The 121,896-nt window shown below is 30.7% G+C and overlaps 17 protein-coding genes, 1 long non-coding RNA gene and 1 other non-coding gene across 32 annotated transcripts; 9 read left to right on the forward strand and 10 right to left on the reverse strand.

Moving 5' to 3' along the window:
• Positions 1 to 23,464: 23,464 nt before the first annotated feature.
• On the reverse strand, positions 23,465 to 24,093 carry LOC130893163 (proteasome assembly chaperone 4-like). Its single transcript, XM_057799044.1, has 2 exons — positions 23,946 to 24,093; positions 23,465 to 23,818 (listed from the first exon to the last, which is right to left on the reverse strand). The coding sequence occupies exons 1-2, from the start codon at positions 24,034 to 24,036 to the stop codon at positions 23,508 to 23,510; spliced, it is 402 nt and encodes a 133-aa protein (XP_057655027.1). The 5' UTR covers positions 24,037 to 24,093; the 3' UTR covers positions 23,465 to 23,507.
• A 212-nt stretch (positions 24,094 to 24,305) lies between these two features.
• Positions 24,306 to 27,414, forward strand: LOC130893158 (ras-related protein Rab-2A). 2 transcript variants are annotated; one of them, XM_057799038.1, is made up of 4 exons: positions 24,306 to 24,464; positions 24,824 to 25,139; positions 25,198 to 25,378; positions 25,436 to 27,414. In XM_057799038.1, the coding sequence occupies exons 1-4, from the start codon at positions 24,419 to 24,421 to the stop codon at positions 25,532 to 25,534; spliced, it is 642 nt and encodes a 213-aa protein (XP_057655021.1). In that variant the 5' UTR covers positions 24,306 to 24,418; the 3' UTR covers positions 25,535 to 27,414. The 2 variants fall into 2 exon arrangements, with proteins under 2 accessions (XP_057655021.1, XP_057655020.1); XM_057799037.1 differs by having other exon boundaries at positions 24,321 to 24,464; positions 25,198 to 27,414.
• A 68-nt stretch (positions 27,415 to 27,482) lies between these two features.
• LOC130893153 (RNA 3'-terminal phosphate cyclase) lies at positions 27,483 to 31,337 on the reverse strand. 2 transcript variants are annotated; one of them, XM_057799032.1, is made up of 5 exons: positions 31,161 to 31,337; positions 30,635 to 30,752; positions 30,020 to 30,587; positions 29,678 to 29,936; positions 27,483 to 27,664 (listed from the first exon to the last, which is right to left on the reverse strand). In XM_057799032.1, exons 1-5 carry the CDS (start codon positions 31,248 to 31,250, stop codon positions 27,602 to 27,604), a joined length of 1,098 nt encoding a protein of 365 aa, XP_057655015.1. In that variant the 5' UTR covers positions 31,251 to 31,337; the 3' UTR covers positions 27,483 to 27,601. The 2 variants fall into 2 exon arrangements, with proteins under 2 accessions (XP_057655015.1, XP_057655014.1); XM_057799031.1 differs by having other exon boundaries at positions 30,635 to 30,878; positions 31,161 to 31,333.
• Positions 31,338 to 32,269: 932 nt separating this feature from the next.
• LOC130893161 (uncharacterized) lies at positions 32,270 to 32,876 on the reverse strand. Its single transcript, XM_057799041.1, has one exon. The coding sequence runs from the start codon at positions 32,850 to 32,852 to the stop codon at positions 32,331 to 32,333; it is 522 nt and encodes a 173-aa protein (XP_057655024.1). The 5' UTR covers positions 32,853 to 32,876; the 3' UTR covers positions 32,270 to 32,330.
• Positions 32,877 to 34,478: 1,602 nt separating this feature from the next.
• Positions 34,479 to 39,297, reverse strand: LOC130893143 (elongation factor-like GTPase 1). Of its 2 annotated transcripts, XM_057799001.1 has the most exons (3): positions 39,105 to 39,277; positions 36,415 to 39,046; positions 34,479 to 34,690 (listed from the first exon to the last, which is right to left on the reverse strand). In XM_057799001.1, the coding sequence occupies exons 2-3, from the start codon at positions 39,018 to 39,020 to the stop codon at positions 34,486 to 34,488; spliced, it is 2,811 nt and encodes a 936-aa protein (XP_057654984.1). In that variant the 5' UTR covers positions 39,021 to 39,046; positions 39,105 to 39,277; the 3' UTR covers positions 34,479 to 34,485. The 2 variants fall into 2 exon arrangements, with proteins under 2 accessions (XP_057654984.1, XP_057654983.1); XM_057799000.1 differs by having other exon boundaries at positions 36,415 to 39,297.
• Positions 39,298 to 39,854: 557 nt separating this feature from the next.
• Positions 39,855 to 51,392, forward strand: LOC130893141 (focal adhesion kinase 1). 2 transcript variants are annotated; one of them, XM_057798996.1, is made up of 14 exons: positions 39,855 to 39,981; positions 40,233 to 40,356; positions 40,452 to 40,607; positions 40,660 to 40,827; positions 40,888 to 41,515; positions 41,567 to 41,689; positions 42,298 to 42,480; positions 42,532 to 42,942; positions 43,005 to 43,343; positions 43,400 to 44,118; positions 45,981 to 46,136; positions 46,229 to 46,432; positions 49,094 to 49,425; positions 50,482 to 51,392. In XM_057798996.1, the coding sequence occupies exons 2-14, from the start codon at positions 40,294 to 40,296 to the stop codon at positions 50,753 to 50,755; spliced, it is 3,756 nt and encodes a 1,251-aa protein (XP_057654979.1). In that variant the 5' UTR covers positions 39,855 to 39,981; positions 40,233 to 40,293; the 3' UTR covers positions 50,756 to 51,392. The 2 variants fall into 2 exon arrangements, with proteins under 2 accessions (XP_057654979.1, XP_057654980.1); XM_057798997.1 differs by having other exon boundaries at positions 43,400 to 43,551.
• Positions 51,393 to 51,478: 86 nt separating this feature from the next.
• Positions 51,479 to 53,767, forward strand: LOC130893155 (coiled-coil domain-containing protein 42 homolog). Its single transcript, XM_057799033.1, has 6 exons — positions 51,479 to 51,674; positions 52,139 to 52,343; positions 52,572 to 52,745; positions 53,112 to 53,264; positions 53,317 to 53,454; positions 53,508 to 53,767. The coding sequence occupies exons 1-6, from the start codon at positions 51,556 to 51,558 to the stop codon at positions 53,721 to 53,723; spliced, it is 1,005 nt and encodes a 334-aa protein (XP_057655016.1). The 5' UTR covers positions 51,479 to 51,555; the 3' UTR covers positions 53,724 to 53,767.
• Positions 53,768 to 55,662: 1,895 nt separating this feature from the next.
• On the forward strand, positions 55,663 to 66,322 carry LOC130893162 (vesicle-associated membrane protein 2). Of its 2 annotated transcripts, none has more exons than XR_009059155.1 (5): positions 55,663 to 55,775; positions 57,311 to 57,528; positions 57,642 to 57,721; positions 58,124 to 60,854; positions 61,185 to 63,914. XR_009059155.1 is itself a non-coding variant. In XM_057799042.1 (5 exons), coding segments are annotated over exons 1-5 (483 nt in total). In that variant the 5' UTR covers positions 55,663 to 55,773; the 3' UTR covers positions 64,993 to 66,322. The 2 variants fall into 2 exon arrangements, 1 of the variants encoding a protein (XP_057655025.1); XM_057799042.1 differs by lacking the exon at positions 61,185 to 63,914 and adding an exon at positions 64,862 to 66,322 and having other exon boundaries at positions 58,124 to 58,175.
• Positions 66,323 to 66,706: 384 nt separating this feature from the next.
• Positions 66,707 to 67,565, reverse strand: LOC130893159 (26S proteasome non-ATPase regulatory subunit 10-like). Its single transcript, XM_057799039.1, has one exon. The coding sequence runs from the start codon at positions 67,430 to 67,432 to the stop codon at positions 66,755 to 66,757; it is 678 nt and encodes a 225-aa protein (XP_057655022.1). The 5' UTR covers positions 67,433 to 67,565; the 3' UTR covers positions 66,707 to 66,754.
• A 287-nt stretch (positions 67,566 to 67,852) lies between these two features.
• On the forward strand, positions 67,853 to 69,602 carry LOC130893152 (uncharacterized). Its single transcript, XM_057799030.1, has 6 exons — positions 67,853 to 67,970; positions 68,049 to 68,286; positions 68,355 to 68,525; positions 68,575 to 68,787; positions 68,849 to 68,986; positions 69,130 to 69,602. The coding sequence occupies exons 1-6, from the start codon at positions 67,953 to 67,955 to the stop codon at positions 69,495 to 69,497; spliced, it is 1,146 nt and encodes a 381-aa protein (XP_057655013.1). The 5' UTR covers positions 67,853 to 67,952; the 3' UTR covers positions 69,498 to 69,602.
• Positions 69,603 to 69,779: 177 nt separating this feature from the next.
• LOC130893165 (60S acidic ribosomal protein P2) lies at positions 69,780 to 71,585 on the reverse strand. Its single transcript, XM_057799046.1, has 4 exons — positions 71,355 to 71,585; positions 70,995 to 71,166; positions 70,713 to 70,808; positions 69,780 to 69,892 (listed from the first exon to the last, which is right to left on the reverse strand). Exons 2-4 carry the CDS (start codon positions 71,164 to 71,166, stop codon positions 69,819 to 69,821), a joined length of 342 nt encoding a protein of 113 aa, XP_057655029.1. The 5' UTR covers positions 71,355 to 71,585; the 3' UTR covers positions 69,780 to 69,818.
• Positions 69,954 to 70,031, reverse strand: LOC130893558 (small nucleolar RNA Me28S-Am982). The gene has a single exon (XR_009059223.1). It is a non-coding gene; the product is annotated as a small nucleolar RNA Me28S-Am982 (small nucleolar RNA).
• Positions 71,575 to 77,787, forward strand: LOC130893146 (cullin-2). Of its 3 annotated transcripts, none has more exons than XM_057799012.1 (12): positions 71,575 to 71,812; positions 71,917 to 72,117; positions 72,299 to 72,579; positions 72,637 to 72,812; positions 72,872 to 73,084; positions 73,257 to 73,448; positions 74,614 to 74,874; positions 74,931 to 75,089; positions 75,245 to 75,466; positions 75,521 to 75,787; positions 75,839 to 76,054; positions 77,447 to 77,787. In XM_057799012.1, the coding sequence occupies exons 2-12, from the start codon at positions 71,999 to 72,001 to the stop codon at positions 77,576 to 77,578; spliced, it is 2,238 nt and encodes a 745-aa protein (XP_057654995.1). In that variant the 5' UTR covers positions 71,575 to 71,812; positions 71,917 to 71,998; the 3' UTR covers positions 77,579 to 77,787. The 3 variants fall into 3 exon arrangements, with proteins under 3 accessions (XP_057654995.1, XP_057654993.1, XP_057654994.1); XM_057799010.1 differs by having other exon boundaries at positions 71,604 to 71,804; XM_057799011.1 differs by having other exon boundaries at positions 71,623 to 71,808.
• Positions 77,788 to 78,534: 747 nt separating this feature from the next.
• On the reverse strand, positions 78,535 to 90,555 carry LOC130893139 (clathrin heavy chain). Its single transcript, XM_057798985.1, has 23 exons — positions 90,327 to 90,555; positions 87,742 to 87,949; positions 87,490 to 87,688; positions 87,167 to 87,431; positions 86,852 to 87,104; positions 86,580 to 86,798; positions 86,407 to 86,524; positions 86,179 to 86,353; positions 85,837 to 86,123; positions 85,396 to 85,775; positions 85,017 to 85,327; positions 84,429 to 84,685; positions 84,165 to 84,368; positions 83,909 to 84,102; positions 83,229 to 83,432; positions 82,859 to 83,171; positions 82,533 to 82,801; positions 82,291 to 82,472; positions 81,815 to 82,053; positions 81,599 to 81,731; positions 81,191 to 81,472; positions 80,898 to 81,123; positions 78,535 to 80,771 (listed from the first exon to the last, which is right to left on the reverse strand). Exons 1-23 carry the CDS (start codon positions 90,369 to 90,371, stop codon positions 80,680 to 80,682), a joined length of 5,055 nt encoding a protein of 1,684 aa, XP_057654968.1. The 5' UTR covers positions 90,372 to 90,555; the 3' UTR covers positions 78,535 to 80,679.
• On the forward strand, positions 90,534 to 95,487 carry LOC130893142 (ATP-dependent RNA helicase DHX8). Its single transcript, XM_057798999.1, has 12 exons — positions 90,534 to 90,993; positions 91,050 to 91,774; positions 91,834 to 91,995; positions 92,141 to 92,321; positions 92,380 to 92,586; positions 92,639 to 92,908; positions 92,971 to 93,330; positions 93,461 to 93,871; positions 93,927 to 94,168; positions 94,230 to 94,523; positions 94,595 to 95,100; positions 95,154 to 95,487. Exons 1-12 carry the CDS (start codon positions 90,900 to 90,902, stop codon positions 95,374 to 95,376), a joined length of 3,675 nt encoding a protein of 1,224 aa, XP_057654982.1. The 5' UTR covers positions 90,534 to 90,899; the 3' UTR covers positions 95,377 to 95,487.
• Positions 95,488 to 96,142: 655 nt separating this feature from the next.
• On the reverse strand, positions 96,143 to 112,338 carry LOC130893147 (acylamino-acid-releasing enzyme-like). Of its 4 annotated transcripts, none has more exons than XM_057799013.1 (12): positions 112,329 to 112,338; positions 99,821 to 100,046; positions 99,611 to 99,762; positions 99,405 to 99,556; positions 99,072 to 99,339; positions 98,075 to 98,220; positions 97,602 to 97,776; positions 97,300 to 97,545; positions 97,041 to 97,178; positions 96,686 to 96,986; positions 96,420 to 96,629; positions 96,143 to 96,322 (listed from the first exon to the last, which is right to left on the reverse strand). In XM_057799013.1, the coding sequence occupies exons 2-12, from the start codon at positions 100,033 to 100,035 to the stop codon at positions 96,214 to 96,216; spliced, it is 2,112 nt and encodes a 703-aa protein (XP_057654996.1). In that variant the 5' UTR covers positions 100,036 to 100,046; positions 112,329 to 112,338; the 3' UTR covers positions 96,143 to 96,213. The 4 variants fall into 4 exon arrangements, with proteins under 4 accessions (XP_057654996.1, XP_057654998.1, XP_057654999.1 ...); XM_057799015.1 differs by lacking the exon at positions 112,329 to 112,338 and adding an exon at positions 103,302 to 104,124; XM_057799016.1 differs by lacking the exon at positions 112,329 to 112,338 and adding an exon at positions 102,847 to 102,865.
• LOC130893148 (leucine-rich repeat flightless-interacting protein 2) lies at positions 100,123 to 116,286 on the forward strand. 4 transcript variants are annotated; one of them, XM_057799019.1, is made up of 8 exons: positions 100,123 to 100,478; positions 103,380 to 103,492; positions 108,200 to 108,439; positions 109,216 to 109,325; positions 110,184 to 110,467; positions 110,522 to 110,683; positions 110,742 to 110,926; positions 114,361 to 116,286. In XM_057799019.1, the coding sequence occupies exons 2-8, from the start codon at positions 103,394 to 103,396 to the stop codon at positions 114,469 to 114,471; spliced, it is 1,191 nt and encodes a 396-aa protein (XP_057655002.1). In that variant the 5' UTR covers positions 100,123 to 100,478; positions 103,380 to 103,393; the 3' UTR covers positions 114,472 to 116,286. The 4 variants fall into 4 exon arrangements, with proteins under 4 accessions (XP_057655002.1, XP_057655003.1, XP_057655000.1 ...); XM_057799018.1 differs by lacking the exons at positions 100,123 to 100,478; positions 103,380 to 103,492 and adding exons at positions 107,334 to 107,707; positions 111,075 to 111,134; XM_057799020.1 differs by lacking the exons at positions 100,123 to 100,478; positions 103,380 to 103,492 and adding an exon at positions 106,764 to 106,946.
• On the reverse strand, positions 115,439 to 116,468 carry LOC130893167 (uncharacterized). Its single transcript, XR_009059156.1, has 2 exons — positions 116,310 to 116,468; positions 115,439 to 115,636 (listed from the first exon to the last, which is right to left on the reverse strand). It is a non-coding gene; the product is annotated as an uncharacterized LOC130893167 (long non-coding RNA).
• A 1,078-nt stretch (positions 116,469 to 117,546) lies between these two features.
• Positions 117,547 to 121,599, forward strand: LOC130893160 (transmembrane protein 134). The gene is made up of 2 exons (XM_057799040.1): positions 117,547 to 118,053; positions 118,135 to 121,599. Exons 1-2 carry the CDS (start codon positions 117,869 to 117,871, stop codon positions 118,481 to 118,483), a joined length of 534 nt encoding a protein of 177 aa, XP_057655023.1. The 5' UTR covers positions 117,547 to 117,868; the 3' UTR covers positions 118,484 to 121,599.
• The last annotated feature ends 297 nt before the right edge of the window (positions 121,600 to 121,896 follow it).

Raw genomic sequence — 121,896 nt, forward strand, 5'->3', positions numbered from 1 at the left:
CTTGTTAGGAAAATTTTTGGAAATTATTGGAATTTCGAAAAAAAATTGTTAATTTTTTTAAATAACTGAAATTATTAATTTGAAAAGTTTTGGAAAATGTAGGAAAAGCTCAAATTTCTTTGAAAATCGCCCGAAATTTTTTCAATTATTCGTACTTTCCAAAATGTGACTAAATTTCAAATGAAAACTTTCAAATTTTTCTAAAAAAAGTTGCAAAAATTTCTCGTGTTTGTCATTCCTTGAATTTTTAAAAAAGAAAATTTTTTGGGAAATCATTGGGGTTTTGGAAAAAAATGGCCAATTGTTTAAGTCTCTAAATTATTTATTTGAGAAGTCTTCGAAAATATAGGGAAAATTCAAATTTGATAAAAAATTTCCCACGTTTCCTCAACTTTCCATACTTTCCAAAATGTAACAAATTTTCAAAATAATATCATTGGGAAATCGATAAACGATATTCTTCTAAAAACGTTAAACTTTTTGAAAAAAATTGTCAAGTTTTCAAAATGTTTAAATTATTTTTTTCAAAAAATTGAAAAAGCTAAAATTTCTTTGAAAATCACCCGAGACTTTATCATTTTTTCGTATATATAGGGAAAATTCAAATTTGTTTGAAAATTTTCCATACTTTCCAAAATGTAAAGAATTTTCAAAATCTTCAATAAATTTTGAAAGAAATTGTCAAATTTTTAATTTTTTTTTTTAAACTGGAAAAGCTGAAATTCCTCGAAATTTTATCAATTTTTTGTACGTTCTAGAATGTGAGAAATTTTCAAAAGAAAATTATTGGAAAACATTCAAATTATTTCGAAAAAATTGCAAAAAATTCTCTTGTTTCTCATTCTTTGAATTTTTGAGAATATTATAAAGAAAAATTTCGGGAAATAATTGAAATTTTGGAAAAATGATCGACTTTTTGAAATCTCTCAATTATTAATTCGAAAAATTTTGAAAAATACAGGAAAAGCTCAAATTTCTTCAAAAATTGCCCGATTTTTTTCACAATTTTCCGTACTTTCCAAAATGTAAAGAATTTTCAAAATCCAAAAAATTTTGAAAGAAATTGTCAAATTTTTTTTTTGAAAAAACTGGAAAAGCTCAAATTACTCGAAATTTTATCAAATTCTCGTACTTTCTAGAATGTGATGAATTTTCAAAAGAAAATTATTGGAAAACATTCAAATTATTTCGAAAAAATTGCAAAAAATTCTCTTGTTTCTCATTCTTTGAATTTTTGAGAATATTATAAAGAAAAATTTCGGGAAATAATTGAAATTTTGGAAAAATGATCGACTTTTTGAAATCTCTCAATTATTAATTCGAAAAGTTTTGGAAAATATAGGAAAAGTTCAAATTTCTTCAAAAATCACCGGAATTTTTTTACAATTTTCCGTACTATCCAAAATGTAAAGAATTTTCAAAATCTTCAAAAAATTTTGAAAGAAATTTTCAAAATTTTTAATTTTTTTTTGAAAAAATTGGAAAAGCTCAAATTACTCGAAATTTTATCAAATTCTCGTACTTTCTAGAATGTGATGAATTTTCAAAAGAAAATTATTGGAAAACATTCAAATTATTTCGAAAAAATTGCAAAAAATTCTCTTGTTTCTCATTCTTTGAATTTTTGAGAATATTATAAAGAAAAATTTCGGGAAATCATTAGAATTTTGGAAACATGATCGACTTTTTGAGATCTCTCAATTATTAATTCGAAAAGTTTTGGAAAATATAGGAAAAGCTCAAATTTCTTCAAAAATTGCCCGATTTTTTTCACAATTTTTTGTATTTTCCAAAATGTGACAATTTTAAAAAATTTCGAAAATTTCAGTACACCGAAAATCATACGAAATCTCGAAAAAATTGGAAAATAAAATTCTAAAGTTTTCTTATTCCCTAAAACGCCGAAATTTTCGAAAAAAATCCGAAAAAGTTCATTTTCCCATTTCTTGAATTGAAAATTCAATTTTCTGGAAAAACTTTTTTGTAAACTGCCCGTTTTTCAATCACCCATATTTCGCAACATAAAAAAAAACAAAAATTCTCAAAAAAATTAAATTTTTACACATTGATAATAATTCAATCGCACCAGTAACAATTCGGGATTACCAACTACCTACTTAGGGCTTGTTACAGGTAAAAATTATTTATTGAAGTCAAGACGGGACGGGATTTATTGAAAAGATACTTTTTCATATTTCAAATAATAAATTTCTCGGAAATTTATAACAGGTAATTAAGATAAAATTATTATTTATAGAGGCCAGAGCTTCGGCCTTTTTGGTCTTCTCTGAAGCGATTTCGATGACCGAAACTGTCAAAAAGTTAAACACTAGCTCGGTCGCGGTGTTTAATATACAGGGTTACGCGAAATTTGCTTTTATCTCGGCCAGACAACTCGACGAAACCTTAGCTAGAATTTGGTTGAAATATTCCTTCGACAAGGAAATTTTCGAAAAATTTAAATTTTCTAGAGGGATTTTGAATGAAAATTAACTTCAATAGAGATATACCGAACACCAAAAGGACCTTGACGTACTAAGGAATTGAATTTTACGTGGATTCAAAGTTAACCTTGAAAATTTGATAAATATCTGCCTGAAAGGGATTTCCAATAGAGGGCTGTTGCTCTAGAAGAAAGTTTTTCATATTTCACATAGTTTTACGAATTTACAAAAATTTCCCGAGAAATTTTATAGAAGATTTTCCAGATTTTAAGTATCTTGCATTTTTTGATATTGTCTAAAATCTGTTGGATGAAAATAATTCTAATTTTTTAAATAATGTCCTGGAAATGCCTGAATTTCTCAAGGATCTCTTATCTTTCCATAATATTGGAAATCTGGAAGGAAAAATCCTTGAAAAGCATTCATACTTTTCAATTAATGTCATGGAAAATCATGACTTTCTCAAGGGTTTAATAACTTTATTTAATTTTCAAAAATCTGACAAAGAACATTCTCGAAAATATTCCAACATTTGCAAATTATGTCCTGGAAAAGACTGAATTTCTCCAGTTCCCAATAATTATCCTTATTTTTGAAAATCCGACTAAAAATATCCTTAAAAACTTCCAATTTTCTTTAAAATATATCCTGGGAAATCCTGATTCTCTCAAGGATCTAATAACTTTTCGTATTCTTTAAAATGTCCTGGAAATAAATAAATTTCTCAAGGATCGAATAACTTTTCCTATTTTTGAAAATCTAACGCAGAGAATCCTCGAAAATTTTTCAAATTTTGCAAATTATGTCCTGGAAAAGACCGAATTTCTCCAGTTTCCAATAATTATCCTTATTTTCGAAAATCCAACTAAAAATATCCTTAAAACCTTCCAATTTTCTTCAAATTATATCCTGAGAAATCCTGACTCTCTCAAGGATCTAATAACTTTTCGTATTCTTTAAAATGTCCTGGAAATAAATAAATTTCTCAAGGATCGAATAACTTTTCCTGTTTTTGAAAATCTAACGCAGAGAATCCTCGAAAATATTCCAAAATTTGCAAATTATGTCCTGGAAAAGTCTGAATTTCTCCAGTTTCCAATAATTATCCTTATTTTCGAAAATCCAACTAAAAATATCCTTAAAACCTTCCAATTTTCTTCAAATTATATCCTGAGAAATCCTGACTCTCTCAAGGATCTAATAACTTTTCGTATTCTTTAAAATGTCCTGGAAATAAATAAATTTCTCAAGGATCGAATAACTTTTCCTGTTTTTGAAAATCTAACGCAGAGAATCCTCGAAAATATTCCAAAATTTGCAAATTATGTCCTGGAAAAGTCTGAATTTCTCCAGTTTCCAATAATTATCCTTATTTTTGAAAATCCAACTAAATATATCCTTAAAAACTTCCAATTTTCTTCAAATTATATCCTGGGAAATCCTGATCCTCTCAAGGATCTAATAACTTTTCGAATTCTTCAAAATGTCCTGGAAAAAATTAAATTTCTCAAGGATCGAATAACTTTTCCTGTTTTTGAAAATCTAACGCAGAGAATCCTCGAAAATATTCCAAAATTTGCAAATTATGTCCTGGAAAAGTCTGAATTTCTCCAGTTCCCAATAATTATCCTTATTTTCGAAAATCCAACTAAAAATATCCTTAAAACCTTCCAATTTTCTTCAAATTATATCCTGAGAAATCCTGACTCTCTCAAGGATCTAATAACTTTTCGTATTCTTTAAAATGTCCTGGAAATAAATAAATTTCTCAAGGATCGAATAACTTTTCCTGTTTTTGAAAATCTAACGCAGAGAATCCTCGAAAATATTCCAAAATTTGCAAATTATGTCCTGGAAAAGACCGAATTTCTACAGTTCCTGATAATTATCCTTATTTTCGAAAATCCAACTAAAAATATCCTTAAAAACTTCCAATTTTCTTTAAATTATATCCTGGGAAATCCTGACTCTCTTAAGGATATAATAACTTTTCGTATTTTTTAAAATATCCTGGAAAAAACTAAATTTCTCAAGGATCGAATAACTTTTCCTGTTTTTGAAAATCTAACGCAGAGAATCCTCGAAAATATTCCAAAATTTGCAAATTATGTCCTGGAAAAGTCTGAATTTCTCCAGTTTCCAATAATTATCCTTATTTTTGAAAATCCAACTAAAAATATCCTTAAAAACTTCCAATTTTCTTCAAATTATATCCTGGGAAAGATTAAACTTCTCGAGGATCTGTCGGTTGACATCACACATAAAAATCGTGCTAATTTCTTTTTTTTTACGTACCAAAGTACGTGCCCAATCTCTAGATATCCACCGGACGGAACCTCCTTAGGACCCAATAAAAATCTACGAAATATTTTCATAGAACTTTATTGGCATTGGTAAAACGAACCGTTTATTCCCCAATACACCCCATAAATATTTATTATTATAGCATCTCCTTTCTCATAGTTAGTATATTTTTCGAAAAATGTTGCCATGACTAAATCAGCATTCACAAAACGACTTTATTATACCCCAATAAAGAGCCGGAACGGCACAAATCAAATAAATCGACTTTCGAAAACCGGAGGGTACCCATCTAATAACAAAACTTTTAAGTCACAACAAACCGCATTTTAAACCACTCCAACCATAATATTTGAAACCTACGGAACAAATTTTTTCGTTACGGAATGTCTAAAATCAATATTCTAATGTCTTCATATAGTTAATGTTTTTCGAGTCGACATGTAACTTAGTCACACTAAACGTATTCTTTTGGTAAATACTAACAGGTAGCACCGTTACTAATTGCATTATAGCTACTTGTTTGTTGTTATACAGGGTGGTGATCACCTAAATCGAAAATTCGATAACATAACCTAACTTAATCTAAACAAATAACAAACATATTTTTTTTTTAATTAAATCAAATCTTTCCCGCAAATAATGCTGCCAAGTTAAATATTTTACTCATAAAACCCTTAGTTTCTGAGTTATAAGCATTTAAAGTTTGACAGAATCGATAATTTTATACTGTAATATGCAGAACAGGGGCGGTTCAAGCTCAATGGTTAACAATACGTAACTTTCATAAAGACAACCTGTACAATTTAAATATAGCGAAAATGGATTTTTCCAACGATTTTTTAACAAAAAATTACTATTTGTTTGACTCGATAACCTAACCTAACTTAATCTAACCAAATAACAAACTTATTTTTTTTTTTAATTAAATCAAATCTTTCCCGCAATTTAGTCAGGAATCTTCAAAATCGCCTGCAATTTCGTACATACACTAAAATAAATGTATCTAAAAGGATCTTCGAACCCACAAATAAATAAATACAGGGTGTTCCGGAAGTATGTATATGACGTGAAAATAATGCTGCGAAGTTAAAAATTTTACACAGACAACATTTAGTTTCTGAGTTATAAGCATTTAAAGTTTGACAGAATCGATAATTTTATACTGTAATATGCAGAACAGGGGCGGTTCAAGCTCAATGGTTAACAATACGTAACTTTCATAAAGACAACCTGTACAATTTAAATATAGCGAAAATGGATTTTTCCAACGATTTTTTAACAAAAAATTACTATTTGTTTGACTCGATAACCTAACCTAACTTAATCTAACCAAATAACAAACTTATTTTTTTTTTAATTAAATCAAATCTTTCCCGCAATTTAGTCAGGAATCTTCAAAATCGCCTGCAATTTCGTACATACACTAAAATAAATGTATCTAAAAGGATCTTCGAACCCACAAATAAATAAATACAGGGTGTTCCGGAAGTATGTATATGACGTGAAAATAATGCTGCGAAGTTAAAAATTTTACACAGACAACATTTAGTTTCTGAGTTATAAGCATTTAAAGTTTGACAGAATCGATAATTTTATACTGTAATATGAAGGACAGGGGCGGTTCAAGCACAATACGTAACTTTTAACTTTAACTTTAACAAGTACAATCTAAATATAGCGAAAATGGATTTTTCCAACGATTTTTTGACAAAAAATTACTGTTTGTTTAATTCGATAACCTAACCTGACATAATATAACATAACCTAACTTTACATAACCTAACCTAACCTAGGGGATATTTAGATTGTACACGCTAAGGAAATCGTCCGCCATAAAGAGACATTCTGATAAAAATGATCATGAATTAAAGTTATTTATTGAAAATACTTTCCTGGTGGAAAAACTAACTATACGAACACCAGTTTTAGAGCGAAATGCGCTAGATGGAGTTGATGCTGAACCCGCAACAAGCGTATGTAAAATGTCACTACAATTTGACGTATCGGGAGCAGCTTCATCACATCCAAGTGCATTCAAATTTTTCAATTTTGACATTTGACATTTGACATAAAAATATTACTGTCACCGTTGAAAGTATCTGGAGCTGAGAAATTTTCATCCTTGAATATATTCGAGATTATAGGATATATCTCGGTTCATCGAAATGCACCAGGAAGTCACACGATTTTCGGAGCTAGCTTTCCAATGTATATGTATCAGTATTTAGATTATTTTTATTATTATTTTCATCATAAAATCCAACTTAAACAAATTATATACGATATTCGAAGAGATATAATCATTTTATATCAAAATCGCAAAATTTATAACCTCAAATTTGTGTAAACAACACTTAATCAAACATTCTAATGACATTTAACAAAATGGCGTCTATTAGCAAACAGAATTAATATTTGGGACATTAAAAAACACCCCGTATTGCATCACGTGATTTGTAGAGCATTATAAAACATAGAAAACGTTACCAACTTAATAATTTTATGTCATGTTATGTTCAATAAATAATCGTCCTTTTTTAAGTGATTTTTTGCGTTAACATTGAGTGAATTGAGAAATTGAGGTTATGTATTGAAAAAAATGAATTTTCGACTAATTTTAAGGTTGTCTTTAAGACACGGGTTCATTTTTAAAGTAAAATTTTACTAATCCTTTGCCCAAAATCGAATTTCTCATAAACACGTGATATTATTAAAAAAAAATGAGGTTATATATTTTAAAAAATGCATGTAGTCAATTTTGAGTTTATAGACATAATTTTTTGTATTCTCTTTTTGCGTAAAATTGAAATTATGTATTTAACAATATATTTTTTGACAACTATTGACATTTGACAAATCATTTGACATTATGTATTAGAAAATAAAGTTTTTGGATAATTTCGAGTGCTTGGACGTCTTTTTTAAAGTCAATTTAAAACCAAAACCGAGTATTACTTCATCACATGATATTGAAATAATTGAGGTTAAATATTAAAAAAATATAGTGTTTGTTATATTTTGAGGTTATATATAAAAGATTGACATCGTTTTTTTAGTAAATTCTGGCGATTTATAATTAAAAAAATAAAGTTACTGACAAATTTTGAGGTTATCTATTAAAGGCACAGTGTTATTAAGAAAAATTGTTTGACACAGTGGAATATACGTTTTTTTACACGCCTCATACTGTATATACACTAATATTTAAATTCTTTCTATTATTTTCTTATTATAAAATCCAAAATAACCAAATTATATACGATATTCGAAAAGATATATCATTTTATATCAAAATCGCAAAATTTATAACCTCAAATTTGTGTAAACAACATTTAATCAAATATTCCAATGACATTTGACAAAATGGCGTCTATTAGCATACAGAATTAATATTTGGGACATTAAAAAACACTCCGTATTGAATCACGTGATTTGTAGAGCATTATAAAACATAGAAAACGTTACCAACTTAATTTAATGTCAAAATAACCTACACTACACTTTATAATGACGTCATACTCAACAATAACGAAAAAATAAACGAAATGGCTACTGTTACTTCATCGGGTGTGTAATATTTTATATGTTTTTTTATATTAAATGAAAATAGACCTTAATAAAAAGTTAAAATGAGGTTATAATAAAAGAAAAATCGTTTTTTTACAAATATAAAATTATAAGGATACGTGAAATGTGTTTCTAATGCATAGAAAGGTTTCCGGTTTTAAAAAAAATATGTGACATTACTAAAAATACGGTTTTATTTGATGAAATGTCTAAAAAAGAATTAAAACCAAAATCCTAATACTCAAAGTCCATCGAGAGTTTTAGAAAAGAAGAAGATTATTTTTTTTATAAGCTCGATGTAAATCATCAATTTTTTTTTAAATATATTTCACCCCTCTAGTCCTAGTTATGATATTAAGCTCGACGTTGTTGCCATAACCTAATAATTTCACTCAGTCTCTGTAAATCTATGTTTTTCTATTCTAGTAATACGAGGGGGATATATAAATAACTGATAAAGGAATCGGGTGGCTATTATAAATATTTAGTTCGGTCGCGAATAAGAATCAAGGCGGCGTGATATGCTGGGGCACCCGGAGGCCCGTCATGGCTGTTCCTGATTTCCCAGAGGCGGGATAAACTTCGATTTAACGACAGATCGTGTCAAACAGACAAAAAAAAACCCTTCCTATGGCGAATAAAGCCGTTGGCGAAGTATTTTTAGAAATGTCACATATTTTTCGTAAAACCGGAAACGTGAAAAACCTTTCTATGCATTAGAAACACATTTTACGGATCCCTATAATTTTATATTTATAAAAAAACGATTTTTCTTTTATTATAACCTCATTTTAACTTTTTATTACGAGCTATTTTCATTTAATATACAAAAAACATATGAAAAAAGTCAAATATTACACACCCGATGAAGTAACAGTAGCCATTTCGTTTATTTTCTCGTTATTGTTGAGTATGACGTCATTATAAAGTGTAGTGTGGGGTATTTTGACATAAAATTATTAAGTTGGTAACGTTTTCTATGTTTTATAATGCTCTACAAATCACGTGATGCAATACGGAGTGTTTTTTAATGTCCCAAATATTAATTCTGTTTGCTAATAGACGCCATTTTGTCAAATGTCATTGGAATGTTTGATTAAGTGTTGTTTACACAAATTTGAGGTTATAAATTTTGCGATTTTGATATAAAATGATTATATCTTTTCGAATATCGTATATAATTTGGTTATTTTGGATTTTATAATAAATATAATAATAGAAATAATTTAAATATTAGTGTATATACAGTATGAGGTGTGTAAAAAAACGTATATTCCACTGTGTCAAACAATTTTTCTTAATAACACTGTGCCTTTTATAGATAACCTCAAAATTTGTCAGTAACTTTATTTTTTTAATTATAAATCGCCAGAATTTACTAAAAAAACGATGTCAATCTTTTATATATAACCACAAAATATAACAAACACTATATTTTTTCAATATTTAACCTCAATTATTTCAATATCATGTAATACTCGGTTTTGGTTTTAAATTGACTTCGAAAAAGACGTCCAAGCACTCGAAATTATCCAAAAACTTTATTTTCTAATACATAATGTCGAATGATTTGTCAAATGTCAATAGTTGTCAAAAAATATATTGTTAAATACATAATTTCAATTTTACGCAAAAAGAGGATTCAAAAAATTACGTCTATGAACTCAAAATTGATCAGATGCATTTTTTTTAAATATATAACCTCATTTTTTTTAATAATATCACGTGTTTATGAGAAATTCGATTTTGGGCAAAGGATTAGTAAAATTTTACTTTAAAAATGAATCCGTGTCTTAAAGACAACCTCAAAATTAGTCGAAAATTCATTTTTTTCAATACATAACCTCAATTTCTCAATTCACTCAACGTTAACGCAAAAAATCACTTAAAAAACGACGACCATCTTTTGTACATGACCTCAAAATTGACCGAAAACTCAATTTTTTTCAATACATAACCTCAATTATTCAAATTATATCACGTGATCAAGTTACCATCGGTTTTTTGCTCAAAAATTTACTTCAAAAACGACGTCTATATGTTGTACATAACCTCAAACTTGATAAAAATTCAATTTTTTGAATGCATAACCTCAATTATTCAAATTATATCACGTGATCAAGTGACACTCGGTTTTTTAGGTAAAAATCGCCTGAAAAACGATGTCCATCTTCAAAATTCATATTTTTATCAATAAATTAAGTCAATAATTCAAGTTATATCATGTGATCGAGTAATATTTGGATGGTATTTAGATATAACCTCTAAATTTGCCGAAAAATTCAATTTTTTGAATGCACAACCTCAATTATCCAAATTATATCACGTGATCAAGTGACACTCGGTGTTTTACGCGAAAATTTCCTTCAAAAACGACGTCCATACGTTATACATAACCTCAAATTCACCCAAAAACTATATTTCCTAATAAATAACCTTAATTTTTTCAATAATATAATCCTAACCTCAAAGTTAGGTCAATTTTTAGATAGATATTCCAAATAACATCACGTCAAATAGGAATTTTCAAACGCTTATCGGATCCCGCTCAAAAAAACGTTTTAACAATGACATCAAGGGTATCTGCGATCGGCGTTCCTTATGTCACCGTTTGACATATACGAATGAATCTTTCGTTTATTCAATCGTATCGTCAGTGTTACAAACAAAAGCCGTTAACCGATAAATTTAATTTAATCGTCGTATTCCAATCAATACACGACGAACTACAATTATTTTCACCGAAGTAAACTGGATTTTCGCCCAACAATTAGCGTTAATGTCAGTTGACAGATGCGGTCCAATAATAACCCTCAGCCACCCACGATCGAATAGATCAAATTGGACCATTATATGTCGACGCGACAATGGATTTGAGGTAATGCTACTTACAGCCTATTAATTTCATTCTACGCACATTCGCGCGATTTATTCGATCGTTTGATTGGATTCGAATGGATTTCAGGGGATTTCGCGTCTACTACCAACTTAAACCAACTTAAACGCGATCGATTTGACGTTTAGTTATTCCGAAAACCGAAATAAATTTATGAGTTTATTATAATTACACGTAGTTATAAAATGTAACAATGGGAGGAACCATTAGTTATGTTTCTGTACCTACTTCGGGTATCCGGTTAAAAGTTACCCTTTAGTAGCTGTAAAATCCAAGTTGTTTATTATTTTTTGGAAAATATTTTCGGAATTGTCATGTACCGAAGATGTAACTTTTATTATTTAAGTGGATGACATTCTGGGACAAACACTAATATTCTTTCAATGTGTCTGGTAAAAGTCTTCAGTAGCAAAAATACGGTACAGGCAAATACTACGGGGGGTGTCACTTTGTTAATGCCGACGGTTTGGATTATAAAACTTTAGGTAGACAATTTTTATTGCTGTACCGAAAGCAGCGGCGTGCATTTGTTAATTTTAACGTAATTTAAAAATGAAAAATTGATTATTCGACGTTTAGGGTGAGGTTGGATCGACTACAACAAAATGGCTGCTGAAATAATTGAAAAAAAATTACTACCGTTTGGTTTTGTGTTGAAGGCGTGAAAATAATCGATTTTTATCTCTAGTTTCTCAATTTTAAGTTTGTTTACGCAAAAAGAGATTTCAAAAATTACGTTTATGAATTCAAAATTGATCTGATCTATTTTTTTCAAATATATAACCTCATTTTTTTTAATAATATCACGTGTTTATATGAATTTCGATTTTATGCAATGGATTAGTAAAATTTTACTTTAAAAATGGACCCGTGTCTTAAAGCTAACCTCAAAATTAGTCGAAAATTCATTTTTTTCAATACATAACCTCAATTTTTCCAACAATTCTACATAATCAAGTGATGCTCAACGTTAACCTAAAAAATCACTTAAAAAACGACGACTATCTTTAGTACATAACCTCAAAATTGGCAGTGAACTCAATTTTTCCAATACATAACCTCAATTATTTAAATTATATCACGTGATCAAGTAATACTCGGTTTTTACATGAAAAATTTACTTCAAAAACGACGTCCATACGTTATACATAACCTCAAACTTGGTAAAAATTCAATTTTTTCAATGCATAACCTCAATTATTTAAATTATATCACGTGATCAAGTGACAGTCGGTTTTCTACGCCAAAAATCACGTGTTAAACGTAGTCCATCTTTTATAATTAACCTCCAAATTTGATAAAACTTAAATTTTTATCAATAAATTACATCAATTATTCAAATTATATCATGTGATCGAAAGATACGAAAAAACGACGTCCATCTTCCATACATAACCTCAAAATTAGACGAAAATTCATTTTTTTCTAATACTTAACCTCAATTATTTAAATTATAGCACGTGATCAAGTGAAACTCGGTTTTTGCGAACATTTACTTCAAAAACGACGTTCACACGTTATACATAACCTCCAACTTGCTAAAAATTAATTTTTTTTTAATGCATAACCTAAATTATTGTAATTATATCACGTGATCAAGTGATAGTCGGCCTGAAGTATAAATTGAATTCAAAAACGACGTTCACACGTTATACATAACCTCCAACTTGCTAAAAATTAATTTTTTTTTAATGCATAACCTCAATTATTGTAATTATATCACGTGATCAAGTGATAGTCGGCCTGAAGTATAAATTGAATTCAAAAACGACGTTCACACGTTATACATAACCTCCAACTTGCTAAAAATTAATTTTTTTTAATGCATAACCTCAATTATTGTAATTATATCACGTGATCAAGTGATAGTCGGCCTGAAGTATAAATTGACTTCAAAAACGACGTTCACACGTTATACATAACCTCCAACTTGCTAAAAATTATTTTTTTTTAATGCATAACCTCAATTATTGTAATTATATCACGTGATCAAGTGATAGTCGGCTTGAAGTATAAATTGACTTCAAAAACGACGTCCATACGTTATACATAACCTCAAATTTGCTAAAAACTCAATTTTTTTAACAGCATAACCCCAATTATTGAAATTATATCACGTGATCAAGTGATAGTCGGCCTGAAGTATAAATTGACTTCAAAAACGACGTTCACACGTTATACATAACCCCCAACTTGCTAAAAATTATTTTTTTTTAATGCATAACCTCAATTATTGTAATTATATCACGTGATCAAGTGATAGTCGGTCTGAAGTATAAATTGACTTCAAAAACGACGTCCATACGTTATACATAACCTCCAACTTGCTAAAAATTAATTTTTTTTAATGCATAACCTCAATTATTGTAATTATATCACGTGATCAAGTGATAGTCGGCCTGAAGTATAAATTGACTTCAAAAACGACGTTCACACGTTATACATAACCTCCAACTTGCTAAAAATTAATTTTTTTTAATGCATAACCTCAATTATTGTAATTATATCACGTGATCAAGTGATAGTCGGCCTGAAGTATAAATTGACTTCAAAAACGACGTTCACACGTTATACATAACCTCCAACTTGCTAAAAATTATTTTTTTTTAATGCATAACCTCAATTATTGTAATTATATCACGTGATCAAGTGATAGTCGGCCTGAAGTATAAATTGACTTCAAAAACGACGTTCACACGTTATACATAACCTCCAACTTGCTAAAAATTAATTTTTTTTAATGCATAACCTCAATTATTGTAATTATATCACGTGATCAAGTGATAGTCGGCCTGAAGTATAAATTGACTTCAAAAACGACGTTCACACGTTATACATAACCTCCAACTTGCTAAAAATTATTTTTTTTTAATGCATAACCTCAATTATTGTAATTATATCACGTGATCAAGTGATAGTCGGCCTGAAGTATAAATTGACTTCAAAAACGACGTTCACACGTTATACATAACCTCCAACTTGCTAAAAATTAATTTTTTTTAATGCATAACCTCAATTATTGTAATTATATCACGTGATCAAGTGATAGTCGGCCTGAAGTATAAATTGACTTCAAAAACGACGTTCACACGTTATACATAACCTCCAACTTGCTAAAAATTATTTTTTTTTAATGCATAACCTCAATTATTGTAATTATATCACGTGATCAAGTGATAGTCGGCCTGAAGTATAAATTGACTTCAAAAACGACGTCCATACGTTATACATAACCTCAAATTTGCTAAAAACTCAATTTTTTTAACAGCATAACCCCAATTATTGAAATTATATCACGTGATCAAGTGATAGTCGGCCTGAAGTATAAATTTACTTCAAAAACGACGTCCATACGTTATACATAACCTCAAACTTGGTAAAAATTATTTTTTTTTAATGCATAACCTCAATTATTGTAATTATATCACGTGATCAAGTGATAGTCGGCCTGAAGTATAAATTGACTTCAAAAACGACGTCCATACGTTATACATAACCTCAAATTTGCTAAAAACTCAATTTTTTTAACAGCATAACCCCAATTATTGAAATTATATCACGTGATCAAGTGATAGTCGGCCTGAATTATAAATTTACTTCAAAAACGACGTCCATACGTTATACATAACCTCAAACTTGGTAAAAATTCAATTTTTTCAATGCATAACCTCAATTATTTAAATTATATCACGTGATCAAGTGACAGTCGGTTTTCTACGCCAAAAATCACGTGTTAAACGTAGTCCATCTTTTATAATTAACCTCCAAATTTGATAAAACTTAAATTTTTATCAATAAATTACATCAATTATTCAAATTATATCATGTGATCGAAAGATACGAAAAAACGACGTCCATCTTTCATACATAACCTCAAAATTAGACGAAAATTCATTTTTTTCTAATACTTAACCTCAATACATAACCTTATTTCTTTCACGGAAATTTAACAGTTGAGTGATATTTGGAAAGTCTTCGTATAGAAATGCTTCCGGACCCAATTACGACATTTCCAAATCCAAATAATAGGAAAAACTTGAATCCCAATATTCGGATCCAACAAAGTTTATCATTACATTGAGTTTTCTTAACCAAAAAAATAGATTGGAAGACGTGGTTCAAATAGAGTGACCACCTAGTTTACTAGATACTAATTCCTTTGATTTTTATCTTTTATGACATTTAAAAAGTTGACTCTACGTCAAATTAGATCTACCACAGTCTTGATCTATGTCAGATAGTCAAAAGGACACAGTTTGAAAAATTTCTGCCATTTTCTACACGTGGCGGTGCTTATTTCAATATAAAATCGATTTTTTTAAAGAAGATTCCACCTTGATTAAGTACCTGATGTACTTAATTCTCATGTGAAACAAAACCCAAACTAACCTAACGTAACCTCAACATAACCTAACTTAATCTAATCTAAACTAATTAAATTATGAGTTAAGGAACGAAGTAAAAATGGAATTCTAAATTATAATATTATAAATAGGACCCTTTAAAAAAAATAGTAAAAAAATTTGACACGGCACTGCTTGAACGTCACGGTAGCCGACCAGTATTAGGGCCAGTTATTGTTATATTACGCCCAATAAATAAATAAAGTTTACAACATTGTATTATCTTGTTCGTTGAACTAGTTTTATGGATTTATTGGGTTCTAATATATTTTCAAAGAAATAAAATTTTTGCAAATTAGTACTGGGGCTGCACCAAACTGACCGGACCTTAGAAATTTTACTTTCCCAGAAGAAGGTAATCCAACTCCACATTTATATTTATAACACGTTTTCCAAACAGATGCAAAACAAATTGTACATTCCAGAGAATTTATTTCCATGCGATTCATTACGATTTAAAGACTTTTGAGAAATTTGTTTTTATATATCGTCTTCCATCGGAACATTTCCAGTTATGCAAACTACTAAATACGAAATTTCAGTTCTTCTTCTTTTTTCTTATTTTATCCCTTATTGTTTTCATCATTTAAATTTTGATCAACGACGACTTTGGGATTAATTTCACATCGAGACATTTAATTAAAATATCAAAAGAAAAAATTGTTCAAAATAATCGTTTTTACATGGTATTATCTTTAAATATCGTTATTATAATATTAAAAAACAATATAAGAATACGTTGAACGCGACGCAGCAAGATATTCAGAATGAAGTAGATGCTCAGATGTGAAGTTCGCCGTATTTCAGAATTTATTAGACCTATTTATTTCAGGGACTAGATTACATGCATATAAACGTTGCTGGCTTCTCTCCTCGCCGCCTCCCACATCTCCAATCTCCCGTTATCGTTTCTATTCCATCCCGGACGAAAATTCAGTCTTTGTTGTACCGTATTTTCCGTAATAATATTCAGAGATAACGAAATTTATAGTAGATAAAGTTTTACGACGAATCATCTGAATTATCAGACACTTATTAAAAGAATATACCAAAAAAATATCAATAATTATAGTCGATAGAAACTTTCTTATTATTATTTGGTATAACAAATAGTTACAGGCCAAAAAACTAAGTATAGAAGAAGAAATTATGGCGAGGCTACCAAATGTTCCATCGTAATTAAATGTATTCTATGGTTTTATCGATGACATATATAATAGATCAATATTAAAATAGTGTTACGTCATTGGTAATATTTAGTATGTTCGCTAGAAACTAACTTTGTTATTGACAGATCTATTAATTATTAACTTAAGGTTTTATAATTTATATTGTTATTTATATAGGTATATAATAATAAAAACAATTTTTTGTGAATGTTGAAACAGTATTTATATATATTTAATTGATTGTAATTTATTGTCGAACGAGCGAACTCAATTAATCGTATGGCAACATTTAAAAAAAAACGTAATTAGTACAGAGCCGTATTAAGTTGTTTAATGTCATCAACATCAAAATATTTTAAACGTTCAAACTTTTTATTATAAAATATTAAATTATACAGTGAAGGTTCGTAAAATAAAATAAAGACTTCGAGAATTAAAATTACGATCTGAAGATGTCAAAAACATTAAATATGTCATGCTGATTGATCTAATGATCGATATAGATAAAATCCTTGTAAAAATATTGCTTAATAACTTCATAAAAATGAAAAATATGGCAGCATTGCAAGTACCGAACATGCTTAACCTCAATTTCGAGATAATTGATATTTTTGAACGTTTTTTCGAGTTTAGGCGACGTGCTATACATTAAAAAGTGTATTTTGAGAATTTTTCTTGTTCATCCGTTAATATTTATAAAGGATGTATCCCCAGCAAAGCACCTAGAATGTAGTTAGTTCGCGGGGGGTTAGAGCACCGCCACCGGCCGACTTTTTCCCCGGCAGCTTCGAGGGACCAATTGGGCGTCACGGCGCCGGTTTCCGCATCCAATAAGCTCCGCGCACCGACCCATAAAAATCCTCCGGCAACATTATCAGCCATGATAGCGAGACCGGTCCGCTCAAACTGATTCCTTTCATAAATCCGAGGGAATTTAAGAAAATTACAGTGATTTTTCACCCTCTCTCCGCTTTATTCCACGTTCTGCTACTCGCTAATGGGTAATATCGAGGACAGTAAATATTTACGTCGTTTCGGGGCGTCAAAATCATTTTAAATACCTTCGTCGTTAGATAAAGTCACTATTACGAATCAATTTGTATTTAGTCAAAAATTTCTAAGCGGTACAACCTTGACCGGATTTTTTCGTAAATAATGTCTTGTAGCAAGGACTAAGGACCCATTATTAACCAATTATTTAACTGCCCTGTCAAAATATTTAACAATAAATGGGTAGTGAGTAGAAGCGTGCCGTAGATAATCGGCAGACTTTTGAAAATAAAAAAAAAGTACCAGGAAGTCTGTTTCGTCAATAATTGATTAGTTTCACCTACTTTCGAAACTATTTTCTCGCAGATTTAAACGTTATTTCGTATATACGTAAAAAAGAGAGGGTTAACAACGGCAACAATGTATACGTCATAATCAACAAACACACGAAATGAATCATAACGCTGCAAGTCGAGACGAAGTGTCTACTGTTACTATGCCGTGTACGTAAATATTTTACTGTTATGATACTATATAGAGTTGATGGATCGTTTGAATACAAAAATAAAATTGAAGATTCCACGGTATAGTCCAGATCTGACTACTGGCTATTCGTTTTTCAAATAAAGCAGCAGAAACGTTGTAATAATTGTAATGTTCTTGAAGGATATTATATTGATAAATAAAATCGATTTTTGGTAAAAAAAACTGTTTTTCATAATCACACGACTTAATGTGCTCCAAACAATCACTGTGCAACATTTTTAAGTGCTTCAAACATCAAATTATAATCCTGCTGGGTCTAGACTGTATATAAAGCCAAATATGAACCATACATAATATGAAGTCGAATAAATACACTAAAAAACAGGCCGAATCGCCCTGGCAGCTGAGGCCTTCCCAAAATTAAAAAAAACAAGAAGAATAGTTAATAAAATTCTTTTCTACTGTCTACTTTTAAGTAAGCTCATACTAAAGCAAAAGCTGCTCTAGGTGGAATCGAATAAATATTTTTATGTGATTTAAATAATCAATAGTACACGACAATGTAACAGTAGCCACTTCGTAACGTTCTAATTAATCATGTATCTGATAGAATGTTTGATTCTGTCAATTTTTCAAACGACCACAGAACACGAAGTTATGAAAACAAATCTTTTCTTCTTTTTTTTAAAAAAAAAACAGTCGAATAATTACGAATTCTCATTATTTTCAGTAATCGAATAAATATTTTTATAATGTGATTTAAATAATCAATAGTACACGACAATGTAACAGTAGCCACTTCGTAACGTTCTAATTAATAATGTATCTGATAGAATGTTTGATTCTGTCAATTTTTCAAACGACCACAGAACACGAAGTTATGAAAACAAATCTTTTCTTCTTTTTTTTAAAAAAAAAAACAGTCGAATAATTACGAATTCTCATTATTTTCAGTAATCGAATAAATATTTTTATAATGTGATTTAAATAATCAATAGTACACGACAATGTAACAGTAGCCACTTTGTAACGTTCTAATTAATTATGTATCTGATAGAATGTTTGATTCTGTCAATTTTTTAAGCGACCACAGAACACCAAGTTATGAAAACAAACCTTCTCTTCTTTTTTTAATAATTGTTATTATAGAATAAATCCGCCGTTTTAGTTATATGTATGTATATATTTTGAAATAGAAGATTTAATGATAGTTGTCAATCACCCTAAACATTTCCCTTTAGAAAGGGAACGGTAATTGTTCAATTGGGAATTGGCCCTAGTATAAGTGTAAATCCGTAGGATGAGTGACACGCTAATACACGCTATATATCATTTTTTTATCGAGTGAAATAATTTTCAGCTGAGTCGATTCAAATACATTATGTCTTTTTACAACAGCTGATGCCTTCAAATGTACCAATTGAAAAAAAATATTAAAAAATCGACAAATTGTGCAATTTAGGTTATTTTCACGTCTCCAGCATCATAATTGTATAGATTCGTAATAAAAACAATGATAGTAGGAAGCAGTTCCCTTATATAAATATACGAGGGCTGTTAGTTATGTAAGAAGAAAGAAAACTTTATTAAACCTAATTAATTGGTACAATAAGAAAGTATTGAGGACCAAATTGAAGATTTTAGGTTTCCAAATGTTTATTTAATATATTTAAGCGTTAAAACGAAATCTTTATCGCAGAAATACGTTACGTGAAGTCATGTGCTGTCACAGAATCACGTTTTCTTTATAAAATTATGTTTAAGGCCGTTTATGTTATATAAAAAACAACGTGTAATGCAATTTAAAACATAATACATTGAATTTTTATTACACCAAAGTGATAATCCACTTACAATCAATCAAATATCAATTAAGTCAGCTGATCGATTAGAGCACGTTCCCAAAACTGAATTTTCTATCTAAATCTTGCCTTTCTTAACGGCAACTATGAATAGTATTACGCATTTCAATGTTTTTTTGGACTTCGAATCGTTCAAACAGTCATTAAATTATCAAAATAAACAGATTTGGCACTTTTTTGCCGATATAAAAATTGTTTCACAATATTTTATCATCACACCTCGTATATAGTAATTTAAAAGTTACATCATTCTTTTTTTTCTCTATTGGCCTTTTGTCTAACGACATACAGCCATAGTTGTATCATTATTTTAAAACGTTTCAATCTACCATCTAAATTCTTCTTTTTTATTAACTAACCTACGTCTATGAACTTGTTAATCCAACTCAATCTTAAATCTATTACATTGTTGACTGCGGAGGATTAATAAGATAGGGAATACGGACAATTTGTCACGCGCATCTCGCTATATCGTATCGTTCCTCCCCCTTATTCATCCTACCGATTTTCTCCGCTCTCATTTCTCCATGAAACGCAGATGATAAACATTTATCTAAATTACCTTAAGCCCATTGTTCGCAGATTAGATTATTTCGAAATGATCGTGATAAAAACGCAAGATAAAATATTATTTAATACATGACTCAAAAACAAATCAAATTATTTTCGTTTGAAAATGAGTTACAAGTTTTCGATACACCCTATATACACGCGCCTTCGCTTTCGAGGTCACTGAACTCCCAAAAAAACAGGTAAACAGTGTTTTCGCTATACAATAACGAAATTAAATATTAGAACAAGTCAATCACGTGATTATAATGATTTAATTTCGTATATCTGTATAAAAAATGTTTTTTTTTAAATTCGGGTTACAAATGAGGTTATAATAATAAAACAGAAGAATAACTTACGGAGTGATTCGATAAATAGATATGAAATTGTCTGGAACAACGCCCTTGCCCAAAATAAATGGGGAAGCCACCCTAACACAATAATAGCATAATTTATTACTATATCTCAATTGAGTACAGATTGTCACAACAAGGGATATATACAGATAACATAAAGATTTGATATGGGATTATTTATTAGATTCTATATTAATGAATTCGACACATGTTTCTATAAATTTAATGTAATAATGTCGATATAAACTAGGGGTGGCATATTCTCGAATAATAATCGTAACTAGATCTGTTTTAAATTATTATTTAATTCGATATTATAACCTTTTGAATACTTTCGTATCTAAACCCTTGTAAAAAGGTTGTTTTAACCATACAAGGCAAGCATTAATAAAAAAAGAAGAATGTGTCAACAACGTTATTGTATTTATATTTAATATGGAATCATTTGTTAATTTTATTTCAATGAATTCCTTTCATATTTATCTAAACCAGGGGTGTAATAAGAGTAAAAGTATAATTAGATTTGTTTCAAATTATTATTTCGAAATTATAACCATTTGAATACTTTCGAAACTAGAACCTTGTAAAAAGGTTGTTTTAACCATACAAGGCAGGCATTAATAAAAAAGAAGAATGAGTGAATATTTATATTAGAAATGGAATCATTTGTCAATTTTATTTCAATGAATTCCTTTGATGTTTATCTAAACCAGGGGTGTAATAAGAGTAAAAGTATAATTAGTTTTGTTTTAAATTATTATTTAATTCGATATTATAACAATTTGAATACTTTCAAATCTATAACTTTGTAAAAAGGTAGTTTTAACCATACAAGGCAAGCATTAATAAAAAAGAAGAATGTGTCAACCACGTTATTGTATATATATTTGATATGGAATCAATTGTTAATTTTATTTCAATGAATTCCTTACATGTTTATCTAAACCTACAGGTACATTCTGGATTTTTATCATCCAGAAAACTTAAAATCTGCACTGAGTACAACACTGCATAGTAAAAAAAACCAACAAATTAGAGTTTCCGGTAGGAAATTGCGTACTTCTTTAAGTAATTACTCGTCCACAATAAAACTGGAAATAATTAGGTCTAAAAACCAACAAATAACTTGACAAATCAAAGAAATCTGCGTAATGAAGCTCATGATAAAATAATTTATTTATCCCACGGCGGCCATTTATAAATGGGTGTCAACGTATTTTGACAGTTAGTTAGAATGCTCTATAGACAAGCGTTAATTAAAAAAGAAGAAGAATAAATAAATGACGTTCTTGTAAATGTGAAAAATAAAATAAAAATAAGAGTTGTATAAATTATGTTTATATAATTTCTGTTTTCTAATTATTTGTTTACTCAAATTGACAAATTAACAAAGATGCGTTTGTTTTTCTGTATATTATATAAAAGTTACATTGACAACGACCAAACGTAAATTTGGAAATGGCGCTTGAAAGATTTATCGACTGTTATTTACCCTCAATAAATTGAAACATCTATTAATTTAGTTGCTTGTTGCTCGCTCTCCTTTATTAAGCAGTAAATAACGGTTACTACTGGGGCTTTATATCCTAGAAAGCATTCTATTTCCTATTTTTCAAGACATAAAGTATATTGAAGGTACTTTTATATTGCAATTAGTTTTGTTTAAATGATATGGCTACTCGGATATTTTGTTATAAATATTTCGATAAAAGGATACAGTTTTGGCCTTAGAAATAGTGTTTTTAAAATAATTTCGCTAAAACCAAATAAAAAATATCGTTTATCAGTTTCATTAAAGCATAATGGAACTTTCTCGTTGATCCACACTTTTATTAAATCATTATATTCATTGTATTTGTTTTAGATTTTTATGTATATTTCATTTTATTTCAATTATATAGAATACGTTACAAAAAAAAATTAAAAATGTCTTCCTAGCACTTAGACAACCCGAATATCACCGAGATGTATTTTGGGTTGCATAGACATTCTTTGTCTATGGGTAGACACCTAAAGACAACACTTCTTCTTTTCTTATAAGGGTGAGGTATTCGTAATTAGCACTGTTATAAACAATCACAAAAAGGGTGGTTACCCTTCATGATATATTGTTGGACTGGGGGAGCAAGGAACATTATAATATTTCACATAAATTTGAAGCTAATGCTATAAGCTTCAATGTTTTAATAAGAAAAATACAATTTTGTGTTCAGTTTTTTTTGCCAGCGTCGATTTTTTTGCTCACGAGTGTATTTAATTTGTACGTATTTGAAAAATTTTCAAAAAATACCAAATTTTCTTATTATAAGGCACTATTATCTAAAAATATATCCTAAATTTTGTCCTGTGACTGTATTCCCTTTAATTTTGTCCTTTTTAAAACATGAAATTTTGTTTTGAAAATATTTTGATTCATTCAGAAATAAAAATACATGTTTCGTAATAAAAATTTTATTATCAGATAAATAAAATAACAGATCAAAGCAAATGTGAAATTTTATCAAATTCCTCGCATATTTTCTTTTCCAGGAGTGGGTTTAATCGACGATCCTGTTTCAAATTAAAACTTAAAAACACGACTTTCCCTAATTTTTTCGACAATTTCCCAGCTATAATTTTAGAAGTTTCTTCATTAAAATCGCCCAAAAGTTGCGTACTAATCGGGTTGTCCCTTTTATAACGATCAGTTAGAGCCAAAGAAAAATCGTTAAATTGTATATCATCCTTATCATTTAAATAAATAAGTACAGAGTCCTTCATTTTTATAATTTGCAAGATAAAGTTGCGCTCTAAAAATTAAGACATGCTGTATTAAAGAATAATTTAAACAATAACCAAAATTCATACTACAAAATTATAAAACAAATTGTAAACAAAAGGAATCCTAATTGAATCTGTAATGAAAATAATATTTACCAAGAATTTCTAAGTCAAAAATAAAATTATTCAACTTAGTAGGCACATATAGTATTTTTTGATTTTGTACTGTATCTTTATTTTCTAGCATCTTATTTACTTTTAAACATTACTCGTTAATTATATTTTATAATTTGAGGTAATTCGCTTCTTCTTTTTTATCGACATCTTACCGCTTTCATTGTGGATTTATCCAAACAAAAATACAATATTATTAACAACATTCTGTATTTATAAATGTTATAAATCTCGTTATTAAAAGTTTTTAATCATAATTTCAAATTTATATATAAATTTGTGTTTGTATATCAAAAATAATATTCCCCTATCAAAACTCTATTATCGATTTTGATTGGAGGCGTATTCGTTTTGATTATTGACACTGCGCAACAAATCACCAGGTATCTGTCAGTGTTAAGTGCGTAACAAATTGGATATAAAAAGTAACATAAATATTTTTTTACGTTTTAAACATGTCCTACGCTTATTTGTTTAAGTATATAATCATTGGGGATACAGGTGAGTCTATTTATTGTAAAATATTAAAATTTACTGTTTTTTCTATTTACTTTTAATATCAACTGTATTGTTTATCGTATCCTTTGTAGCTTATTAGACGTACGTTGTACTGTTTGGGTTGTTTTTAACCACATTTACTTTGTTAGAACGTTAACTAAACAGGATATTCAAAAATTTTATCTATAATAATCGAAATTTTCATTCCTGTAGGTTGAAATTCGTTTCTTGTCGTCAATATGTTTATCACTTTAATCTTTAAAATATGGATTCCACGATGAAGAATAATTTTATCTTTAGATAACAGTATTAATATAATATTATCGATTTTTTCTTCCTAGTTTTTCAACATTAATTTTCAGGTGTGGGTAAATCGTGCCTGCTGCTCCAATTTACAGATAAACGTTTTCAACCCGTACACGATTTAACAATAGGAGTCGAATTTGGGGCCCGAATGATTACAATCGATAGCAAGCAAATTAAATTGCAAATTTGGGATACCGCTGGCCAAGAAGCTTTCAGATCTATCACGAGATCATATTATAGAGGTGCCGCTGGGGCTTTATTAGTATATGACATCACTAGAAGGGAAACTTTTAATCATTTAACGACTTGGTTGGACGACGCTAGGCAACATTCGAATTCGAATATGGTTATTATGTTGATTGGAAATAAAAGGTATAACGAATCGGTAGATTGTTGTAATTAATTGTAGGTTAATTATTTAAATGTGCAGTGATCTGGAAAGTAGACGGGAAGTTATGAAAGAAGAAGGGGAAGCGTTCGCCCGTGAACACGGTTTAGTTTTTATGGAAACTTCTGCTAAGACTGCCGCCAATGTGGAAGAGGCTTTCATAAATACAGCAAAAGAAATATACGAAAAGATTCAGGAAGGAGTTTTCGACATAAACAACGAGGTAATATTTAGTAAATTTTGTTTTATCTTCGTTTCCATCCATTGTACGGTTTTTCAGGCTAACGGAATTAAAATAGGTCCCCAACATTCCCCTACTAACCCCTCGTTGCCGGGATCGGGAGGTGCTGGAAACGCACAAGGATCTGGATGTTGTTAGATTTAAAAATATTTGTCTTAAAGGACTGTTCTGATTTACAGGATTGTTCTGCTGTTTTTTTATTCATCTCTAAGTAAATAATTAATGAAACGTATAAATTTTTGTTGAAATAAACAATTAGATGCATTCTCATCATTACGCTCAATATTTCGTTTTTTTTTATCTACAGTAGGATGAAAAATAACTCAACACGATGTTGAAGTCAAAAAATTTATTTGATGGATAAAAAAATTGCTCAAATGATATTTTATTGGATTTTTGGACAATTTTATTTTTGAATCCAATGAAATGTGCGAATAACATTTGTCGGTATTGGTTATTAGATTTTATAATTTTGAGGTGAAATATGAGAAAAAATTTTCCTATTTTCAAATTTAATTTGTGGACGAAAAATGCTTTGACGAAACAAATTTTATCGAATGACTTTGGGTTGATCATTTTTTCCTATTCTTCTCAGAACACACAATTGACGTGGCAACGCCGTTTGCCTTTATTTTCATCAAAATGGCGACCGACCATCAACAACATTTTTGAAACATACAACATAATTTTGAAAAAAAGTTGAGGCGTTCATGATTTTTTTTGTGGTTTGAAACCTTTTGGGATCTTATCAGACACTTAATGACTTCAATCTACGGTTCAATATTTACAAAAATGCCTTGCTGCCACATCATTTTTTCATTTGAGCAAAATTATGGTGATGTCGAATATTGAAAGAAAAACAGTGTTGCCATGAGAAATTGGCGATACATTTTTACTAGCTGTAGGGAAAATTTAGGTAATAACCTTTACATGATGATATCGCAATAAATGCGGTGTTGCCACGTCTATATTTTTCACTTAAATAACTATTTTTCCCTAGTCCTAGGGAAAAACCAAGTAGCAAGTATTTCGAACCTGTTATGTAAAGAAATGCGGTGTTGCCACGTAAATTTTACACTTGAACAATGCTCTCAAAGTTTCCTAGTTTTAAGGAAAAATCTAGTGACAGGTGAAGTCGAAAGAAAAGCAGTATGTTGCGACGTTTCCGTTTCTTCTTAGATGTAGGAAAAATCCCATGGTGATTTGATCGTTTCAACGGTGTTGCCACGTAAATTTCATACTTAAATGGTCACGTCTAATACCTGTCAAAAAATCGAGAGAAATGCAATTTTGCCATGCCAGTTTAATACTTCAGAGCGGACACATTTCCTAGCCGATTGTCTGTCAAAAGTCAAAGAAAATGCAGTGTTGCCACAATGTTTTATTTTCCCTAGCTGTAGGGAAAAAATTGTCTTCAAAATAATAAAATCGTCCTGTATTAAAACTCGAAATAAATGCGGTGTTCATCAGTTTATTTTCTTCTTTTTTATTTTTTGTTTTTTCTCACAACTGGCAACAGCGAATGATTTTAGGTTATGTCCTAGAATCATTACTGTTTTCCTTCTTTTGGAAATACACTTTATTGAAAATGAGATAAAAATTGTTCCTTTTTGAAAAATTTGGTTCAACTTTCCACTTAAATGCTACAAAAAAGTCATAACTAAAAACAAATGGTATTTTTTTATCGAAGATCGTTAAATAAGGGTTGAAAATGATATTTTGGTACCAAAAATGTCGAAAATCATTGAATTTAAGCTTATTCTCATCCAATACCGTCATATTTATTACTAGTTTATTTGTATGAACACTTGTATATTCAATAAAATCAGATGCGGTTATTATTGTTATAATTTTTTTGTTTTTAGTCAATTGATGTAAAGATTTTTATATTATTTAATTTATTTTTCTCTATATTACCGAATTATTAAAAATTAAAAATCATTTAACCTTATATAATTGGAAAAAAAAACGATCTTTTCTGTAAGCTTCTTATGAAATATATTATTAATTCCCAAAAAGTGTTTCAATCAAAATCCTAACCTAACCACTCGCAAATAATAGGAAAAGGGAAAATAACAAGAAAAACTTTTATTATTCATCGATGCTTTAATTAAATACGTTTTTCTTCGCTTCAGTATCAAATATCACTATCGATAGTTCCATTTTCGTGTCATATACTCACTTTGGGTTTAACATCTCTTGTTTCTAACAACCAGAACAAGATATTATGTTTACTCTTGGCCCCAATGATGTTATTTCAAACTTAACCTTAAAATATACGAATTAATCGAAATATACGTTTCTGGAATTCATATTTGTAATAATTTAATCAAATTAAACTTTACTAGGTCTTGGTCTTGGGTAGTTTTGTTCAAACAATTAACATGGATATTTTTCAATTAATCTATATATAAATCCGATCGATTATTTTAAACTTTATAACACTTCTAAATCACATCACATTAAATCGTTCAAATCTAGTACCAATAGTTACTATTTCCAATCAAGTTTTTATAATTTCCCACCATTTCTATTTAATTTTTATTCTCCGGTTTTATATTTACACTTTTTTTACATCTAAATCACTAATACCGTTACTAATGAATCATTTTTAAATCTCGAAATTATTTATCTTCTTCTTTTATATTATAAGTCAAATGTCAGAATTATTTTCACTGTTACTACAAAATTTAATAGTAAAAGCCTGTTTTTATGTTATAAGTCAACTATCAGAATTCTTTTTACGTCACTGTAAAACTTAACCGAAAAAGTCTTTTCACTCTCAAGTTTACTGTCAATGTCAAGTAATTTTCAAACTACGTTAACCGTTTTCGGCCATATGTGCAGAATGATGTATATCCAAGTTGTTTCACAAATAATAGTGTATTGTTATTAGTGTCTAGTGATTGATTTTTCTAAATTTAAAAAATCTGTTTATTTTTATAAATGCAGAAAAAAATTAATGTCAAACAAAGTCAAGATGCATTCTTTAAGGGCTGTAGAGGATTTTGATGGAAACAAAGGAAGATTGTTCAGAATTTTTATGGCATTAGCAAACGTTGGAGAAAGTTTTAATAAATTAAGAGACAAGAAATCCAAGCTCAAAAGAGAGATAATTTGAAATAAATCCAACTAAAAAATAGTTCTAAGTAATTAGTGCTAAAGAGATACAGTAGAAGAAGAATGTACACGTTAAGATCGCCGGGTATGAATATATGTTTTGAATTACAAGAAATGAATAATTTTACCTCTCCTATAACAATAAAAGCATTTAAATTTCATTTTTTGTCGAAACGTGTTGTATAAAATTAGGTCCCAGCCTTTTTTGGTCTTTGCTTTAATAACATTTAATTTCAGATAAAATATTCAAAAGTTGGGATTAGAATACCTCACAAGATGTAAAGATTTTTAACTTTGATTATTTATAATTTATCTTCATATTTAGCTTTTATTTTTACTTAATATCCACTTTTTTCCATTATGAACTGCTTGATGAGTTACTTTTTTTAATTTTTAAGCACTTTTATTCTGTTTTTACACAAAAATTTTCACAATTAGTTATTGAAAAATTAATGGAAAACGTTTTTGATACTAACATTTTGAATGGCAGAGAAAAAATGAATTTCTGCCACGAAATGAAAGGAAATAGTCACAGAAGCTCTGATGGTGTGTATAAACTTCGCATAGAGAAATTGGGGATGTACACTGCAATTATAAGACCGATTATTACATATAGGGCAGTTGTTCTAGAACTAATTTGAATACCACGAGGAACAACTCGAAGGTACAAACATTGGCTTGACTTCTTGCAACGGGGGCCATGAAATTATGCCCTACAGTTGCCCTAGAAGTTATTCTGAACCTCCCACCTCTCCACACAGTACTGGAAAGCTTGGAGAAGAAAACATGAGAATGTTCAGAGACAGAACCACCAAAGAAAAACCGTCCTTAAAAAAAATGACCAAAGTTGAGACATGCCTCAGGATGAAATACCAAATACTTAATATTACAAAAGGACAATCTCCTTTGAAAATCCACCAGAGGTATTCTGGATCATCCATAATGCCTATAGTGTGGAAAAGATCAGTCACCAGGCGATTTGTGTGCATGTTTAAGTGGAGCAGAAGTGTTTCTATCTATCCTAGCAGAGTCTGCCTCTCGAGAAACCTAATTTTGGCTCAACCAAGAACGGGTTCTTGGCCTATTCGTGGACTTTCTTATATTCCAGGATCTAGATCCTAGTTATTTTAAATTAAATGAAATATTACAATGTATACTTACATTAGTAATTGTTTCGACAACAAATATGGCAGTTTTGGTATGCATTGTGATTTCTCCGACTTTTATCCTTGATGTACCTCTAGCCAGAGCCATTAATATAATCACCTGATCTTGACTATATTTATCTACACATACACCTTCTTCCAATGACACTAATAACTCATTTGCTGCTCTTCTTCCTGTTTCATCAGATTTTTCATTTCGATTACCCAAAGCTGATCCTCCTAGAAGGCATTTAGTGTCCGTTTCAGCTACTAAACTGGAATTTTAACATAACAGTAACCAAAAATGACGAAATTACTAATTTTAGTACGTTAAATTCGCTCCCAGTTTCGTACTTACATAATACCTGAGCAATTATCAGGTGCGATACGCTTTTCCTCTTTATACCTCTCAATATTCACTGTTCCATATTTTTTTAGAACATTAGAGGCGCTATCTGCCATTATATGAGCAAGTTTTTCAGGTAAAGTACCAGCTACAAAACTCCAACCGTAAATCGAAGTAACTTCACCTTGCTCAATCAACTGAACCGGGTTGAGTTCTTCAACAGGGTTCACAGTAACCACAACTTCACCACCTCCCTTAGGAAAGTATCCCCTTTTAATTAAATCGAAATCGAACGTAGCTCCAAACTTTTCTAACACTGGCCTAAACACTTCGGTAGTATAATCTATTTGTGGGGCCATTTCCGCGTTGGTACCACCGCGAAGGTACAATTTCGTTTGACCAGTGGCGAATAATACACAGGGAAGGGCTATTTGAAGTAATAAGCTGATACTACCGGCTGTTTTAACCTCTGCTCTATAAGAACCGCCCTTAATTGACTGTGGACAAAATTCTACTTCTGTTGAACCTAATGTTAAACCTTTCGTTTTAGCTGAACAAATATCTCTTACCAATTCTAAACCTGAAAATACATTATGGATTATTCGGAAGTTTTGATTGTCTTATTACCCTTTAAATGTTGTTCCATTAAGCCCGGTTTGCTTCTACCGCCTCTAATATTTATAATACGGACCGGTATTTTTTTTAATGTACTTATCGTTATGGCAACTCGAAGGATTTGGCCCCCCTGTAAAATTGTATCACTTTTATAGCTCTGCCGTTTGCAAATGATCAGATTTATATCAAATTGAGCTGATGGTGGGTCAAATAGAACGACAAACTGAGACATTCATTCAGTTCATCGTATTCTAACCTAAAATGCACTAGTCAATACAAAAGTAAAATAATATAAATTGGCAAATCTTTACTACGACGTTAAACACTAGGCACTAATCAAAAAACAAGTATCTCAATTCATCTCATTTGAGTAAAATTAAATAAGACGTAGAATTTTTTGAGTTGTAATTAAATTAGTTTAACTTATCTGAGGTTTTATATAAAAGGAACTTTTTAACGACAAACTTAATTGTGAGAGCCTTATTATGGTATTAATGTAAACTACAAAATTTTTGTCGCCAGTAAAATCGATAATTACCCCTTCCATTAAAGAACCATCAATTTCTATTATTTTTCCACTCATTTTATTAATAAAGTTAAAAATTGTTGTATTCGATAATAAATACATAAATAAACCGCACAATTTCTTCTTTTTGTATAAAGTTAAGGTCTGTAACCAGTCTCAACAAAGTAGGTCAACAGCCAACAATTTTAGATTTCAATATTTTCGATTTTATTCCAAAATTACGAACAACAGGACTAGATTCTTGAATACTACAGTTCTTCTTCTATTTTTTTCTTTTCATTTTATTGAAATATTTTTCAAATAATAATCTGTCAAAAATACGAGGTTCATATGAAAAGTTTCAAATTAACAATTATAATTAGTTAAATTTATATGAATCGACAAATTATTTACCAGCTCTTCTTCTATTTATTTTCATTTCATTAAAATTCTCTCAAAATAATCATCCATCAAATATACGAGGTGCACATGAAAACTTTTAAGCTTACAATTATTATAAATCGACAAATTATTTACCAGCTCTTCTTCTATTTCTTTTCATTTCATTAAAATTCTCTCAAAATAATCTTCCATCAAATATACGAGGTGCACATGAAAACTTTTAAGCTTACAATTATTATAAATCGACAAATTATTTACCAGCTCTTCTTCTATTTCTTTTCATTTCATTAAAATTCTCTCAAAATAATTATCCATCAAATATACGAGGTGCATATGAAAACTTTTAAGCTTACAATTATTATAAATCGACAAATTATTTACCAGCTCTTCTTCTATTTATTTTCATTTCATTAAAATTCTCTCAAAATAATCATCCATCAAATATACGAGGTGCACATGAAAACTTTTAAGTTTAAAATTATTATAAATCGACAAATTATTTACCAGCTCTTCTTCTATTTATTTTCATTTCATTAAAATTCTCTCAAAATAATCATCCATCAAATATTCGAGGTGCATATGAAAACTTTTAAGCTTACAATTATTATAAATCGACAAATTATTTACCAGTTCTTCTTCTATTTCTTTTCATTTCATTAAAATTCTCTCAAAATAATCATCCATCAAATATACGAGGTGCATATGAAAACTTTCGAGTTTACAATTATAAATGGGTAAAATTTATATAAATTATTGACAATTTATTTACATGAAATTTACGTATCTTAAGAATATTTATTCCTAATTACTTTTACATTCACAACAAGGTACGCAATCTTTATTTTCACCTTGTCGGTTCACGTTTCTTTTATTTTTTCGTACTTTCGTTGTGGAAATTGTTGAACAATCGGGTTTGAATTTGAGTTTCTGATATTCCAAATCTTTCGATTGTTCTGGTGTCAATTTCTTTTCCATGAATTTCTGTTCTACCAATTCGTTTTTACCAGGTTTTCTGTACGTCATCATTCTCTGCACGAACTTCCGATGAATTTTACTTTCAGATTTTATAATTTCCTCCCTCGTATACGTGTATTTCTCAAATACGGCTCGTTGTTTGAACCACATCCTCATGTATTCGTTACTCATCAAAAATTTCATGTTAACTGGTTCATTTTCGACTTCGTATGAAGGTTTGAATCCCAAAAGATTTTTCTCTCGGGCTTTTGAAGATATGATGTTATCTTGTTTTCTAATCGGCGTCGAGGGGGACCATTTTATAGCCGCTTTGTGGGACGGTTTGCTTTTATTAGGTGGAACACTCATATCAGCTTGAAAATAACATGTCAGAATGACATAAGTTGAGTGTATAACTTTATAGAACAGTGAAACTGAAGATTTTCCTAACCTTCATCTTATATCACATACAGCTAACATTAAAATTTTGTGTGGGGTGAAAATTATACGTTTTTAGTATAGGGTGTCTCAAATAATATAAAAAAAGATTAATTAATGTTCAATTTTATATAAAACAAAAAGTTTTAAACAACTTTTGCTGACGTATGTCACTGATTATTCTAATAGTAAAAGTTTCTTCTTCTTTTACAACTTTTTCGCGCGCTGTTCGACTTAACCTAAAATAATGTACTGTCATTTGTCATTACAATAAAAATCTCGATCACGGGTGAATGAGATTTTCCTAACCTTGATCTTATATAATATACAGCCAACATTAAAATTTTGTGTGGGGTGAAAATTATACGTTTTTAGTATAGGGTGTCTCAAATAATATGAAAAAAGATTAATTAATGTTCAATTTTATATAAAACAAAAAGTTTTAAACAACTTTTGCTGACGTATGTCACTGATTATTCTATTAGTAAAAGTTTCTTCTTCTTTTACAACTTTTTCGCGCGCTGTTCGACTTAACCTAAAATAATGTACTGTCATTTGTCATTACAATAAAAATCTCGATCACGGGTGAATGCGATTTTCCTAACCTTGATCTTATATCATATACAGCCAACATTAAAATTTTGTGTGGGGTGAAAATTATACGTTTTTAGTATAGGGTGTCTCAAATAATATGAAAAAAGATTAATTAATGTTCAATTTTATATAAAACAAAAAGTTTTATACAACTTTTGCTGACGTATGTCACTGATTATTCTATTAGTAAAAGTTTCTTCTTCTTTTACAACTTTTTCGCGCGCTGTTCGACTTAACCTAAAATAATGTACTGTCATTTGTCAATACAATAAAAATCTCGATCGGGGGTGTATGCGATTTTCCTAACCTTCATCTTATATCATATACAGCCAACATTAAATTTTTGTGTGGGGTGAAAATTATACGTTTTTAGTATAGGGTGTCTCAAATAATATAAAAAAAGATTAATTAATGTTCAATTTTATATAAAACAAAAAGTTTTATACAACTTTTGCTGACGTATGTCACTGATTATTCTATTAGTAAAAGTTTCTTCTTCTTTTACAACTTTTTCGCGCGCTGTTCGACTTAACCTAAAATAATGTACTGTCATTTGTCAATACAATAAAAATCTCGATCACGGGTGAATGAGATTTTCCTAACCTTCATCTTATATCATATACAGCCAACATTAAATTTTTGTGTGGGGTGAAAATTATACGTTTTTAGTATAGGGTGTCTCAAATAATATAAAAAAAGATTAATTAATGTTCAATTTTATATAAAACAAAAAGTTTTAAACAACTTTTGCTGACGTATGTCACTGATTATTCTAATAGTAAAAGTTTCTTCTTCTTTTACAACTTTTTCGCGCGCTGTTCGACTTAACCTAAAATAATGTACTGTCATTTGTCATTACAATAAAAACCTCGATCGCGAGTGTTTGTGATTCTTCATTTTAGTCAGAAACGCGGGAAATGTAGGATTTTTTTGATATGTACAGACGAAATAAATAAACTTCAGTCGAGTACTATTTCTTTTTATTCAGAGTTCTTTGTTTTTCAGCATGAATAACAACTTCGTCGTCCACGTGTAAACCTTTACGTCTCCTAATTTCTTTTCTTAACCTACAAGCTCTTAACGCCGATTCGACATTGATTTCTGCGTCTTCTTCATCATCATCTTCAACTGGTTCGTAGAAGGGATCACCATCAATTTTTTCATAATGACTATACCTATAATTTAAAACATTCCTTTGTACCAATCGACACGAGATTTTTTTTAAACGATTATCAGATTAACTCGAGTGGGACTAATGCCCAAGAACGCCTCAATCTTCCGCAACCACCAATTAGGACACGTATACCACGTGTGAGGTAGCGCGACACGACTCGGACATGCTACACGTGCCGCGTGGTGATCCGCATATAGAAAACGTTGGGGTTCAACTTCCGAATCAGAATCCGGATGATGCTGAGGAGGAATTTGAAGGTCAGGTCGCGCTGCGTCGACAATTTGAGTCAGTGTGTTCAATCTTGTAGACGACAAAGCCACGTGCTGTGCTGCGTCACCTCATACGTGCTATACGTGTCCCAATTTGGGACCTAAACTTGATCTACGACTCGGATTTTTGAAATAGATCAACTTGACAAAAAATTCAATAAGAAAACACGATTTTGTCGATTAGATCAGGAAGTTAATCATCAATTATAGTCATCATAGTGTGCGTTATCATAGTTTTTCTACAAGTTGGATAATTTTTTACATTTACGAACGTCTAGGGCGCGTTGTTGTTGTAAAGGGTTTTCCAATAAGAGGTGTTATTTTGCACAGCCCGCTATTTCGGTAAATGTCACTTTTGAAACTGTCATTTTTTGACATTTGACAAGTAGAAACTACGCCATTAGTGAAAATGGAACGATACGCGCTACAACAACGCATTGAAATTATAAAAATTCACTATAAAAATGGTGAAAGTTTGGCGGTTCGTAAAACTAAAACATTTTTGGGTCGACGTGAAGCACCTTCTCGGACCGCAATACAGAAAAATTTGAGCTGTTGGGACAAGTTAGTGATGTGAAGAATAAAACCCGTGCACGTCGCTCAAGAACAACTGAGAATATTGCTGCTGTAGCCCAAAGTGTTGAAGAAAACCCAGGTTTGTCCATTCATCGTCGTTCTTCGGAATTAGCCATTCCACAAACGTCATTACACCGTATTTTGCATAAAGACTCGGGTCTTAACGCCTATAAAGTTCAGTTAATACAAGAACTCAAGCCGGCCGATCATCAACAACGTCGTGTCTTTGCTGATTGGGTCCTTGGGCCTATTTCCACCTTGGTGGTTACGTCAATAAACAAAATTATCGAATCCGGGACTCGGAAAACCCAAGAGTTATTGTTGAAAATCCTCTCCATCCTCAACGCGTGACTGTTCGGTGCGGTTTATGGTCTGGCGGTGTCATTGGACCTTACTTTTTCGAAAATGAGGCTGGAGCAACAGTTACGGTGAATGGATTGCGCTATCGAGACATGATTAATGATTTTTTATGGCCGGAATTGGATGGTATTGATTTGAACAACGTTTACTTTCAACAAGACGGCGCTACGTGCCACACAAGCAACGAAACCATCTCGATCTTTTACGGGAAGAGGTGATCACAATTGGCCACCGAGATCTTGTGATTTAACACCTTGCGACTTTTTCCTTTGGCGCCACGTCAAAGATAAGCTCCACGCCAACTGTCCAGCATCGATTCAAGACCTCAAAGATGGAATTCGTGAGTCTATCGAGGACATAGGGCAGCCGCTTTGCAATTTGGTTACGGAAAATTTCATGAAATATAAACATCCGACCATTTATCTCAAAAAATGACACCTCTTATTGGAAGACCCGCTAGTATTAGCATATACAGTGTGTCCATTATAAATCTATCGGAACTAGTTTCAAATACAATTACCTCAACGTTGGATTGGCTTGCCCGGACGTGGTTTTCCTAATATCACAAGCGAAGTCCCGGCTTTCTATAACAGGTATCTGCGCTTTGACTAGAAACACCCTTTCGTCGTCATCCATACCGACGCTATCGAGTATTTTCCCGTGTCGTTTATTCACTACGGTGTAAACTTTACCCAAAATACTGGGATTAACTTGTATTTCCGTCACGTAAATAGGTTCCATTAGGCGTTTTTCCCGTTTTTCCAATGCCCTTTTAAATAAATCGCGAATATTTGATTCGATACTCGACGTTGTTTGAGGTGAAATATCTTCTAGTTTAACGTCAGCGTTCAGTTCGAATTTTTTCACTATAAATACACAGTTGGATAAAGGTTCTTCGCACAATGGACCGGCTTTACATATATTATTGAAAGCTTTGGTAATACAGTGATCAAATAACGATCTTTTATCGCAAGTATTCAATTCGAAAAATATATTTCGGTTATAAGTGTTCGTGGTGTTTATTAAGAGGTTTATAAAGGTATCCGATTGACCCACGCTCCATATTTTCGTATGCAAATCCTTCCAAAACGAGTGAGAAAACGCCGCCTTTAACTGATTCGTTATATGCGTTAATGTCTTTTTAGTCACACTACTTTTAAACGATTTTTCCGCTATTTTATCTTCGATATTTATATTCCCGTACGATTTAGCGATATCGATGAAACTTTTATATTGATGCTCCTCGACCATCTTCAAGAAATCGTAATTATTTCTAATAACTTCCAAAATACCGTCAGGAACTGATACCGCAATAACTGATAAAGAAAAATATTCCGTATCCAAATTAACCGTATTTTCACTATCCTCCAAAAAATTATCATCTTTTTCTACAACGGTTTCTCTTAAAGACACCATCGGGCTCGACACGTGTATATCGATGTTGGCGAATTTATTTTTCAGATCCTCAATGCATTTTTCCAAATGCACGTCGCCCGCCGTGAGCAGGACTAGTTCCCCGGTCTCCTGCATTATAACTTCCACGCAAGAATCACTCTGCAATAAAAATTTTAATCCTTGACGGAGCAACGGCAACTCCTTAGGATTCACAGGTTCGATAGCATGTCTTACTACCGGATCTAACCTCGTATGTTCCACTAAAGGCACGACGTTTAAACTTGAAGATAAAGTTGAAGTTCTTATAACACAAGATTCCAAATTCCCGATACCACATAAGTTACCGGCAGGTATCGAATCCACTAGAGTTAATTCCCTTCCGAAAAGCATGTACAACTCTGTAATTGTAACTTTTGTAACATTAGGATTATTTTCTACGAATTTAATTGGGTCTGTTTCGATTTCGACTGGATCTGGTAGGTACGATCTATTAAGAACATACATCTCTTGACCCACATGGAGATTCCCGGTGAAAACTCTGGCTAGAGCTATAACTGCAACATCATCGTTGTTATCGTTGGAAGTTTGTTGTATAACTTCAGGTTTTGTTATTGTTTTTTCTGTTCTTGGTACGAAGGCTTTAGGTTTGTTCTGCGATAGGTTTCTTTTGCTCGTACAAAACATTTTCGATACATAAGATATCGAAGTAACATTCGTTTTATTAGAAATGTCCTCGAAATTAGGTCTTACATTTTCAATGCATTTACTAAGATATTGATCTTCGCAAAATCTATTAACAGAAAGAAGGTATTCGATCTTATTGTTGCCAATATTACAAGGTGAAGGTATTTTTTTTAAACATTGTAATAATATAGTAGAAGCTAGAGGTTTCCAAGCTTGTAATATCGCTCTAACTTGTACTTTAGGATCATTGTGAGTCATATCTCTAGTTATTGTTGTAATATTCAATTTTTCCAGTATTTTACTAATTTTATCTTTCTCCATTCTTAATATAAGACTTTCGTATATATGTACAATGGTTTTTAAACAAAATTGTACAAATAAATTACATTTCTTCTTATCAACGGCCCCAGTTTTGATCTCCTTTGTTGAATTAATGTAGCAATCGAAATTCCAAATTTTTTTATTTAAAGAATCCACTGTTTCACCTTTAACTAAATTAACGAATAATTTAGCTATTTGTTCCGTAGTGAAACCCCAACCGTCTACTGCACTAGCGAATATCACATTACCGCTATCAGGACTGAATAACAATCCTGTATCTTCTATATCGATTTCACTACTATTAAACTCGTATTGATATACTTCAGCTATGGTGGCATTGCAATCTTCTATAACTCTTAAAATACATTGAAATATTTCATCTATTGATTTTTTTAATTCCACTATCAACCGATCGAATTTATTCAACACTAATATCATTTTCGCATGTTCTTTGAAAGCATTCTTTATCGATTCCCTTGTTTGTACACAAACACCTTCAACTAGATCTACTAGAATAATAGCACCGTCGCACACCCTCAGAGCTGCTCCTACTTCAGTCGAAAAATCTATATGACCCGGTGTATCGACGAGGTTTAATAAAATTTTTTTATAATTATTATCGTCGTCTTGTACTAGATTTAATAGTGAAACGGTACTGCTTTTCATCGTAATTCCACGTTGTTGCTCGTCTGGTCTATCGTCTAAGTAACGAAGAAACCCCGCCATTCGTTTACTAACCAAACGATTTGTAGCTAAAAGAGAATCAGCAACAGTTGTTTTTCCGTGATCAACATGAGCTAATATACATACATTTCTGATACAATTCGGATCGTTCATACAAAAATGTATTTCTTCTATTGTAGGTTTTATAGAATTCATGACGAAATATTTGTTTTTTTTTTTATATTGCACTCACAATTCACTAAATAAATACTAATACGTCCTCACACTTTAATAAACACGAGTTATAATTATACACTATTGATAATAAAAGAAGAAGAGTGTCAAAAGTCAAAAAATTATACGCAGTTGCCACGATTCCTGGTTTCTAAGAATAAACATACATCTTTAAAGTTATTTAAAAAGTGTTTATTTTACTGTTTTATATGGTAATGTGTTTTGTATCACAATTAAATCTAAAAAAACATCATTTAATGTGTAGTTTCCGCTTTTATTAGTTTTAATAAAGTCTGTTAACTCCCAGGATAACGAACTTTTTACTTGAATATTGATAAATCTCACAAAAACTCAAGGATTCTTCCCTAACCCAATCTGTCAGACTGTCTTCTGAATAATGTAGTTGCTTTCCTGAAAATATCACTCATCTGTATCTTTCTGATTGGTCCTAAATGACGTCAAAGTTTTAAACAGTAAGAACGACAAAGAAGGGAAATAACACGATCTGATTTTATAAGCAAGTAGACGAAGATAGAAAGTGATAAATCGTTTATATATTGCTCTCTCTATCTTTAATATTAACTCTATGGACGATATTCGAATATAAATTCTCGTATAGGGGTAATCGCTAGGTTTACAGATTTTTGCACATCAACGGCAACGCTGTAATTAAAATTCAGACACTGTCACTAGTAGGAAGTTTCAAGTCAAAATTAATAGACGAAAAATGTTTTAAATGTAAACTAATTGTGGGAAATGGCAAATGATATTAAAAATAGCAACACCAAATGTGAGTAAAATATATTATATGCAACTTCAAATAAATAATACCAAGTTTATTATTATTATAATTTGATCTAGTTTATGTATACATCTTCAACTGTGACCAAAAATGCTTTGAAAACGAATCATTTCAAGTTTTATTCGTTTATAATTTTGGGTTATTGAAATTAAAATACGTCGTCACGTTTATATAAGAATATCAACTTCAGTTTGAATATGTACGTGAAATAAGTTACATTTAACTGACTATATTTTCAGTGGTGTTAATCAACGATGGTCTGTAATAGCTTTATACTAACATACATCGTCAATAACAAATATGGATAATTCCGACAAGATATTACAAACTAATTTAATGATGGCAGATAAGGCTACCGTAAAGGTAAACAAGATGTCTTCTATTTTGATTCAGATTAGGTTACAATAAAAATTAATATATTTAAAATAGAGATTTACAGTTTAAAATTCTTATACCAGGTTCATCTTCCAAATGGAGGTTTCAACGTGATTCGGTACAGTGATACAGTTGAAATTAAAGGAATAATCCAGACTGTTACCGAACGATTAGCACCAGGAGAAAGATACTATAACGGGCTTTACGCTTTAAGATTATCCAGGGCGTCTTTAACAGAGGTTTGTTCGACAAATTTCCACTAGATTTAGTATTTGATTAATTTTATTCTAGATCCATTGGCTACATCAGGATACCACAATGAAACAAGTACAAGAAAAGTATCTAACAAAACATCCTTACTCAGAATGGAGATATGATCTGAGGATCCGTTATCTACCCCCTAATCTAAAGGACTTTTATGAAAAAGATAAAGTTACCTTCTATTATTATTACGATCAGGTAAACTTCCTTATTCGTTGTTTATTAATCACTGAAAGAGGAAAAAATTTTCTTTTTTAGGTGCGAAGTGATTACCACGCTGAGTTTCACAAAAAGATTGATCAAGACACTGCGATCCAATTGTGCTGTTTGGAGATTCAGAAATATCTGAAAGACAGGCCCCAGCATACTCAAGAGAAAAAATTCAATTTGGAATATTTGGAAAAAGAAATAGGAATGCAGAAGTTTCTTCCCAACGGTATATTGGAAAAGATGAAATCGAAATCATTGAGGAAATCCATACAGATGCAACTGAAAAAAATTTCTCATCTTTCTGTTGTTGAAAGTGCATTCAAATATTTAGAAATTCTCAAACATCACATAAACTTCGACGAAGAACGATTCAGAGTGGATTTCGGTTCTAGTTTTACGGTTCCAGTAGAATTGGTGATTGGTCCGACAATTGGAATATCTCATTCAGTTGATTCTAAGAAGATTGCCGATTTTGATCAGATCAGAGCAATCCAGATACTTGTAAACGATTACAGAGCCAATACCAAGGCTACTGTACAGTTAAAAATAGCAGGATCGCAAGATTTGGTTTTTTTCTCTTGTACTAATTTGGAGATAGCAGAAAGTCTGGCAGATTTATTAGATGGATATTGTAGATTACATTCGCATTCCCAAAAATCGATTTGGAATCAAAAAGGTAACAATATGGAGTTTTTAAATGGGTAATTAACAACAATTTAATTTCTAGATACCAAAGATTACATTTCGCTAAAATCGCAATGTTCGGATGGAGACACTTACTCCACAAGAACAATGTTGTCTGAAGATTACGCCGAAATTGTAGAGGAGGGAGATTACTCCATACCTGCAGGTAAATATTCCTTCTTCTTTAGCAATAACTGTATTTTTCAAAATAAGAAATGTTTATTCAGTATAAATCATTTTTACACAATCTTTGTATGTAGTAGTTCAAATGTACCCCTTTTCTCAAAATAAGAAGTATTTATTTAGTATAAATCATATTTATATAATCTTTGTATCTAGTAGTTCAAATGTACCCCGTTTTTCAAACTAAATATTTATTTAGTATAAACCATATTTACAAAATATTTGCAAGTAGTAGTTCAAATCAGAAATAACTTGTTTTTTTTTTTTAGAATAAGGACTATTTAGTATAAACCATATTCACATAATATTTATGTAGTAATTTAAATGTACCCTGTTCTATATAAATATGTCATATTTTAAAAATAACTTTTGTAGTTGTTCAAATTTATTTTGTTCTATAAATATGCCATTTTTCAGAAATAACTTGATTTTTTTCAATATGAGAACTTCATTTAAAAAAAATCTCATTTACACAATCTTCTTATGTAGTAGTTCAAATGTACCCTATTTTATAAATCTATGTATACTCGACTGGAGGTAGGCAAATTATTTAGTTTATTACTGGGTCTAACTAAAAATATTTTTTTTTAGTTAAAAATTATGAACTTGTCAGAACTCAGATAGAATTGCAGGATATATTGGGAGAGGGCCAGTTCGGTGACGTACATAAAGGCATATTCAAAACAAAAGATGGCGTTTGCATTCCAATTGCTGTTAAAACATGTAAAGGAGATGCTGATCTTGCTACTACAGAAAAATTCTTAGAAGAAGCTTGTACGTAATATTTTTAACAATATTTAATCGTTACAAAAATTTTATTTTTAGATATAATGCAGAAATTCGATCACCAGCACATTATCAAATTGATAGGAGTGTGTTCTGAATCTCCGGTGTGGATAGTGATGGAACTGGCTAAATTAGGAGAGTTGCGATCTTATTTACAAAAAAATAAGAATCGATTAGACCTCTCGACACTTTTACTTTATGCATTCCAATTATCGACAGCTTTAAGTTACTTAGAATCTAAGAAATATGTACACAGAGATATAGCTGCTAGGAACGTGCTTGTTAGTAATGACAAGTGTGTAAAATTGGCGGATTTCGGTTTGTCCAGGTGGATGGGAGACGATCAAAGTTACTATAAAGCCTCCAAAGGGAAATTACCAATTAAGTGGATGAGTCCGGAAAGTATTAATTTCAGGAGATTTACCACAGCTAGTGATGTCTGGATGTTCGGTCAGCAATCTTTAGGTTAATTCATATTACATATATTTATAGGTAGTTTTTTTAATTTTTAGGCGTTTGTATCTGGGAAATTCTAATGTTTGGAATCAAACCTTTCCAAGGTGTTAAAAACAACGACGTCATAGGAAAAATAGAGAATGGAGAACGTTTAGCTTTACCTCCAAATTGTCCTCCACGTTTATATTCTCTAATGTCACAGTGTTGGTCGTATGAACCCAGTAAAAGACCGAATTTTAAAGATATCAAAGAAATACTACAAGAAATTTTATATGAAGAAAGAAGCGTACAACAAGATACTTTAAGAAGAGAAAATAGAAAAATGGCAGCCATGTCTTGGGGTCCTAACGATGATTTTCTACCACCACCAAAACCTTCTCGATACCCCATGCACGGTAAATTATTTCAAAACAAACCATTTATGATGTTGATGGTATCAACATTTTTTTAGCAATGGATGTTTTGTCACTTCAAGAAGACCTTCCTCAGCCTGTAGTATCCCAAACTTACATAGTGGCGCAAAATCCGGAGGTCCTGGCTCATCTAATGAAAGAAAACGAATGCAGAGGCTTCAGCGCAGCAGGTTACACCACACCAGCTTCGGTATTTAACACAGTAGCTGTAAACTTCCAAAAAAAGGATACCATTGATCCTATTCTCGTAACAGAACCAATACCTATCCAAAATCTCCAGAAACTCGATCCAGAGGTTCCCGAAACTCCCGAATCCGATAAAAAAATTTGTACAATCGAAAGAACGTCGTCGCGTTCCAGTACGAGTAGCAATACTCCAAAAACGGGATCGTTGGAAAGGAATTTATCAGGAGGATCTCCCCAATTGGGGAATACATTGGAACGTAATACGATTCCGCAAAGCGTTTCGGGCGTTTTTAGTCCCAAGCTCGGTTCTTTGGAAAGAAAATCGCACAATACTTCATCGAGAATGGGATCGTTGGAACGTCAACAAAAATTCCCGTCTCGAATGGGATCTCTGGATCGAAACACCCATTTACAAACCTGTAGTTACGATATTAGTAAAATCCCCGGTTTTCATCAGTTTAATGATAAGGGAGGTCAATATTCAGAAGAAAATATATACGATTTCGGCGGGGCGGATGTAAAAAGTTGCGCTCACAAACAGCAATTTTTCGTGCAAAAATATGCGTCTCAGGTTCGAAAGATGCACGATGGTTTTTGTTTTCGTTTGAAAAATAGCTTGGCTTATGGAATGAGTAAAAGTTTTTTTTTTTTTTTTCAATTAGCATCACTTGTGTGTGTTTTTTTATGCAAATAATTAATTTTTTTTTTTTCAAATACCAGTGGTGGAATGTGTTTACTAATATGACACTTCCTGTGAAATTTATGTTTTAGTGGGAAGAAGTATATTAAAAAAAAGATGAAACGAGTATTGAAAATAAACAAGAAACGGCTGAATTGGTTACTCGGTTTCATAGGAATGAAGAAAAATGGATTACAGAAAAAAAAATAATGCAGGAAACACCAATAAAAAAACGTACAACAGGAATCAGAATATATCCCGACAACTGAATAGACTGAGTTGGAATTTCTTGAACCATTCGTTCATGAAATATCACAACTTTTGATAAAATGTTTTGATTCCTTTTGAAAACAAATTGTCTGATGGTAGTTCAAATGTCTCCTTTCAGTATTCTTCAAAAAGAGATGAGGCAATAGTTGTTAGTAGTTCAAATGTCTCTTTTCAAAATTTATAGTATTGTATTCTTCGAGAAGAGATGAAACGATAAAACCCCCATTCAAACCGTCTAATTCAAATTTTCAATAAGGATAATTGGTAGTAAATAAAATCAGGAACTCCAATAAAAAGTTCCAGGACTCTTATCATCTAACAGTAATCGAGTGATGTAATCAATAATGCGTTTTAAGAACAGATGGGCACCTAAATTGTATATCAGTAGTTCAAATGTCTCTTTTCATAATTGAAATGAAGCAATGAAACCCGCACTTATTCTGTCTGATTCAAATTTTCAATAAGGAAAAGAGGAATTGGTAATTCATAAAATCAGGACCTTCCAATAAAAATTTTCAGGACATTGAGTGATGTAACTAAAAGTGTGTTGGATTTTGTTGAAATGATTCATCAGTAGTTCAAAAGTCTCTTTCTAAAATTTTATTCTTCAAGAGAATATGAAGCAATAGTTGTTGGTAGTTCAAATGTCTCTTTTCGAAATTGAATTCTACAAGAAAAGATGAAGCAATAAGACCCCCATTGATTCAATCAGAAACTTTCCAATAAAAAGTTCCGGGACTCTTATCATCTAACAATAATTGAGTGGTGTAACTGAAAGTTTTATTTCCATTTTTTCAGTAAAAAAACAAGGTTTAGATTTGTTTCTACTGTTTAGTATCAAAAGGAACTATCCTTAATACAATTTTTGAAGCCTCAAGGACTAATTTGTTTCTATACTTTCATATTTCAGTCACGTATAATCCACAATTTTTATAATTGCATCAAATTTCGTGTTTGCATCATTAATATTGATAATTTTAATAGACACATGCATGTAGTTGCATTTTTTTTCTCGTTTACTGTGTGTTGTTTTTAAATTTTGGCTTGTGGTTATTTTAGAAATGATTTTGTAATGCTGACACCTTCGTACACAAATTTTACTAAATTTTTTTTAATTTAATATTGCTTGACTCATTGGTTAATTATTTTTACGTTAATTATATAAAAACAAACAAATTATTTTCAACTTTACTCAATGATCTACAATTTTGACTAGATAAATTGAAAAACTAGTTTATGGTGCAACTGGGGTACAAAAATTTGAGAATAAACAATAATGTTGAGTTGATTTTTTAAACTTAGGCTAAAATTTTGATAAAATTATTTAATCTCAATTTAATTCAAAATAAAAAAATACTCTTTCAACTAATTAAACATAATATGTTCCCCATTGGCAATTATCATGGATCGAGTAAAGTTGTGATTTGTTGGTTTTTCTATAGATACTTCCCCGGATAAAAAATATCGATGTACATATTTTACAGTGTATTCCATCCACTTACGAAGATCAAATGCTATCAGAAGAAAGTAAATACGAAAATTCAGTTCCCTTCGACATTGAACTGAGAAAAAAACTCAAACAACAGCAAGAAGAATCCGAAGAGGATTCCAAATGGTTATCGGAATCCGAAACACATTTGGTAAATATATTTTTGTAATATTAGGTATGGGGTTATTTAAAATTCCTTTTAAGGGATGAAAATTGGTGTTGATGTATGATTTTATCTTACAGAAAAGGCTGAGTATGAATCAAGAACAAGATACTACGGAAAATCGACCTATTAGTTACCTGAATTTTGAGGATTGTGAAAGAAGCAACGGAGCTTTACATGTAGATTTACACAGCAGTACGGATTCAGTAAATAGCCAGATGCTTAATGAGAATAAAGACTCCTTGTCTCAATGTGAATCATCCGTAAACGAAAAGGATAAAAAGGTTAGTTCTTTATTTATTTCTTCATAAGTTTTAGGGAATTTTTAGTTGGGTCAATATTTAATTTTGTAAAAAACGATATTTAATATAATTTTTTACTATTGAAATTGACACACCAAAATGTAGTATAGAATATTTCTAGTCATCTACGAAATAGATTTAAACTTGGCAACATGTTGAATTCTTTTGAATATTTTCATCAAAAATTGATTTTTTTTGAAGTACTAATGATTTACAAAAATAAATCAAATACGGTAATCGTTAAAATAATTATTTTATTACAAAAAAACAAAAGTAAAATGTCTACTAGTAATTATATTTGAAAAAAAAATAAATATTTTTTTAAATATGGAAATGGTGTCATATCTTTTCTTTTGTTTCGGTTATTTTTCCGGCGCACTTAAAACAAAAACGAGATATAACCTAACCTAACCAAAATTTCAACACTTTTGTTGCCAATAAAAAATCCAAAAACCGTGAAATTTGTCTTCAAAAACTGTACTTGAACTTTGTTTCGAAAAATATCGTATATAACCAAACAATTTGAAAAAAAACAATCGAATATCATAATTTGAATAATTTTCACAAATTATTGAACATTTTTGAGTCTGATTTTTGTTAAAATTTTGGTTTTCAAATTCTGATCTCATATTTATCTTTAACACGTCGCAATATTGAACAATTTGAAGAAAAAAAAAGGTAATAATAAATTTTTTCATGACCAAAAAATTGTTATTGTTTATATAGTTTATTTTAAAATCATTGAAATGAGTGTAAATTTGTTGCACCCTCAATATAAGAAACATTGAATGGGGCACCACCCCACTTTACAAAATTTAAAACTTATGACCATGTCGTCAAGGCGCTACATTTGGTTGCATTAACACTAAATATTATATTCTGGTATGATTTATTAAAATTTTGAAAAATGTAATATAAACCAACACAATAATCAGTTAAAATTTGTCAATAATTATATAAAAATCGAATCGAACATTTACCTCCACCTACCAAACACATTTTATCACACAACACTTTTCATCACTTAAAATTTTCACATTTTCACTTACACAATTGATTATCACAAATTATAAACACTTATCACCACCATGGAAGGAATTTATTTATTCAAATCTGGAACATCTCACACCGCTGACGTGTCTTATCTTTAAGCGTTACTCAAATGTTCTCGAAGTCGTCACTAATAGTTGTTATATCGCGAAACTTATTATTTAATTATTAATTTAAGTCCACCACTTTCAATCTTGTTTTTTTTCTCATTTTTTACGTAAGTTCTCAAGTTTGGGAATTTTTGGTAAGCTTCATCACTTGATATAACAAATTATAACAGCCAATCCATCTTGTTTCACATTTCTATTTTTATTTTATATATATATTCCTGTTTACACAACTTAGAACTTAAATATATTTTATTACTTAAGTTAATAATTCCCTCATTATAACAAGTAGTAATCATTTTACCCGTACAAATTTAAAAAAAAAAACGCAAAAATAACCAAAGTACGTTTGGTTATAATGTCCCGAACATATTAAAATTCTATATTGCAAAGTCTAGCTGTCTGGATGTTTTAGTTGGCAATGTTGCCGGATATTCTATTGCAACCACGTATTGTATTAAAAATATCACTCGTTTAGAAGCACCGTAACAATTATAATTAAATAAATTATAACAGACGTTTCGTATATTTAGTTTTGTATAAATTTATTAATAACGATTGATTTAACATTACAAAAACTTTATTAAACAATCTCGTTGAAAATATTTGTTTCTAAGGTAAACTTGGCAACTTGTAAACTTTGGTTCGTGATGGCAGTTATATAATTTTGAAACAGTAGAAGTTGTTTTTTCTGTTTATTTGGGTGAGTCTGTGAAATAAAACTACATTTTACAATATTTTTTTTATTATAAATTTCGTATAAAATATCTATTTCCATTCATGTCTAAGATTAAACTTGGTAATAAACTTTTTAGATCGTTGATGAATGACGTCACCTAAACAATACGAAAAAATAAATGTTGTTTTTTAAATAAAATGACGTTATTTGTTTGTAGTTTATAATTATTTCTAAAATATAATTGTTTGTTCTACATATTTCATTTCAGTTAAACCTACAGAGTATATGTAAAATAAATTTCTTTACTTTTTACATTTGTATGTATAATCAGACGCCATATTGTGAGAAAAGTTACGAGACATAATACAGTCGTGTTTCTTAATAGAATATAATGATTACAACGTTGCCAATTTTAATTATATAAATATTAATTTTCTTTGTCGATTTTATTTAATCCATATTTAAATGAGATGTTTAAATGGGTAAAAAAAGATTTTATAAAGCTTTTCAATGTTAAATGATGTAAATGACAACTTACGTCATTTACAATAATATGAGAACTTTTGAACTATTTTTTTAAACTAACCTTTAATGATACAAGAAAAAAACGTTAAAAAAATTAAATTTGAAACATTCACATACAAGTACGGGATATTTGTGACGAAATGAATAACGACAAATCGATTGCAAAATACACTGGAAGAAATTGATACTAGATGAACAAATCAATGCGAAGTTTTTTATGCCCCATTTCGAACAACTCAAAACTGCTTTCTGTCCAACTCTTCTTCGAGTTTATATTTTTAGGAATTGACTCAAAACCCGACGGCGAATCTCGATCGTACCCACGACCGTGTGTACGAATGTACAACTGATGTAGTCAGGGCCGTAATGACCCTATCGCAGGGCGTCCAACAAGCGGCCGCCGATGATTATTTGGATCTAGTCAAAAAAGTCGGAATAGAACTTCGATCTCTACTCAGTAGCGTTGATAATATCGTATCGTATTTCCCAACAATAGTCCAAAGGGAAGTCGAAATGGCCCATAAAGTTTTATCAAAAGATATGGCCGAATTGGTTAACGCTATGAAATTAGCGCAACAGTACAGCAGTACTACTTTAGATGCCGAATACAGAAAGTGAGTGTACCATTTAAATTTGTAATATTTTTCATAATACCAACCTTAAATCCACTAAACTTCAATTTCTGTTGTACGAGGTCGGTTCAAAAAGCTGTATATCGCGCGGTTGTATGTTTCGAAGTTTATTATGCTTAAATTACACATTTAATAACAATTAACAGGTTTAAGGTAAAAAAGTTGCACCACCTCAAGTGCGTACACTTAAAATTTCGAGTTTTGCCTTCACCTATACCCTCGAAAAATGGGTGCAATTTAAAAAAAATCGCATATTTTTCAACGTTTGTGTTTGTTAATCGACTAGAATTACACGTTTTTGATTTCTCGTGGTCTACCAATTAACCTCACTATGTATATTTTTAAACGACCTTCTGCTATATCAAATAATAAAAAAGTGATTTTCAGTTGCACCCTGCAACTTCCTAGGGCGGAGAGGGGGGGGTTAATGTGGTATTTTATTTCATTATGGCGTTCACTCGTAAAAATTTCTTTTTGAGGTCTCGTATACCGAAATCTATCTCGTTCTGAGCAATCCAGATCGTTTATGAGAGGGGGGAGTGGGGGGAAGTTGTTGTACTGATCATTTTTCTCCCAATTCGATTCTCTATCCATCCATATAAATATTTATGTCAGCTCTTGTTCGTTATTGATGAGAGGCATCTAATACGTCCGACAACATGTCGGTGACCGAAAACGATACAACCGTCCTGTATATTATGCCGAATAAGATATATATACGAAATATTAATGTTATAAGTTACAAGCTTTGTTATAATTTTTCGTCTCGATACAACGGTTCGTGTTTGTTAATCGACTAGAATTACACGTTTTTGATTTATCGCGGTCTACTAATCAACATCAAAGCCAATGAAAGGTGACAAAAATGTTAAAACTATAAATATTTTCGGTGATTAATAAATCGATCATATTTGAACCGTCCTCGTATATGTTCCTTTTCTTTCAATTCCTGTGGTACTTCCCCCATTATATGCTCTCAAATGCTACAAGTTTTTTTTTACATAATCCACCATAAGATGTTGTTTTTTCTTGATATAGAGGTATGCTAGGTGCAGCTCACATCCTAGCTATGGATTCCAAAAATCTACTAGACGTCGTTGATTCTATAAGACTGCGACATCCTCAAATTAGTTCACAAATATTCAAACCAGAAGAAACTTCTTCCGATTGTGAGAAAAATCCCATAATAGAAGATGAAGAAAAGTGTGATAGTATGCAGCTTTATTCTAGTTCGCCTACTCCTATATCTTGTACTCCCCTGTATACAGATAACCAATCGACTTCGTGTTCTGATAAAATTTTGAATAATTAATTGAAATTAATTATCGAATGGTATTAATACAAATAATGTTTGCTTTTGAAATTAAATATCGTTAGATAGGACCGAAGAGTTTTATAGAAACTAGATTTGTTTTGTGATTTAGCTTTAATTAAATCCGTCTTCCTTTCTGAAAATGTTGGATAAATACTCAATTAAGTTGATAGATTACAACATCGAAGCATTTCGTTGTAAGTTTCGGTGAAAAATTTGAGTTCTGGTCACTAGAAAACTGACACGATTATCGTATCAAATAGAGCTGTTTTCTCAGTGTGTTTTGGTCATCTTTTCCTATGAATTGTCATTATATGATCCCGATTTTAAATCAACTTATATTTTAATCTATATCTATTATGTATTGTGTTTAGTTGTATAAAAGTGTATAGGACGAGGTTTGTGTTTGATAAAATTGATAATTATTAAAAATATTGAAATAATTTAACCCCAGCTATGTAGAAAACATTGACGAACCACTAAAGAAGAAGAAGACAACAGTGGAGTTTGACAATTACTAGTTATCAAATTAAAAAAAAAATATTTAAATACAAAATAAAGAGCGAGTTAATATTTATAAATAAATGATGTCTCATTGTAATACTTGTTTATCATAAATAAATTGGTTCATAACTAACAGTTTTTGTTTTCATTCTTACACTCCCTTAACCGCCAGACTGTGAGTTAAATGACGTTAAATACGTTTCCTATGAAACGATTGACTTTACATTGACATGTTATATTTTCTCTAAAAAAAATACACGTTTATTGAGAAAAAACTTTATACCGCAAATTTAATAATGGAGAATAAATATAAAATAAATGTTTCCCAACGTTTAACGTTCCCGAAAAAGAAACCGTACGGTCTAGAAGCCGTTACAGATTACATTGAATCAAAAAAGATGACAAAAATGGAAAAGTAAGTACGAATCTATTTTAATTTAAAATGAACGTTTATTTAATATTTATTATATATCAAAAACCTATTTTCCAATGTTTAAGTAAATAAAATGTACTAAAAACTATTAGATTGAACAGACCGGAAACATTTATCAGCTAAAGCTTATTAAAATAATGACTAAATTATGGAATATATCAAAAATGGTAAGAATTTTAAAATTCAGAAAAATACTATACCTGTTAATGAAAATAATCCAACAATTAAATATATAAAAAACATTTATTATAGTCAAACATTACGAAAAACTATTTGAGGTTATCTATAACATTAAACTTTCTTCTTCTCTCTTAACTCGAAAAAATAGTCCTCATACATCGTATAATCCAGTATCCCCCATCAAAAAATTGATTATTATGATAAATGGTTGAAATCACGAGTCTTTAATCGCCAGATTCTAAATGTGAACGATTAAACTATTTCAGAATATATCCTGAATTTGACGTGGTTCATTCTGAAGATGCTAAATCGGAATTGTCTAAATTGCAAATAAGGTTACACGGTGCCGAAAAAATGTTGGGTTCAAAACGTAAAAATCTCGTTGAAGTTAGAAAAAGTCTAGATATACAGTGGAAGGAATTGAACGAAAAAGAAAAACAATTGAGAGAAAATTTCATACATTTTGATCAAGTAAATAATCATTCATTTAGCTGTTTTCCATATAACATTAAAAAACAAACTAATAACAACTTACGTGTTACAAATTGACAGTAAATTACGCTGTTGCCAATACTAACTATTTAGCAGTACAGTTCAGATTTATTGCTCATGACTAGTAAAATTCATAATGTATTAATTGCAAATATTTACTTTATATCTTTAGCAATATTTTCTTCTTTTATTTTGTTTTCTCTATAGTTTATAACGGAAAACATGGAGAAACGAGAAAGAGCAGAAAAGAAGATAAAAGACGATAAGATATTATGCGAACAAAGACGTAAAGATATTGAAAAGTGCGAAAAAGATTATATCGCTTTGAAAGAGGCAAAATTTGAAATGGATAAAAAAATCAAAGAATATAAGTTATATGAGGTACACTGAATAATTTATTTACATCTCAACATAGATTTGTAAAAATTTAATCCTTTCTTACGTTCTCATTAATAGAGGTGACAACATTGCATTCTTCTTTTTTTGGAAGTATAGGAGCCTTTTGCATTGTAGATCTATAAGTGTGAATTGAATCAAAACTTAATTTTTCAACATTAATCATTGTAATATATATTCAAAAAGTTATTGAAAAATAATACTTGTATAATTTTCTCAATGATTTTCTATATTTTTTATGAGTAAAAAGTAAATTTTCTAGAATTTCTTATACAAAGTAATCGATACTTCTTATGAATCGATTTATGACAGTTGACAGTTCAAGTGTGAAATAAAAAGTAAATTTTATAGAATTTCTTAGATAAAGTAGTCGATACTTCCCAAGAATTTATATCGATTCAAGATATGATAAATCGATATATGACACTGTTAAGCGCCAAACTGAGTTTAGCCAAACTCCAAGAGCAAAATCTTGTAGCTTTAGAAAGGGCAAAAAGTGATATGGTAAGGGAGAATACATTAAAAAAAATATTTTGTGAAAATTGAATTGGTTTAGATGAAACTAATCGAAGAAAAAAACTTCATAATAATGGGTTTGAACAATCAAATAGCAAATCTTCAATCAAGATTCGAAAATGCGAAGATTAAATCAATCGATTGCGAACATCTCGTTCTTAAAATTAAAAACAATGCGGTTCGTATTAAATTTGATAACATAACCTCGAAACAAACTATTTTTATTTCAAGGTTTTACAACTACACGAAATAGACGAAGTTAAATCATCAATTTGGAATTTGTATACTCATATGGCTCAATCGAAAGAGCATCCTATCAAGATCGACAAAGATAACGTGGAAGAGCAAGTCATGTATATCAAACGAACCCTCACGGAGTTGGCTAAAGTTAATCAAATATTGAGAAAAAGAGCCAAAGCTGCTCTTAAAACTAAGTCGAAAACATAGAATGTATTTCAAAAATATTATGTTTCAATAAAAAAAAACATCACGTGTTATATTTATTAATGAAACATGACCTATACCAAATAAGTGTAAACGTGGCATCAGCGCAAACGTCACCAACCCACAATCAAAGCGATTTCTATTTCATTGAATTAGACGTCAGAACTATTTAAATTACAAATAATTACAACTCAAATCTCGTAGTTATGTTTTGAATTATATTTTATATAAAAATACACATATTAATAATATATTATTTAGTATTTACAAACCATTTTTAATAAAATGTCACTAAATAAAAAAAACCAATCAAATGACGTCAAATCGAAGTGGCTACTGTTACTTTAATGTGTTTATAAATATTTTCACGACTTGAATATACCTCCGTATGTTTTTTAAACAACGAATACAAATCATTTTGATATTATTATATTAAACAATTTCATTTTTTTTTTAACCAAGTAGAAGATTCCGATTAGAGACGGGAATAATACTCACTGAAAGTTATTTTGTAACTGTTCTTAATTCACAATATTCCCGTTTCATGGATTATTACACATAATAAATTTCGATGTAAACGATGAAATTTGATGCTGGTAATATTTAATATTTTGATTTAAATATGGTATAAACAATATAATCCAAAAAAATAAAACATTTGGGGGTTTCAGAAAAAAACAATTTAACAACAAAACAGTTTATTACTCGTAGAATAAAATGACAGCAATTTGGAGAGGTTAACATAAAACGTTATAGTCCAGTCATATTAGAGGTTTTATTTAAAAAATAGTTTGTATATTTTCTATATATTTTTTTTTGATAAATCGTCTTATAGGACTTTTTGATAGTAAAAACAGGTAAAAATTGACGTTTCGACGTAAAGTTGTAGGAATGTAGATAAATGACAGCAGTTTGAAGAGGTTAACATAAATCGTTATAGTCCAGTCATATTAGGGGTTTTATTTAAAAATTGTCTTATGTCAAACGTCAAAAATAAGTAAATACATAATTTAGGGTGTATTTAACGCCTTTTTTCATTAAGAACGGTTTGATATTAAAAAAAAATAGTTTGTTGATTCTATTTTCTATATATTTTTTTTTGATAAATCGTCTTATAGGAGACTTTTTGATAGTAAAAACAGGTAAAAATTGACGTTTCGACGTAATGTTGTAGGAATGTAGATAAATGACAGCAGTTTGAAGAGGTTAACATAAATCGTTATAGTCCAGTCATATTAGGGGTTTTATTTAAAAATTGTCTTATGTCAAACGTCAAAAATAAGTAAATACATAGTTTAGGGCCTATTTAACGGTTTGATATTAAAAAAATAATTTTCTATATATATATTTTTTTTTGATAAATCGTCTTATTGGACTCTTGGGGTTGGGCCCCAGACATTCTAACGCCGCCTTCGTCAAGTTGTTGACCAAGTAGCCGGCTATCCATGTGTCAACTTGACATATCAACCGACTGCACTGTAATTTTCAATATAAAAACAAGATTTTTATAGTTTAACCCCTTTAAGACTCGATAGTTCTATAAGAAATTTTCAACTTCAATTCATGCCCCCCCCCATTTTATTTCCCCACCTGTAACAAGGACCAGGCTGAGTATATCCACAGTAAAATATTCTGGGGCCCTATGACCAAAGTTGTACCGGCCTCGGCCTTGCGGGGGCCTTGCCTCAATCCGAAGTTGTTACCTAAACGACCAGACTATTAGAACAGAACAAAAAAAAGATATTTAGATTTAATTATATAAAAAACACACGCAATAAAAATCTGGCGACGATATAAATAAAATTAATCGCTTATGTCATGTTTTATTATCGACAACTTTTTCTACGGACACTGTATATTTTCAAAATTTCAACGTGCGACCGGACTGACACGTCCGTGACTGCGTCCTAGCCGGCCGGTCGAGGCGCATGTCCGCCGCGCCAGTATGACGTCACGATCAATATAAGCGACATCTCAAATCACATTTGCATCGGTGTTATTTTAGTGTTTGTTCTTCGAAAAATTTCAATAGAACTTTTGCCTTTTTTAAATCATGTAAGTTACTATTTATAAATCTATCCGAATACATAAAATTTACACGTGTACTTCTTAATTTAATGCAGATAAATATATTTCGGTTCCCGTATTGAAAATTCGATTTTTGATCAATTAATTTTAACGAAATGCGCGTATAGAAGGTTCCACAGTTTGTTAGATAGTTTAAATATCGTTTTTATCGATAATAATGGTTCATTTATAATAAATAAATGATAAATACGATAATTACTTCTATATATAACTTTTTTCGACTTCGTATATTACGTATATATTCACAAAAACGATATATTGAATTTAAATAATTTAAATTAAATTTATTTAGTTCAGGTAGGTGTTGAGAATCGATTTTCGGAACGGAATTTATTGCGCAGGCGTCTTTCAAGACGGCATGGGCGATATAAGTGGAATGAACTTAGATTCTTAATAAAACTAGAATTAATTAGCTTCAATTAATTGGTTTGTGAATCAATTTGTCTGTGTTTATCCAAAAAAAAAAACATGTAAGTAGTTTTATTTACGTTTAATTAGTTACAACTATCGTTTTATATACCGAATTACTTTATGGGTAGACGTAACTATCATATTTGGACAACATTTTTGACCGAACGGTAAAATAATCAATATTTATTTAAAAAGATACTATCGACCGCGCCAATTCAATTTATCTCGGCTTTCGTTAATGGTATACTATTTGTCTTGTGTATTGACGAGCCCTGTATAAAAATTATTGTCCATGTTTAACCATTTTGTATAGTTTTGATTCGGTTATTAACAATTTTTCGATTAATTCAATTCGAAATATTAATATACCAAAAAAAATTCTTTGGTTCACTTTTTAACCTCAAAAAACATAAAACGAAGCAATAATTTTTGAACACCCCGTTCGAACCATCCATTTTTTTACTCTAAGTCTTAATTTCAAGGTTCATAAACAAATAATTTATTCCGATTTTAAGTCTAATGAATTACCCTGTATATTAAATTATTTTTATAAAATATAAATGACTCTTACTGTATGTGTATCACTAGAATTATACAAATATTACTTATTGAAAATGGAATTCACGACTTAAATCGATTCTCAAGATATATGACCTTATTTGACCTATATATTCATTAGCGACAACAACAAAACATTTCTATTAAATTTACGAACGTTCACGTCGTTCTGGGTACTTTTAATTCAATAACTTGATTATTTTTTAAATTTAAAATATATTCCGAAGCTAGACTATCACAAACAAATTCCTAAACAGTTTTTTGCATTTCTTTAGGCTTGCATAGGAAGTAGATTAATGCACAGAACAACAGATTCCGAATGTCAAAATAAGAGATGGGGGAAAATTACGTCACTTCTTGTTTATACAGGTTCGGCTGCAGCCTATTACGCGTTCGAATCGAATAAAAAAATGTGACTGTCGAAACAACTGACGAGGGAAATTTACGTCATTTCGCGTTTATACAGATTCGGCCGCGGCCCATTATACGTTCGAATCGAATAAAAAATTTATTGTTATTAATTTGTTATTCAGGTCGGCAGGGGATTCACTGGCCCCTGGTGCGGGGACGACGGGTACCGGCGGTGAAGATGGCATCGTGGGGGGACCCCGGACGCCACAACAGATCGCGGCTCAAAGACGACTTCAACAAACGCAAGCGCAAGTCGATGAAGTTGTCGATATTATGAAAACGAATGTAGAAAAAGTTCTCGAAAGAGATCAGAAATTATCGGAATTAGATGATAGAGCAGGTAAATATAAGTTTAATGCTTTCCGAGTCCAAAGTTAGGAATTTGTGTCCTATACGAGGATATATACATAACTTATCTTGAATGACAAGAGACATTTTCTTCTTCTTTTTTAGATGCATTACAACAAGGCGCGTCACAATTTGAACAGCAAGCGGGTAAATTGAAGAGAAAGTTTTGGTTACAAAATTTAAAGGTTCGTAATTAATTATTTCTATTAGTTGTGTAGATCCGGTCCTGCGCTATAAGTATAAGTGTTACCAAAATTTGTGACGATTGTTCTTTTAGATATTTTTTATTTTGATGATAATGATAGTTTTAACCTCTAAAATGAATTATTTATGATCAACTTCATGATGAATTTATCTTATTTTATACTATTTCGCTGCCAAAAGAATAATAATAACAATAAGAATAAATTTTTATAATAAAAAAAAAATTATGACCAGTATTTGTAGACATTGTGAATGCTTAACTTTCATCTGTCACATATCTTAACAACGTTGTCATATCTTTTATTTCTCAGGAAATTTAATGACAAACTTTAATGTTCTAATACAATAATCATTATAATTATATTGGGTCTTTTTATTTACAGATGATGATAATAATGGGTGTAATTGGACTTGTAATCTTAATAATCATAATAAGTGAGTACATCAATTATTTTTTCATCTCACTATCACCATACCATTTTAAACACATAATATCATATTATTAACGAATGTACACATATTTACAAAAAAAATCTACGTGTTAAAATATATTTTTCTCATTTTAATGATCACATAACATGAAAATATATCTATTTAAAAATTAAATATTACGCGAGAATGTGTTTAAACATCCAGGGGACGTCCTGTAAATATAAATAACGGTTACAACAACAAAAAACACGACGATAAATACCAATAAATGATATTTAAATGGTTTTATTTTTTCTTAGTGAACTTCATGTAACTCATCGGCCAAAAATTCGGTAATTCTGAATGAAATCTGTGTTATTGGTGTAAAAGGCTTTCTGTCTGTCTTCCTGTCGTAGAGTACTTCAAAAAAAATGTCTTCCCTCGTCACAATACTTCAATTGTAATCTATAAGTTCATTATTTTCGCATACTGTAAGTATTATCAACACTCGCAAGCGGAAAACGCGTCCATTTTGTTAATTGTATATTGTGGTAACAACAGTGTTGCCAGATATCGCGAAATAGATTTATAAATACTTACATTATGGAATTTTTGCACGGTATTAGTTTTTTTTATCATGTGGCTTTGCTTGATATGCATCGATTTAGTATAAAAATTCGAATGTACAGGCGTTTAAGAAAATTCATTGTCTAAACTACATAAATATGGAATTTTATTAATGAAGACATTATAACAATTTTTTTTCAAATCAAACTTAATCTAACCTAATATCATAAAGTTGCAGCAATAACCTAACCTCAAATAGCATGAAGTAATCTGACGTTTTGTCGGAATCAGCTGAAGCCTATTTAAAAATGGCCACTGTGGGATAAACAAACGCTTATATGTGTGGCTTTTCAAGTTATATGTTGGATTTTAGAACTTATTATTCCCATTTCTATTACGAAATGGCTTCTTAAAGAGTTACTACTTGAATAATAGCGGAATTTCCTCCCGAAAAGATGGCCGAGTTGTTTTTTTTTTTCGAAAAAGGGTACAACTCCACCTAAAGCTTTAAGTTGGAACAGTGGAAATTAATTTTCAAAAAAAAACTAAGTATTCTAAATTTTGTGAATTGCTTAAAACATTACCCACAAACTGACTAAAAACTAAATGCAAAAATACTCGACTGTGTTAGTTCCACTGAAAATATACAAAAAAGTATCTATGGAGTCCTTTCAACACCGTAAAATAAAAAAAAAACATAAAAAACCACCAAACTACATGGGAAAAATCAAGAAAAGCGAACTCGAGTACATTCGAGAGAGATTGTATACCCCACAACCGCCATTTTGACGTAGATGAGCTGTTTTCTTAGATTGCCTAATGAATTTCAACGCCGTATAACCTAACCTCACTTGATACGGACATAACAATAATTTAAAAAATTGAAAGTTGCATATTTTATGTTTCACAATATAAAATGAACAAAAATATTTATAGCAATATACCTATGTGTCTAAACATAATTTATATTCCTGTAGTTGCAAGGTCTACCAACTGTCTTCAGTTAAAAATAACAACAAAACGAATTTTTTTAATACACTTGTATATTATCAGATTTTTTTGAAGCACGTAGTATGCATGGACGTATTTATCTAGAAAAATCTTGTACAACTACCCAAATATATTGTAAGGGACGTAGTTTTTAAAAGTATTATTTCGGATATAATTAATAATTTTAGCATACTGACAAGGCAACATCGCATTTTCTAATTAAGTTCAAAGAACTTAATCGAGCGTTATGTAACCGGCAATACATTTTATGACCTATTATTAATTTTACCAAATCTTGAGCAAAATCATACATAGCTGTATAAAGTAATATAATAAAGGTCTACCTACTTGTGAAAAAAATATCTTCAGGTTTAAACACATCGTTCCTACTGAAAAAACGGAAGTTGTTTCAGAAAATAATTTACAACACCGAATCAGCTGTAATAACAAACGTAATAGCGTTGTCAGTTGACGTATAATCACTAATTAAACTTCAAATTATAAATATTAAATATTGGTATTATTTATTTTTGCACCACTTGATGACAACAATCCCTTTTGGAACTAAATGCCTATTTTAACATCATTTTTGTGAAAATCTGATTGTTTTAACACAATCACGCCATAGTTTCATGACATACACTTAACAAAGATGTAACTCATATAAATTTCAAAATGGTGATTCCACAGCCTCCACCGAAACTATAAGCTGATTCTCCCCTCCATATCTATGATTGAAATTGTGCTGTGTAATCTTGGTTGCCTATTCTTCGATCATCGAATATATAATTTAACCATTTTATTTCGAGTAACGTGACGCGGAATTGTTTTAGACACTTTTTTTTCTATGAAATGAAAATATAACACTACTACTAATAATAAGTTTGATGTGAATAACGCAATATTTGTGTTCCAAGACAATACGACAGGTGGTTGTGACGTCATCTCAAAATGTTTTTTATTTTTAGTTGTTGGTCATATGAAAATGCCTAAAAATGTAAACAACGAAAACTCGTATTGTCATAAATATTAATTCATTAACTTTTTTATTTATCTTTGAAATAATAACGTAGTAAGTTCAACAATATAATTGGGTACATGATTAAGGATTTATTTGCATGTGTGGTCGTCTAAAAACAGCCACAGGTAAGAAGAGACACTTTTATACATAAATAACGAGAAGATATCGTCCATCTAAGCTCAAATCATCTACAGTGTAGTATAAATAATCACCAAGTACTTATTTAATTGATGCTTTCGATTGTTATGTACCCTAATATAAACTGTGGTTACTATCACTTATATTCATTTTCACATTTAAAAATATATAAGCACGAACGCCAATGTTGCCAGACTTCAAAAATCAATAAGATGAAATAATCAACATTTTTATAAGCTTGTAGTGTTTCTCCTTGACCAGTACTGATGTATGTGTTTAATTATCGTAATTTAATGACCAAAATGGTTTTTTTACAGTTCGGATAATTGGCAAAAAAAGAAAATCTGCAATTTATGAAAACAATACACCAAAAATAATTTAATCTATAAGTTGATGATTAGGAAAGTTGGTTGAGATAAAAATTCAATTATAATATAGAAGCTTGTACTTTAACCTAGAAAAAAATAATTTTTTTAAACAAACGATAATTTTAATGTGGTTGAATTACCAGTGTTTCTACAAATGTAAAAAAAAGCGTATTTAAACGATACATTATATCAAATAATTGCTAATATTTAATAAGAAGAAAAGAATAAAACACTTTTTTGAATTATATTTTGCCCTGTAGGTAAATAAATACGAAAATATTTCAATACAAATGTAATAAAATGAAATTCATCTTAAAATAGGCAATCTTGTTTATACAGATTGTCCCATAAGATCGTTCTCGAAATTTTTACATATCTGTTTGACATTTCCAACGTCAACTGTCAGTTATAGGTCGAATTTATAATTTTGAGTCATTACTTGAATATATTCAATATTTATGATGTTTCTTAACACTTTTTATTAACCTATAAAAGTTTAGACTTCCTATAATAATATTTTAAGACTGAAAATCTAATATACCTGAATGTTAAATAAACTAGGTAGTATATTTTCTTCTAATATAATTATAACGTATTTATTCTTTTCTTTTTACCTCCAAATAATTGAAAATTGATAAATCAAGTAACAAATACCCTAAAGAAACAAATAAATGCTTGTTTATAGTTGCGTATTTCAAATTTCAGTCGAATGATCGTCAAAACCGCTCGCCTTATCAATTTTCTAAAATTTCGTTCATCTTCACCGTAAAAAATTGCTTATTTGATATTATTTATAAATAAAAGTTCTAATAAATAATTTGTTAATATATGTCTAGCAGGTATATTTTTTCCATTTTGAGAACTTGATTATCAATTATCAGAAATGTATCCAATATTAATAAAAATGAATTTATTTCGAATAAATTTGACAACAGCGTAATGATGAATTAATCAAAATAATTATTGGCATTATTGAATACAATAAACAATTACTTACTATAGGTTATGTCACTTGGTTCAAATTTCACAAGTTCTCAAAATTTATAATAAGAGACACAGTATATACACTATTTTCACGAAAAATTGATTTTTTTAATAAAGTTTTATCACAAATCACCGCCATAATGTAGCAAACAGACACTAGAAACTCGAATCTACTACTAAAAACACTTTAACCTAGAAAAATATTGTTGACATTTGCAATGTTTATTGTTCTTTAAGGTGCATTTTCATGTTGACGCTCGACGCTGGCTTAGTGCGTCAAATTAGGTCACGTGATATAATTTCGACTGAAGCGTCATCTAAATCAATTCAACGTCAAATATAAGAGCGCCAAGCTTCATAACGCTGAAAAAAATACTAAAATACACCACTTCTCAACAGTCTGTGAACCTATAAACATAAAATGTGTGTAATTTATTCAATCATTTCTAAATGAGTGAATTATTCTGATCGATGTAGTTTACGTAACACTAGTAAACAGCTGATGATATAAATTTATGAAGTTTTTTGCTATAATGCCCGATTTAAAGATGTATACAATGTTTAGTTTTGACGCAGCACTAATTTAAGATGACGTTTCAGTTAAAATTGTACCACGTGATATCATTTGACGCTCTAAGCCAGTCAAGTGTCAACATGATATTGTAACATTACTAAATAATATTGTTTAAATATATTTCCTACTGTACATAATTACTATTAACGTCACAGTTTACTAGTAAGACTAATTGCAAGACTTTTATACTTCTAAACAAAACTGTAACTTCTCAAAATGTATCTAGTGAATTTTTTTAGCGTACTTTCAAGTTATATATTTCTATTCTTTAAATATAGTCAAAACAAACTATATAAACTCGGAAAAAAGTAGATTCTAGTTTTGAAAAGTTTACTATGATTAACAATTTTCAATTCCTGGTGCCTTATTTCTACCGGGATCATCTGACTGGCAAGCGTGGTTAGAATGTAAAACTTACTTCAATATACGTTACAGATTCTAGATTAATACATTGTATTCACGTTCACTATAACACCCCGTATATTAAAATTCACAACGAATAATTAATATATAATTGAATCAACAACTAAATAGACACTATAACTGAATAATGATTAGTTTTGGTTGTTTCCCGGTAAAATGTCATTTGTCGTTATGAGATTCGTATAATACTAACAGTGTTGCCGATGTCAACACGTTTTATCAGTAGGTGCTTCACCTTGAATTGAAAATTGTTTTATTTCGTATAACGTTTGTAGATGCTGAATGTATATAATTTAGACGCTAAGCTGTATTCCGGCAACGTCAGAACTTGTTATCCAACATTTTAATTATTTTTCACATTTATAGTTATCACTATTGCTTTTTTTCAATATTTTTTTCTAATCGTATCCTTGTTCATCAGATATGAATTTGGAGTGTTTTAAATAAAAGGGTAACATGTTCAAATAGACAAAAAAATCAACTTCCAAACTATAATGTTAGTTAAAATATTGGTTCGTAGGAAAGGATGTTTATAAATGTAAATATGAACGCATTCATTCAATATTGAAAATACCCCTCGACCCCATATAATTTATTAGTTGTTGACGATTTTAGAAATATAATAATTTTTGTTGTAAACTTTTTTAATTTGATAAAATTGTGAAATTTCAATTAATAAAACATGTGGCACTACTGTATATCTTTATTTTTTTTTTTTCATTTTTCATACTTCTCGTAATGCCAATAAGGCCAAATCTCATTTCAACATTAAAATGCATAAATATTGAGATAAAAACGCTGGGAGGGTGATAATTAACTCAACACCCAACATCATTAAAATATACTCGACGAATAAATATTAGTTTTTTCAAAATGTAAATTAATTGTTTATAATGATGTTTCGGTTTATCCCTATTCATTGTAGTACGCCTAACAACAACATTGTATGACAATTAATATCTCACATATCCGGAAATTCCACTTTTATCTCAACTGAAGAAATTTTACCAATTACATTTTTTATAGTTTCTATTAATTCTGACAACTCCTGGCAACGTCGCAATAAACAAACAAACAGACTTTGCTCTTAACCTTATAAAGTATTTATAACACATTAGAGATTTTTTTCTTATTTATAGTTTTTCTTTTCTTTACACTCTTTTAAATATATTGATTATAAAAAGAAAATTTTTGTTAACGAAAAATAATAAATTTCTTAAGCGACGTTGGTTTGTGAATTAAAATAAAGGTTATATAGTTATTTTTCAGATTCACCGCCTACATCTCAATCGATACGTAAAAGAAGAGGAGGTATAACCAAAACTATTCATAATTGCATGTATTTATTTTTTACATTAATTCACAGCTCACACAAAAACTTGACAATTTCATGCTTGCATCACAACATCATTTATCATGAAATTAAAAACAAAACAGTGTAAGACAGACAGAGTAAACACAAATTTGAAAAGTATTTGAAGTTAATAGATTTTGAAGACGACAATGGATTTGGTGTGAAAAATCAACTGCCGGCTGTTGTATGTTTTTCCACGTAAACTTTAACTTTTTATAACAAAAAGTTCCTCACATCAGTCATATTATAACTCAGTTTAGAGGTTAGTTTATTCATATTTTGATATTTTAGTGAAATTCATGCCGGAAACACCAGCAGCTCCTCCCCAACCTCAATACGTAGTACCACAAGGTGGAACGGGACAAGCAGTAGGACCAGTAACAGGTGGGGAAGCTGGAGGAACTGTGCCCAAAACCGGCTAAAAGTTTTCTTGATTTCAGAAAGATCTCACGCTAAACTCACTATAAAAAAACATTGAATTTCAAATTTATTTATATGTTTCAGATTGCTAGTCCATTTTTTTTCATTTTATCGATTCATATACGTTATTTAAATAAAAGCCCACCTCTACTTTTGATTGTACTAACAGGAAGTGACTCGCGACTTGTCAGTGTTACAAACTGTTATAATTAAAACGTGATGTCATTATTTTCTGAACAGAAATATTTTACAGTATTTTTGAATTGATTTTTTTTAAGAAAATGGACTTGCATACTCTCAAATCGCAATTTTATCGTGTATAAAATATTTATTAGTTTAAAAGCTCTGTACACATCTTGAAAAACAAAACGAACAGGCAAGTTGTATAACTGTGTAAGAATTTGTATTGGAGACATCTTTAGGTAAACATGAATACATAATAATAAAACTGTGAACATATGTAAGTAATTATAGTTTTAAGTTATACGATTGCCAATTCAACGATATAATCTCACATTTAGAAATAATTTATAAAGTGATTTTACTATGAAATTCGATAAATCTCAAACTACGTCAGTGACATCAAACTATATGGCAGTGTACATGAAAAAGAGACAATAATTTTTTAGAATGAATTGAGTAGAATATTCTTGATAAAATTTTTCGTTTTTGTCTGATTATCGTTTCAAAAACTTTCTGCTATAGTGTGAATCATCAAAATAAATATCAAATAGTTTTTTACTTGATTGTTTCTTGCACACGACGCATTACAGTAATGATCGACCGCGTAAGCCTTCCACAACAAATATTTTTCTTTCAACATAACCTTACATTTTTAATATGTATCCCACAAAAATGCTTCTATTATGCTGCTAAGCTGATAGTTTGGCAAAACTGTGTAAGTATGACTTCTATCGGATTTTGTAGAAGTTTTATAAAAGGTGTTCACAATAAATATGAAATAAATTAGTTGCAAAACGTCAAGTTTTACATAAAGTTATTAAACCAGAAAAATTGCTAGAGTTCGAACAGCGTTGCCATACTTTAAAATAGTAGTAATATTGAGGACAAATGAAATAATTTTTTAAACCTTTGTTTTATCTGGTATTTATTTTGAATACCGTCTATAGTGTAATATAAAACGAATTGTTGATGCCATGAAAATTATATAATTAGCTGTCTTAGAATAAATAAAGGGTATACTTAGTTCTGTGAGATTATGTTGTGGCTTATTTTTCCAATTTATTTTAACGAGTGTTTGAATAAAAAAGGCATAATTACGAAGATTTGTTGTATATTATCTTATTTTAGAAAATAAAGACTTTCGTCTCATGTTCGTTTATAATTTCCACAAAATATAGTCTTTCCCTCCTCTTGTTGAAATGTGGTCTTTGGTCATAAAAAATTAATATTTTCAAGAATTTAAGATCAAAATGACACTTAAGTTTGAAAACGATCAACACGTTCGTTGTTCAATTTAAAGAAATTTTTAAATAAAATCTGACAACGCTGCCCTTTTAGAGAATATATTTAGGTTAAGGTTAACTCTCAATATTTGTTGTTTAATTGTACCAAATTAATATTTTTATGGATTTATGTGTACTTTTCGAAAAAAGAAAAATTAAGTACAGTTTTCTAATCGAAGTATTTATATAATTAAAACAAATTATTGAAAATATCAATTTCTTATGACAAAATTTATAAAAAACAAAACAATTTTATTGCTTTCTCAATAATTTATTTACAGTTTAAATACATTGTGCATTAGTTATTGGAAACTTTGTTTTTGAGTAACTTAGCTAATTTGATGGAACATAAGTCTAAGCAGGTTTTATCCTCCCTATTTTTACACTCAATATCAGCCCCATGTTCAAGCAATAACAAAGCAGCATCTTGTCGATCTTCTTCACAAGCATAATGAAGGGGGGTATTCCCATAGATATCTTTATTATTAATTTTTATTTCTTTATTATAACTCAACAATAACTTCAAAATCTGCATAAGTCCTTTAGAAGCCGCCCTATGTAAAGGCGTACTTCCCCTTTCATCAGCAATATTTATATCAGCTTTATTTTCTAATAGCATTTCACAAATTTCTGTCCATCCTTTAGACGCAGCATATTGTAAAGATGAATGTCCTTGGGCGTTTTTGTGATTAACGTCATCGCATTTTTGTAACAACAATCTAACAACTTCGGTGTGTCCTGCAGAAGATGCTAAGATCAATGGAGTCATATCAGTATCATCTGTTGGATTTACAGGAGATCCTAATTCTAATAAATGAGTAACTAATTTGAGGTTTCCGCTTAATACTGCCCAATGCATAATCAATCTCTTACTAGAATCTGGAGTGTTTAAAAACGAAGGATCTTCTTCCAGTTTTTTTGACACAAATTCAAAATCACCTTTATAAGCAGCATCATACACCGTATACGTTCCCATTGGGAATAAATAATTTATTTTAGATCAAACACGATTCTTTATATATTTTATAAACAATAATACTAAAACAATGACTGGAACAATTGACTTATTTTGTATTTTTATAGGTTATTTCTTCTTCGTTCATGAAATCTTAAGCACATCAGCAATTCAATAGTTGCCAGAACCACAAACAACCTTTTTAATGATCTGTGGTTGGAGAAGTAACTAGTGACATATGGAATTTTATCAAAGTAACACAAGTACAAATATTTATCGAATAAAATGGCTGTTTATAGTTGATAAGCATTGAAATGTCAAAATTCAAAACTAATCTGATAAATCTCTTTAAAGATTGGAAGCAGAGTATTTTACACTATCATGAGTTCAAAAATTATTATAACAGAGCGCGAACCATCGAAATGAAGTATTTACAATTTCACAAAAAGAAGAAATTAGGTTATGTTTATATATATTTAGTTTAATGTATCTTCAGTAAAAATAGTTATTTTAAATAAAACACAATTAGAATCTATTTAAAATGAATCAATACACAATGGTAACTTGTTTTATCGTTTAAGAAAATAGTTTTGTATTCAGAAACTATAATAAATTTTATATTAAAATTTCTTTTTAGGAAGCATTTTTATTTACCCCTGATTTTGGGGAAGATATGTATCTGTTCAACAGCAGTAGTAGCAGTGATAGTGATTCAAACGATGAAGATGGATGTAATTGTGAAAGTGATACAAAAACACCTTCAATGAAAAGACTAAAAACTGAAGGGTTTCTTGAAATGGAAGTTCCATTACTCAATGAGTACGATTTCAAATGTCATTTTAGAGTTAGTAAAACTACTTACGAGAAAGTTTTGGGTAAGAATCGTTTACTGGTTGTTGTACCAACTTTTTTCGAAATATGAGCTGGGATTTCATGTTTTTAGAATTATTGTATTATGGTTTTAACAGTGATCATAAAGGCGGTAGAGAAAAAATTACCCCTGAGAAAGCGACATTCATTTTATTGTGGTATTTAGGTAATCAAGAAACATTTAAACAAATGTCTGAAAGGTTTAAGAATACAATGAGTTCTATTCACGGTGTGATCCAAAGAGGTAAATAATACACTATATTTTTGGAATATACGAATTTTATCTCTTTCAGCAATTAAAAAATTAAATTCGTTAATGCAAGAGCAAATTCTATGGCCTTCTAGTGCTGAAAACCCCAATATATCTCAGCTTTTTGAAACAATCAGTAATTTAAAAGGTTGTATAGGCGTACTGGGTGTTTCATACATAAAAATACCAAAACCTAAAGAAGACGTAGCTAACTTTTATATGTGTGCACAGAATTATCCGTGTTTAGCTCTCCAGGGTGAGCTAAATGTTAATTATTACACAAGTTTCTTTTGTTTATGTATATTTTGCATTTACAGGGGTTATTACGGTCAATGGTAAATTCCTGGATATTTTTATTAGCGGAGGATCCAGTAATACAGAACAACTTTTATATCAATCGAATTTAATCACAGAAATGGAAAACGGTTTATTAGATGACGACTATTACCTTATTGGTATGAAAATTTCTGTTTATTTGTATTAATTCAAGGTTCCTTTGTTCCTATCAGCTCATGCCTTTGGAGTAATTAACACTGGTATCTAAAGACTAAGTTGGTTACTGAAATTTCTATGCTGGAGATGTTTTTATTTATTTCAGGTTATGGTGATTATTTGAATCGAAGATGGTTGATCCAACCTCTCCCCAACAAAGAATCTCACATATTCAACGAATGCCACGATTCTGCGTCCCGAGTGTTTCCAGAATCGTTGGGGTATTTGAAAGGAAGGTTCCAGAGGCTTCAAAATTTCGAAAATAGAGATATGGCCATTGTAACTCAGTGTATTGAGGCCGCTTGTATGTTGCATAATCTAGCTATAGATTGCGAGGACGACAACGAACCGTTTACTTATACAGATTCAGGTATTTTTAAAAGTACCAATGAGGAATATTGCAACAGTGATGAATGCGATGACGGCGGCAGAAGACAAGAATTGGTGCAGAGTTTGATGAAATTGGAAACTTGAGATGAGATTATAAGGATTCCTGTATTAATTTAATCAAGAAATATGTTGACAAAAGTTTGATTAAAACTAGAACACAAAGGTTCAATTATAAGTCACTTGAAATCAGTTTAGATGTTTTATTTCATATATCCTCCATCAGCGGTTAGTTACCTTTAAAGTGTAAGATTTTTTATATATAGAGTTCACTTCATTGGGGGACAACTGCCTGTTATTATTCATTAAAATACTAAGATTGAGCTGTTTTCCCATAAATTTGAGCTCAAAGCCAAATAAACACACAAATAACTTAAAAAATATATTTCAAGGTACAAAAAAAGGTTTTTAGTCGAATAAACCAAAGCCCATATCGTCGTCTTCTGATTCGGACTCTTCCTTCTTTTCTTCCTTTTTCGCCTCTGCAAACGAAAGACTTTTATATAAAATATGTAATCTAATATAAATAAATCAAAGAATTGATGTGAATATCAGCTTAAAACTATCATCAAAACTTTCTTCAGCCGAAAGATGGTGTGAGTTAGAAAATCATCATTAAATCTCAATGATTTTTAGCGAAAAATATTTATACTTGCAAGAAATTCCAATAATTCTCATGCTATTGATGAAATTTTGAAGCTAGAAGAAAATATAAATGTGGGAAGCCAAAAAAGTTCATTAATCTGCATATTTCAGTAAATCTCCCTCCAAAAATGTATACAGTTGAAAGAATAACAATAATTTATCATTTTCATGCTAAAGGGGGTGAAATCTTAAAATTATAGAAAAATATGGATGTGGGAAGCCATATCAGATCATTAATCTGCATATTTCAGTAAATCTGCTTCAAAATAGGATTAAAATGTTTCCATTTTTAAAGAAAAATGTATACAGTTGAAAGATAATCCAATAATTCAACACTGAGGTGAAATTTTCCAACTATAGGAAAAAATGTATGTGGAAAACAAAAACAGTCCATTAATTTGCATATTTCAGTAAATCTGCTTCAAAATAAGATTAATATATATTAATTTGCAGCAAAAAAAATGTTCATAACTGCAAGAAATGTTGATACTTTATTAATTTTATGCTAAAACTAGATAACTAAAAGAAGATATCACAACAGAAGCCAAAAAACACTATTACTGCATATATAGTAAATCTGCCTCCCAATAAGCATATAATATATTCAATAATCTCTTTGGTAATATTATGTATCAAAGAAGGAAAAGAGGTACTCACCTTTCTTTTCTTCAGCAGCTGGAGCGGCGGCAGCAGCACCAGCACTTGCCGCAGGGGCAGCACCACCACTTGGCATGGAACTTAATTTTTCACGACCTAAAGTTTGTTTTATAATAAAAACTACCCTTTCAACAAGAGATATTTCATTTGATATTTGAAATCTTCAGTTACTAACATAAAATCATTATTCTCATTCGAAAGATGGTGTAATGTTTAATCATCATTAAAAATATATCACGTGATTCAAATTTTCGAAACTGTAAAAGATTTTTTCGTACTCACCTTGGGCAATAACGTCTTCGATGGATTTGCCGTTAAGTTCAGTAATGACTTTATTAAGTTTTTCACTTTCGGTTTCTATACCTACGGAACCGAGAATTTTTTCAAGATCTGCGGCATTTGGGGATGTTTTTCCGCCCAAAACGGCCAATAAGTAAGCAGCCACGTAACGCATCTGTAATGAAAATGTTATAATTACAAAACAAAAATGGTCGTATGAGGTTATGGAATGTGAAAAAAAAATCTATAGAAATCTTAACCAATTTCGGAAATTATTGAATAAAATATGAATTATAATGAAAATGTGATCTTAAATTAAAGATGTTTGTTAATATTTTTCTAAATTAAATTAAATTTTCTTACTTTTAAGTCGTTTGACACGAAACGTGTATGCTAGACTTCGGCAACAAAATAACAAGAAGGATGGAAAGAAGGAAAATACCTATTCACAATTGACAGTTTCTAAAGGCTCAAGTTCAAGAGAACTGCAGATTAAATCAATTTACTCTCGACGAATCAAATGCGATTAGGAGTACAAATTAACACTTGATTGGTCGACATAAAACGTATTTACGTATATTGCGTAAAAGGAATTGTATAAACTCTTGGGGATTGTGGAAATTAAAAGAGATAAAAGAAGAAGAGAAATATTCAAACGTCAAAAAAGTGAAGATTTGTAAATTTTAGAAAAAAAATTTGAGAAAACTTTTGCGATTTTTGTATAATTTCCATATCAATTCACTAATACAATAATATATTATTTATTGTTATTTGAAATTGTGAAATATTTGAACTATTAACAAGGTTATACAAGTAAGTAAGTAAGTACGTAAATCGGTCGAGGGCATTGTTAATCACAAGACATAGAGCAGCATTGTTAAATTTCGACTCTAATTGAACTTGATGCGTATTTATTTATTTTTAGATTTTTATTTTCGTCTCGATTTTGGATTGTTGTCAAACTGTGACATCAGCAAAAAAAGTTCGTTGATGGTGACAGTGGTAAAATGTCTTTAAAACCAAGAAGAGTCGATTTTAACGCAACTTGGGGTGCTATTAAAGACACTATTAAAGGTGTTATCACTTTGGATCATGTCGCAAGAGCTGTTTGGAACGATAGATTTTCGTAAGTCAAGGTCTAAGCTTTACAACTAAATATAATTTATAATGTATACAAATAATAATTATATCGAGTATATAATTTTTGCTTAATTATATTTGGAAGATTTTATTATTTGATTTAAATTGAAAATAGTTATGGACGTATAAGATTCTAATAATGGGTTTTTCAAGCTTTAATTTTTTAGCGATGTTTATTCAATTTGTGTTGCACATCCGGAACCCATGGCAGATAGATTATATGCCGAAACAAAGCAGTATCTAATTGATCATGTTGCGAAATTATTAGATAAAGTACAAGAAGATGGTGAACAATACTTGGTTAAAAACTATTTCCTCTATTGGTCCCAATATTCCGTTGGTAGTCAATATCTTCATAGTTTGTATCTCTATTTAAATCAACAACATATCAAAACTCAGAAATTATCTGATGCTGAAATTATTTACGGAAGCTCTGATTCTTCTGGAGGTGAGATTTTACACAAAACAACTTCCCAGTGACAAAAATAAATAAATAAAATCTTAGGTGAACAAATGGAAATTGGTGAATTAGCCTTAGATGTTTGGACACGTGGAATGATAGTTCCCTTAGGTAGTAGACTTGTTAAACTCTTATTGGAAGCCATAGCTCAAGATAGAGCCCAGGAAACATTATCAATACCCATTGAGGCTGTTAGAGGAACAATTCTTAGTTTCGTTGAGGTAGTTTCACATATTATTGATCAAATAACTGTATTAACGTGTGGTTTTATTTATTTTAGGTACAGGGGTATAGAAAAAAGGGTCAGCTGCAATTATATCAGGTGTTATTTGAGGAGGCTTTTTTGGATGATAGTGGAGAACATTTTAAAAGGAGTGCTGCTAGGCTTTTGCAGGAAAAGAACGTTAGTTTGTATATGGAAAAAGTTAAGGCTAAAATAGAGGAAGAGTTATTTAGAGCAAGGAGATTTTTACATCACAGTTCTTTTCCAAAAGTAAGTTAACTATGAATGAAACAACTTTGAAACCGGTAATGCTTACAAGTAAGGAAATAACAGGAATTATTTATTTTTATGGTATAAATAATATAAAATCTGCTTTTTAGTACTAGAAAACAAATGTTCGGTTGAAACTGTACTTTTATCAATTTTTTTTTAATAATATTAGGTATCTCATAGATGTGAAACGCATATGGTGGCTGAACATTTACAATTTTTATATAGTGAATGTTCAAATATGGTTCAACAAGAGAGGAGAAAGGATTTATCGAACATGTATGATTTACTGAAGAGTGTTCAAAATGCTATAGTTGTTTTAGTCGATACGGTTTTAGATTACATAAAAACTCAAGGATTGGCGGTAAGTTCTGAATCTAATTAATATTTTATTTACTTTATCCAGTTCAGTGGACCCTGTTAACGTCCTGATTTTTTTCTACATACAACTAACTTTCAAAAACATCCCTCTACAATTTCAACTGGGTGTTCCAATTATTTTGGCGTGAGTGATGTTTTAAACACACATACGTTTTTCATGAATAATTGAACAAGTTTGAAGCCTCATATGTGCAATTCTGTGGACCCTATCAACGTCCTGATTTTTTTTACATACAACTAAATTTCTAAAACACCCCTCTATAATTTTAATTCAATTTAATACTAATAAATTTTTTGGCCAAATTGAAAAAAAAAACAATTTTTAACTAAACTATGTAGCAACATATTTGCACTAAACTATATGAGTTTAAAGCCAATTTTTATCAATTTAAGTTCAGAAAACCCGACCAAATTAAACTCAATAAAGTCAATTTTTAACCAAATTCAACTTGAAAATGTACGTTTTAAAGAACTAAACTTAGAAAAAGTATTTTCTGGTTACATTAAACGATGTGAATAAAATTTTAACCAAATTTAATATAGAAAGGCCAACTTTTGCAAAATTGATCTCAAAAGGCCTAATTTCAACCAAGACACAAGCTTTAAATTATATAATTATTATACTCTCCTTTATAGCTCTACATTCTAATTTAAATCGAGATATTTATTTGTGTTTGTATATGAAATAAATATTGCATGATATATTTTCATGAAGAATACATTTGAACTACTTTGGATTTTTTGAGATTATAACATGAAATTTGTTTTTTTGTTGTCTTTTCATTCATCTACTAGATTTCTTATTTCAGTTGAATAATTATTAATAGCAATGTTTAATGTTTCTAATTTGATCTCTAAGCAGATGAAAAATCAAATGTGTTAATAACACTTGAAGTTGGTTTATTATATTCCCAACATTCTTCAGAATACATTTGAACTACTTTGGATTTTTGAGGTTATAACATGAAATTTGGTTAATAAAACCTATGTAAGTGCCTAAGTTACTATTTGAACGTCTTGTATAACCATAAATTCATTGTTTTCTTCACTATTTTTCTTTTAGTCGTTTAGTCTATTTCTTTGTTGTCTTTTTTTTCCTTTTAGCTTCAATATATTTTATATTTGAATTGTTATAATTTTATTCTCAGGCTATTGGAAATCTTCAAGGAGAAAATATCCACATTAGCTTCGTCGAGAATTTGTTAGCTGTTTACAAAAAATATAAAGAACTAATAAAAGACGTTTTCAAATCGGATCAGAATTTCATGGGAGCTTTAGATAAAGCTTGCAGCTACGTAATAAATCATAGACCGAATCAGGGACGGTCACCCTGTAGAAGCCCTGAACTCCTAGCTAAATATTGTGATACATTATTGAAGAAATCGAGTAAAGGGATTAGCGAAACTGAGGTGAGTTAAAAATATATAATTAATAATTGAATTTAATGTTTTCGGTGTGATTTTAGGTAGACGAAAAGTTAGCTGAAAGTATAACGATATTTAAATATATAGACGATAAAGACATTTTCCAAAAATTCTATGCCCGTATGTTGGCTAAAAGGTTAATACACCAACAAACACAGAGCATGGATGCTGAAGAATCAATGATCAATAGACTTAAACAGGTAAGAAATTTTTTATATAATAAATATTCAGTTAATATGTAAAATTGAATAATTTAGATGTCAATTATATATTTTTTTTTACTTCATCATGTTGTATTTTGAAAATAATTGTGAATAATTTTCTTATGAAACGGTTAAGGAAATGAATTTTTTAGGCTTGTGGTTATGAATTCACCAGTAAATTGCACAGAATGTTTACTGATATGTCTGTAAGTTCGGATCTCAATAACAAATTCAACTCATTTTTGAAAAACGACAATATAGATTTAGGAATCAATTTTGGTATATATGTTCTTCAAGCAGGGGCTTGGCCTTTGGGTCAAGCAATCGTTACCCCATTCGCATTACCACAACAATTAGAAAAGAGTGTACAGAAGGTGAATGGACAAATAATTGTTAAAACAAACAAAATTCTATTATTCTTTTTGTAGTTTGAAGCTTTTTATCACAACAGATTCAACGGGAGGAAACTAACATGGTTACATCATCTGTGTCAAGCAGAATTGAAGTTGAATCATCTCAAAAGAACTTATGTAGTTACTGTTCAAACTTTCCAAATGGCCATACTACTTTTATTCGAAAACGTCGATTCTTTGACATGTAAAGATATCAAAGAAACGCTTCAATTGAATAACGAACAATTTTATAGACATGTTGTTAGTCTAGTTGATTCCAAGTTACTATTAGCAGATGCAGAAGTAAGTTAAGATTATCAGGGTATGTTACAATATTACTTATGGGTATTTCAGGAGCTAACACCAGAAGTAACACTTAAATTAAATATGGAATACTCGAACAAACGTACTAAATTTAGGATAACAGCTGCTGTACAAAAAGAAACTCCACACGAAGTTGAACAAACCATGAATTCCGTCGAGGAAGATAGAAAGATGTATTTACAAGCTGCTATTGTAAGAATCATGAAATCTCGTAAGGTGCTCAAGCATAATCTTTTGATACAAGAGGTTAGTATAGTTATAGTTTTAACACGTACACAGCCACATTCAAAATATCGAATTATTATTCTAAATATATTTATATTAACCCCATTGGTTGACTCAACCATGTTTTGAGTTCCTATTTGATAATGTTCGCATATAATGTTGGTGTTTTAGCTCTTTAAATGAATTTTTTAAAATTAAGACATCACTTTATGTTCTCGGTTGGAAACTACCCCAAGAAGTTGTTATTCGGCTTCTGTTGAAGTAAATATTTAGTAAAAATATTAATTCTTGATTTGTATACATTAAATATAGGATGAGGATAAATATCTGAAGAAGGCACAGTTCGAAACTATGGTTTAATAATATTAGAAAGGATTTACTTGAAATTTGTTTTCTCTAAGGTTACAAAATAATGGGGAATTGACTAATTAATTTCTTTTATTTTTGGAAGTGACTATACACCAGAAATTATTTCAATATTAAAAAAAACTGGTGATGGCTGATGGGCTTGTTATTACTTCTCAATTCTCAAAAATAGTTGCTTCAGTAGTTCATTTGTACTATTCATAGAGTATATTTTGAAATTTAATTCCAACAGACCCTGTTACCTTCTGTATTACCTTTATCAATGAATTGACAGACTCATTGGCTTCTTAGTACTTTCGTTAATGTACCTTGGTGGCTAGCCAGAATCAAATACAGAAGTGTTCCGCCATGCCAGAGTACCCCGCATGTCAAATTCTCAAAAATAGTTGTTTTAGTAGTTTCCGGGGTTCGAAATAGCAGCCTCCAGTTTAAAATGGTAGTTCATTTGTATTTGCACAAATATACTTTGGAAATTAATTCTAACAGATTCTGTGCTGTACGAATATCATCTTTAAAGATGGTTTTGATCTCTGAAAGCAGATTATCTGAAATTTTTTTGTGGTTTTCTGCCATTTCTTTTAGTTTTTGACCTGACTACAATAATCCATTAGCAAGGTTTATTGGCTTATTCCAACCTTGGCAATGGTATTCCTTGATAGCTAGCCAGAATTAGATTTGGCAGAGAGTATTTGATCCCTATAGCTGAATACCCAGCATGCCAAATTCTCAAAAATAGTTGTTTTAGTAGTAGTAGTAGTAGTAGTCCAGTAGTTCATTTGTACTATGCACAAAATATACTTTGGAATTTAATTCCAACAGACCCTGTTTTCTTCCTGAAACCCTCTTTGTTCTATAAATACAAATGATTGGGTTGAAGGATATTTTGTTATGATTTTTTTCCGTATACTACAGTAGGATTTAAAAAGTAATGTATGGAGAATATTTTACGAATTAAAATAGCCACTGTCTTAATGAAAATAGTTATCCGAGATGGATTTTAATAACAACTAGTCTTGCCTATAGTTAAAATATTTTTTATTGTTTCAGGTATACGCTCAATCGAAGGTTTCATTTGCGCCGAGCGTACAGTTGATTAAAAAGTGTATAGAATCGTTAATAGATAAACAATATATTGAGAGGACGCCTCATTCTAGCGAGGAATATAGTTACGTAGCTTAAACTCTGTAAATATTATGTAATTTCCGGGTGACACATTCTTCTTCTTCTTCTTCTTTTTTTTTTAATTTTCGACAACGAGCGTTGTAGACAATTATATATTTATTGGCAATTTTTTTTTCTATTTATTTTCAATTTTGTAAACTTGTTGAAACTAACCAATGTGATATGAAGACTCGTTTGTTGTGTGTAATAAAGTATTTTTTATTTTACTCTTTATGTTGTAATTCAAAGCGCAGACTTCGAAATAAAAGGTTTCCCGAATGTGTAACACATCGATGAATAACTCCCCATTTTCTACTAAGATCTTTGGTTTCACCGATGAAATCCTCATTTGTTGTCTGGATGAATTTTTTTCAGTCTGAAAATAGTCAGTAGTCACTATTGACCATTTTTATTTGTGTTTCTCTTCTTCAATAGGTTCCAAATTAAAGGGACCATAACCTTTATTGACTCAATTGATCTTTCTTGCTTTGAAGCTCTTTTTTCAGTCTAAAAAGGGCAAAAGTCAGAGCTTTGTGGGTAGAGGCTTCCATGGTGTCGGTTTGATCAGAACCCTCGGGGTGTAGGACGGATCTTGCAGGGCCCCTCTTACCAATGTCAAAGTCCAATGGCTTCTTGAAGGGGGATTTGTACTCCTTTCCAGGACTGCTCTTCTGAAATGGTGTAAATACTTCCATATAACATATTCGTGATGTCTACTATCTCTGTATGGTTTTCCATCAGGACAATCAGGACTTTTTGTATATTTTCTGGTGCAACCCCCTCTTTTGTCGCCATTGTAATTGATTTTTGGACTGATATTTGAAGAAATTCTATAAAAACAAACTATTACAGGGGAGGAGTTTAAAATTTACCACCAGTAATTTAAGTATAAGATTATAGAAATGTGATTTATAGTGATGACCTGCAATGGATTTGGGGGCTTATTGATCGATGGTATAAATAAAAAAAACGTGGATCTTTACACATATTTACTAATATATTCGCAAAATCTTAACATAATTAAATACGAATAATGAATAGGAAAACAATAAATTTAGTTGAAAGAATCACTTCCATTTCATAAATAGTAGCTTCATATACATATATATCTATATTTAAATAAGGAATGATAAATGGACTACAAAATTATAAAATAAAAATAAGAAAAATTGAATAATTCTCATATAAACTATTAATTTGTTTATATACACGCTACAGGTAAGTGCTAGTTACAATAAAAATATATATTTACATTTATTACACAGGCCAACAAAATTCGGTACCAGAAAACAACTGATTTGGGTTCGATTTCGAAAAAAGCCACTTTTCAATCAGTTGTAGCTAAAAATTAAATATTTGAAATAATTTCATAATAAAAAATTGAAGTAATTTCAAAAATTCATATCTAAATCATACTTGTTGAGGTTAAGGCTCTACAGAAACTCAGGGAGTGTAGGGGATAAAAAAAGTAAGATTTACCTCAACGAAACCCTACGATGACTTAAAATTCATTGAAGGATTAAAAATAAAAGAACTACTTAGTTACTGGAGGAGGCGGATCAGTATATTTTTCTTATAATACTGCTTAAATTCTCTCTAGTAGTTCAAATAAACCTCAATCAATAACTAATGTGCCTAGTCAAGGAAACAATTTCGATAGTAGGTCAAATGTCCAAGATTATAAGTTAAATCTTTTTCTCAAATAGATTGTGCTATAAATTTGATTAAAACATGTGTTGTGGCATCTATAGGTGCGTAAGTAACCTCTATAGTTAAATTGAATACACTAATAGTGCCTTTGTGAGCTTTTTTGGTATTCATCAGACTCAATTCGCACATTCCAAATGATTGGCTTCTATTTTGAAAATCATATAATAGAAAAATTATAACCTGATGTATGTATAATAGATTTGGGCCATCAGGCCATTTCGTATTCTGCACCCAATAATCGCGGGCACCAAAATGTCTGTTGGTCTATGTTATTAAACGGTAAACAAGCAACAAAAGGTGAATGCAAAATAAGCTCTAAGCCAAAACATTACAACAATTTTTCAACAGTTGAGAGTGATTGTATTTTAACTAGAATTTTGTTTTCAAGCATATTAAAACAGTATCTTTATTATTTGGCTCATAAATGAATTACAGAACGTTTTTATCAGTTCACATCTTCCAATTCATATTTATTACATTAAAATCAGTTTCGATGCTTGATGCTGAGTGTATGAAGAACTCGATAAATATTTAAACTGATCCCCAATAGCGAGAAGTATCCAATTTGGAGTAGTTCAAATGAACCATAACATAAAACAGGTCTTAATGCGTCCGTACAATTCCGATAGTGGAGAGTTAGTAAAATGAATAATTATTTAATACGAGTGGATCAGAAATTGAAATTTAAGGCTGTTTTGGCAAAATTTAGCCACAGTTTTACTATAGGAATATGGTCAACTAAACCTCAATTTTGAGTAGTTCAAATGAACCACAATCAATAACTAACGTGCCTATGTGTGTACAATTTCGATAGTAGATCAAATGTCCAAGCTTACAAGTTACGACCATTTCACATTGACCACCAAAAAAATTAGTAATTATATAATACAGGTGCACTAGAAAAGGTATATTCAATTTATTTGAAGTTTAAGATCAATTCATAGGGACCAATCAGCAGGTTGGTTCTTATAGTAAGACTTTCAACAAAAGATGGTGACTCTCTACTTCTGTTCGACATTTTTCTTCACGTGAAAACAGAACAAAACTTTCTGTAAGCTTTATTAATCCTATTGCAGAGAAACGTATATCGAGAAGTTCTAACTTTCATATAATCACAATTAAAACAAAAATACAAACTATTAAGGACGTTATACAAAAACATACAAAAATACTAATAATATATTAATTGGTTTATAACATAAATAGTTTTAAAAACGGAACTTCTCCATATTTTTTTTCCATTATACTTGAAGATAAAATTTGTTTTCTTCTTTGAAATAATATGTATGCCTAAAATTTTCTTTTAATTACATATTCACTATCGTCCAGCAGCGTTAAACATTTTCTAATTCGAAAAACTATTCAAAATTCCACTTTTTTATACAGCTAGCTGTAACGGGGGCCTTATATTACATTCCCGGGTAGCCTTGGTAAGGCATTTGAGGGGCATAAGCTGGCTGTGGGTAGGCTTGTGGAGGTACATACTGTTGAGGAGGCATACCTACAATAAAATAAACAAGTTTCAATTAAAGGAGACCTGAAATCAGGAAAACCATATAAAAAAAGGTCTATGAAGTAAGAAATTTATAAAAAATATATATATTCAATTAAGGCTTTGTTTACTTACCCATACCAGGTCCTGCCGTTAACATAAGTTGTGGTTCTGGTATCATCATGGGTTTGTTAGTTTCTTCGGCAGCTTCGCTTTGTCTTTGGGCGTCAGATTGTTCTAATTTTTCTACTTTTGTTGTTAATTCTCTAGTTACTTGTATAAGGAACGGCATAGCGAAATCCATAATATTATGTTTCCACGCTAATTCCAGTATCACATCTGGTCGAAGTAAATCGTAACACTAAAAAAAAAAAATAATTCGAGGTTTAAATAACAAAAAAATATTTTTCGAGGTTATACTAGCTTACATGGTATAAACAAGCCGAGAAACAATCGTACGCCTTTCGATCCAAGAACCAAGCTAACAATTCTTCAGCCAGTTCTTGATTTCTAGATTCCGAAGTGTATTCCATAGCGTCTCTGAATAGCCTATCTTTTTTGCAAAGTTCGACGCTCTGTTTCCACCTGTTGTTTCCTTTGTATAAATAAGCGGCGATTCTTCTGAACTCGGTAAGTTCGTGTTTTTCTAACCTCTGCGCCAGTCCTATGTTGTCGAAATTATCGAATGCATCGATAGATGTTCGTAGACCCTAAAAATGATCAAAACAACAATAACTAGACAGACTTCGAGATACAAAAATAGGGGAAAAAATCATTATAATTAAATTTTTAGGGACACTCCAATCGGTGCTGTATGTGGATGAAACTATGCGTACCTGGAAGTCTTCTTCTTCTATAAGTAGTAAGTTGAGTGCCTCATTGATCGCTTTGTTATTCAAATTTTGTACTGATCTCAAATAGGACTTGACTAGTTGTAAATGTCCCGTTTTGGAAAAGAATGAAACAGCTCTGTAACAAATTAGACCAGAATATTGAAAAAACATGTTTATGAAGGTGTAGACACGACAACACTGTAACATGGTAAATCTTACCTAGTGTGATCCATTCTTGGTGCCAAAACTAATAAAAGATCATTTAATAACAGCGGTTTATAGTCGAGGTAGAACTGAATCGCTTTGTAATACAGTTCAATGTTGGCCACTTTGGTGATGATGTCTTTAAAATGTCCTTCGCGCCAAGCTTCAGTAGGATGAGCCATCATAGCTAGAACCGCATTGTCATATTCTTCGTATTTATCGTACAAAAATACCAGTTCTGCCCACAAATGTGCCTAAAAGACAAAACTAATGATATATGAATACCATAAAACAGAAGATAGGAAAATAAATGTAGAAAACGACTAGAAAAAGAAATGAAACAAAGAGGAATGAAGACAAAAGGCAGCGGAAGAAATTGCTAAAAGAGGGACTGGAAGCTGAAAAGGTAAAAGGAAAAGAGATGTTGAGTGAATACTGAAAGATTAGATGAATATATGTGAAGATGAGGCAATTAAAATGTATTTAATTACCTGTTCTGCAGCTCTGAGAACTTTGGGTATGTTCACTCGAGACCAGAACAATTCTAAATGTTCACGCATCTTGATAGGTTTGTATTTGGAATAAAGAATCGCTAATTCTGTAAACATGCCCATATGGGCTCTTTCAAGACCCAGAGCAGCCTCCAATAGACCGATAAGTTCGTCGAAATAACCTAAAATACAACAAATTTCGATAAAAACAAGATTTATTACTAATTACTGAAATTTTTTACCTCTATCTTGGTAATAGTTGATCAAATCTTGTAGTTCATCGGCATGAACGACGATGTGCATACCGCACATCTGCGCCAATCGGAATTCCTCGGCATCTACGCACGCAAAACATACTTCTTTCCATGTTCTAGTACTGTTAGCCTTCCTAGCACTATCGACAGCGCCTTGAAATTCTTTGAGGTGTACTAAAGTAATAGCAAGACGAGCAAAATTCGATACGTTGTTATAGAGAAGTTTAGCAGCATCGTACATCTTATCATCAAAACATCTACAAAAAAAATACGTTTTATATTAGTGAACAATAGGACGATTTTTCTATTCTTACCTATCACCAATCTTTTGTATATCGGCATGGTTAGGACCGCTGATGAACTCTTCCAGATCAGCTAATCTACCAGTTTTTGCATACGAGTAAATCAACTCGGATTCAATGTAACTTTCTCTCGCCTTCTTTCTAGCCATCTGAAGATAGCGTACTAGATCTTCCCAGCTATTATTCTTGGAAGCAGTTTCCACGACGTCGATGTAAGCGGATGGATCGTCGGCTTTAATGTAAGAATCTATAGCTTCTTTGACTAGACCTTGGTTGAGTTGTGCTTTCGCAAGTTGACTCCAAACGGCGGGTTCATTACAACGTTCTGTAGAATAAAAAAAAATTGAAAAAAATTGTAGAAGTTGCAATAACAGTTTCTTACCAGCAAATTCGTAGGCGCGATCTAAATTGTTAACCTGTTCTATTAGGACTTGGATAGCGGAGGTGTTGACATCGAATTTTTTGAATATAGCGAAAGCTTCTTCGTAAAGATGATTATTTATAGCTATGTTAGCTATATCGGGGGCGTCGTAGTTGTCCAAGCGGTTTATATAATCCATGACCCTTGTAGCATCAGCCTTGATAGCTAAAATAAAAATAAAATTGCGAAATTACAACATTTACATAAATTTTTTTACAAAAAATTCTGTTTGAATCGATTGAGTGCTAAATCAGGTTCTATCTTCTGACTGGTTAAAAATTCATTTGTTTCAGTATATGCTTGAAGGGATTTTACGACAAATTATTTGTTTCTTTTCTAACAAAAAAAAAAACTATTTGTTTCTATTAAGAAATGTAGTCATCTACACCACAAATTTGAGTAGTTCAAATGAACTTCAATCAATAAGTAATGTGCCTAATTGAAGAAACAATTTCTATAGTAGTTCAAATGTCCAAGATTACAAGTTACGACCATTTCACACTGATCACCAAGAAAAGTAGTAAAATGAGTAATTATATAATACAGGAGCACTAGAAAATGAATATTCACAAGATCAATTCAAAGGGAACAATCAGAAGGTCAGTTTTAATTCAATTAATATTAATTTTTATTAAACATACCTGTGAGTATAAGCAAGTTTTGTAGGTTTCTGTGTTCGGAAAATACAGAACTATCTAGAACAATCTTTTCTAATAATTCTATAAGTTCGTTCGGCAAATCGGCCGTCATGAAAGCCTTTACTGTTACAGAAATATCTTCCGGATCTTGAGTTTCACTTAAAGCGGTTTGAACTACTTGATCAATCAATTGTCGTCTAAAAATTCATCAATAAATGGAAATAAAACACAGTCCTCCCTCTAATGATGAGTATATTACCTGTAAGGGTTGCTTTCTTGGAGTACTTCGGCCCATAATTCTCCGTCACGTCTGCGGACCAAATATCTAGCTTCCGATTTGAATAAGGAGTTTTCGTTACAAACCGCTATCAATTCCCTATCGCACTGACCGCGTTCATATGCTACACAAGCTAAATGAGGATCACGTTTTTCGCAATAACGACCGACAACGCGAGAATCGTACCTAAAAACCGAAGTTTAGTTTTTGAAAAAGTAGGAAAAATATTTTTTTCAATTTACTCACCATTGATTTTCCTTTAAAAACCTCTCGGCATTGTTATTGGAATCGATATAAATCTTAGCTAAAGCATTGTGTGTCGCGGGCTCAACACACCCTTCGTGAACTCTACTTTCTAACCAAGGCAATAATAATTTCAATCTGTTTCTTTTTTCCACTTCCTCGACCAATTCATCAGTCGAAAATTGTCCCCTCACTACTAAAATTAAATTTTTTATTATATCTTCTGAACAATCGACGTCTAAAAGACCTCCCACGACAACCTAAAAAATTCCCAGATTTTTTATAAAAAAATATCAATTTTCAACAACTTCTATACCCCCCCTTGTATACTGTTTGTTTTTATAGCCAATCTGAAGCCCTATAAATACATTTTTATAACTTTCCAGAATATTCACTAACTGTATAATAAGATAGTCAAGGCCAAGTTACCGTACCTATTCAGAGTAGTATCAATAAGAATCTAGTTTACTTTCAATATTGGACATACTCGACAATGTTTTGTGACAAGATTTAACGTTCACTAAATTTATTTTAAATATAAAAAATGATTGATTGTGGATCTTATATTGGTTTAATAAAGGGTTTACTTACAGGTAAACGGCTGGGATTGACTTTCTGTACATAAATCTCGATATACTTTTGCAATGAATTTCTGTACAAATACAGTACCAAGTCGTGTACAAAATCGAATCTATCGCATACTATTATCAATGGTAATTGATCTGTCAATTTGGCTTCTTTAAGGAAGTTCTTAACACGTTCGGGGCTATAACAATTTGATTCTCTGCAAATACGTTCGACTTCTTTTATTTGTCCAGTCTTACAAGCAGCCTGGATGTATTTAAAATGAACTTCTTGATCTTGCGAGAAGTTTACAATAGAACCAAGGAAGTAGAATAAACCTGTGAAATCAAACAATCAATTTTATAGTTATCCAAAAATATTTTCTTCTGGAATAAGACAAACTAACCTTCGTAACTTTTGAACCCTTCAAACAAATCAATTAGAGCCTTGGTGGTTAACTGTTCATGATATTTGGTCGCTATCTGAACGCAAATTTGTAAATTCTGTCTTATATTTGCTGTAAGCATAGCCCTCAAACATTCCAAACTGTCTTCAACACTTAGAGTACCAAAGAAATTAACTAGCCAATCAGCCGGTAGTAAATGCGTGTGAACTACTGCTCTTTTGATGTCGTACAAATCGGTATAATGTTCAAGAGCTCTTTGCAGAAGACCAGCTTTCTCGCAGAGCTGCGCTACATGTGGACGGTCGTAATGAGTGAACATGTTGTTACCCAAGATAGCGTCTGCTACTTGGGGTGCAGACATTAAATTCATTTCCAGAAGTCTGGAAAAAACAATCATCAATTTAACCCTAATGTGACACTAAACTAGAAATATGAGCATACCTTGTTTGCAAATGTCCTTCGGTGGGTCTGTTATTCTTCAAGGCATCCAATAAGAAAGCGGTACATTGTTGAACCATATTTTGTTCCATGAAAATATCAACAATTTGATTAATATCGGCTAGAGGTTCCTCATCAGCTACTAACATGCCAGCAAAGGCCGCACCTTGATCTGGATTGGTTCTCATTACTTGTCTTAGTAGGAATATGTAATCGGGCGTATAAGACACTTTCTTGGCATACAAGACAATCTTCTGGAACTGACCGGTTTCGGCAAAACTTTGGATAACCTAAAACAATCGTTAATTTAAACAATATGATAAATATAAACAAACATATTCTTACTTTAGCGGGTACGTTAGCTCTAAGATAAACAGATAAAGCTAAAGTTGGATCCGCTTGTTTAACTAGGTCCCCTAATTCTTCAGAGCATTCCAATTTTTCTTCTTTCAACCATTTTTCTAATAATTGTTTACGTCCTTGTAGAAGAACAGGTTTACATAGTTCCAAAGATTCGTATCTGAAATTAATGCATTTTATCTCAACTACTTCTATCATATAAGACATGAATACCTGTTCAATTGTCCTTGATCTAGTAGTATACCAAAATACTGCAAAAGCGGACTGTTTTGTCCGGGTTGAGTTGGAACTTGTTGGAACATTTGAATGGTAGCAGGTGTTCTTAAAATTCCTGTAACATGAAACATTAGATATGTTGTAATTGGATGAAGATGATGTTGAAGTACCTTTTGGAGCATTTGCAGCAACTTTTGCAGCTTCGGCGTACTGTCCGTTCTGAAATAACAATTGGAATTTGCTAACAAACAATTCTTCCGCCCCAGCTAGATTATTTCTGGTAGCTAAACGTAGTGCTAGATCTGCATTATGTAAAATCGTATTAATGTATCTAATAATGTTTTCTTCGTCTACGGAAACTGATAGTACTTGACCTCTTCTATTAACTCCTACAAAATATTTGTTTATAAAGTTGTTTAACATCGAAGAAAAAGAAATTTACCAATAATTCCACCGGTACTTTCATGTGGGGCAGTAACAAAAATAGTTTCACTTGATATTCTGTTCATGTAGATGCAAGTACCGCTTTCAATGTCGTACATGTGAATGTAACCATACTTGGTTATCAGATAGATCACGTCATATTTTGAAGACACTTGCATAGCTACAGGAAAATCATTTTGTGCTTCTGGTGGAAAGAAAACATCGACTGTCTTTTTGGGAAATGGTTGGTTACCTGCAGGACTCTGACCTACCTGAAAATATCAACAAAATTATAAAATATTTACAGAACATGGAAAATTAAAGACAAATTTACTTCTATAACATGCAGTTTTCCTCCTTGTAGAGTTCTCACGGCAAAACAGAAAAGAGTTGACGGTTCTGGATTCCCATCCATTTTGAATGAGGCAAAAGATGCGGCGTGACCTTCTATTGGTTGAGAGCATTTTCGTTCGACTGAGTACAATTGCATCGCACCAACAACTCTAGATTGTTGAGCACTGATGCCTACAAGCAGTAACCAATTTTGTTTTGGATCTGTACGATAATTAATAATCTGACAGCCATTGAGAGATGAATGCCTAAAAAAAAATAAAATTTCGTCATATACCTATCACTAATTAATTCCATTGAACTTACCTATCAAACATTTTTGTTGGAACAGAATCCCCTTCCATGGACCAATGATAAACCGATGTTTCTGTAACTAAAGCTAGGGTATTAGGACTGATCCATTTCCAAAAAATTACATCCTCATTCATGGTATGTGCTTTCATTTTAGATTTCATTTCTATGTTGAAAATTTGAAGTGTCTTTTGGGTTTCTACACCAGCTTTTCCTGCAACAACATTCTATATTATTTAAAAGAAGACAATATTATTTGAAATTTACCTTTAAGGGCGATAACTTTAGATGCTGGATTCATAATGGCGCTTTCAGCAGTGATCGGTCTTCTTATTGGATTTCCAGTATCTGCCATATCGATTATTACAACTTGAGATGTTTCACCAACTTTTTCTCTAACGCAAATATATTTGTCACTCTCCATGGTGAGAGTAGCAAACGTGATGTTGGCTGCATTAATGCCAACATTGGTAAGCTGAAAGTATCACAAAAATATTTATAATCCATATCAAATACATAGTTTCATATGACTAAAGGGTTTAATCAGAAATATTTACAGTCAAAGTTGTATAGAATCCATTTTCTAAGGCTAATGTTTATATAAATATTTTTGTAAAAATTAGAATGATGAACATAATTTAGGCTTTCCATCATATAAACATGAAACAAACTAGATATTAAGCATGATAGAATTAGACCAATAGACTTTCCTTTAGAATATTTTTCAAAAAGTAGGTCAAATATCTATAGTAAGATATTTTACATATGCCAAGCCAACAAAAATCAATATCTTGATAAAGAATTAATTAGGGTATTTGAGAGGAATGTTTGACCTTGTTTTATTTTTACCTACATTCAGATCTCTTCTATAAAGCATATTTGATGATATTGATTCAGCATTTTATTATTGATATAAAAAAAATCACTGATTTGCAGCATAAAAACAACACCTTACAATCGCAAATCAATGAACACGAAATCGTATTTTTCTTAGAAAATCTTGAAACTAATGACATTAGCTTCAAAATGATATAAAACATTATAACGTTTCATGCCTCCTCACTCCAACAATATGTTATGATCTGTAACCACCTTTTTTATGCCTGTTTACAATAGTGCTAATTAGGTGTAACTGACCCTTATAAAAGGTTATCTAAGAAAAGCTCAAAAAAACGGGAGGAGTAGTTTTCATTGGCTGTATAGACAAAAGAAGACTAAAGGTAGCTAATTTTGAGCCAAAAACGCCAGCTACTGGCTCCAAATTACCCCCAGCGCATCGAGCAGCTCGTCTACGAGAACAATAGGGCTCCGTTCTCTTATCAGGCGAAAACAGAGTGTGCCTGCATTGTGGCAATAGAAGAGGATGTGTCTACACAAAACCAGGAGAAAAAAGGTGGCTTTTGGAGGAGATTGCTGGATGGCTTAAGCGGACATTTCAATGGAAGCAAAAACTGAGTTAGTTTTAATTGAAATTATTGATGAAACGATATATATGAAGAAGAAAACTTCATCCTAATGCAGGACAACACCCATCCAAATATTCCCGACGGCAGTATTTACAAGATGCCGAAAATGACGCTATGGATTGGCAAGCGCGCAGCCCGAAGTTAAATACTATTGAGCATTTATGGGATGAAAAATTCAGGATAGCCCTAGCCACGAAATCGAACCTAATAACTGAACCGAAACTTATTTGATCCATAAAAAGTGATTGGAAGCTGTTATTAGGGCCAGGGGATAGGTGAATTTCAAATAAATTATTATGTTGACGAATTAAAGCTTATATTTTCTTAACTGTTAATTATAACCCAATATTCCTTTTTATGAGTCTTTTTCTTTGCCAAAAAAAATAACACCATAACAACATAGACCACTCATAAAACTAAAGGCTTTGAGATGCTAAAATCAGAAAAAGAATGGAAGCAACAGATTTTTTGCTATAGACTTTTGCCTACAGCTTGTGAATAGAGTTTTTTGCTCAGGAATGTAGTTTAATGACAAATTATTTCCAAAATTCTTCCATGTTGGAATCTAATCAATTATCTTGTTACTAGTGACATCAAAACCCAGAAAACCTATGCATATATATAACATATTAACTATGTAAAAAGAAAATAAATCACAATAGCTTCACAATTGATGCTATTATAAAGGTGTCACTGTCCTTTTCTACTTTATCTCCACACTAAACTCAATCTTTTCATGTAGAAAGTGGTAAAAAATATGCAATTTTTTTTATATCAAATTAACTAGATATGTAAATGACTAATGATAAATGAAATTTGATTGAAATTGATTCACAAGTAGATAATTTTTTATGGGACACACCATAAAAATTTGAAAGAAAGCTACATGGTGGAAACAAAAACACTGTGAAAATATATTTCAAATAATTGAATATATAATTCGCTTGCTAATAAATAAGTTACCAATTTTTGGAATGTTTAGTACCACAAACTTCCCTAAATGGAATCAACCAACAATTTATAATACTGCTCCAAATATTAGCAATAAACTTAAAAATTATTTCTTACTTCATATGAATAAATTGTTAATAAAACGTGTAAATATAAAAAAACTACTCTTAGTATTTTTAAATAATCTAATAAAAAGTCATTGACAGTATCGGTAACTTAAAACAGGATTTAAAAAAAACAAGAAAAAGTATTTTTATTCTACAATCCGCCCCCTTGTTATAGTACCAAAAGTACCGGCGAATTGGGACCTATTTATATAAATTTCAAGTACTATCTAAATTAAAAGTGATGAACTATAAGACAATGCAAGAAATCATTGCTATTAATATAGCGAAAATGGAGATCTAAGTAGGTAAGGGGCGTTTTGTTTTTTACCTGCAAATGTTCTTGAAACTTGATAGGTAACAGTGGCTGCGTCATGTTGCCTTTATGTTGCAACAAAACACAAAATAAAATTTAAACAGTTTCCAGTTCACTTATCAAAACGTTTTATAGTTTTTTGGTAAAATGACAATTTTTTTTTCACTAAACTGACAGCTAGCCAGAATCAAACATCTAATATGGCGTCGCCCTTTTGTACAGGCCGGTGACGTGTGACGTCAACTTTCGCCACATCACCCACAGAACAAAATTCATCTGTCATACGTCAATATCTAATCCTGAAAGTTGGTAATACAAATATAACCAAATATATAAATTTCGATATTTTAATTATATTTATATTTTACATAACATGAATAAAATTAGAATTATTCACTTGTTCAATTAATATTTTATACAATATAATAAGATTTAAGGTATATTATATTCTAAAAACCAAGAAAAGTTGGCAGTAATTCTTCTTCTACAACTATTTGAATATTAGAAAATGTCTAATAGTTGTCACAGCCATATTTTGTATATTTAAATTTGGTTAATAATACAAATTAAATTTCTTAAAAGAAAAAAATGAATGAATTACAAAAGTTAGAATATCTTTCGTTGGTATCGAAAGTTTGTACGGAACTAGAAAACCATCTTGGTATGAACGATAAAGATTTGGGTATGTTTTATTAACTATTACATTGTTCTATTATAGATAATTTTTTTATATTTCAGCGGAATTCATCATACATTTATCCGAGAAAAATAATACTCTCGAAACATTCAAAATAGCTCTAATAGAAAATGGTGCCGAGTTTTCAGATTCCTTTATATCTAATTTATTGCGTATTATACAACACATGAAACCGAAGGAACAAATCGTTGTTGAAGAAAAAGATACGTTAGCTACAAAGTTCCCCGGCTTAGCATTACCAAATGAAATCCAGAAACCTTTATATACAGAAAAAGAAATAGAAGAAAATGAGGATTTCGATATTGTAGCAGATTTAATGAAACAATTTGAAGCAGACGCTCCTTCTCAAAAACAAGTAAACAAACAAAGATCGAGGAGCTCCAGTGTCGAAGAAAAGAAAACATTAACCACCAGTAGATCAGATTCTAGGTCTATAAAAAGAAAAAAGTCAAAATCTAGAGAAAGAGATTACAAAAAAGAAAAACGCTGTAGAAGTCGATCTAGAGATAAAAAGAGAAATAGACGAAGTAATTCAAGAACTAGAACAGATGTAGATGAGGATCGATATAGAAATAGAAAAGAAAGAGATAGGAGCAGATCAAGAGATAGAAGAAATAGAGGTAGAAGTAGATCAAGGGATAAAAGAAGAGACAAAAGGGATAGAAGTAGATCTAGGGGTAGTAGAAGAAGGGAAAGAAGTTCTGAAAAGAGATTTAAAAGTGAGAAGGACAATCAGGAATTTGATGATGAACCTATTCCTGGAAAAGTAAGGAGTTTTTTATTGGTATATAGAACTACAAATTATGTTTCATTTATATATTTCAGATCTATAATGGTAAAGTATCTAATATTGTACCATTTGGTTGTTTCGTACAATTAGAAGGTCTAAAGAAGAGATGGGAAGGTCTAGTACATATTTCTCAATTGAGGGCCGAAGGTAGAGTGACGAATGTATCAGAAGTAACTTCTAGAGCAGCCAGAGTGAAGGTAAATAAAAAAAAAACGATTTTATAACAATTTTATCAAGTAAATTTGTGTTTTTTGTATATAATTACATTTATTATAATTACGTGAGTCAGAAATCTAATTATTTATAATAATAATGTATTGTATGTATTTCTATCAACTTTAGGTGAAAGTATTGACTGTAACAGGGCAAAAAGTATCATTATCAATGAAAGACGTTTGTCAAATGACAGGAAAAGATTTGAATCCTCTATCCCACGCTCCAACCGAAAGAGAAGATAGAGATAGAAATCCAGATAGACCGATAAATAATAGCACTTCAGTATTACGACTCCCAATCAATATAGGTAATATTTCGATTCTTTTCATTGATTTTCAACATTAGTTTTTTTTAATTTTAACTAGATGAAGGCGAAGAAGATTCCAGGAAACGTGTGACGAGAATTTCAAGTCCGGAAAGATGGGAAATCAAGCAAATGATCTCATCTGGTTGCATTGATAAAAGTGAATTACCAGATTTTGATGAAGAAACCGGTTTGTTACCAAAAGAAGAAGACGGAGAAGCTGATATTGAAATCGAGTTAGTGGAAGACGAACCTCCGTTTTTACAAGGTGAAATATCACTAGATACATAAAGATTTGTTCTATAAATTGGAAGTTTCAGGTCACGGTAGAGCCCTTCATGATTTAAGTCCAGTGAGAATAGTGAAAAACCCTGATGGATCCCTTGCCCAAGCCGCAATGATGCAATCTGCTTTAGCAAAAGAACGACGTGAACAAAAAATGCTTCAAAGAGAACAAGAAGTCGATTCCCAACCGTCGGGAAAGAACAAGAGTTGGATAGATCCTCTACCGGAAGATGAAACTAGAATTATGGGCAGAGGTATTGGTCTGCAGGTGCAAGACTTGCCAGAATGGAAAAAACATGTGATAGGTATGATATTTTTAAACTTATTTGACTATATCTTCTACGGTTATGCTTTAATACATTTTTAGGTGGTAAAAAGTCATCATTTGGTAAAAAGACGAACTTAACTATAATTGAACAACGTCAATCATTACCGATATACAAATTAAAGGAAGAATTACGTAAAGCAGTAACCGATAATCAAATTCTTATTGTGATTGGAGAAACCGGTTCAGGCAAAACGACGCAAATTACTCAATATTTAGCCGAGGTCGGATTTACAGCTAGAGGAAAAATAGGTTGCACCCAACCGAGAAGAGTAGCAGCTATGTCAGTCGCTAAAAGAGTAGCAGAAGAGTTTGGTTGTAGACTAGGTCAAGAAGTTGGTTATACGATTCGTTTCGAAGATTGCACCAGCCCAGAAACGTTGATAAAATACATGACAGACGGTTAGTTCTTCTGTGGGGCATTTTTAACCCAATTTTCAGTATTATAAATCAGTTCTGGGACTAATTAGTGTTCTTTCTACTGATTTGAATCATTTAAATTGAATCTGCATTATAATATTCTTTCTTATAGGTATGTTATTGAGAGAATGTCTGATGGATCTAGATTTAAAACAGTATTCTGTAATAATGTTGGACGAAGCCCACGAACGAACCATACACACAGACGTCTTGTTCGGTTTACTAAAACAAGCAGTCATGAAACGAGAAGAATTAAAATTAATCGTAACCTCAGCTACATTAGATGCAGTTAAATTTTCACAATATTTTTTCAAAGCTCCCATATTCACAATACCGGGAAGAACTTTCCCAGTGGAAGTTTTGTATACCAAAGAACCAGAAACTGATTATTTAGACGCGAGTTTAATTACAGTGATGCAGATACATCTGAGGGAACCACCTGGGGATATTCTACTTTTTTTAACCGGTCAAGAAGAGATTGATACCGCTTGTGAAATTTTATATGAAAGAATGAAATCATTAGGTAAGTATTATATTAGTAGAAATTTCAATTGTATGATAAAAATGATTTATTTCAGGTCCTGATGTACCAGAACTTATAATTTTACCTGTATATTCGGCTCTACCTTCGGAAATGCAAACTAGAATATTCGAACCTGCGCCACCTGGAAGTAGAAAAGTTGTAATAGCCACTAACATAGCCGAAACGTCATTAACCATCGATGGGATTTACTATGTGGTAGACCCCGGGTTCGTTAAACAAAAAGTCTACAATTCCAAAACCGGTATGGATTCTCTGGTAGTCACACCTATTTCACAGGTAAATAATCAATTTAATACGGATATAATTGAGGTTTTATTTATAAATAAAATATTTTTAGGCCCAAGCTAAACAGAGAGCAGGTCGAGCCGGTAGGACAGGTCCTGGAAAATGTTACAGACTTTATACCGAAAGAGCTTATAGAGACGAAATGCTTCCAACTCCAGTACCGGAAATTCAACGAACTAATTTAGCGACAACTGTGTTACAATTAAAAACTATGGGTATAAATGATTTGCTACATTTCGATTTCATGGATGCACCACCTGTAGAGTCCTTAATTATGGCCTTGGAACAGTTGCATTCCCTATCTGCACTAGATGACGAAGGATTACTTACCAGATTAGGCAGGAGGGTAATTTATCTTTAAAATTAACTGCAGGTATGTCATTAGCTTCTTTATTTTTTTAAAAAATTTTGTTTCAGATGGCAGAGTTTCCTTTAGAACCGAATCTTTCCAAAATGTTGATAATGTCAGTAGCTCTACAATGCTCCGATGAAATATTAACAATAGTCAGTATGTTATCTGTTCAGAACGTCTTCTATCGACCAAAAGACAAACAGGCTTTGGCCGATCAGAAAAAAGCTAAATTCAATCAACCCGAAGGTGATCATTTAACACTTCTGGCAGTATACAATAGCTGGAAAAATAATAAATTTTCGAACGCTTGGTGCTACGAAAATTTCGTACAGATTAGAACGTTAAAAAGAGCTCAAGATGTTAGAAAACAGCTGTTGGGAATTATGGACAGACATAAATTGGACGTAGTGTCAGCTGAAAGGAACACAGTGCGGGTGCAAAAAGCCATTTGTTCTGGATTCTTTAGGAACGCAGGAAAAAAAGATCCTCAAGAAGGTTATAGAACTTTAGTGGATAGTCAAGTTGTGTATATACACCCTTCTAGCGCTTTATTTAACCGACAACCAGAATGGTAAGTAGTACTAATATTCCGTAACGATTTGGGATTTATTAAATTTTTTTTAGGGTAATTTACCATGAATTAGTACAAACGACAAAAGAATATATGAGAGAAGTGACAACAATCGATCCTAAATGGTTGGTGGAATTCGCACCCGCATTCTTTAAATTTTCAGATCCAACTAAACTTAGTAAATTCAAGAAGAATCAACGTTTGGAACCTTTGTATAATAAATATGAAGAACCGAACGCTTGGAGGATATCTAGAGTACGAAGAAGAAGAAATTAGATAATCAATTGTGAAGCAATTCTATTTATAAGCTACCCAAAAAAATATGTATATCAGTTCTTTATATATAAGTAAATATGTTGTTTTATATAAATAAATTGTGAAAATGTATTTGTATTATCCTCTTTTATCCGTTAATATCAAAAAATTAGTCAGTTTTGTAGGGTTTCCACACTTTATGACAGTAGTTCAAATGTATCTTTCGAAACTTTCATTCTACAATTTGATTTACAACAAGAAAACCATGACTTACCACTTAAGGTACGTTTCTATAACAAAGTCATCGCCTTCAGTGCTTTTAATTGAACATTTTAACCTCAAATTTTTATATTTAACTAAAAGATTCGATGCTTGAAACTTTTATAGAACAAATATGAATATCCGAATGGTTGGAGGATATCTAGTCTATAAAAAAATTAATATCTTATAGAAAATTTCCATTGGTTCTTTCTGATGTACAAAAGGCGCTTTATTTACATGATTGCACCATTTTCAGAAGAAAAATATATATAGTACGATGTTATATTTCATAAATTTTCCCTGCAAACATTTTTGGTTTCGTTTAAAAACATAATGGTAAAAACTTTTCGACAGTAGTTCAAATGTACCTTCTACTGAACTCACTATTTATAACCAATTCTCACGTTATACTGTATTTTGATTAAAGTTATTGTCTTTAGAGATTGAAGATGGACTCTGGAGGACAAAAATAATGAATTAAAATTATCAACGGTTCCAAGAATTTCAACTTAATAACAGTAACATATAGAATTCCAATTATTTATTAAAAATGAGTTTATAAATGCAATTTAGTCCTTACAAATTACGTGTGAATCGTTATTCTTCCAGTTCAAGATGATCTTCAATCCAAATTAATGAATTGATGAGATTATCAAATTCATTAGGTAATTTTGCAAGTGGATGATTGTCATCGTACAAAAGCATTCTAGAAAAAGAAAAGAAATACTCAGTCAAATTCAATTTTACTTGAGTTAGGGTTTGTCTTTTGATTCAAATTCTAATTTTTTCAGTTGTATACTTACTTTGTAACAACTCCGTTAGATTTCAGTCTATAATAATGTTCAGTACCTTGATGAGGAGGTACTCGTAAATCCTTCGAACCTATCAAAAGTAAGGTAGGCGCTTTAACTTTATGAGCATGATTGATAGGAGATACTTGGCGCATACGAGCTAGAGCATCGTTATCAATTTCGCCTTTTTGAGTATATTCTTTTCCAATTTCCACGTAACACCTACAATAGAACAAATATTTTTATAATTAAATTCAATTTTATGAAATTATTTTTACCAATCCGGTATATCTGAAATAATACTCATTGCAGCAATATCTATAACCGGGTTTCTGGCAACTACTACTTTGAATTTATCCGGATATTGTCCGCTGAGGTGAGCTACCAAGAAACCACCGTGTGAACCACCAACCAACGCTAATTTGTTCGGATTTAACCAAGGATATTTAGATAAAGCTGCATCGGTTGCTTGAATGCAATCTTGTACATCACTGTTACCAATTTTACTCGGCAGAAATTCGACACTTTTTTGACCAGATCCCAATGAGCCTCTATAATTGATCAATAGCATTGCAAAACCTACAAAAAATAAAAATTACAAAACCTTCTACGATACTTTTTATTTATACTTACCATGATTTAGATACATGACTTCTTCTAAAAATAGGTACGTTCCAAAAACGGAATGTGGTCCCCCATGAGGCCAAACAATTAATGGTACAGACTTGTCGTTACCACTTTTTGGACCAATATAAATGGCATTAAAATCACCTAAAATAAAACTAATCAATTCTGATCTTAGTTGAAACTATTAAAGGAAGTACAGTCCTACTAAATTACATATTACAGTGATCTGGTGCAAAAGAAAAATATATTTAATTTGAATACTCACATACATCCCCTTTCGGTGCCTTCAGATCTAAATATTCATACATGCACTTTTCTAAATTAGGAAGAATTTCAGTGCTAGTGAGTGGTTCCCAAATAATATTAGATTCTTGTTCTTGACCCAACTTTCCAATTAATAATTGATCTGGTTTTAAAAAATCTCTTTTAACAGCTAGCACAATATCTTCATAAACATCTAAGACTCTTAAACTTCCTCCTTCAATTTTCAATTGTGTTATTGAACCGGTACCTAGAAAATAAGGACTAATAGCAGTGAATCCTCATTCATTCGAATTCAGAGCTTACTTATATCAATGACATAAGAACAAGTCTTGTACTTTTGATCCGCATTTATAATTAAACGATTTCGAGTAGCCCACGGTCTAGAAATAAATCCAGTATTAAATAGACCGTAAAAAGATACCCCATCTTCAATCTTCTTTTCATGATCCACAATATCCACCACTACATCGACAACAGCCTAAAAAATTACCCAAAAGCTCTATATTATTGGAGATAATATAAAAATTATTTAGATGAAAAAACGGCATGGCAAGGAATCTCATTGTTTGTAAAAATTAGGGAAGATGGTTGTCAATGCTTCAATATAGAATAAATTGAATCCTGCTTTCATTTTAATAACAAAATAGTGATTTGTTATGAAAAAACACCCATGGCCGTCTTTCAAGACCAGGGGGCCCTAGGCCTAACATAGAGGACTTTTTTTTTAAAAAAACATGAAAACACCTTTTTAGGGAGTTAAAACAATAAATACTCACATTTTCATTTAAAGGAAGTTTTGTTTTAACTAATTGCATAGCACTAGCATGAGGCCCTCCTGATTTTCTTTGTAACCACAACACGTAGTCCCCATTTGGTGAACAAATTGGTGATTTAACTGACTTTCCCTGAAGTGATACACTTCCTAAAATTATTCGAATGAAATATAACAAAGAGGCACATAAATCAGACTATATAATTAATATTTCTGTACCTATACCATGCAAGAATGCCTAGAACAGGCGAAAAGGAGCAGGAGAAAGGAGAAGGAAAAAAAACCAGGCAAGACTCAGAATAATAAATAAAAATACAACAAAAGGGCTCCCCAGTATCGAAGTAAGAAAGGGGGTGCACAATAGATCCTTTGCATCCTCTGGATACAGAAATCTTTACCAGAAGGCGAAGTAAAAGAAACTTTAGATGCAGAGATGAAACATGAAATATGGCAAAAGAAAATAATAAAAATCGGAGATATTAAAAATAGGGGCGCAAAAGCTACAGGGATGTGATCCACAAAATTTTGGCCAGAATAATGAGAAACAAACTGAGACAAATTCATAACTACAAAGTCGATGAATATCAAGGAGGCTTTAGGATGGGGCGAAGCACAGTGGAACAGATTTGTAGCTTAAAAATAATACCAAAAATTATCAAGTTCAAAATCTAGAACTACATCTATTGTGCACAAATTATAAACAAACGTTGTATGAGGGTGTAGAATTTTTAGATGTCCCAAAAAAACTAATAAGAATGGGGTGAAACCGACTCAGAATAGAACTGAAATCATAGTATTGTTAGGAAAGAAAAAACAGAGGAAAGAAACGGTATAGTAAAAATAGTAGAGAAAGAACAAAACTTTAAAATGGGTTTTCAAGGCCTGAAGTGCTGTAATACATCAATTAAGATTGATTTTTTAATTTAAATAGTCTTTTTTGCATAAATTTGAAAAATATTAATTGTGTTCCCAAAAATAATGAATTATGTAGAAGATCTCACCATAATTTCCTTCAAAATCCAAATGAAATATAGTGCTTGGTCTATTAGCGCAATACACCATCCCTAACTTTCTTGGTTCCAATTGATAAGCCACCCCAACTATGTATGAGCCATTTGGAGCATATTTTGGTTGAGCAGCGAATATGTTTTCAGGTACGCCTTCGAGAATATCAACTACATCGTTTTCAATGTCATATTGGGCTAATATCGATATTTTTTTACCAACTAGTTGCTCTCCCCAATCTTGAACATATACGTATTCTTGACCCTTGAAAAGTACCACTATTTATTACGAGTTATCATGATTAGACGTATTCAATTGGTTCAACTCACTATTGGTTTTGGTTCGCCACTACCATCACCGGATTCGTTTATAGTCGTAGGTGCTTTTCTTTTATAAAAGGGATCTGATTTAGGTTTCTTTTTTTCGGCGACATACAAAATTTTCTTCTCATCCGGTGACCATTCGAAGGACGCGAAGTCTCCTAGAAAGTGAATAATTAAAATTATTACTGTTATTAGCCAGAAAAATAACTTACTGTCTGCATAAACGGGTCCGTGGATATCTAAGGCATTCAAATCTACGCTTCTTATCAGATTGTGTTGTTGCCATATTTCTAAAAACTGTTTATTATCACAATCTCTTAGAACAGCCCTGAGTTTTTCACTGTGTGAAAGTCTCGATAAAGTCCTAAAATAAATAATATAATGCCGCTTTGTTTCCTGATAAGAGAAAGTGACGAACTCACTCCGTACTAACATCTAACGGCGTGCACTCGGCAATCTTTTTTAAGTTAGAAGTAAAAAAATCTTTAGTAAATTCGGTACTTTTTCCTTTTTCTAAATTCCTCTGAGTCCATTTTGTGTTAATGACACCATTTGATCTTATCGCTCCACTAACTACTGCGGGTATTTGAGATAGTGACTTATAAGATTTTACGAATTTATCTACTTTTAGAGACATTTTGATTTATTCTAAAATGAGAATAAAGGAAAATTGAGGTTATGTTATTTATAAACTTATTTTATAGGGATTTTGATTTTGACATTTGTTATTTTAACGTATAGATCTGCAGTATTGGCAGAACTGATTCGCAAACTAAAAAAATAATGTCGTCATGATGTTACACATGTTGAAGTTTTTGCATATTATTGTACAATTTTCGTTAGATATTTCGTGTAAAAATATTTTAATAAATTCAGTTTGAATAATAAAGTGTTGAATAAATGCGAATATTTGTTCGAGTGAAAATCAGTGGTCGTTAAAAACTGTGTTACACCCCTAAAGCTACGAAAGCTCCGTCAACGATTGATTTAGTTAAATAATAATAAGAATACCCTAATTTAGTGTTTTAAACGAAATGCAAAATAGACAAGAAGATATCAGATGAGCATTGTTAAAATTAAGTGAGTACAAAGTGGTTTTTAGTTGGCTAAAAGCCAAAGTAACATCACACCCACTTAGGTTTTACACACCTGCTAATATATTCGATTACCAATTTGTTTACCAATTTTAAACTCTGTTTATGTAAATAATTTTAAACTATGACCTCAGTCGGCTATACCAGCAATTACTTTTCAACTTTTCAATTGATTTTATTTCCCGATTATGCAGTAGGTACGGTTTTTTATAGAATAATTACTGACCTGTCTAGGAGATTATTTTAAAAGTAAATTATCAGTAAAAATATAAAAAATGATAATGCTTTTGATTATTTAGGATATATTAACCTATAAAAGTGTTCATTTTTAATAGATCAAGGATTTTTTACATTGCATTAATATATTCATAAATTATTATATAATTAATACTTTAATATTCAAAACTGGATCAATTTACAATTATCTAGATTTACTTTAATATTTATTTCAGTATAGGATTCATTTCACTTAATGTAAATGGATAAATGATTGAAAATAGATATGAAAAACTCAACTTATAGTAAAATAAAAAGATTTTTAATTACCTTTAAAATATTAAACTATTTGTTCAATTTTTAGTTAATTAAATAAGAAGATAATGTGATTAAAGTTAATTAAACAATATTTCATTGTTATTTTTCTATCACAGCTAATAATTTGAAATATTTTGAAGCATTTTAAACATTAATATTTGCAAATTGGTTAAAAATATTTAAATTTTGTTAAACATAGTAAGGAAATGATGATTCAGGATCAAAAATATATTATTCAGAACAATATGATGCAATAAATATGTAAGATATAACGTCATTTTCAATATTAAATTAAATGAGAAGGAAAATGTTTGAAAATAAGTCTTCTTTGTTAATTGGAATGCATCGTTTTTAAAATATGGAGAAAATTATATGAAAACACTTTTTGAGTAGATAGATTTAAATTATATGTTAAAAATCGAGTGGAAAATTGAATTTTCTCAAATTTTATCATTTCTTTTAATATGAAATTTCCAATTTATTTCATGAGTTTTTTTTCTATGTAAGCGAAAAATCATGATATATTATGTATTTTTTTTAAATCCAAAAATCATGTTAGTTTCTCAATCAAACGTATAGTTTTCCTATAATAATTTTTTTTGAGAAACTGATATCTTTTTCGAACTCCTCGTATCGAAAAACCTGTTTCTACAGAAATTTAGCAGAATCTGAAACGGTTTTTTTTCCATTTTTAGAGAAATATGAATTTTTTTTCATAACTTCAACTTTTAAGTTATGTAACTCGCTGTGTATGATCACGAAAGTGCCGTAGAATTTTTTTATGATAGTATCAACGTTCCTCTTTCGATTTTTTGGTATTACAACATTCTCATTTCACAACTGTAGATACTATGAATTTATACAGTGTTATTTTGCAAAAAACAATTATCCCAACTTTCACCCTGTATATTTCTCACAAATGAGAAATTGAAGAAATCCAATATGAAAATTCACGTAGATACACGTTTTCTCAATTGTTTCATGTCAAAAATAAATCAATACCTCAAAAGTTTTCGGAAATATTGAATTTTTTATACCAACATGTCATTCAATATATTTCAAAACATTCAAGTTTACGATCTAAATGAAAATAGACACAAGCTATTTTTACAACTACTTAATGAGCTTCTTTTTTTATTCCATCAATTGTCTCCACAATTAGCTACAAGTAAAATGTTTTGTTGCGGATTTGTTATTTTAAAAAATTGACAGTAGCTTCGTTCGTCGTAGATATCCTGAACATGTTCTGTCACCAGATTAACGCGCAGTTTGAAATCGTGCGTTCTCGGAGCTAATAAAACATGTTCACGATTTAAAATTCTGTGTTCTTGGAGCACACATTTCTAATTCCGAACGTGTTCTGAGTACGTCCCATATATCCTCGGACTTGGGTAAGGATTTTTGATCTGACGCATGTGCATTCGTACTTTTTGTGATATTTACCACGAAATAACCTCTAATTTATACGGTAATTGTATTTTAAAAACGTGGTACATAGTTGACTTTATACTCACAAATATCAAGCATAAATCTTCGGCCAATCGATTATTTACATTTTATTCTCCTATTCAGTTTTGAATTCAATTTGTAATTTTAGATGTTCATAAATCGTCAGGAATTTATATTCAGTACATAATCTGAACAAAGCATGCGCATTAGACACGTCTTGAATATATTTAAAATACGTTCGGAATTAAATTACTATCGTAACGTTGAAGATTCCACTACAATCATAGCTACGCTTTAAAATTAATGTTAGCATGAATGTTTTGTTAGTTCGTCAAAGAAAAACTACAAACAAATGTTTTTATGAAACTTACGTTAAACGTGGGATTTTTAATTATTGGGATATGGCCACATTGATGCGAATATGTCAAATCTGTCATTGCTATCATAAAATTTGACATACGTACTCAAAACGTGTTGTTTTACGAAGGCTATTTGATTTGTTCACATTCATCTCGGTCAAAAAATGGATTTCAATCGTGATCATTTGTTACGATTCTGGTAGATGTTGGGCAGTCTACGAGATATGTTAATTAAAAGAACGCATACGAGGGTTGTTAGACAAATAAAAACAAATATTAATATTCGAATAAAGCTTTGTCGTTTTTCAAAATATATTCGGTTGATAGCACTCGTATGTCAACACTTTCTGAGTACGTTCAAAATGTCAAACTTTACGTTGGCAATATCAGTGTTGCCATACGTCAAAATTTAAATAGGAACTTTCGTATATGTCAATTTATTTATTTTTTTGTTCGTTATTAGTTACCTTGATAAAAACTTCACTGTAAATGGAAATAATTCAAATTTTCATTATGTGTCGTTGCGTTTCTATGTTTGTTGTCAGGTGGTGTGATTTTTATGGTGCATTTGCAAGCTATGGATGGTGTAGGGGGGCGAAGGCGGCTTGCTACTAAATCGGCTGCAGAAGATCAAGCTCTCGATCAAATTGCAAAAGAGGTAAATGTTTATTTGAAATTATTATTATACCGATTTGTTGTGGCTTAAAATATAAAAAAAACTGTCCGTTTAATGTTAAATTTTGTATTAAAAAAAGTTTTCTATTCTTTACTGGACGTTGATCTGATAATACGTGGCGACGTCTGCGTCGACACGGTATCGTCGGCGTCTAGTCGGAGTTCCCATTTTCTAAAAATAGAAAAGGAAAAAAAAATAAATCGAGGCATCCTTAGTTTATTCTTGTTTCTCGACCAGGACGTTGAAATAATTATCCGAGGCTGTAGTTGTTCATGATATTAATCGATTCAATTATTTTTCTGAATAATCTATTCTAGACGCGGGGATTTTATTTTTTTACATACATAACCTCACAAAATTCGTGATATTTCACTTCAAGTTAGATCTGACATCTTTGATGTGAATATGCATTGTTTTGTTTGTACTGAACACACTGTTTACACCGACACTACACCAACACTCACGATTACACTGACTGAGGCGCGTTTCGTTCACCAAATTGTCGTCTTCAGAGACTGAAAGCGAGGGAGACCGAATAAAGGATCGGGGAGCATGTTTTTTTCTTGAAAAATCCAAAAAATCATGTTACTTTCCAAATCAATTACATAGTTTTCCTGAAAATGGGATTTTCATGAATTTTCCACAATTTTTCGCCAATAATTTTTTTTCCGAGAAACTTTTTCGAATACCTGGTATCAAAACACTCTTATGTACATGAAATTAGCAGAATCTGAAACAATTTTTTTCCGTTTTTAGAGAAAATGGGGCCCCCTTTGAAATATGAAATTTTTTTTCGTAACTCCAACTTTTACGTTATGTAACTCGCTGTGTGTGATCACGAAAGTGCCGTAGAATTTTTTTATGATAATATCGACGTTCCTCTTTCGATTTTTTGGTATTACAACGTTGCCAGTTCACAACTGTAGATATTATGAATTTATATAGTGTTATTTTGCAAAAAAAAATTAATCCAACTTTCACCCTGTATATTTCTCACAAATGAGAAACTGAAGAAATCCAATATGAAAATTCACTTAGATACACGTTTTTTCAATTGATTCATGTCAAAAATAAATCGCTATCTCGAATGGTTTCGGAAATGTAAAAGTTTTTATACAAGCATATCAATTTTTTTATTAAATTTTTGGATTTTTTGATATAATAGTTAAAATGAACCTTCCTAGCGAAAGTATGCAAAAAACCATGAAATATTGAGTATTTTTTTCGAAAAATCAAGTTACTTTCCAGATTAAAAGTATAACTTTCCAGAAAATCCTATTTCTATTAATTTTCCGCTTAAAATAATTTTTTTCCGAATAACTGATATCTTTTTCGAACTCCTCGTATCAAAAAATTATTTTGTACAGAAATTCAACAAAATCTGAAACAATTTTTTTTCTATTTTTACAACAAATGGGCCCCCTTTTGAAATATGAAATTTTGTTTCATAACCTCAAACTTTTAAGTTATATATCTTGCTTTGTATGGTCACGAAAGTGCCGTAGAATTTTTTTATGATAGTATCAACATTCCTCTTTCGACTTTTTGGCATTACAACGTTGCCAGTTCACAACTGTAGATACTATGAATTTATATAGTGTTATTTTTCGGAAAAACATTTACTTCAACTTTAACCCTGTATATTTCTTAAAAATATCGATCTTAAGGATTATAATATAGAAAGTCATTTAGATGGACCTTTTTTCAATTGATTCATGTCAAAAATAAATCGATATATGGAATGGTTTCAAAAATATAAAAGTTTTTATACAAGCATGTCAATTTTTTTTGAAATTTATGTATAGTTTTCCGGAAAATCTCATTTTCAGTAATTAATTAAAAATGATCTTTATAGATTCAATCATTGTCTCACTTGTAATAAAATTAAATTTATCGATCGTCACATTAATTCAAAATTTAGCTAAATTATATTTCAATCAATACAATTTGAATGTACATTAAAAACAATAAACTTGGCAACGCTGTAACCTTGTCTGTGAATAAATTACGTGAATATAAGCATTCAAATAAAAATATGGGTAAAAAATCTCGATCAGTAATTAGTGTCAAACGATTTGAAAATATATATTTTCGGAATAAATGTATAAAATAATGAAATTTATAAATCTAAATTCAATTATTTATTATTAAATTTGTATTTAAAGGTTAGTACTACTGTCGTAAATGATATACAAAATGGAGTTTGTTTGTTGCCAGATTTAACTCGATTACATATCGAACGTTATATTTTTGGGCAACGAACCCGTCTCCACTCTACGTAGTGTATTAGGGTTAGTCTAAAGGTATTTATGTCGGTATGAAAAGTTTTCTTTGGCCAGATTCATATACTACGACGGTCTTTACATGCCTTGCGATCTTCGAAGACGGATGCTGTGTGTACGTGCGCGCGTTCAGTGCCGAAAAACCGTGTTAACCTCGTTTGACCTACTGTGATTTCAAAACTAACTTTTTCTTACAATTATTAGTCTCAAATGAAAAAATTTCGATTTTAGTATTCGTTATAGTTGATATAATCGTTTATATTATATAGTTTGTTGTTGATTTTTTTTCAAATTCAACCTAACTTTTAATATCAAATTATATAGTATTCATAGTACAAGTCTATTATTCCGAAATGATAATTAATCTTAACAATTCCTCGTGATAAAGTCAAATATTTACCGACAAAAAAAATCTTTTTTAATTTATCTTCTGTTGTGTTACGAATTGTTTGCTAACAAAAAACGACATGGTTGCTGTGCAAAAAGTACCGAACGAAAATAAATTTAAACTTTTGACTAAAATGGTATCAACGCCGTCAATCAGCGACTGTTTATACGAAAAACCCAAACCTCACTTGTTGTTGGTGACTACGGTGTCGTTGTCTAAGAAAAATGTAAGTAAAAAAATATTCCGATTGAATAAATATACAAATAAGCGTAGTTGTGAAATGTTTCAATCAATATCAGCTGACAATTTATACGGTAAATGGTAAATACCCGCTTATCCTTTGGAATTTCTAAAATAAACAAAAACTTATTGCACGCATTCGTCATCCTTGCTGCACGTACCGGATGTATATCTATCCTTTGTCAGCTCACATTATACAATAAGAAGTTTTTATTGTAGTTTCAGATATAACCTCAAAGCATGACATAAATCTCACTTTCATTTATTTTTTTATCGCAATTATCTTGTTTACACGAGTTTTCGAGTCTTATTTTTAATTTTTGTTACTTATAATTTCCCCTATAACTTTATTAGTACCATATTATTTTATTTCTTATTTTATAAATCGTTCAGTTGACGTCATCTATAAAAAACAAACAATTCAATATGGCCGATTCATATCAACGCCGTTTAGTTTAGGTCAGTTTCAAATAATTCAGTTTTTAATACAATATATTGTTCTACACAAAAAATTAAGAGGTTTGAGGTAAGTTATCTAATAATAATTGTTATAGGGCAATATAGAAATAATTCCAATATTATTTTATATATAATTATAATAAGCGGAAAACTTCCAAGTTTAGTATAACCTCAAAACATTCATTTTTGAACGATTGACATTTAAGATTCTTTTTTGTATTATAAATTTCCACATTTACAACTAAAAACGGTTCTGTTTATGTAATCTCCAATATGTAAAACACATTTTAGTATACAAACAAAAAAATATAATTGCAATACTTAAATGGAAGTATCGGCGACATCTGTCTGGTAAACAAAAAAAGCGACCAAATCATCGTATTTTTTTGTGTTAGATTAGCTTTATCGTTCGAATTTAAAACACATTTTCTCCTATTTTATAAAAATACAAATAACGTTATCAGTACCTTTATAAATATCGCTTACGACAGTATTATTGACGATCAGCAATATGTTTCTAACGAATAAGTGAATTATGTAGTTTCAGTTCTACTTTCCAAGGTGTGGTGATAACAAAAATATTTCACCGAATGTATTTGTTGGTAATATCGAAAAAAACAAAAATTGTTTGTACTTTTTGCGGTCGTGTTAAAAATAACGATGAGTGAAGGAATGTCGGAAGACGTGGTAAAAAATGGCGCGTTATCGATCAGAGGTGTTACAACAACAGAAACTTCGGATTATACGGGGGACGTTAGTGATTTTAGTGATTCCGTTGTAAATGACGATAATGTGATAGATTCTTTTATGCAAAGTACTAGCGAAGAAGTATGAATCATTTTTATTGGAGTCTCTATATGAAAGAATATTTTAGATAAAATTTTTTATCTGAACTCATTATCAATTATCTTTTTCTTGATAAAAATAGTATATATACATATTAATATAAAAATGTGTCATGTATTTATAAATTAAATGATAATACAATATAATTAGAAAAAATTAAAAAGGATTTTACGGGGGCAATAGATACATACAACAACTAAACTATTCACTTTTTTATATTTGATATTAAATAACTTTTGAATCACGTTTAAACCGAACCCAGTTTGTCATTATGTATTCGTCAAACATAACCTCATAATTCCACAACCATAGATCAATATCAATCACGAATCTTCTTTTTTATATGTCTTATGACATTTGGACCGCTTTATTATCGCTTTTGATTACATAACCTAACAATTTATCGATCATAGATAGATGCATTTTGGAAAATTTGATCGATATGTCAGTTAGTATGTATTATTGATTTTCCAGGCAGAGGCACGGTTATGGGCGAAAAGACAAGCCAGAGCGGAAGCGAGAGAGATACGCATGCGCGAATTGGAAAGGCAACAAAAAGAACAAGAAGAAAACGCCGACAGACAATTCGATATGTTAGCTTCCGAACCGACTTCCTTGGTGAGGACTCCAAGGAGTGCCGGTACTCGGTATCTGTCAAGTCGAAGGAGCTCCGAAGATTCGTTGGAAGACGGCGGAAGTTTAAGAGATTTAAGGGTAAGTCGAAAAATAAACGCAATTCTAGTTGAAATTCTGTGAAAATTTTATTTCTATGGTTTGCAAATCGGTTCGATTATAATCGATTAATGACAAGATGGCGTGTCACTATAATCGATGATATAGAATCGATTATTTCACTCGTAATCAAAATAAATTATTAAAAATGTATAGTTTCGGATAAATATTGACTGAAAAGGCACAAAAAATAATTTGGGAACTGATCTGTTGGGTTCAAATAAAATAATTACGTAAAAATATTTGTAAATCGAGAAGAAAAAATTGAGGTTACGTATAATGAACACAAAAGTTAAATAAGATGCACTTAAATGTGTTTTGAAGCATTTTTCTCAGTGTGATCGAAGATTTAATGGAAAATTTGATAATTAAAATCGTATTTAACTAGTTAATTTTGTATATTTAATTTACAATTCATAAATCTATCAGATCAAATAACATTTTAATGACTTTTCTCTATGTGGCGGAATTTTTATTTAAATAATTACAAATTTTATATATGAAAATCAAATCGAAAAGCCCATTAAGTCTTATAAATAAATATTTAGTACTAAAAAATAACTAACCGCTTTAAAAATGAAGTAATTTTCAATTTGAACGATCCGATCCATGTTTAATTAGATCGGTTAAATTTTTGGTATTGATCCAAATACCACCCTATATATTATGTCATGATTTGATTCGATTTTAATCAACCAGTCGATATAAAAAATTGTATTATGCAGAACAACGTAATTTTGCAACAATTCAATTTTCAGCACGAATTGAAAGAAGTCGAGGAAAAATTCCGGAAAGCCATGATAGCAAATGCGCAGCTAGACAACGACAAAACTGCGCAGACGTATCAATTAGAACTGTTAAAAGATAGGTAAGCAAAAATATTTAAATAAAAACAAACTTTTTTTACCTTTTTAATTTTGTTTCTTTGATAATAGGAGTTAATTATTGTGCGCCCTGTAAAAAATATGAACTCGCATCTTAATCAGAACAATTGGCAGTCAATAATTGTTGAATTCGTGATACGTTCCACTTAAAACTACCATATTCTTGGAAAAATTAATCGAGTTCCTTGTTTTGGATGTTTTAACGTTATTGGGTGGAGTTTGGAGCTTCTCCACATGTTCCAACCTCGAACTGAGCCCTTACAGATGACGTGGTGTGCAGTTTCTTCTTCCTCCACACACCACTGGCATTCCGTGTTAACCTATAGCATGGAAATGGCGTTTTCGATGACCAATTCTGGTTAAAAGAATTCTAAGATATGTCATATCTACAGTAAGACTGGTTCTGGTTGCACTGATCCCTTTTTAGGGAGCTATCGGGTACCCAACCATGACTCACCTGTTCTTGTAGGACGTCTGAGTACTCCAGAACACACCGTTATGACTTTTATGGCAGCTCTGTAGTCTGAGCAGTTCGATATTACTCCTCAGAAGTATGAACCGTCTGAACAATTCATCTTGGGAGTCATCTGTGTACCAGATGAGCTGGATGTTGCAATCACAAGTTCATGTTGGGCTGTTTTGTCCTTCTGGACGCTAAATATTTTTAATTTATGTGAAAAGTACATTTTTTTTTAGATAAGCTGACCTGATATCTTATTTCTTTCATCCCTGATTATTGCTCCTGCTGTCCCTGTTCTCTCCATTATTTAATCCTTGATTCTACCTTCTGTCCTTGTTATATTCATCGGTCATTGATAAGTATCCATTTTTCTTGTTTGTAGATTGGAAGAATTGGAGGAAGATCATTCGCAATTAAAAAGGGAACACAGAGATAAATGTCGTGAATATCAAACGTTAAAAAGTTTATGCACTAAATTGAAAGATGATTTAGTACTGACGAGGTACGAACTTGAGGAACGGGATCGACTGATAACCGATAAGGGATTAGTGATAGTAGGAGAAGAACTCCCACCGGACGAAGATGGTACTCAGCATCCCCCGAAGAAAGCATTAGTCAGCGTCGAAAATGCCCATCTATTAGAAACGGCCGGTGATGGAAGTTTGGGTAAATTATAATTAAACATTTAATTTCTCACACTGTATATACATATTTTTATAGATGTTCGATTATCGAGATTCCTGAAGGAGAAAACTGAACTTCAGGATCAAATTAGCCATTTAAAACTAGAATTAGAAGAAGAGAAAAATAAGAGAAGGAAACCGAGTTCGAGTGGAATTTTGAACGGACCCTCTTCGGATTATGACTTCGATGATATACAAAGTAAGTTTTAATAAGTAAATGTGCGAAATGGATTTTATTTAATTTTTTTATTCGATAGGAGAAGCCAGTAAACAATTATCTGATTGGAAATTTAGGGCTCAGAAAGCGGAACAGGATGTAGCGACGTTGCAAGCTACTGTAGCCCGATTAGAAAGTCAAGTTATTAGGTATAAAACAGCTGCTGAAATTTCGGAACAATCCGAAGAGGCTCTTAAAGCTGAAAAAAGGAAACTTCAACGAGAGGTAATTGGAACTCTTCGTAACTTTTCGTTTTAATGAAATACCCCGTATATTTCTATGATTTTATTTTAGTTCTAATTTAATTTTAGGCTGGTATATTATTGATGCTTGTTTTTATTTTTATTTTCTATTTTATTTTTTTAATTTGCAGGATTCATTAACAGATTTATCGACTGATGTTTCGGAAAGCGTTTGAGATATTTTTTTTTTGGTAAATACTAACAAGCTTTTAGAAGGTTTTACTTCGTGTGTTTGTAGAATTATTTATTTGAATTGCCATCAAATCCGGCAAAATGAATTTTACAGTCGAATCTACAAAATTTAAGTATCTGGGAGAACCGTTTATGTCAATTTTTAATTTTTTAGTAACTTCACCATTTCTCGATGAAGATCTCAAAATATTCTTGTACGGAATACCAAATCAACAATCCTTTATCCCACTGAATCCACCGAATATACATTTGTACCAATCTATTAGTAAAAATAATGGTTTTAAAAATATTTTGATTATCTACCATTTGAAACGTGTCAAATTTAGAGGTGGACATGTCACCAGGCAGTTCAATGAGTCACCCTACGATTTAAGATCCAAAAGGGCCCTAATATACTGCGAATTTTAAAGCATTTTTGATCCGGAATTAATAAAAGAATGTTAATATGCCAATCCAACAAAATATCATAATAATTAGGGTACGAACAATATACATCCACCATGACTGATATTAGAAGTTCACAAATATGTTTTTGCCTGAAGTCCTGGATCCCCCGGTAGCCCAATGTCGTCAAAATTTATAAAAACGAACGTTTTGAGGTTATGTTCTACCAAGAGGCGTTCGTTTGTTTATTTTTGCTTATATATAAACCATAAGGACACTTGGAAAACGTTTTAGGACATATTCTTGCTTTTTTTAATAGAAATCTCAAATTTCCTTTATACTTAATACGAACCCTTCATTCCATTGAGTCCTTCTAATCTATATAGAACTCAATCTATCAGTTGAAAACAATTTCTACATTGAAAACCATCACTACGGTTTGGTACTTCCCCCCATGAAAATCGTACAACTGTCAAATGACGTCAAAGTTTTGATAAAACAAACTTATTTGAGGTTATGTTCCTAACAACTGGAATAATGACGTTCTTGTCCCAATTTTCCAACTCAAACTGGTAAAAAAAATTAATATCGATTTTGTTTGATTGCAATTCTAATTCAAATATACAGTGTGATCTAAAATTGATATACCGGGTATATATATCTGAATTCCATCAAGTATACGACGTTTTTTGTTTACAATGTTTGAAATTTTTCATTCTATTGTCTTTGATATCATTTTGAATGTGATGTTGTGTACGTCAGGTGCAGAAAGCTAATCAACAGCTGATGTTGACCGAAGCCTCTAATGCTGCGCTCAGACAAGCTCATAAGAGGTTAACACGTCACCATTAAGAGGAAGAACGTTTAGATGTTATGTAATTAAAGTGTTATAGTGTTAGTTAAATCATTTTAAACAACTAACGTGAAAAACATAACCTTAATAATGGAGGCAATGTGTCGCTTTGAGTTATAGGATTCGAAATAATACAGCGTTGTCCAAAAAATTTGGAAGTAACAATTTTAATTTGAAAAAAATACAACGGTGCTATAAAAAATGAGTTTTCACCGGAAAATCGTGAGATTTATTCAATTTCTGCGCTTATAGAACAACCCCTAATTGTGAATTTACAACCAAAATGTTTCCGAAGCTTCCAACAAAAGGCTATTCGTCGGAAATTTTGATTTCCAGCATTACTATTGATAAATTTCTTGCAAACCCGTTCGATTCAAGTTGTTAGGGGAGACATTTAATGTTTTAGCATACAGAACACCCCAAAATTGAAAATTAACCACCGTAATACACCTGAATCTTTGAACAAAAGACTATTCATCTAAAATTTTGAATTTCACTACTTCTATTGATAAATTTTTAGAAGAAACTCTTCAGATCCATTAGATTTGAGTCGTTTGGGGATCACTTTAACCTATTGGCTTGTAAACCTCCCCCAAATTGTAACTTCATCACCTCAATGCATCCGAAACATTGTTCAGAAGACTATTCATCTGAAATTTTGGTTTAAAACACTCTTTTGATAAATTTCCAATAGAAAATCATCAGATCCATTAGATTCAAGTTGTTGGAGGAGACATTTAACGTTTCAGTTTATACTAAAAAACCCAAACCATGTCTTTGATTAAAATTTTGTTTCCTTTTTTTGTTTTACCTTTTTTGGAGTCCAAAAATAGTTCCAGTTTCCATCAAAAGTTTTTCTTCCACTTTCTTCTATCTTGATGTCTCTTAAGTTTCAGTTTTTTGGCCCCCCGGTTCTCTATTTGGTTAGGTTTCTTGTATTATTGATTCTTATTTTGTTACTTTTCAAATATATTAACATCATTTTTTATCTTAGTTTGCTTCTTATTCTTTTAGGTGGTTCATTTTTGTCCCATCCTCCAAATTGTCACAATTTTCTGTTACACATACTGTAGTAAGTTTTTCCCTGTATACAGGATTTTTGTTTTAAAAAATATTGATGCTTTCAAACTTTTGGATAACGATGGATAACAATCAATTAATTATCTAATATTTATACTTAAAAAAAACCGTTTTCACTTTTTGAGTTGTCTATTTCGAATTATATGTCCATAATTTTTCATTTCGTGGGTTGATGTGCCTTATTCACATTTCGCTTGTAATAATCGTGCTTGAAAGTGAAGTTTTTCAAATATTTTGAAAAAAAAATATTTCAGTACACATTTTAGAAAATATTCGTTACTATATACTCTGTTTCCATTACATTCCATAGAAATATGAAGTTATACTACTTTATAAATAGATATAGAGGTTTATATTTACGGATATAGAAAAAGCTTTCAATAAAGTTGAAATTTACAAAAATTTCCCAACTAAAAAGAATACTCTTGTAAATATGGATTCCACTGCAACATTTACAGCTCACTTTTATCTTCCAGAATTCTAATGTACCCTTTGAGTACTTATTGATGAATCAAAAGTATCGAAGGAAGGTTCTGGAGGAACTTGAGGTTCCTTGAAGCTTGGTTTCCTATTTCTGAATCTCTCCTTTATAAAATCATTTTTTTATACCAGAAAAAGGGGCCTATTCATTCTGTCTTGACTAGAAACCATTGCTAAACCTTCGAGTACTTATTGAGGAGGTACAAGTATCGGTTCTGGAGCTACTGGGAGCTGAGGATGTGCTCCTTCTCTTTTGGTTTCTTCTTTTCTAAACTTTTCCAGAGAAAAAGGGGTCAATTCATTCTTTTTTAACTAGGAACCCTTTGGTACTCCTTTGTCAGGAAACGGAATATATAGAGTGAAAAATTTCTACTGAAGTATTTTTTCGATAGTTGACATAGTTTAATTATTTTTTTTTTTGTTTTTAGGCAAGAGATGCTCTTAGTCGAGCCGAAGAATTGGAAACTTCAAATACCCATTTATTAAAGAGATTAGATAAATTAAAAAATGCAAAATCGGCCTTACTCAAAGAACTATAGTTGACCCTACTTATTTAGGTATTATAATTTAATTTTATAGAAAAATACCCGTCGCAGTTTTGCTTTTTTTAGTTTTACAAAAATCGAAACGTAATTTAATCGGAATACAGTTTCCGTGTGTAAAAATAAGTTTCGAATAATTTATTAGAAATTGTGTCAATATTGTCTGTATTTAATTGTTAATTTAATTAATATTACCTAGCACTAGGTGTTGAAAAATCTTAATTTTCCAAAAAAATAGAATTTTTTCATAATTCGAACCATAATCAAGTTGCAATGGAACGGGCTCTCATATATCAAGGTTAATAAACATTATTTTAACATTACTAAAATCAAAATGTCTTTAAATTATATTTTAAACCGTCACTCTTGTTTCCTTAATATTTTTTGTAAATATTTTTAATTTTACCTGACCCCAGGATTCGAATTGTCCATTTAAAAATTTTATTACATATTTATTGTTACCGCTGCTTCTTTTTTTGTACTTTTAATAATAGTACAATTGAGCTACTGGTATATATTTCTGTAATAGCCGTTTCATAGTTATAACTTCTAAAAAAAATTAGAGAAAGCTGCATTTAATACAAAAAATGATTTTATGATCAAAATGCCTTTTCAAAAGATATGTTAAATCATCATTTTTGTTTTTATTACTCCCTGTTTCTTTTTTGTGTACTGATTGCTTTTGTTGATGGTACAATTGAACTACTGGAACAATCTATAGTTAAAATCGTTGAAAAATTTAAAGAAAACTGTTTCTAGTACAACTAATTTTCTTATTTTAACACAACTAGAACTAAAAATGATTTTTTATCATCAAAATATCTTTTTAAATGATATGGTACAATTGAACTACTGGAACATATTTCTATAATTTCCAATCCATAGTTAAAACCGTTGACAAATTTGAGGAAAACTGCTTCTAGTACAACTAATTTTCTTATTTCAACACAACTAAAGCTAAAAATTATTTTTTCATTATCAAAATATATTTTAAAATGATATTTTACATCATAATTCTTGTTTTTGTTACCCACTGCTTCTTTTTTTGTGTATCGATTGTGCTTTTGCTAATGGTACAAGTCCAATCCATAGTGAACCGTTGAAAATTTTGAGGAAACTGCTGATGAGATGAACAAAACCCATCCTCATCACCTTAACGACCCTAGACACAAGATAACTTTGATAAAAGAGTTTCATGATATGCTAAAGTTTCATTTATTGCATTGGATATTCAAATAGAAGTTTCCCTACATCATAAGACAAATTTTATTCACCGATAATAATAATTACTCATTCTTAGTGTTAAACAGCTTTCACACTCAATCAGGATAATTTATATCCTTAATTTATGCCCAAAAGTATTACGCAAACTAAATCTTATAAAATCGTTTTTTTTTTTTATATATATTGTGCTTCATATAGAGATACCAAAAAAAATTAGTGAATAATATGCTTTTTTTTATATGAATGGCTCAATAAAAAAATTAAAACAAGCTCAATGTGATTGACCAAAATCTAGACTCAACGTTCAATATTTTAAATACGTAACTTTCATCCCTTTGATACTAGTCTAGAAATTGATCGGTTAACTAGCAGTTTAGTGAAATTTTTTTTGAAAATATCCAAAATAATTTCGTTTAGTCGAAAATCAAAAAAGGTTGTACTATTTTTTTTATTTCTAATATTCTAACAGCAAACGCAAGTAACGCTTCAAAGAATTTATGTACATATGAAATATGTGATTTTTGTGTATACATCTATAATCGTTTTGGTAAAAGGTAATTTAAAAAATATATAAACTAATTTATACGATTTTTTTGTGTTTTTGTTATTACCTTTCATTCGCAATTATCCTAAATTACATATAAAGATTTCTACGACTACATACAAAAACCATTGCACACAAATTCGTATTTTTTCAACATTAAATTTCCCCAATTGTAAAAAACTAACTTTGAATCAGAAGAAATCTAAAATCAAGCGATAAGAAATATCAAAATAACCTCACTTATACTTATCAGTAGGTTTTTAAAGTCGTTAATAAATCTGAAGGCCATTCCAACTGGCACATGACGTCATTACACGGTGTGGTCGCAAAAAACAAAATGCCAGTTTAACACTATGCTAACCATTACATAAAAGCACAGAGTTAATATTGAAAATAAAGAGAGCAAGGTATAGTATCTCGTTCAAACGGGCCCCAACAATTCATAGAAAAGAGAAAGAACATCGATGTATCTATTCTTAAAAGAGCGTTAATTAACAGTGGTCGAAAGGTTAAAGGGTGTGAGACATGTTGACTTCTCGAAAGAGAAGAATGAAGATGAAATCATGGCATTTTCGATGTGGGGAAAATAAGTTCCAGCTTATTTTATGAAAATTAAAGACAGATGGCGTGATTTATTGTGGAATAAATAACATACACAACTCGATTGAAAGTAATTTTATACGCTCGCGTGTCTTTCCATTTTAAATTTGAATATATTGTTGGTTTATTTATATAACGTAAAAATTACAAAAGCTAATGATCTGTCTGAGATTACCGCCTTCAAGTCCTTTGATCCTAGCACAGAAACCGTTATTCATCGGAATTAGACCAATTAAGATTATTTTACAAGAAACGGATTGAAATTTTAGAGTAATGTTGGCTTAACCATCCGAAGTTATAACTGTCAATGTCAATCAACACAATAATTGAAGCCATCTAACGAATTGTCAAAATCAGCTGTTGTTCATTTAAAAATGGCCACTGTGGGGTAAACAAATGCTTGTGTCGTAAGTTTCTGTGTATTTTTTTGGACTTCATTCATTGAGAAATAGCTTCTTAAAGAGTTGCTACTTAAAGAAGTACGAAATTTGTTGTTTTTTTTCAACTCTGCAGTTTTATGTTTATTGTAGATAAACGCTAACTATAGTCTGAAAAGTAAGTATATTGGAAGCTTACGAAAAACGAGCAAGATTCTGACTATAGCTCATTCTATCTAATACCTAAAGTTTTAAGTATGTCCATGTACCTTTCAGCTGCCACTGGCAAACTGAAAAGGTACTCACCTATGTTTAATAAACCGCACGGTTTATAAGATAATACAAGACAAAATATTTTACCCCACGACCGCCATTTCACTATTTAGTGTATTTATGGCTTAACCATCCGAAGTTATAACTGTCATTATTGTCATATGTCAATCAAAACGTTGATATTGACAACACAATAATTTATTATTTTATAAATTATATTCTGTTGAAAAAATTCTTCAAAAGTGGTTGTTTATCCTTCCGGAAGCCTTCGAATCGATTATTTCCGTCCTACATTTAAAAAATGTATATTTTTAAAAGAATGGTGTAAATTGTATAAATGTTATATTCATCAACAATATTCTAACCTGCCTTGAAAATGTCATACCAATTTTCCTTGGCGAACGGAAAACAAAAACGATTTTCTATCGACGATGCGTTTGAAGAAGAAACAGATGAAGCTATTAAAGTATACGGAACCACTGGACCTAGATCACCTATTTCGAATTCTAGAATTATGGCCGGCGAAGGCGATCATGTAACGGTTAACATGGAAAACGGCAGGTAATTGTCGTTTACTTCACATATTAGATTTAACCGCGTAAAATGTATGTTTAATCATTTTGTTTGCTCTTGTTCATATAGAACTTACAAAATGGCAAACGACACGTCTAGAGATAGTGATTCATTGATACAAGACTACTACGATTATCACAGTGAAGAGAACTTTGGCAGATCATGTTTGAAGCACCCAAAAGTAAAAGAAAATTGGAGGATGGTATTAGCAGCTGCGACTTTGTTAATAATAGGTATAGGATTGCTCGTAACAGGTACCGTCACACTAACAGAACCCAATTCAGGTTTGCAAGCTTCGGTGTTTTTACTAGCAGGATTTATTTGCTTTTTACCAGGGGCATATCATATTGTTTATATATATTTAGCTGCTAAAGGGAAACGAGGGTATCACTTTCATAATTTACCTTTGTTTACCTAAGCAATAATACACCCTTTCATAATTTTAAGGGGGTAAAACATCCGTTTGTTATTGCTAGGTTAGATCTTAGCACCTATTACAAAATAATGAAATTTTTTTGTAAGATTGAATGTTACCAGAATGAAGTATCGTAAAAGAAAATTATTTGTCACCAAATTGATATTTTGAGACTTTTTTGTTATTTGATGTGTATACATTTTACACAATAAAAATATTTGTATAAAATGAGTGAAATGGGGTCTGAGATAATATTTTTACCCACCTTTGACTTGGAGTAATTAAAAAAAGTTCCGTGGTTTGAATTTCATTTTAATATGTGGTAGATAATTAGATTCTTTACAAAATAAAATATTTATGATATTAAATTAGGTTCTTATTTTTCTTATTTAACTTTCAATGTGATTTTCCTGCAATGAAATTGATATATGAACAATTATGTTTGAATTTATAATAGAAAACTTCAAATGAATCATAAACTGATTAATCGAGTTTCTAATGATAATTTCATATATTTTGGTATCGATATAGGTTTTAGACAATATTCACTTGACAATGACAATCCAAAAATTATATTACAAACATCCTGTACATACATTGTACTTCATCTGATATGATCTAGCAATTCACACAAAATGCTTAGTACCTTCCTTCTTCTTAACTATTTCTTCAATTTGTTTCTACTTCTCTTCATTCCTTTGCTACTTCTCTTCATTCATTCATCTTTTACCTGGGTTTACATATCTCCATTACTTGATTGAAAATTTTCTTTTTAGACCTCAGACAAGGAACTTAAAGGTTAATTTTCATTTTTCGAAATGATCATTTCATCTAGATAAAAGTATGTTTAAAAGTGCAGCAATTACATCAAAATTTTTACAAATTTATTAAAAGTTTCAGTGTTCAGAGAATAATGTACTTAGAATGGAAACTGTATCTTTGGGGGTATCTGTGGTTATTTAAAAATGGTTGTAAATTATGAAAAATCAAGTATATTATCCAAAAAATTGTAACTTGGCTTTATACATCAAAATTGCTTAATTTTTTCCAAACACTTTCATAATTTATACACAATTCTTTGAATATTTGCTTAGATAGTGTGATTTTGTATATCTGCAATTTTATTATACAGTGTGGAAACCTCTTGTTGGAAACAACTATTTTTATTAATATTATCAAAAATTCTAATACGCTACTTCAAATTAAACATTGTGCAGCTTACAGTTAACTGTACAGTACCTTAGGAGCGCTGATTAAGAAGGATCCAGGGAATCTGATTGGGTCACCTATCTACAAAGATAGAAAGCAGTGGCAACCTGTAGATCAAATAAAAAAAATGATGGATACAAGCTTATCATTTGAAGTAGTTTACAATAACTGCCAATTATGGGTCGATAAAGACCTTCCGTAAGCTTGAAAAGCACCTCATCCAGTATACAGATGATTCGAAGCTAGTGCAAGAAGCTGCATTGGGCATTTTTGGGTCAAACTAATGCCATTAAGAAAAGCACTCGCTGTTTTAAGTCAGATTTGCTAATAATTAAGCTCTGAAGGCTATTAAGTGTGCCAAAAAGATATATGCCTTTTGAGGGTATTGAGTGTCTTATACAATGGGGATTCTCCACCGGTCAATATCGGTTTACCTTCCTATTCAATGTGATTGTTGATAGTCCAGCTTATTCAATCTTTAGCAGAATTATAATTTTCTAAAAAGGTTACGAACAATTTTATTTCTGGGTTTCGCACTGTATATATAAGAAACGATTTTTTAATTAGAATTAGGGGATAAATTACTCGAATAGTTAGGGGTTTTTAAAATTTTTAGTAGTGCATGTATTTTCAGATAGTTATGGAAATATTGTTATAAAAGTATCGATTTAAAGATTATTTGTGATCAATAATAATTACAGAAGCTTCTTGGGGATTAAATTTCAGTTTCGATACTCAAAAGTTTGTTCGGTATTAAATATTGCCACTAGTAATTTTTTTAACAATATTTTCAGTAATTTTGGTATGAAAAATTATTTAATGAAACTATTGTGGTAATTGGGGGGTGAAACTGAAACTTCTTGATTATTTTTTTGCAAAAAATATTCCAATGGAGTTTTCGAATCACCAAATTTATTATTGTTCTGGTGCAAATGGATTTTTGTTTTTTATTTTTTTTTAAGTTTTGCACGTTTTTATGATTGTTTTTTTTACAAATTATTGAAAATAGTTTAAAGCAGATATATATGTGCCATTTATTTATTAGAATATGTTCAACACATAAAAGTGGAACTTAAAAAAATTGATTATTTTAAAATTTTTCCAAAATATTCTGTTTTTTGTGGCTAATTTCATTTAGTATTCCAATAATCCAAGATCTAAGAAAGTTTATCTACTTAAATTTCGATTTTTTTATAACTTCACGAATTATAACCTAAAAAAAATATTAATTTTCATTCACACACTTTTGCAGCATATAAAGGGTAAAATGACACGATCTTGATGGCCAATTGACAGAATTAAAACTCGAAATTATTTTTTTTTATTGATTTCATCCTGTTCGAACAAATTTGATAGCTTTGTTCGTAGGTTAAATTCCGAATTAGTTTAGGGACTAATTTGGAAACGCGCATGCGTTCGGTCCCTAAACTGATTCAGAAGTGGACCAGCGAACAAAGCCAATAATTTCCGAGCATTGTCGTTGTTATGACGTGTATATTATAAAATGGCAAGTTCATCACAAACTTCAACTGTCTTAAAAAAAAACAGCGTTGCCAATTCAAACACGTTAATTTCCCCAACTTTCCAATTTATCTATGTCTAAATAGTAATTGTTCATTCTGAATTCTTTTTTTTGCGACATATGTGTTTTTGAAACACATTTGAAATTTTTACGTGGTGCAATAAATGGAACTCTCCTAATTTATTAATCGATATAGAATTATACGGACCGACTGCTTAAAAGTAATATACATATAGTGTCGACTGGATTTGTTGTGAAATTTTATTTATTTTTTATATAAGTTATGCAATAAATGGTTGATTTTTGGAAAGCTTTAAATTTTTTTAGGTAAGCTAAAATATAAATACTTTTATATTGTATATTCAAAAAATAAATTCAATTTAGATTCTGTGTGTTCTTATTTCGTTAGTCCAACCAAATGATGAATTTAAATAAATTAGTGTTTAGTTAAGTGTTAGCGAATAGTGAATAATTTAGTATGGAGTCCCATCAACACAATAAATCTCACTAGCACTTAACTAATTTATTTAAATCCATTGATCTACTTTTAAAGCGCGTTTTCCAATCGATACCACCCTCCCCTGATTATATACCTACATCTCGTCGAAACTTATATAGAGCCATAACGGCGTAGTTGGTAAGGTCGTCGAAGTGCTTCATTTCCAACACGGATACCGAGAATTCG

This window comes from Diorhabda carinulata, chromosome 4, assembly GCF_026250575.1.
Source record: "Diorhabda carinulata isolate Delta chromosome 4, icDioCari1.1, whole genome shotgun sequence".
Taxonomy (NCBI): domain Eukaryota; kingdom Metazoa; phylum Arthropoda; class Insecta; order Coleoptera; family Chrysomelidae; genus Diorhabda; species Diorhabda carinulata.

Coding starts and splice junctions, on each gene's coding strand:
- LOC130893146 (XM_057799012.1), top strand. CDS start 71,999: ATGTCTTTAAAACCAAGAAGAGTCGATTTTAACGCAACTTGGGGTGCT. Junction 73,449..74,613: donor TAAAAACTCAAGGATTGGCG/GTAAGTTCTGAA, acceptor TTTTATTCTCAG/GCTATTGGAAATCTTCAAGG. Junction 75,788..75,838: donor TACTATTAGCAGATGCAGAA/GTAAGTTAAGAT, acceptor TGGGTATTTCAG/GAGCTAACACCAGAAGTAAC.
- LOC130893163 (XM_057799044.1), bottom strand. CDS start 24,036: ATGCTAGAAAATAAAGATACAGTACAAAATCAAAAAATACTATATGTG. Junction 23,819..23,945: donor TTTTGACTTAGAAATTCTTG/GTAAATATTATT, acceptor CTTAATTTTTAG/AGCGCAACTTTATCTTGCAA.
- LOC130893162 (XM_057799042.1), top strand. Junction 57,529..57,641: donor GGAATTAGATGATAGAGCAG/GTAAATATAAGT, acceptor CTTCTTTTTTAG/ATGCATTACAACAAGGCGCG. Junction 58,176..64,861: donor AATCTTAATAATCATAATAA/GTGAGTACATCA, acceptor TTGATATTTTAG/TGAAATTCATGCCGGAAACA.
- LOC130893153 (XM_057799031.1), bottom strand. CDS start 30,854: ATGTCTCAGTTTGTCGTTCTATTTGACCCACCATCAGCTCAATTTGAT. Junction 29,937..30,019: donor GATAATTGCTCAGGTATTAT/GTAAGTACGAAA, acceptor TTAAAATTCCAG/TTTAGTAGCTGAAACGGACA. Junction 27,665..29,677: donor TTGTCGAAACAATTACTAAT/GTAAGTATACAT, acceptor GTATATTTTAAG/GTTAAGTTTGAAATAACATC.
- LOC130893159 (XM_057799039.1), bottom strand. CDS start 67,432: ATGGGAACGTATACGGTGTATGATGCTGCTTATAAAGGTGATTTTGAA.
- LOC130893160 (XM_057799040.1), top strand. CDS start 117,869: ATGTCATACCAATTTTCCTTGGCGAACGGAAAACAAAAACGATTTTCT. Junction 118,054..118,134: donor GTTAACATGGAAAACGGCAG/GTAATTGTCGTT, acceptor TTGTTCATATAG/AACTTACAAAATGGCAAACG.
- LOC130893161 (XM_057799041.1), bottom strand. CDS start 32,852: ATGAGTGTTCCACCTAATAAAAGCAAACCGTCCCACAAAGCGGCTATA.
- LOC130893142 (XM_057798999.1), top strand. CDS start 90,900: ATGAATGAATTACAAAAGTTAGAATATCTTTCGTTGGTATCGAAAGTT. Junction 93,872..93,926: donor TGAAAGAATGAAATCATTAG/GTAAGTATTATA, acceptor GATTTATTTCAG/GTCCTGATGTACCAGAACTT. Junction 94,524..94,594: donor TTACCAGATTAGGCAGGAGG/GTAATTTATCTT, acceptor ATTTTGTTTCAG/ATGGCAGAGTTTCCTTTAGA.
- LOC130893139 (XM_057798985.1), bottom strand. CDS start 90,371: ATGACGCAGCCACTGTTACCTATCAAGTTTCAAGAACATTTGCAG. Junction 84,369..84,428: donor TTTTTAAAGGAAAATCAATG/GTGAGTAAATTG, acceptor TTCGGTTTTTAG/GTACGATTCTCGCGTTGTCG. Junction 81,473..81,598: donor TAGAAGAAGAAGACTTCCAG/GTACGCATAGTT, acceptor GATCATTTTTAG/GGTCTACGAACATCTATCGA.
- LOC130893148 (XM_057799017.1), top strand. CDS start 107,540: ATGAGTGAAGGAATGTCGGAAGACGTGGTAAAAAATGGCGCGTTATCG. Junction 107,708..108,199: donor TGCAAAGTACTAGCGAAGAA/GTATGAATCATT, acceptor TTGATTTTCCAG/GCAGAGGCACGGTTATGGGC. Junction 110,684..110,741: donor TGACTTCGATGATATACAAA/GTAAGTTTTAAT, acceptor TTTATTCGATAG/GAGAAGCCAGTAAACAATTA.
- LOC130893147 (XM_057799013.1), bottom strand. CDS start 100,035: ATGTCTCTAAAAGTAGATAAATTCGTAAAATCTTATAAGTCACTATCT. Junction 99,763..99,820: donor CCGTTAGATGTTAGTACGGA/GTGAGTTCGTCA, acceptor TATTTATTTTAG/GACTTTATCGAGACTTTCAC. Junction 97,546..97,601: donor TTCTTATGTCATTGATATAA/GTAAGCTCTGAA, acceptor CTTATTTTCTAG/GTACCGGTTCAATAACACAA.
- LOC130893141 (XM_057798996.1), top strand. CDS start 40,294: ATGGATAATTCCGACAAGATATTACAAACTAATTTAATGATGGCAGAT. Junction 41,690..42,297: donor AGATTACTCCATACCTGCAG/GTAAATATTCCT, acceptor ATTTTTTTTTAG/TTAAAAATTATGAACTTGTC. Junction 43,344..43,399: donor TTCTCGATACCCCATGCACG/GTAAATTATTTC, acceptor ACATTTTTTTAG/CAATGGATGTTTTGTCACTT.
- LOC130893152 (XM_057799030.1), top strand. Junction 68,526..68,574: donor TCACGGTGTGATCCAAAGAG/GTAAATAATACA, acceptor TATCTCTTTCAG/CAATTAAAAAATTAAATTCG. Junction 68,987..69,129: donor TGACGACTATTACCTTATTG/GTATGAAAATTT, acceptor TATTTATTTCAG/GTTATGGTGATTATTTGAAT.
- LOC130893143 (XM_057799000.1), bottom strand. CDS start 39,173: ATGAATTCTATAAAACCTACAATAGAAGAAATACATTTTTGTATGAAC. Junction 34,691..36,414: donor CAAGCCAATCCAACGTTGAG/GTAATTGTATTT, acceptor TTTAAATTATAG/GTATAGTCATTATGAAAAAA.
- LOC130893165 (XM_057799046.1), bottom strand. CDS start 71,166: ATGCGTTACGTGGCTGCTTACTTATTGGCCGTTTTGGGCGGAAAAACA. Junction 70,809..70,994: donor CGAAGACGTTATTGCCCAAG/GTGAGTACGAAA, acceptor AACAAACTTTAG/GTCGTGAAAAATTAAGTTCC. Junction 69,893..70,712: donor AGCTGCTGAAGAAAAGAAAG/GTGAGTACCTCT, acceptor TTTCGTTTGCAG/AGGCGAAAAAGGAAGAAAAG.
- LOC130893155 (XM_057799033.1), top strand. CDS start 51,556: ATGGAGAATAAATATAAAATAAATGTTTCCCAACGTTTAACGTTCCCG. Junction 51,675..52,138: donor AAGATGACAAAAATGGAAAA/GTAAGTACGAAT, acceptor AAACTATTTCAG/AATATATCCTGAATTTGACG. Junction 52,746..53,111: donor AAGAATATAAGTTATATGAG/GTACACTGAATA, acceptor TAAATTTTATAG/AATTTCTTAGATAAAGTAGT.
- LOC130893158 (XM_057799037.1), top strand. CDS start 24,419: ATGTCCTACGCTTATTTGTTTAAGTATATAATCATTGGGGATACAG. Junction 24,465..24,823: donor TATAATCATTGGGGATACAG/GTGAGTCTATTT, acceptor ATTAATTTTCAG/GTGTGGGTAAATCGTGCCTG. Junction 25,140..25,197: donor ATGTTGATTGGAAATAAAAG/GTATAACGAATC, acceptor TTAAATGTGCAG/TGATCTGGAAAGTAGACGGG.